At 45.4% G+C, this 144,179-nt stretch overlaps 1 protein-coding gene across 2 annotated transcripts; it reads right to left on the bottom strand.

The window, feature by feature from the left end:
* Nucleotides 1-62,195: 62,195 nt before the first annotated feature.
* Nucleotides 62,196-99,608, bottom strand: TNFAIP3 (TNF alpha induced protein 3). Of its 2 annotated transcripts, none has more exons than XM_063917415.1 (9): nt 99,158-99,608; nt 82,524-82,825; nt 76,398-76,588; nt 75,433-75,580; nt 74,589-74,759; nt 73,372-73,552; nt 71,716-72,611; nt 63,829-64,037; nt 62,196-62,687 (listed from the first exon to the last, which is right to left on the bottom strand). In XM_063917415.1, the coding sequence occupies exons 1-9, from the start codon at nt 99,199-99,201 to the stop codon at nt 62,442-62,444; spliced, it is 2,388 nt and encodes a 795-aa protein (XP_063773485.1). In that variant the 5' UTR covers nt 99,202-99,608; the 3' UTR covers nt 62,196-62,441. The 2 variants fall into 2 exon arrangements, with proteins under 2 accessions (XP_063773485.1, XP_063773484.1); XM_063917414.1 differs by lacking the exon at nt 99,158-99,608 and adding an exon at nt 98,844-98,939.
* Between the last annotated feature and the right edge of the window lie 44,571 nt (nt 99,609-144,179).

The following is a 144,179-nucleotide window of genomic DNA, read 5'->3' as shown; positions in this document are numbered from 1 at the left end:
CACAGCAGCCAGTGCTGCAGCTGCTTACCGCTGCTGCACTGCTGCTGCTGCTCCTCCTCCGGGCTCCGGCTGTGAGGGACGGTTGAGTCAGGAGAGGAGGGCGCCCGCCAGCGCGGCTGTGTCTGGCGCGGCGGCGTATAGCGGACTTCGTTCAAACCAGCCGCCGGTTCGTGAGCCAATCAGAGCTCACGGACCGGCGCCTTCTGATTGGCTGCTGGTCCGCGAGGTCTGATTGGCTCACGAACCGGTGGCTGGTTTGAAGTCCGCTATACGCCGCCGCGCCAGACACAGCCGCGCTGGCGGGCGCTCTCCTCTCCTGACAGCTGAGACACGCTGCCGCCGGACTGAGCGGCAGCGAGTCTCAGTGACACAAGCGGGGGGGACGCTTCGGGCCCCCTGACCCGGCGGGCCCTAGGCAACCACTTAGGTTTCCTAGCGGCAAATCCGCCACTGGCAAGGAGCCCCCAGAACCAGAGCCCAAAGCTGATATATTCTCCTCATAGGTATCTGCGGCTTTAGCAACACCGGCAGTGTGTTCAGCCCCAGAACCGTTACCCTCAGAAGCAGACATGATATAACTTGCAGTATCAGGTAACACAGTACAATTTGTCAGCAGCACAATACCTCTAGCCCAAACCCCTGCGCAGTGTAGTCAGCACCAGCAGAGATAAAGGAGAGATATGGTGACTAAATCACAGAGAAAAATACGTAATACAGTATATCTTTGTGAAAATCCTATATTAGATAAAACCTGACGCACCAAGCCCCCTCAGGTTATAGAATATAGGGATAGCAGGTTGAGTGAAAGACACGAAATGGACACCACTCAGCTATCAAATGCACACACAAATAGTCATAGTTTGTAAAATGCAGAGGTTATTACTAACAATAATACTGCACTGGACTAGCTTACACAGCTATATAACAATAGATGTAACAGTACACAGTAAGAACTGGATGTATATCATAGGGTAATTGTTCTAGGAAATCCTGATTAAGTGCACTCTTTCTTAACTAACACTGACTAAAAAAGGCAGGTAGAATACTTAAGTGTCTTGTAAAGTCACAGCACTGACAACCAGTCGGCTTTACACAGGAGGATTTGCCCAAGCAGTCCCAGGAACAGTGAGCTGAGGGATAATGGCACCGCAGACACTGCCAGGGAGTGAGGGAGAGACAGATATGCAGCTCCAGGGCGGGAACATTTGCAGAAAATGTCGCCCTGGGGCTGGGGGAGGGGCTCTATCCCCCTGCTGGCAAAACCACCGGGTACTGCGGGCTCTAATAAAACGGTTTAGAGAGAAAACCTGACCTGCACCCATGCCCTGGTGATCTAGTGGGATCGCCTGTACTGCCACAGGGTCCACCGCCAGCACGCGCGGCCCGCCTCCCACTGACTGCGCCGGATCGCGATAAAGACCGGGTCCCGCAAGCGGGACCCACTTACCACCTCCCAAAGCGCGGCCACACGATCCCGGAGAGCCCCCGTCGTGTGTGCCTGACAAGAAGAAAACCGGAGCCTCCTGCTGTAGTTACCCGGCAACCACGTCTCGGGAGTGCACAGCGTCGCTGGGGGAGAGATGGAGCTGCAGCAGGCAATGTCTACTGACATCCAGCACAATCTGTGCCTCTGCTGCAGCCCTTGTAGTCTTCTTTTTTTCCTCAGAAAAAGCTTTTTCTGGTGCTGCTGTGAGCAGCTCTTCCTGTTACATGCTTGCACTGCAAGCACCAACTACAAAACTGAGCTTCTGTGTACGACCAGCGCTGACTGTAAAAATTATAAAAAGACGGTTTGCTGAATATAAAATAACAATTTATTAAACCATTAAAAAACAGGAATCGATTCCTATAATCTAATAAATAACACTTGTGATCATAATCTCACCCTGGATGAGATATATTAAAAGTCCACTGTTCTCTGAGACATATGTTGTTAAGGCTAGGACAATCTCCAGATGGCACTCACTGTAGCAGAAATAATTACCAGTTCCACAGTAGATGTATATGATAGCATCAGCTTTAGGAAGAGTCCATTGCTAGCTGCAGGTGTGGATCGGTCTTTGTTTGTAGTAATTCCCCAGTGATAGGAGCAGTGTCTAATTGTAGCCAAAAGTGTCAGAGTCCCAACGTAATGTCGGAGAGTGGTATCCAGGTAGGTAAGTAAGCTCAACGCGTTTCGCTGGCAACAGAGTGATCCAGCTTCCATGCTATTTTGGATCCTGTAAGTTGTTAGATTTAAGATGACACTGCACTTTAATGCATAGACATAGGCCAGGACATACAGGCACATTAAATAAACAAAAAGGCCTCCTCTGGCACAGGCAATATCATCAGTCCCTTCACCAAGCAGACTCCGGCCTTCTAACTGGCTGCTATTCAGCATCAGTGCATAGAACACTGGGTATATGAGATTATTAAACCTCCTTGTCTCTCAGTGATGAGTCCCTGCTGGATCTATGCAGCATGGGAAAACCCAGAATTCCAAACCTTCACAGCTTGTGCAGACTGCACAAGTTTTACTTTAGCCTTACTTTAGGGAACTGATCCCACAGAAATGTAGGTATAGTATTTTAGATGAGAGACAACCCCTGTCACCACAATATATATATATATATATATATATATATACACACACACACACACACACACACACACACACACACACACACACACACACACACACACACTGGGGCAAAAAAGTATTTGGACAGCCACCGATTGTGCAAGTTGACCCACTTAAAAAGATGAGAGAGGTCTGTAATTTCCATCATAGGTACACTTCAACTGAGAGATAGAATCTGGAGGGAAAACACAGGAAATCACATCGTATGATTTTTAAACAATTTATTTGTATATTCTTGTGGAAAATAAATATTTGGACAATCAAAAAGTTTAACTCAATACTTTTTAATATACCCTCGGTTGGCAATTACAGAGGTCAAACGTTTCCTGTAGTTCTTGACCAGGTTTGCACACACTACACACTAGCAGGTATTTTGACCCTCTCTTCCATGCAGATCTTCTCTAGATCTGTCATGTTTTGGGGCTGTCACCGGGCAACATGGACTTTCAACTCCCTCCACAGATTTTCTATTGGGTTGAGGTCTGGAGACTGGCTAGGCCACTCCAGGACCTTGAAATGCTTCTTACGGAGCCACTCCTCAGTTGCCCGGGCGGTGTGGCATTGTCATGCTGGAAGACCCAGCCACGTTCCATATTCAATGCTCTTACTGAGGGAAGGAGGTTTTTGCCCAAAATCTCATGATACATGGCCCCATTCATCCTCTCCTTAATACAGATCAGTTGTCCTGTCCCCTTTGCAGAAAAGTGCCCCCAAAGCATGATGTTTCCACCCTCATGCATCACTGTGGGTATGGTGTCCTTGGGATGCCATACATCATTCTTCTCCCTCCAAACACGGCGATTGGAGTTTATACCAAAAAGTTTGATTTTGCTCTCATCTAACCAGATTACATTCTCCCAATCCTCCTCTGGATCATCCAGATGGTCACTGGCAAACTTTAGACGGGCCTGGACATGTGCTGGCTTAAGCAGGGGGACCTTTCAGGCACTGCAGGATTTCAATCCATGACGACGTAGTGTGTTACTAATGGTAACCTTTGTGACTGTGGTCCCAGCTCTCTTGAGGTCATTGACCAGGTCCCCCATTGTGTAGTTCTGGGCTGATTCCTCACCGTTCTCAAGATCATTGATACCCCCGAGGTGAGATCTTGCATGGAGCCCCAGGTCGAGGGAGATTGTCAGTGATCTTGTATTTCTTCCATTTTTTAATAATTGCTCCAACAGTTGATCTCTTTTCACCAAGCTGCTTGCCTATTGTCGAGTAGCTCATCCCAGCCTTGTGCAGCTCTACAATTTTGTCCATGGTGACCTTAGACAGCTCTCTGGTCTTGGCCATGGTGGGGAGGTAGCAGTCTGACTGTTTGAGGGTGTGGACAGGTGTCTTTTATACAGATAACCAGTTCAACAGGTGCCATTAATACAGGTAAGTGAAGGATAGAAGAGCGTCTTAAAGAAGAAGTAACAGGTCTGTGAGAGCCAGAAATCTTGTTGTTTGGTAGGTGTCCAAATATTTATTTTCCACAAGAATATACAAAGTAAATTGTTTAAAAATCATACAGTGTGATTTCCTGTTTTGTTTTTTTCAGATTCTCTCTCTCACAGTTGAAGTGGACCTATGATGGAAATTACAGACCTCTGTCATCTTTTTAAGTGGGTCAACTTGCACAATCGGTGGCTGTCCAAATACTTTTTTGCCCCACTGTACACACACACACACATATATATATATATATATATATATATATATATATATATATATAATCTGGCCCTGGCCCCCGAAAGGGGTAAATGTTTTCACTTGAAACCCCGCCAGTATTTTGAGTATGAAGGGTGTGTGTACCAAGTTTGGTCAAGATCCACCAAGGCATGTTAGAGCCTATGAAGAACAAACGAATATACATACTATGACTTTTATATACTGAATATAGAAGATATATATATCATAGTAAACTGGATATGTATTTAATAGATATGCCGAGTCAGGTCAGCCCCCCCTGCCTTCCTTATACTTATCCCGTTCCTAGTGGCCCAGTTGGTCCTCCTTGTCCCCAATGCTAGGTCTGTCCTGCCTATGTAGCATTAAAGCTCATTGGACAGGTGGTCCATGCTCCGCCTCTCTCTTTTCATACTTGTTCGGAGTGACACGTAATTAATAAAATCTAATTAATGACAATTAATTATTATGTTGTGTAAAAACATCAGCCAGTCTTTTAAAATCTAAATTGCAAATCAAAATAAATATAGTACATATGTAACTGGTTAAAATCAAATGAAACCACATTTTTGTTATTTGCATTATATCATTAAATAATCCAATTTGAATAATTCGTATAACTAATAAAACAATAACATTATATGCAGGGCTATACAGATTTTGTCAAGCAAATAAAATATTCATACACAAGCACAGACTAATGTAAAAAAAAAAAATAGCGAAGTCCATGCATGTGAAAGCTTATCTTCTCAACTTTTATTGGTTTTATTGTAGTAAATGTCATTTTATTATTAGCACAAAGGAGACTTATTTGTAAAGGGCTGGAAATTCCCTTTCAGTACTAGCTCAGTGCATGTGCTTTAATTTCCCCCAAAAAAGAAGAGCACATACACTTATACAATTGGAATCACAGCTTTTTACATAATATTATAATAATAATAAGGGGGATATAATTTAGCAGCGGTAAATTTCCGCAGCTAATTGATCCCTGGGGGTAAGTCAGTTGACGCCACAGTTGACGCCAATAGTCAGCATTATCAGGACTTTTGTTTCACTTGCCCGGAGGCAAGAAAATAAAAAAAAACCTGCTACATGAGATGACGGACCACCTTGCTGGCGACGATGTGGGAGCGCACATCATCGCTCGTCGTCCGTTGCTGGGGGATACACACTAGGCGACTTTGAGCTAAAAATCGCTCAAAATGGGCAAAATGAGCGTGTATGGGCCTTTAAACTCAAGTTCTTGGTGATGCACTATGGATGTAGGGTCTAATTCAGACCTGGACGCTGCAGCGGCAGCATTCGCAGGCTGAAGGCCGGTGAAGGGTTCGCACACGCAGGAGCCGCACTGCACATGCGCACACAGTGAGTTGTAACTGCATCTCGTGCTAACGCCTCTGCCTGATTGACAGTCAGAGGCGGTCGCAGTGTGACCGAGGGCGTGTCGGCGCCGTTGGGACGGGCATTGCAGCAGCATTGGGGGGGGGGGCATGGTCCGGACAACGGTGGTGTGTCCGGACCATTGAGGGGTGCGGGTTGCAGCAGCTGCGTGATGTGACACGCAGCCGCTGCAAACAAAAACATGGCAGGTTGCTTTCTGCCTTCACAGCTAGGCAGCGTACACAATGGGCTACTCGGCAGGTGCGAAAGCATCGTGCAATGCTTTCGCATGTCTGTAGGGGGGTGGGGGGGGGCTGGATCTGGCATGCGGAGTGGACTTGCCCTGTGCTGGGTGTCCCCCCGCATGTCAAAGATTTTGATCGTAGGTCAGGTCTGAATTAGGCCCTCAGTAGCCAGTGGGATGAGAAGTGATGAGGCTAGCAATAGTAGTAAGGAGGAAGAAAACATTCTCTATAAGAGGTGCGGTGAGCTCAATGGCTGGGGAAGCACTAACTAGTATAAGAGCCAGATTTACATGCACACATATGTTTTGGTGGTGAGTTTTGACTATAAAAATAATTAGAATAAGACAAAGATTATATGAATAATACAAAGATGGTATTTATAAGTAACAAATATTTTCTTTCTATCAATCTAATCATTTTTATACTCTGGAGTGTACTAAGTATGACAGGTGAGGCTCAGGACCCAGAAGACAGTGCTGGAGCCGCTGCAGCTGTCAGGAGAAGCAGAGTTATTGTAGACCGAGTGGAGCCCATGCCGGTAATTTTATGTGATACATCCCCCTCCCCCCCATTGCTTCCATAACACCACACACATGCTGCCCCATATCCACAGACACTCACACACAGTGCCCTCTCACAGATCACACTGCCCCCACACACACTTGCATCCTTCACACAGATCACACTGCCCCCCAAAACAGATAACACTGCCTGCACAGGTTCCCTGCACAGATCACACTAACTCTCACACAACTCCCCCCCCCCCCCCCCACACACACACGCACAGATCACACTGCCCCTCATACAGCCTCTCTTACAGGTCATTCTACATCAACACAGCCCCCCACCCCTCTCACAGATAACACTGCCACAACAGGACCCCCCACCCCTCCATATAAATAGCACTGCCTACCCACAGGTTTCCTGTACAGATCATACTGACCCTTACACAGCCCGTCCATAGATCACACTGTCCCCCACCCCCCCACAGATTACACTGCCCATCATACAGCCCTCTGACAGATCGCACTGCTCATCACACAGCCCCACCCACAGATTACACTGCCCGTCACACAGCCCCACCCACAGATTACACTGCCCGTCACACAGCACCCCCAACACAGATCACACTGCCCACTACACAGCCCCCATAGAACACACTGCCCATCACACAGCCCCCCACAAATCACACTGCCCCCCCAGATCACACTGCCACCACACAGCCCCCCCAGCACAGATCACACTGCCCATCACACAGCCCCCCCCCCCACAGATCACACTGCCCATTACACAGCCCACTCCACAGATCCCACTGCCCATCACACAGCCCTCCCCCCACACAGATCACACTGCCCATCACACAGCCCCCCCACACAGATCACACTGCCCATTACACAGGCCACCCCCCCCACAGATCACACTGCCCATCACACAGCCCCCCACAGATCACACTGTACATTACACAGCCCCCCCACAGATCATACTGCACGTCACACAGCCCCCCCACACAGATCACACTGCCCATCACACAGCCCCCCCCACACAGATCACACTGCCCATTACACAGGCCACCCCCCCCACAGATCACACTGCCCATCACACAGCCCCCCACAGATCACACTGTACATTACACAGCCCCCCCCCACAGATCATACTGCACGTCACACAGCCCCCCCCCACACAGATCACACTGCCCATCACACAGCCCCCCCACACAGATCACACTGCCCATTACACAGCCCCCCCCCCACAGATCACACAGCCCATCACACAGCCCCCCACAGATCACACTGTACGTTACACAGCCCCCCCACATATCATACTGCACGTCACACAGCCCTCCTGCAGATCATACTGCCTCCACACAGCCCCCCACAGATCACACTTTCTCCACAGAGCATCCCCCCAGATTACACTGTCCATTACACAGCCCCCCACATAGATCACACTGCCTGTCATACAGCCCCCCCCCCAGATCCCACTGACCCCCTACAGATCACACTACGCATCTGACAGCCCTCCCCACAGATCACACTGCCTTCCGTTCACACCTCAGCAGTACACACGACTTACTTGCTTTTTGTTCTCAGTATCCTGCCTGGGGTCCTGCTTCTATCTCTGTCCAGTGCCTGAACACAAGGTTCTTAAGGTGAAGGGGATTATGTAGGCCCATATTTATCAAGCCTTAAAGGGTGATAAATAGCATGGTGATAAAGTACCAACCAATCAGCTCCTAACTTTCATTTTTCAAACAGTTTGTAACATGACAGTTAGGACCTGATTGACTGGTACTTTATCACCGTGCAATTAAACACTCTCCAAGGCTTGATAAATGGGGGCCTTCATCTCTCTAATAGCAACTTAGTTTAGATGGCGTTTGTAGGCACTGGCCATGCCCTTAAGGCTACAGCACTCTACAGCCCTTTGTAGTGGAAAGATAGAGGTGGATAGCTGAGCAGTTGGACTTGAAGCAAGCCTGGGAGGAGTCAGGAGCTCCCCTAAAAAGGCTCCCAATAGGTATAAAGACAGGCAAAAGAAGGTGGCTCCTCCCACTAGGTGCTAGTCCTATGTTACAAATATGAATCCCTTGTTCTGGGGATGTGTGTGAATCTATGACTCCAATTGAATGGGAATTGGGCTTTTCAAATGAATCGTAGATCAAAGTGTAATGTTAAAAACAAACAAATGTTTTAATACTGACAGAACACTATATACATAAAAATTCATACAATGAAGTATAAAATGGGCAGAGAGTAACCCAAATGGGAAAACAAATCCTACCAAGGTAAGAATAGTAGCCACAGGTGTAAAGTGCGAGGTATTCCCGGGAAAGATACCCTGCATCTGACTCCTAAAGGTGTGTTTCCCAACGGTGCTTCACTCAGTCCAAACGTCCATAAAAGTCCGGGGGCACTGGATGGCAAATACCGACGCGTTTCGGGATGTCAAAGTCCCTTTGTCAAGGCTGTATTCTACAGCTTTGACAAAGGGATTTAGACGTCCCAAAACGCCCAATTCCTATTCAATTGGAGTCATAGATTCACACACATCCCCAGAACAAGGGATTAATATTTGTAACATAGGACTTGTGCCTAGTGGGAGGAGCCACCTTCTTTTGCCTGACTCTACAGCCCTTAACAGCTCTGTCTGCCGTGCCTACAGCTGCCCCTGAGGTGCAGGTAAGTCACTGCTGGGCCACCAGGGACAATATGTCAACATTCTAACATGTCGACATCTCATTACTGTCTACATGATGAATGTCATCATTCATCATGGTCAAGGTCGACATTATGACCATGATGACATTATTATGTCAATATGATGAATGTTGACATTATTGTTGTTGACATATCATAGCCAACCCCTGTGTAGGGAATATGTTGTATAAAACATCATTTTTTTTTATAGTGTTAATTTCAATGACATTATTCTTTGTTTCTTCTGTTCCTGATTTGGTCACTAGCATATAAATAATGGACAGACACTAACAGAAGCATTGTGGGATTTCACATTGTGTAATTTAGAGAAAGGAAGAAACTACCCACATGGACAAATGTAGTGTTATAGTTTACAAGAGAACAGATTATAACTGATCTAATCTGGACATTTTTCAGGTCAATACATGAAATGTACCTTGGAATATTTTTTTAAATCCAGGAAGGGGAATTCTGCTTCTAAAATATTTCAAATTGTTTGCATTTGTATTTGAAAGCTATTGTATGTTCTATTACACTGTTATTTCTTGCAGTCCGACCCCATTCCTTTTTTTCCATCTTATATTACTGACCTGTATCCAGTGTTTGTAGAGAGCTGTAGAGTGTAGAATATGCTGGAACCTTATAAATAAAATACAATATCAATGTTTTAGCACATTGCAGGAGAGTTGTATTCTGGAGTAGTGCTCAGCTCTGTACTATTATTGCAGACGTGAGAGATAACAGGGCATACTGTGCTGAGGTTCTGGACGAAGTCTGTTTTGCTCCTAGCAAATATAGGTTGAAACCTGTGTTGCTGTGTCTAAGCCTCAAGGTATATTAGATGAAATATGGTGCTGCATTGTGTATACATACAAGAGTTAAGACTCCCTCCCACCCAACCAGCCCCAAAGTTGTATAAATAACAGCAACATTTAATAAACAGACATCATTCCCCCCAACCAGCCCCTTCAGTAAATTGTAAGACTCTTCCTAGAGATTGCATTTAATAACCCCACAATATATTGCCACCCACAACAACCCCACATTACTGGTCCCTATATTTAATAAAGAGCTAACATATCAAATTAATAAACCCACATGCTGATACATTTCATGGATAGCCCTCACATTACATTTCTACCCAACCTTATTCTGCTAAGGGATCAGTATGAAATGCCGGCGGACGGGATCCCAGCTGTCAGGATCCCGACAGCGAGATCCCATGTGCCCTAATGCTGGTAGCAGGGGTGAGCGCTAGAAAGCCCCTTGCAGGCTCGCTGCGTCGCCGCTATGCAGGCACGGTGGCACACTGCGCTCGCCACAGGTTCTATTCTCCCTCTATGGGTGTCATGTTGCCGGTATAGTCAAGGCAGTGGACTGATTCCTGCACCAGAACATTTATTACAGTGTACTGTCCCTTGGAAGGAGCTAGCCACCAGAATAAACCTCAGTAGAGGGCCTGCGCCAACAGACAGTGACCAACCATCTCTTCCCTTGCCAATACAATTGTGGATGCACTGCGGACCGATATATGAATGAGATAACATGGGGCATTGTACATTCTGAACCAGTGGTGTAAATATCACTGGCCATTAGGAGGGGTCGGCGAGAGTGAGCGTTCCTACGGAGTAAGTTCATCAGTGTGCCTTGCCTTTAACCCCTTCACGGCTGAAGGGTTTTTTATGCTTGTGGTAATTTTACACATTTATGCTCATCACATTCCAAGATCATACTATACGTCACTTCACGACATGCTACTGGGTTTCCCCATTGGTCAATAGGACAGGTGGGGCACAGGTAGGATAGGCTTTTGGGGAGTTTTACCCCTCTCTGCAGAGGATGAATTTGGCTCGTCCTCTATAATCTTGCCATGTACCCACTCATCCTCTGCAGCAAAGGGGTTAATAACAATGCAGAAAGAAGACACTCTTGTGGTTTAGATAATTAAAATAATTTCAATAATCTAGTTCTAGTTGCACTTCGGGGCATTTCCCTTACTTTCCCCAATGGAAAAATAAGCTTCAAAAATATATAAAATATTCACATGTAATAAAGGCACTCCAAATATCTCATTTAGCTATGAATTAAACTAAGCTGGGTAAGTATTGTAGGATAAACATTTAGTTTAATGAAAGTCCTGGTAGGAGCTTGGACCTTAGATGTAATGTTTGAGGAGATTTTACTGCCCCTTTAGTAAATGTGATACAAGGTGTACTGCTGCAGAAGACATTATTTTGGTGCACACAATGTCCTTTATAAATGAGGTGCAATTACAAAATGTTTATTATTATTTTTCTGCAAATAGTTAATTGGATAAAATAAACCTATTTAGAGTATCTTAATTTCCATTATTTTGGATTTGAAAGCTAAAACATGGCTTCATTATGTATGCTGTAGCAGATGGACACACATTGCTGGTTCCTACTGACTGCTGGGCCTCATAGCAGCTGCTTTTCTGCTCTGCAGTAGTAACTCTGCTGATGACATGATACTTGCCAACTGTATTGACTGAGGCAGCACAGGACCATTTTAGGACTCTGTTCTGCTATCACGGTCAAGAGTGCATTGTCCTGAGTGACATGGCAGCTGGGACGTATGTGCATCACTGATCCCTCCTACTGCCTACCAATGAAACAGTGCACTAATGGGAAGATCACAGGGGAGGTCCACAGTGCAAAGGAGCATGTCTGCAACAAAAGGATGGTTGGAAGGGCCCTGAGCTAGAGGCAGTTAGTGGTAGCCTATAAGAACTAGGCATGCCCAAGGAGTGGTCATGCCACCTCCCCTGCCCAATCCTATTAATTGGAATGTTTGGAAGTATGATGTCTCTGTGAGCAGTGATGTTGACAATCAGGAATTATGGTTGTACATAATCACACTGGATAATGTTTTTCTTGGGATATTTAAACACTATTTTACCAATTTAATTTAATTCAATTGATTTCTTTGTTCCTAAGAGTACATATGAAACATGCAATTTTTTTAATATATCATTATATATATATTTATTTAATATTTGCTGTATAGTCATTATTAATACAAATATAATTTATACAATGACTATTAAATGAAAATAACTAGGCCATCATGTATGAACTGTCATAAAGCCTTTGCGAATTGTTTGCAATAAATCTGTTAAAACCATTGACAATGAGTATTTCTTAATATTGTCACTTTTGTGAATTGGTTATATGTTGAGGCAACTCTCAATAAACATTGACAGGAAGCAGATCTTGGTTGACCTGGATATAAATGAATACTAGTTGTCTTTTGTTGTGCCACGCCTATTTTTACATGACTCAAATCTCCACTATTTTGCACTTGTAACAACGATTTCAAACTTTTTCTGCTTATAGCTCCAAACATACCCATCCCAAAATCATCCCCAAATATAGTATACAAGAAAAAATTTAAATTCTAAAGTACTAGTCAGAGCCGGATTAAGGCTCCAGGGGGCCCTGGGCACTTAAGACAAGGGGGCCCCTACGGACAAAAAAAAGTACAGATAGATGGATAGATAATACAAAGATGATTTGCAGGAGACTTATTGTCCCTTCTGCCCTGGCAAACAGCTGCAGGGGAGCCATTGACAACTGGGAGAAATTTCTGGATTTGGCTTGCCCTGCAGGTGGGACAGAGAAAGCAGGGCATGGCACAGGTAATAAAAAAAGCAGGACTGACCTTTAGTAGTGGGCTAAGGACAGGTAAACCGGCAGAGAGGGGAGTTGCACAGCAATGTGCTGTGGGGCAGAGCAACGGAGTGTGGGCAGTGACTGGTGTCCGATGGCTATGTGTACGCCGCAGCTCCAGAGACACAGAGGCGGACCTGGGGGATAGCGGAGTTAATATCTAAGTCAGCCGACAACCACGCCGCTGTAGCTGACAGTTAGAAGGGGGTGACTGGGAGGCGCAGATCACATGAGCGCGGCTCCCTCCAGACCTGTGTGTGGCTGGAACCTACATACGGTTCACCGCTGGGACTCCATAGCATACCAGCAAAAGCGCTGGACTGCAGGACGGCAGGCATGGGGGCCCTGAGACAGGAGGGTCCGGGGTAACGTACCCCCTGTGACCCCAACAGGCATCCAGCTGCTCAGCAGAAATATGAAATTCCTAACATGCCAGCTAGTGTGTATACATAGGCAGAAAGAATGATTGTCAGTCACTGAAGTGAAAGTAAATTGTGCACAAAGGGCCTAATTCAGTTTTGTTTGATCGCTATTGAGACAGATATTGCGATTTTCTCAATCCTGCTTCTGCTAAAAATTACATATGAAGAGCCACCCAGAAAGTTAAAAAACGCCCACCGATGCAATCGCAAAATGCGATGCATACACAGAAATCAAGTATCATCGACACTTGCGATTGAGCCAGGGCTACTCAGAATAAGTAGAATGCAGTTGCACCGATGCCAGGTTTTTACTCACAATCCATTGCAACTGACGTCAAATACACGCCCCGAAAACTGCCAAGATCCACCTGCTTTTTTCCAACTACTCCCCACAAGCCCCATGTTAACACCCAAGAATAGTCACTTCCTGTCAATCCAACTGCGATCACATTTCACTAAATTGCACATAGAATTTAGCCATGCAGCGCATGCTCAGTCTGCTGATAATTGCCCGAATTGCACATTTGCAATTTAGGGTGCAGAAAGACTTTGCACTGGTCCTCCCTGGGGGCTATGACTGTGTCCCTGAGTTTCTAGCTAAAAGCCAGCATTTTACTGCTGCACATGCTTGAAGCACCTGCCCCCAGAACCTGCAGCAGGGAATTACCTCCCAATCAGTGGCAGCGTAGTCCAAAATTCTGCTCCCAACCTCCTGCAAATGGAGATGAATGAGACAATCACGGAATGGTGGGACAGTCCCCTTAGTGACTGTGCTGATGAAATAGGGATGGTTGCGAGGTAAGAGAAGTTGCTAAATGTTACTTAGTAACATAGTAGTGAGGTTGAAAAAAGGCAAATTGCCCATCGTGTTCAACGTGTATTATAATTCTTAATACACAATGCCTATATGTTTATCCTATTTAAAACACTTTAAAAGGTTAAGAGACACAGTACGCAATTGGCGCAAAAGGTACCGCAAGGGTACGCCCTTAGTGTAGCAGACGCTGTGCACAGGGTGTGAGCACAGGCGTCGCAGACACTTACAGAATTAAACTTTTATAACTATACCATAAACAATGTACTTATACTGTAAACCCTTGTGCAGTGATAAGGTGTAAATGCAACATAGTGTAACCTTGTTAGTTTAAAAGCTGTATGAGCGTATGTGACGCTCTGAGAACCCCTTAGCAATATAATAAACACTCAAATACCGGTCTAAGGGTCTAACGCCTTTTAAAGAAAAGAATGAACGTTCAATTGCAAAAGAATAATACAATACAAGTTATACACTACCAAGATAACATAAAATACCTAACCGAATCACTACACACAAAATACAATAAAGATACAATTACATTTAAAGGGGGGGGAAGGAGAGAGAGAATGGCTTATAACATTAAATAAGAGACAATATGTCTGCAGAGAATTTACACATGTGAGAAACAATCGCTGCGCAGTTAGTCAATGCTGAGACCCTTTGTGGAGAGAAAAATTGAGCTCACCCAGGCTGGCTGTCCCTATATACACAACACCCAGCAACAACACAATGGTCCCTACAATACCGCATGGGACAGAAGCTAGACTCCATTTTGGGAAAAACTCCCATGATTCCAAAGTCTGTTACATATGATTTAAAAGGGAATGCTAGCAGCCATCTTAGATTTGCAAGTCCAAACACATGGCATTCTCTGCTACACCACAATCACATAGCAGAAGACACAAGACTCCACTATATTCCAAAATGTCCAAGCCTCAACACAATGCATATGTTCTGATTTTACAATTCCAAACCATCTAAATCACCTTTCACAATTTCAAGCCAACACAGTATCTCAATAACCAGGTACCCTCAAGTATCAGCCTGCTATTGCTACAAGCACATGACTACAGTAACAAAAGGAAGTATGTTTTGACTTCTAACCTTCAGCAAGATGTATCATGTAAAACTACTATAATCTGTTACAAATCACCATCCATAAATGTATACCAGAGATGCTATGCTACAGATTGTCTACTGTTCCAATTCATTACAGATTTCATAGAGTATCAACCCAAACACCCAACAATCACACAACTGCACAAGCATCATTAACCTTAAGCCATTTGTATCTCCAAACTAACTATTCTATGTCAATCATTTCACAACTACTTTACCACAAACACATATTTAAACTATTCTATGCCATTAAGCCATGAGTATACAATACTTAGCCTTTCGCTTGGAGCCTGGTGATAAGCAAGCCATGCTTCTGGATGCTTGCTTGGTTCTGAGTGAGTCAGTGAGCCCTGTGATTTCCAGTGGATATATCATACCTGCATTCCAGCTGTGGGGGTGTGTCAACCACAGGAAGTGTGTGTCTTTCACAGCATGTGGGCTAGCTGTATCAGTGAGCAGAGCTGACCATGTGATCTTGGTTATGCACTTGTTTCAAATTCCTGTCTTGTGGGAAGCTATTGTTTGGCGAATACTGTCTCACTGTCCACTTTCAGTTGAGACAATGACATCCCAGCAATCATTCTTCTGGAGACAAATCCAGCCCCATTCGTAAACACAGGTGTTGGCCCTCCTCATTGAATCTCAAAGCTTAGTGTAATTAAAGGCTATTGTATTCCGTCTGCGGGACAGAAACTGACTATTCTTAGGTGTAATTTATTCGGAATACAATTAATCTTCAATTACTATTCCTGTGCTTAACTATGCATAAGAACATGTGAAGCCCTCCCAACATGAAAGCTATTGTTTGGGGAATCTCTAAGGTCAAAGAGCCATCTTGAGACCCACTGATACCTGTTAAACTCAGGGGAATATTAACTTATAAAATACATTATTTTGATTAAATATGCAGCGTGCACACGCATGAAGTGCATATATGGCAACGTGCAGCGTGATATTTTTCTGACTTTGACAGTCCACCCTTTGGCAGTCACCAATAACTGCCACTTCCTAAAACAGTTCAAAAAAGAGAAAAAGATGTCATAAGTAAATACATTTCTATGATTCGGTAAGGGAGGAGAGAAGAAGGTGGGAAAAAGGGTATGACCTAGTGAGATAGCAGAAGCATGTGTGTATGAATCCATGTTTGGGGGGGTCATGTATCATCGTGCTGTACGTGTTTTAAATCAAGCTTCGAGGTATTGCGAAGTATACATTTGAATTCCTTCTTATCCCATATTAAGGGTCTGTGGATGGGCTGTCAAACTTTACCGAGCTCTCTTCGGCTTTTGGTTGCAACAAAATGGGGGAGCACATTTTAGTTGATGATACATGAATGGGGGAATATGTGAGTGCTGATATCTGTGCCTGTATTCTCTATCGACTATGTGTGTCATTACCTGAAGGTTGTAGAGATGAAGATAAAGAACAATTATGGTAAATGCAGTGATAAACTATGTGAGTTTAATATACATTTGCCGATTGAGGTCTTGTCTTGTGTCTTGTCTTGTCTTGTCTCGATGTACATGTTGACTGTAGTCTCCCGATGCTTTTGCTATAACGGTGTGCAAAAAGCTTTTTCAATGTCCATAGACTTACAAAAAGTGTTGGGCTAGCGTAAAATTAAAATTACTAGGGATATGGGGGGTCTATGGCATAGTCCATCAGTTGTCTGTGTAAAAGGTTGTCAAATTCTTCTTCCAAGCGAGTCCTTGTACCTTGGAGGAAAACAAAGGAGAAACGGGTGAAAGAAACAGGTCGTGGAATCACCTTTTATCACAGCGTGGTTTCAATGGTTGGGTCGTAAATCAAATCAATTTTGTTATGCGATACAGTCATTACTTCAGGCGGTACTTTTTCCAATATAACATAATCCTTCTGAGTTTGGGGCAAGCCACTTATACGCCTTCCTCCCGCATATGAAGTATGCATCATCGGGGAGAACATATGGGACGGAGTAGAACATTACCATATTACACATTTTCCATATGAAATCTCCTAACCCTAATTCTCCCATCTGTTTAGTACACGTATCTGTTTGTACGACATGTGCACAGTATCCTGGTGATACCTCTCCAACTTTCATGATCCTACTTCCTAGGGTATACCTATATCGGAAATATTTTCCACTACCGGCTATGTGGCGTATAAGTTCTGTATCTGTAGGCATTCTATCGGCTCTATATGAAAAGGTCATGGTTTGGTTATTCCATGACACTTCCCAATTTCCCGGCTTTCGGGGATTGGAAATGTTAAAACACACTAAGGACCTATCCACATGGTATTGGTGGAGCTTCAAACTAGGAGGACTAGAGATATTAAACCTCTTGTCCACCGGTCTCCCACCACTTAACTCAAGTACCTCCCCTATCGTTAAAGGAAATGGTACTAATCCTGATTTGCTATGGCCTTGAGGTACTTGAGAGCATACCCAACAATCCGTCCGATTCAACACCCTACCCACCAATGAGTGATAGCCACCCAATGGATGCCGGTCCATGTTAACGTCAAAACTGGACTGACATTTCTTGATGCACCCATCCTCAACTAAGCTATCACAATGCCCACAGATGCAATTTTCTTCAGCTAACAATCCTTCACAATTGTCTACAAATAACATGGCTGCTAGATCGTTTTCCGGTACTCGCCTTTGCTCGGTGATTGTGTTGTTATTGGAAATTTACGCCTCCATCTTTGTCATCAGAACCTTTCTGGATCCTTTCTCGACCTCACTGGTACTCTCACCGAAACAGACTGCTCTGGTCAACATCAGGGTCAACATGAAAACACGGCTCACAGTCTCTTGAGGCGAGTCCATCTTACAGGAGGAGAAAGGAGAAATTTGTAATGGGGGTACAGGAAAACAGTTTGAGGGGGAGAGAAACTTGTTACGATAATTAGTTCTCTAGTCTTGTTGTTCTTCTTGTTCTGCTGTCATCTCAAAGGTGCTGTCTCTCAGTCTTCCAACCGAACATTCTGGTGATACAATATTTCTTCCAAACCAGCGCTCTTTCTGTAAGGAGAATAAATCTTGCATTACCATTTGTCCAACTAATGTGTGACATACCATCTTTAAAACATGAAAACATGAGTGAGAAGAGAGAAAACAAAAAAACAAAAGAGAGAGAGAACAATTCATATACATATATATTACATAAACCAACAATTAACAACAACAGGAAAAAAAAACATTTTTTTCAAACATTTTAGAACATTGTCAGATCTGCCGTTCATCATCAGGCTGTCATATCTACATGTCCAATGGTATCCTTGCTCAGTCCCTCCCACCAGCACCTCCATACTCCACCCTTTGTATCTGGCCAGGATACATTGATGCGGGTAGGTCATGCTGGGGTTTGGTAGACTTCTGCAAAGACCAAGTAGCTATGCAATGTTTGAGTCCTACCGATGACCGTCAGAGATGGGGAAAAAGAAAACATTTCACAGATACATTACAAATTTTACCCGGTCATTCCTGTGTCTTCAGGGAATGACCTCCCAATTTATTAACCGTTACCTCAGGCTTACCATCAGTCCTAATGATCACCTTTCCTGACTACATATCATGGGTGTGGCCCAAAATTCTTCCTATATGATCCCTGATTACAATTTGGTGTGTCATAACTTTGCTCATATCTTTGTCTAGGGGGTTTATATGAATTTGGTCTACTTCTTGATCTACAATCTCTTGCAAAATGACCTTCCTTCTGGCAATTATAACACCTTTTCACCTTTGGCTTACCCACAGGGATCTGGGGCTTCTTTGTTTCCCTGTGCTTGATGATGTTTTGCTCATGCCCAACAGCGTAGTTCCTTAATGCAGTTACTGAGTTATTTCTCCAGTTAGGTAGAGAGGCTTGTATACTCGTTCTTAATACTTCCTTTAAACCATTTATTAACACATAAACTGCTACTTTCCTGTAGTGTACATTTGTTTTAATATATTGTGTTCACCCTGACAGGATTTTGTTCCATTATGCTATTTTGTGTTAACTCTTTGGTGTAAGATGCATTTGTCTGTGAGTAACATACAATACCGTACTTACCTGTTGACACGACCTCACCTGACCCTCCGTTAGGGGGTTCTGCTATTGCCTTTACCAGCTTGGCCGTGTCCCTCTGGGTGTCTCGTATGATGACTGCTGGGTAGAGTGTTGACATCGTGTTGGTTTCACCTTCTCGCTGGTAATCCTGAGGGGAGTTTAACATGGGGTGCGACTTGTACAGGTTAACATTTGTAATTTTGACACTTTCATTTTTATAAACATTATTACATTTGTTACTTTCATTCTTAATACAGTTACTAAGTGCATTTTTATCGTACACCATCGCGCCATTCTCTGCAGCCATAATCCTCTCCATTGCCATGTCTCTCTTCCCAAGATGAGAGTCAGATATGTAAGTTAAATTTCTTTGCATTTCACTTTCCTGTTGCCACAATTTTAAATAATCATAATGTCTAATACGCCTTTTTGAAGATTTAATCAGGCATACTCTTCTCTTTAAATTCTGTAACACTTCTGGGTTAAAAGTACCTACCCGGGAAAACTTCTCCCCGTCATGCACAGTCATCCTTTCCCATTCATTGCATAATATTTCTGTGTGATGACCATCTTGGTCTGATTTCTCACACATTACCTTGCCGACCTGATTGATCGGTTTCAAATCAACCTGAACCTGGGTTGATCGCCCCTTACCTGAACAAGTGGCCCCCATCTCTGCAGGCGTTGCTTTCGCTACCTCTGACTTCCAATCAGGGTCTTCGGCAACCCTTACAGAAAACCAAAATGTCCGGGGTAAGGCTGTGGTGGGGGTTTTGCTCCGAAGGTCCGACCACTTAACTCCCGTCCACGCTGGCCAATACGGCGACCAAAGTTCCCAGAGGTTCCGTACCCAGCCTAGGGTACCTAAGTACGTCTACTTGCTCGGGCGTGTGGGAGTGTCTTACCCTCCCCAGCAAGTGTCAGTCGCTGGAATGTCCCTGAGTGGTCAGGCTACTTCCCTTAAAATAAAAAAAATTACACAAATCACGTTAACAATGTGCAAGTAGCGTTCTTCTGAATTCAAGACACGCTAATGCACACAATCACATGCGGTACAATCGTATCTGCACACAAGCAACTAATCTTATGTGCGGAACGATCAGTGGAATCGAAAATTTCTGCTGCGAATTCCTTCAGCCTTGAGCTTTGTTGGCCTATATGGGTCTCGCACCAACCCCTCTTCGGTTGTGCTTCTCTACTTCTAGTCTGCTGTACCTGAACCTCTTGTTCTGTGACCTCCTGGTCCGTGACCTCCTGGTCTGTGCCTGGTCTGTGACCTCCTGGTCTGTGACCTCCTGGTCTGTTAGAGTCAGCAGACTCTACTGCTCATTAATGTGTCGAGTCTAACAAGGGACGCCTCCCAAGCCACCCCACGATATCACTCTCGCTGGTGTATCTCTTTCTACTGGCCTATGGTTCCCACTTCCGTAATAAAAGAGAATTCTTATATATACACACACTCTTACCACATGTACACTTTAATTTTTATTTCTGCGCAGAAATCCTTTCATTCAGTATTAGCCTAACCCAGAAGAATTGCAATAGAGAAGGTTTTTTTCTTTTAACTTTTAAACTTTTGGATTTGAGATAGATTTGTGTTATTTTCGCGTTACTTCCTCATCGCTTACTAAACTATCGTGCGGTTTGTATCATGTGGGCGTATCCGTACGCTCCGTTGCGTAATACACGCTCCGTGCGTCGACCCTTGCTGCGTACGCCCTGCCCTTGTAAGGACACGTGTACACAGACCAAGTACGTCCACAGTCACACACTACACGTTTATCAATGTGAATGATTTTTAACAGTAATCCTTCACTGTACACCACCCAAATCTCCCTTGTATTCTTAGGCGAGACTGTGTGCGTGCCTTTTACAATTATACCCTTTTATATTACTTTTTATCTTTTAACTATTAATAACAACAAATGTCTCAGCGCTTTACCAATGGTATGTGGCAATCAGGAGAATGAGATGTGAAAATACACAAATGAACATGCAATTCTAAATTTAATCTAATAACATACATTGATGTAAGCACACGCATATAGATATTACATATATGTACTAATCATTATTACTTATGTGAGACCTTATTTAGTGCTTCTAATTTGCATATGAATGTGCAATTTCTTTCACTGCTGGGAGAGAGAAAAAAACAACAAATCAGTCACACAGGTTCATTTGCATTTCAATGGCCATCCTACAAGTAGCAGAGTTAAAACAGGTTCTTGAAGAGAGACAGTGACCAAAAAAAAAAAAAAAAAAACTACTTTGTTTTATTTGTGTATTTCTTAAATCAAATATTTAATGTATTATTAATTTTTTTATTAAACTCTATCTGAACCACTTATGATTGACTATGATATGGACTAAACGAATGCATTAAAAAAAAAACTCATTAAATGATGATTTCTTTTTGACAATGGATGGCTGATTATTTCCTGAGTCAACTGAAAATCAGCCGCTTAGGGGAAAAAAAATAAAAAAAATTGACCTTCCCAAAATGGCCGCTGCTCCTCCCCCTTCCACATCCATGAGGGCCACACAAAATGGTGGACAGACCATGCTGCTTCTTGTCACAAAGAAAGTCATCATTCAAACTCCTAAAGTTATTCTAGGCCTGAGTTTAAAAAAAAAAAAACTATATCAAGGCTATGCAGCAACTTTTAAATGTACTTTTAAACCTACTTAAACAGATAAACCATCCAATCTGCGTGTGTAGTTGGCACCAAATAGAAATAAAAACCAGATTTACAAAGACAATAACGTACTGTTCTTACCTTCCAGTTCCCGAATTCCCTCAGCACTCCTTACCAAGTGAAGCAGATGCTTATCTGGTCAGCACTGCGAGGGATAGCACCTTCCCGCCTTTTGCTGATCGATAATGTCTGCTAAAGTTACCTAGTGCAGATATGTGAATCCCGGACGAGCCCCCAATTGACAATGCCTATATGTTTATCCTATTTAAAACACTTTAAAAGGTTAAGAGACACAGTACGCAATTGGCACAAAAGGTACCGCAAGGGTACGCCCTTAGTGTAGCAGACGCTGTGCACAGGGTGTGAGCACAGGCGTCGCAGACACTTACAGAATTAAACTTTTATAACTATACCATAAACAATGTACTTATACTGTAAACCCTTGTGCAGTGATAAGGTGTAAATGCAACATAGTGTAACCTTGTTAGTTTAAAAGCTGTATGAGCGTATGTGACGCTCTGAGAACCCCTTAGCAATATAATAAACACTCAAATACCGGTCTAAGGGTCTAACGCCTTTTAAGGAAATGAATGAACGTTCAATTGCAAAAGAATAATACAATACAAGTTATACACTACCAAGATAACATAAAATACCTAACCGAATCACTACACACAAAATACAATAAAGATACAATTACATTTAAAGGGGGGGGAAGGAGAGAGAGAATGGCTTATAACATTAAATAAGAGACAATATGTCTGCAGAGAATTTACACATGTGAGAAACAATCGCTGCGCAGTTAGTCAATGCTGAGACCCTTTGTGGAGAGAAAAATTGAGCTCACCCAGGCTGGCTGTCCCTATATACACAACACCCAGCAACAACACAATGGTCCCTACAATACCGCATGGGACAGAAGCTAGACTCCATTTTGGGAAAAACTCCCATGATTCCAAAGTCTGTTACATATGATTTAAAAGGGAATGCTAGCAGCCATTTTAGATTTGCAAGTCCAAACACATGGCATTCTCTGCTACACCACAATCACATAGCAGAAGACACAAGACTCCACTATATTCCAAAATGTCCAAGCCTCAACACAATGCATATGTTCTGATTTTACAATTCCAAACCATCTAAATCACCTTTCACAATTTCAAGCCAACACAGTATCTCAATAACCAGGTACCCTCAAGTATCAGCCTGCTATTGCTACAAGCACATGACTACAGTAACAAAAGGAAGTATGTTTTGACTTCTAACCTTCAGCAAGATGTATCATGTAAAACTACTATAATCTGTTACAAATCACCATCCATAAATGTATACCAGAGATGCTATGCTACAGATTGTCTACTGTTCCAATTCATTACAGATTTCATAGAGTATCAACCCAAACACCCAACAATCACACAACTGCACAAGCATCATTAACCTTAAGCCATTTGTATCTCCAAACTAACTATTCTATGTCAATCATTTCACAACTACTTTACCACAAACACATATTTAAACTATTCTATGCCATTAAGCCATGAGTATACAATACTTAGCCTTTCGTGTGTCTTTCACAGCATGTGGGCTAGCTGTATCAGTGAGCAGAGCTGACCATGTGATCTTGGTTATGCACTTGTTTCAAATTCCTGTCTTGTGGGAAGCTATTGTTTGGCGAATACTGTCTCACTGTCCACTTTCAGTTGAGACAATGACATCCCAGCAATCATTCTTCTGGAGACAAATCCAGCCCCATTCGTAAACACAGGTGTTGGCCCTCCTCATTGAATCTCAAAGCTTAGTGTAATTAAAGGCTATTGTATTCCGTCTGCGGGACAGAAACTGACTATTCTTAGGTGTAATTTATTCGGAATACAATTAATCTTCAATTACTATTCCTGTGCTTAACTATGCATAAGAACATGTGAAGCCCTCCCAACATGAAAGCTATTGTTTGGGGAATCTCTAAGGTCAAAGAGCCATCTTGAGACCCACTGATACCTGTTGAACTCAGGGGAATATTAACTTATAAAATACATTATTTTGATTAAATATGCAGCGTGCACACGCATGAAGTGCATATATGGCAACGTGCAGCGTAATATTTTTCTGACTTTGACATAATCTATTCTGTATTTAGCTGAAGCTTACTATAATGTCCCCGCTGAAGTGATGTTTTAAGGCTAATTAACTACTATAATTTGGGCTCTTCCTAAAATATAACTATTTAAAATGCTATATCCTTGGATATTTTTTCAGTTAGAAATTTATCTCAACCATTTTTTAATGTATTTATCGAGTCCACCATTACTACCTTCTCTGGCAGAGAGTTCCAAATCCTTACGGCCCTTACTGTAAAGAACCCTTTCCTACGTTGGGTACAAAATTTTCTCTCCTCTAGCCTCAGAGGATGACCGCATGTCCTGTGCAGTGTTCTCGCAATAAACAATCGCCTGACAGCTCCTTGTAATGTCCCTTTATATATTTGAAGATATTAATAATGTCTCCTCTTAGACGCCTCTTTTCTAGTGTATACATATTCAACCTAGTAAGCCTTTCCTCGTACTCTAGTGTCTCTAACCCCTTAACCAATTTTGTAGCTTGCCCCCTGAACTCATTTGAGTTCCAAGATATCTTTTTTATAATGTAGTGCCCAGAGCTGTATACAATATTCCAGGTGCAGCTGTACCAATGATTTGTACAGTGGCAGGATTACACTCTCATCCTTTGTCTCAATTCCCCTTTTTATGCCTCCTTTGCTGTACTTTGACATTGGGTGCTGCTACTAAGCCTATTAGCAATGAGCACCCCCAAATCTTTTTCAACTACCTTTCCCCCTAGATTTTCCCCATTTAATTTATAGGTTGCATGGTTATTCTTTGTCCCAAAGTGCATAACTTAAAATTTTTCTATATTGAACCTCATTCTCCATTTAGATGCCCAATTTTCCAGTTTAAATAAGTTGTTCTGTAGAGACTCAACATATATTTCTGAATTAATTACCCTACACATTTAGTATCATCTGCAAAAATTGACAATTTGCTTTCCAGTCCTATTTCTGGGTCATCAATAAATATGTTAAACAATAGTGGCCCGAGTACGGACCCTTGCAGTATTCCACTGAATACTGATGCCCAGTTGTAGAACATACCATTAACCACCACTTGATGTTTCCTGTTATCCAGCCAATTACTTACCCAAGTACAAATAGTTTTCCTAGGCCAAGTTCCTTTAATTTGATAATCAGCTCCTGTGAGGCACTGTATCGAAGGCTTTTGCAAAATCTAACTAGACCATATCCACTGCGTTTCCCTGTTTCCCTGGTCAAGACTGTTGCTCACTTCCTCATAGACGCTAATTAAGTTAGTTTGACATGACCTATCCCTCACAAACCCATGCTGGTTTCTATTAATAACCTTGGAGGTCTGCAGGTACTCCCTTAATATGCCTTTCAATAATTTCCCCACTATAGATGTCAAACTTACTGGTCTATAGTTACCAGGCTGAGCTTTTATTCCCTTTTTAAATAATGACACTACCTCAGCTATATGGCAGTCTTTCGGTACCATGCGTGATGCAATTGACTCATAGAAAATCAAATATAAGGGTCCTGCTAGTTCTGAGTTTAGCTCCATAAACACCGTTGGGTGAAGTTCATCTGGACCAGGGGATTTATTAATCTTAAGATTGCTTATTCTCTCCCAGACTACTTTCTCACTTAGACAAGTACTAAGCCACGGGTCATTGCTGTCACTTTTGTTATGCACTACTCCCACCATCTGGTCTTTTCTAGTAAACATTGATGAAATAAATGTATGTGTCCCTACCCTTCCCTCTTTCCCATGCTACTCTATTTCTATTTCAGCAGGACCATGGATTCCTGGGAAAAATGGCTGAATAGAGTGGGCAGGGCCGTGACTAGTTGTGTGCCGATGGTGCCTTGTCCACAGTGCAACTGCACTGAAGGCACACCATCTGGCAGCACACCCCCATGTACGGCCATTGTATTCAGTGAGGGAGTAGTGAAAGTTCAGCTGGTCATCGGCGACCGCCTCTGTAAGGGACGGGAAGCAGTGCCGCAGGTGTCATTTGGAGTTACACAGCCCCGTGGGGTTATTCCGCGTGTGAGACCCGCCGCCACCTCTAAAATGGAGAGGGAGCGGGAGCGCTACTGCAGGCGCCAGCTCCCGCATATGAACCGCCTCTGCCTCTGGTAATTCTGCCTGTGAGCCCCACGCTGCCTGTGCAATGGAGAAGAAGTGAGAGCGTTACAGCAGCTGGAGTATATGAGCCGCCGCTGCCTGTGCTAATTCCGCCTGCGAGACCTGCCACAGCAAAGGATAGGGACTAGGAGCGCCTGTATAGGAGTGTCTGCACCTGGCCGGGCTGGATTGTGGATCGCCCCCACAGGTGAAACACACACACACACACACACACACACACACACACACACACACACACACACACACACACCCTGCCTAAGAGACACACTCACTCACTCTCCCTGCCTACTGTGTAGAAAAAAAGGGGGCTTTGTTGCTGTCATTTGTAACAAAGGGGGACTCTGCTGCCTAATGTGTAAAAAAGGGGGCCTCTGTCTGCCTTATGTGTAAAAAGGGGGACTCTTCTGCCGTAATGTGTAAAAGGGGACTCTACCTGCCGTACTGTGTAAAAGTGAGCTCTGCCTGCCACACACATTGGCCCTGTTTTATATTTTGGGGAGGGGGGGTGATGCTGTTTCTTGCACACAGCGCTAAAATGTCTAGTTACAGCAATGTGAGTGGGTGAGTACAGCTATAACAATATACAATGAAAAAACTGTTCAAATTATAAATAAGAATCAGATGCCTCAGCCATTCTGTTGTACTAGTTTTGGGCGTATGTTGCCACCTACAGCTACTAGAATAGTTATACTACATGACAAAAAAAAACTATTTTGGCACATGGAAATTCTTACCTGCTTCTCTTGTAAAATTGCACTTTGCATACAAATGATAATAAAATGTTCCTAGGTAAGTATGGTGTAAATTAATCAGTGTGCCTCCACAGTGGGGATGCCGGTGGTCATGTGATGCCGGAAACCTGACACCACTCAGAAACCCGGCGCCGGAACACCGACCCACAATATACCAAAGGTAAGTATCTGGGTCACTGTTATGGTTAGGGGCCGAGGGGGGGATAAGGTTAGTCACTAGGGAATGGGGGGGATAGCCAGAGCCATCAACCCTGGAGTCTTAGCCCTAGCCGCCACCCCCAGAGTCTTAGCCCTATTTGCCACCTCAGGCAGGTAAGAGTAGGGGACAGGTAAAATAATTACCCATGTCCTTTTGACATTCGCAATGTCAGGATACCAGTGTCTGTCATATGACGACCAGCATCCTGGCAACCGGGATCCCATACTGAACCCTTTAAAAGGTATATGGCCCACATCCTCCACTAGGGATCAGTCTCTAGACTTTGCACTTGACTTATATTTTATACATATGTTACATTATACCGCATAGAACTATGATATATGTTATACAGTGCATTCCTGCTATTAACCTACAGTAGTACATTATCATGCATGCACTAGCAGTATTTGCTGTATATATTTATCAAGGGGCCCAGACCATGCACTCTCTAATGGCTAGCCAAATCTCTGTTGTGGCTGGCCAAATCCTATGCATTAGCCCCTCCCCTTACATTTCCACGGTGTGCCCTTCATGTGCCAGTTCGACACTGCCTTCAAGAATAGACTAGGGGGGATTCAATTAGAGATGATAAAGTGTTACGTTTTTGAGTGTTACTGTAACTTAACGCACCTTTCATCCACTAATATCACTTATCGCCTCTATGTGTGCTCCCATTTAACAGGCAATTCAATTAGAAAATGCTCGTTCTGGCTTTCGCCCATTAATTCTTACTTTATTTCACATGTGATAAATATAGGTAAAAAATTAAACTAATATTTGATCACAATGTCGAAGTGTGAAAAAGCAACATGTTTGGGGTTCATAAATTGCATCAAATGGCTGTTATAAGCATTTTTCTATATCAGTGAAACAAATGAAAGACAGTAAGTGTTTTTCTTGCTAATTGCTCTACTCAAAATAGGTGGTGCACAAAAATGTCTGTAAGTATATATACTGTATGTGTCATTTAACCCACTTTTAAAAAATCTTTAAAAAACACCTGTAAGTCCAACCTACAATCTAAAGACACACCTATCCTATATATATATATATATATATATATATGGCACTCCTACAATCTAAATACACCTATCCTATATATATATGGTACCCCAATTAACCTGTCCCACATGTTGGAACCTATTATTCTGCACTTTGTAGAATTTCAGCCAAAAAATGACATGTCATTATTGGCCAATTTAAGATAATTTAAAATGTGTTAGTGCCTAATTAATTATTAGGGAGGGTGCCCATTTATGTTTTCAAATCTTTCCACCTGCACAGGGGTACTCCAAAAATAAACTGCGTTAAGTCCTATGGAGAATTAATGCACATTAAGTGCCGTAGCTAAATGAACAGCCCATAATTTGCCTATTTTGAAAAAAAACAAACACTTTTATACACGGCTATTTAAATTCCCCCCTAAATCTGTGTTTTGGTTTTTTTTTTACCAGTGAATTAAAGTTATACATAGCATGATAGATTGGCTAAATGTCACATTTCCTGTACGCCCACAACAAACATCCCCACCCTCATGTTTAGAAAGAATCAGTCTATTTACTGGTGCGTTAAACATTCCTTCCTTCACCCTTGTTAAACTGTTGCACAGGAAGATGTGAAGGAGGGGGCAGTCTGTAACACTCTCTGTGCTGCAATGTAGGCAGGCTTTCGTTATTAGAAGTGTGGAGTTTTTCACATGGAACATTCACTTAATTACTTCTTTTAAGTTAAATTAAGAAATCTCTGCATATATTAAAAGCATTTTAATAGAGTGAAATAAAATGCATTAAGAACAGGAGAAAATAATCACATTCTAGCAATACAGTATATTAATTAACAGGGCTGGCTCCAGGCCTACTAGCACACTGTGTGAGAAAATTTCAAAGTGCCACCCCATGCGCGCGCCAAAGGTGCGGGCGCTCCTGGAAAGGTGGGAGTGGTCTCACAACTTTATATTATCAGACTATAAATAAATATATTTTCACACCCCCTCTACACACACAATTAGCAGCCTTACACATAACACTCACAGTAGTGTACTTTACACATAATGGGGTCATTCCGAATTGATCGCTAGCTGCCGTTGTTTGCAGCGCAGCGATCAGGCTAAAAATCGGCATTTCTGCGCATGCGTATGAACCGCAATGCACAGGCGCGTCGTACAGGTACAACGAGCATCGTGGGTTTGCAGTGTCTAACAAACATTCCTTTGCATGGCCAAATGCAGGAAGATTGACATAAAGTGGTCGTTTCTGGGTGCCAACTGACCGTTTTCAGGGTGTGTTTGGAAAAACGCAGGCGTGGCTGAAAAAACGCAGGCGTGGCTGGGCGTTCGCTGGGCAGGTGTGTGACATCAAAAGCTGTCCATTCGTCATTACAATCAACGCACACGAAGAGTAACTACAGGGCTGATCTTGTTTTGCACAAAAAGATTTGGCAGGCGCTCTGCTGCACTTGCGTTCGCACTTCTGCAAAGCGAAAATACACTCCCCAGTGGGTGGCAGCAATGCACTTAGACGGCTGCTAAAAACTGCTAGCGAGCGAGCAACTCGGAATGACCCCCAATGTCTCCAGCATAGTGTGCAGTGCCAGATTACACATATGCCCCCAGTAGTGCCACATACACATTATATGCCCCCACAGTGCTAGATACATATTATATGCCCACAGTGTCAGATACACATTATATACCTCAACAGTTCCAGATATACATTATATGTCCCACAGTGCCAGATACACATTATATGCCACCACAGTGCCAGATACACATTGTATGCCCACACAGTACCAGATACACATAATATGCCCCCACAGTGCCAGATACACATAAAATGCCCCCAGCAATGCCAGATACACATATATCACCAGTAGTGCAGGGCCAGATACACATTATATGCCACCACAGTGCCAGATACACATTATATGCCCCTACAGTGCCAGATACACATTATATGCCCCCACAGTGCCAGATACACATTATATGCTCCCACAGTGCCAGATACACATATGCCCCAAGCAGTGCAGTGCCAGACACATATTATATTCCCCACAGTGCCAGATACACATTATATGCCCCCACAGTACCAGATACACATTATATGCCCTCACAGTGCCAGATACACGTTATATGCCCCCACAGTGCCAGATACATATAATATGCCCCCCCAGTGCCAGATACACATTATATGCCGCCACAGTGCCAGATACACATTATATGCCCCCACAGTGCCAGATAAACATAATATGCCCCCACAGTGCCAGATACACATACTGTAATATGCACCCACACTGTCAGATACACATGTACCCCCACAGTGCCAGATACACATAATATGCCCCCACATAAGGGACGCAACTAGGGGGGGCTAAGGGGACATGCGACTGGGATGCAGGATTTGAGAGTGTGCCGAGGAGTTACAGAGGAGCAGGGTTTATTTTTACCGCCAGTACTGTGCTGCTCCAGTAAGACAGCAAACAGCTCCTGGGGCAGTGTCTCTGACCCACCTGTCTGCCCGCAGCTGGCTCCGATGCTGTGCGGGTGAGCTCCAGTACCTTGGATCACTCCTCTGCCAGCTACTGTTTTAAACTCTCTTCTTTGCCATGCAGTGCTGCGACTATCATGCAGTGCACCATGCAATCTGTAGAAGCGAGCTGTTGGTGCTGTGTTTTTCAGCAGGCTATGATCCCAGCTGCCTGCCCAGAACCAACCAATAACAAGCTGCCGGCTGCACACCATTGAGAGGACACGCTGCCCCAGGCTTTTGCTTGTTAACAGGTGCAGTCACCGTTGTTACAGAAATCAAAGGCTCACTTTGCTAGCTATCCCCTTGACAGTGGAAACGAATAGCCTGGACAACCTCCAACTCTCACCGAGTATCACTACAGCAGCTTTGTGGTGAGTTTAAAGACAGAATTTATTATCGTCACTGAGCTCTCAGTATCAACCTCCACTTTGCCTCCCAGATGGGGGGATCACATACCTCCCAACTGTCCCGATTTTCGCGGGACAGTTCCGTTTTTTGGGGACTGTCCTGCTGTCCCACCCGTGGGCCGCAGTGTCCCGCGGAGGGGGCAGTTGGGAGGCTCTGTCTCTCACTGCCCTGCTTAGCAGAGCAGCGGTGCAAAAATTGCTGCTAGCTATCACATCTGAATTAGCCCCTATATGAGTACACTGCCTCCCCACACTACAGGGCTGTCTTAACAGCAGTGTAGGCCACTGGGCAAGTAATGCACAGGGGCCCCTACCCATCCTCCAGTGGTAGGGTGGGTGGGGTCTATCAGCGGCAGCTATGATGTCCCACGGGTGTTAGGGGGTGTTCTATCTACCGCTCAGCATGTAGGACCTTGAGGAGTAATTTCTGCTTATTACCCCTTTACTGCACAGATGGTGGGAGAAGGGAGAACACTAAACTGTAGAAAGGGGCATTGGGCTGAATGATGAGGCCCCGGTGCATGACTTCCAGGGTTGTAGGGGGTGTTTAATATGCAGGGGAGGGGGCTTAATATGAATAATTTTCTGGTGAGACGGCAGTCTGCTTGACTGCAGATATCTGCAGTTCCTGGAAATAGATTTCTTAGCTTTCAATGGATTACAAAACTAGAGAGTCCCACCTTTCAGGAGATACGGGGGACTTGGGGGTCAGAGTTCAAGAGCCAGAACAATCTATGAATATATGAACCTGCATAGCAGGCGTTTGGAGCTGGAGCAGGGACCAGCTGCTGAAAGGCTGATATCTCTGGTTCTGGGCATAGTAGAGACAAGCTGCCAGTGTCCACCAAATGGGGAAAGTCCGAGCTTTTAGACTATACCCTCAGAAAATCTCAAAGTCAGACAGAACCCGATATATCTGGCTGGGAAGAGCAATTAACAGGCTTGGATGGGGACCACTGCTTTGAAGATATATCCGGTTACCCAAGGCTGATTTTCAAATATCTGATTCCCCTGGAGAAAAGGGACCCTCAGCTATCAGCCTAGTCCCTTATACTCCTGGGGCCCTTAGCCAACTGCCCATTGAGCCCATACAAAAAGAAGGACCTGCCACACTACAGTACATCAGTACGCTACTTCCACACACTACATCTCTGCACTATGGGCCTTATTCAGAGATGGACGCAGATCGCTGCATATGCAGCCAGATCTGCATCCATCTACTTACAAGCTGGGGGCGGCCCAACATAGGGCAAGGCCGCCCAGCATGTTTGAGGCTGCCTCCCCATGCGTCCACAATTAGATTGTGGACACATCAGAACAAAGGCTGCGCTGTCAGGCGGTCTACCGCCATTATTTTAATCGGACCGGCTGAGTGTGACTTCAACCGGGCCTGTGCTGTTGGAGGGGCCCGACAGCCTGGGGAACATGTCTGCCTCCCTCCCCCCTTGAATATTACTGCTGGCCGGTGCCATCTTCCCAGTGACAACTTTGGGAAGATGGTGCCGCACATTGAAAGCAAAGACTGGCACTGTGCCAGAGTATTTGCACTTTAGTCACTGGGAAGATGGCGCTGCCACCAGTGACCGAGAAGGAAGGACCCGCTTCCGAGCAAGCAAGGTAGGAAGCGGATACTCTCCACTGTGCGCTACCCCCCCTCCCCCCTTAACGGTGTGGTTCTCTACTCCCCTGCCCAGCAGAGAGTATGGAGGGTGGGAGGAGGAGCAGCAAAGACCAAGGGCAGTAGCCGCCTATATGGAGAGGTTGGTGGGGTCTTACCGTTCAGCAGCAGTATCCAGCGGGGGATGGTTGCTGTCGTCTGCAGTTGCTGGGGGAGCAGGGGCATCATCATCGTGTGGTGCCCGTAGGCAAGGTAAATGTTGGTGCCCCCCATAGATAGCTAGATAGAGCAAAAGAGAAAGGCGGTGGGGGGGGGGGGGGGAGAGGAAGAGAGAAGGGAAAATGAGAGATAGATAAGGTACTAAGGTCGAGAGAGAAGCAAGAGAGAGAAAGAGGGTGTCAGAGAGAGAGAGAGAGAGAGACAGGGGTCAGAGAGTGTGGGAGAAGAAGAGGGGGGTAGCAAGAGAGTGTCAGGGATAGAGATGGGTGAGAGAGAGGGTGTCATGAAGAGAGACAGGGAGAGGCGCGAGAGAGGGTGTCAGGGAAAGTGAGGGAATGAGAGAAAGAAAGGAGGCCGAGAGAGTATCAGGGATAGAGAGAAAGGGGTGTCAGGAAGAGAGAGACAGAGAGAGGAGCGAGAAAGAAAGAGGGTGTCAGGGAAAGTGAGAGAATAAGAGACGGCAGAGCGAGAGGGTGTCAGAGATGTATAGAAAAGATAAGCGCCCTCACTAACTTCTAGGTAGGGGTAGGTGGATCTTAAACATACATGGGTGGGGACCAGTGGGGGTATGCTTAATATTACATATTTTCCGGAGGGGGGTGGTCATTTCTGCGGGTGTAGTTTCGCAACCTGGGGGTCTAAAATTTAGATTTCACTGGTTCCTGAAATTAGAGAGATCAAGCTATTGGATGGTACCTGGGTCAAGTAGATAAGGCTGGTGTTTCCAGAGATATCAGGGGTCAAAGGTCATAGAAATGCTACTAAGGAAACTGGACTTACAGTATCTCTAGTGTGGAACTGGCACCAGGACCCGGTGCTGGAAGCAGGATATCTCCGGTTCTATTGGGAGTTGAAACTTGAATCCAGGGTCACCTGAAAGTTGAGAGTCTCCTTTAAATTTCGAGTGTCTTGGGCAAATTCTATGTTTTAAACAACCAGAGATTTCCAGCCTCAAAAGATAATTAATGGTCCAGAACAGAGAGCTCACTTAATTTCCACATAGATAATGCATGATCCTGCCCACTTTGCAGGTGAATATCTCTGCGACCCCTGTTCCTATCAAAAAGCAGACAATGGTTCCAAAAAGCTGTGACTCTCCTCTTTCAGAGAACTCTTGGGTCACCAGGATCGGACTGGAAATGCTAGAATGGGAAGAGACCAACATGAGAGTCCCCTGGAGCCCGTCTCCGGTCAGGAAAAACTGTGGTTTTATTGTTTTGCAGGACGATATCTCTGCGGCCCCTGAGTATATCAACAAGCTGACAATGGTTTCCAAAAGCTGGGAATCTCAACTTTCAGGTGACACCTGGGTCTTCAGGATCAGACAGGACCACCCAAAATGGCTGGGCTTTTCAGTGGGGCGTAGATTGAAGGGGGATATCTATGATCCTATGCCGGTCACTGTTATGCATACCGTACCCCCAGAAGGTACAGATGATAGATTCCTGAAACATTGCTGGCATATAGGGGCTGGCACGGGTCGCAGGTCAGCACATGGAGCTAGAGACAGTAGAGGAGAGGTGCCCCCTTCACAGCAAGAGCTCCATTGTCTCTGGCATTTCTGCCTCTGATCGGCAGTTGTTGTTCGTCCAGCAGGGGGAAGTGGGAAAGGTGACAATGTCCATGGCTGGGAAAAGGGTCAGGTGCATGTGCTACCGTGGCAGGCACTGAGGTGCATAATCACAGCATTAGGTATGTGCAGTATGAGCATCAGTGGAGGCCGGCGGCGGGTGAGCTGGCTGAGGCTGCTGGCGGGCGGTACACTGGGGAGCAGTAGCGAATTTACTGCTAGACATTTAGGCACTGGGCAGCCCCCTGGACCTCTCATGCCCTAGGCAGCTGCTTTGGTTGCTTAGCGGTAAATCTGCTCCTGGGTCCAAGGCTAGATGAAGAAATAGCAGTATATAGGTGTCTAACAACACCTTTTACTGATGTAGCAGAATATAAAGCTTTAGAGAAAAGAATTGAACAAAGCATTAAGAAAAATGAGAAAGCTCTTGTAGAGAAAAAAATGAGAAAATTCATCAGCGACAAAAGGGAAGCAAGGGAGAAGGAGGAAATAGAGGATGAGGAGAATGATGAGGAATCTTCTGTATGTGAATATATACCTGACCCAGTTACCCCGAAGAGAGAAAGGAGAGAAGAAGCCCAAAGACATTCAGAATGGAGGGGGAGAGAACCCCGTGATGATAGATACGGGAATTGGAGGGGGGACCCCTATCCTAGTAAGATGTATCATAATAATAGATACACCAATCAGGAGACCCAAAGGAGAAACCATACCAGGGGAGTCCCCACATCTGAGATAGGGGAAAGATATGGAAATACATCAGAATATCAGAGGACGTATGGCCTACAAGTTAACATACAGAACAGATTTGATCCCCTTACCAGAGGACATGAAGAAACAAATTTTTTAGCGGGGAGAACAAAGAATCGCTATCGCAATTAAGCTCCAAATCCACCCATAGAGGGAAAAGGGCGGGCTTAAAATAGAAACGAAAGTATAAAAAGAAGAATAACAGGAAGGTACATGATATCAACCAATTAGAGCAGGGTGGGGGGAAATGTGAAATGCAGGCTATACACACAGAAATAAAGTTTCATTTTTAATATCAGCTCTCATGTCCTAACACAACATGAAACAAAAGTCTTAGAAAAAGGGCTGAAATACGCCCCCACCGCATTAGTAAATAAATTCTCCACCTTTGTTGATATTAAAAAATTTGCTAGGAAACTTCATCTGAAAAAGCTTTTTTCCAATAAGAAAGAACATATAGAAGAAATTGATACCCCATTTAAACCCAAGTCAATATTTTACCCGACTCATATGAAGGGTAACTTTGTTGATACATTTTGTACTCTAGTCCAGGATGACGTAAAGAAAATAATGAATAGAGGGGTTAAATTTAACCTCACATTTAAAGAAAGAAAGGCCCTAAAAGATCTTAAAGAAAATGGAGAAATAGTTATCAAACCCGCCGACAAAGGCGGAGGGGTGGTTTTGATGGACAGTAGCTGGTACCAGAATGAACTCCAGAGGCAATTTGGGGATAAAATCATGTACCAGAAATGAAGATCAGACCCTACTGTAAAAATTATGGAAAATTTAAAGATTTTGCTAGACAGTTATCTAACACAGGGAATTTTGGAAGAGAAAGAATGGAAGTTCCTATGGAACCCGAATCCTGTCACACCGGTAATATACATATTGCCTAAGGTCCATAAGAATCCTTTACAACCACGTGGGAGACCGATAGTGGCAGGAATAGATTCAGCCACAGCTAATCTATCAGAATTCATAGATCATTTTCTGCAGCCCCTAGTTAAAGAATAAGTCTCATCTTAAGGACACTAAAGATTTGCTAAATATCTTACCCATTTACCCTTGGGAAGATGGTTAACTTCTTGTAACAACTGACGTAAAGTCACTTTATACAATCATCAACCATCGGGCAGGAATTTAGGCCATTACTAAATATTTATCTATAAGTGAGTTAAATACGGAGCTGCAGAAAATTCTAGTAGAAGGAGTGGTTTTCATTATTTCAATTATTTTATGTTTATGGGGAATGTTATATTCAAAAAGTAGGGACTGCGATGGGCAACAGGTTCGCCCCAAGTTATGTGAACGTGTTTATGGGGCAATGGGAACAAGACTCCATATGGGGTGAGAACCCCTTTGAGGCGAACCTGGTGTCCTGGACACGCTACATTGATGATGTTCTGTTTTTATGGAGGGTAGGGAGAGAGATTTTAGAAGAGTTTTGTGTGTACCTTAATATGAAAACTCTTAATATTGAATTCACTTTTACAGTTAGTGACCGAAGTGTTGACTTTTTAGATATCAGGATTTATGCAGAGAATAATTGTTTTAAAACAAAAATTTTATTAAGCCAACAGACTCACAGACATACAATAGTTGTCCAATAGCTGTCTTCACAGTAATTGGTTGAACTCTATACCTGGAGGACAACTTAAACGTATAAAACACAACTGTACAGACTACAATGTCTTTCAACAACAAGCGTTAAAAATGGCGGAGACATTTGTCTCTAGTGGTTATCACTCAGAAACAATAGATAAAGTGATGAAAGAAGTGAACAAAGTAGATAGGAAAGTTTGCTACAAGATAGAAGTGAAGCTACTCACCCCCAAAAAGCACATAGGACAGATAAATATAATGTCACAGAATTTAGCTCACAGCATAAACTAATTGAAAAGTCCTTTAATAAACATTGGGGGATCTTTAAGAAGGACCCCATTATAGGACAACAAATACCAGCAAAACCCGTCTTCATTTATAGGAAGGCCCGCAACTTGAGGAACAAACTAAGAGTATGTATCCAATGAAGAAATTAAGAAGGGGCTTACGTACAGTGGGTTTTCATCGATGTGGCTTATGTATGGCATGTAAGAATATAAAAGAAGATACAAAGAAAGTAGAAGAGGTCCATGTTAATGGAATGGACTACAAGATTAGGGAGTTTAATACGTGTAATGTGAAGAATGTCATTTATTTGATTGAATGTTCCTGTAGTTTATACTACATAGGACAGACATCATGGCCCCTGAAGGTACGCCTAAGGGGAACATTTACGAAATATTAGAAATAGACTTGAGACTCACTCACTTTCACATCACTTTAAGAATCATCACAATAGTTCAGTTACATGAATTAAAAGGTTTATAGGAATAAAATTTGTAGAAGGACATTGCCGAAGAAGAGATATAGAAGCCCAGTTAGCGGAGGCAGAAATTACATAAATATATGAATTAAATACCTTGAAGCCAAATGGGCTAAACTCCGATTTTGAACTCAAATGGTTCCTTTAAGAGCGCATGGTTTTATTTTAACTATGTGTTTTATATTAATTATACTTGTTCATTTATTTTTTCTACTTTTTTTTAAAACTTTTTATATCATATGTCTAAAGACTTACACAGTATCATAAAAAGGCAGTAGTCATTTATTTTATGTTTATTATATATTTTATGTTTACTATATACTTCCAGATTGAATGTATACATTGTATATGCATTTAAAAAATAATAATATATGATTGTTGTATTACAAGTAGCTATAGGTTGGGTCCGCTAGAATGTGGAGTAAATTATACCAGACCTATTGGATTAACAGATGAATAGAAAAGAGAAAGTTAATTAGGCAGCCGCGGCGGCGGATCAACACAGAAAGATTTGTTGTTCTGGTTGCCACGGTAACCAAAGCAAATGACATAACGGAACGGCTAATACGGAAGTAAACTAATTACAGGATGAGAGTACACTGGGTAATCGTGACAACGGATCAGCAGAGTGGCATTTGTTGTTCCGGTTGCCACGGTTACCAGAGGATATGACAAAAAATATGCAAGAGATAAGGATCACATGAGTCTATTACGGTCACGTGATACTGTGATGTCACGGAGTCTCCTAGACATCAGGGAAATGTTTATGATCACATGGTCATCAGGATAACTAGTGATTGGAGGAAAGTGCCAATCACAGCTGCTGGAATAGAAGCAATTAGACAAACTTTCACTGATAGGAGGACAGGGGTATTTAAACCCATTGGACTAGTGTATGAATATCTTTGCCTTGAAAAAGATCCCAGTGTAGGCAGTGCCAGATTAATGTCCACATGGGCCTGGAGCTGAAATATAGGAAAGGCCTATTGTGTACCGCTGCAGCAGATTGGATTAAGGAGAGGGGAGCAGGGGATATGTTATCCTGGTCCCCACTCTCTCAGGGCCCCCCGTGCCTGCCCTCAACCACCAGCCCATTGCATTTTTTTTTTTAATGAAGAAGTTCAGCTATGGGAGAGCCCTGACCCTGGTATCCGGACTCCAGGTCGACAACAAAAAGGTCAACACACTTTAGGTCGACGCCAATTGGTCGACACGCCTTAGGTTGACATGGACAAAAGGTCGACATGGTGAAAAGGTCGACATGGTGAAAAGGTTGACAGGAACAAGGTCAACATGAGTTTTTCACAATTTTTTTCTTTTTTGGAACCTTTTCATACTTAACGATCCACGTGGACTACGATTGGAACGGTAATCTGTGCCGAGCGAAGCGGTAGTGGAGCGAAGGCACCATGCCCGAAGCATGGCGAGCGAAGCGAGCCATGCGAGGGGACGCGGTGCACTAATTGGGGTTCCCGGTCACTCTACGAAGAAAACGACACCAAAAAAACATAAAAAACTCATGTCGACCTTTTTCCATGTCGACCTTGTTCCTGTCGACCTTTTGTCCATGTCGACCTAAGGTGTGTTGATCAATTGGCGTTGACCTAAGGTGTGTCGACCTTTTTGTTGTCGACCCTGAGTCCCAGACCCCCCGACCCTATGTGTTCAGTGGTTTCCTTCATATTACAGAGAGCATCAGTGATCACTGTATATTACAGAGAGCATCAGTGACCACCATATACTACAGAGAGCATCTGTGACCACGCACTATATATTACATTTCCAGCCACTGCAGTAAATTATAAAATTAACTGCTTTCTTAGCTGTTGTCTGTGTAGAAAGTAAACATTGTAGCTGCAATGGCAATTCTGCACCAGGGCTGTAAGGGTTAACTTACTGCTTTGCAGATGTGCGTGCTTGAGCTGGTTTGGGTTTTACTTTTTAATAAAAAAATCCAAACACACTTTTCAATAAAAAATATTTAGGATGATAAAAAATATCCGAAAAAAGTCTTTACATATAAAAATATATAAACTGCCCCCCCCCATCTTATAAAACTAGTATACCATATACTACAGAGAGCATCGGTGACCACCATATATTACAGAGAGCATCAGTGACCACCATATATTACAGAAAGCATAAGTGACCACCATATTTTACAGAAAGCATCAGTGTCCACTACATATTACAGAGAGCATCAGTGACCCCTGTATACTACAGAGAGCATCAGTGACCAACAGAGCCATAACTAGACATTTTGGTGCCTGTGCCAGAAAGACCATTGGTACCACCCTCCATATTTTATAAAGGGATGTGACCTCATGGGGAGGGGGCGTGGTCACATAATTGTACCAATTCACATTACAAAGTAGCGTCTGTTAGTCACATTACACCGCACAGTAGCATCCGCTAAGTCACATTACACCAAACAGTAGCATCTGTTAGTCACATTGCTCCACACATTAGCGTCTGTTATATACTCACATTACAGCGCTCAGTAGCGTCCATTATACACATTACACTGCACAGTAGCGTCCGTTAGTTACATTACACCGCACGTCAGCCTCCGTTAGTCATATTACTCAGCACGGCAGCATCCTTTAGTCACATTACATCGCACGGTAACATCAGTTAATCACATTACACTGCACAGCAGCGCCCGTTAGTTACATTACACCGCACAGTAGTGTCCGTGTCCGAGTCACATTACACCACACAGCAGCGTCCGATAGTTAGATTACACCGCACAGTAGTGTCAGAGTCACATTACACCGCATGGCAGCGTCCGATAATTACATTACACCGCACGGCAGCGTCTGATAATTACATTACACCACACGGCAGCGTCCGATAGTCACATTACACCGCACAGTAGTGTCCGAATCACATTACACAGCAAGGCAGCGTCCGATAGTTACATTACACTGCACAGCAGCGTCTGATAGTTACATTACACCGCACAGCAGCATCTGATAGTTACATTACACTGAACAGTAGTGTCCGAGTCACATTACACCGCAAGTCAGCGTCCGATAGTTACATTATACCGCACAGTATTGTCCGAGTTACATTACACCGCACGGCAGCATCCAATAGTTACAATACATCACACGGCAGCGTCCGATAGTTACATTACACCACACGGCAGCGTCCGATAGTTACATTACACCGCACGGCAGCGTCCAATAGTCGCATTACACCGCACGGCAGCGTCCGATAGTCACATTACACCGCACAGCAGTGTTCGATGGTTACAATACACCGCACAGTAGTGTCCGAGTCACATTACACCGCACGGAAGCATCCGATAGTCACATTACACCGCACGGCAGCGTCCGATAGTTACATTACACCGCACGGCAGCGTCCGATAGTTACATTACACAGCACGGCAGAGTCCGATAGTTACATTATACCACACAGAAGCATTCGATAGTTACATTACACCACACGGCAGCGTCCGATAGTTACATTACACCTCACGGCAGCGTCTGATAGTCGCATTACACTGCACGGCAGCGTCCGATAGTCACATTACACCGAACGGCAGCATCCAACAGTTACATTACACCGCTCAACACCACACGGCAGTGTCCGTTAGTTACATTACACAGCACGGCAGCGTCCGATAGTTACATTACACCGCACGGCAGCGTCCGATAGTTACATTACACCGCACGGCAGCGTCCGAAAGTTACATTACACCGCACAGCAGCGCCCGATAGTCACATTACACCGCACGTCAGCGTCCGATAGTTACATTACACCGCAAGGTAATGTCCGAGTCACATTACACCGCACAGTAGTGTCCGTATACACACTGGCAGGAATTCAATTGATTATCATGCACGATAGATTAAAACAGTATGCCATTAAGGTCACAGAATATGTACACATAACTTTCAGTGTGAGAAAGTCCTGGGCATAGGGGCTACACAGCATATACTCCTTTGTACCTCAAATCGCAGCTGCAGAACACCTCACAGATGACCCAGGCGGCGAGAACTGCACTGCAGTGTACTGTACAGTGGGCGGGGCTTAGAACGGACCAGGGGTGTGGCTTCAGGCAACAGGGGTCAGGGCTCAGCAGTAGAAGAACCAGGGGGCAGAGTTTATAATGGTCCCCCAGAGACACAGCTTCGGATGGCATGTAAGAAGAACTTTGAGCAATCGTGGGCACAGCTGTAGGTGCACCAGGAGGCGGAGCTTATCGCGATCTGGGGGAGGATCTTATTTCGATCATGGGTATGCACTTCATTGTGCAGTGACAGCTGCTGGCAGCTTCAGAGGGGAGAGGCAGAGCCTTGACTCTCCGTGACAGGATTCAAGTGAGGGAATGCTATTGGTGATGACAGGAGAAAATTTTTTTTTCCCCTGTCAACACTATCTGTACTGCAGGGGCTCTATGGGCCTATTTCCAGTGGGGGGCCTGGAGCTGCAGCTCCATCCGCCCCATTGTTAATCCGGCCCTGAGTGTAGGGATAGAAACGTGTTGGCTTTACAGGAGTGATGGAGAACCCAGGGAGGTGATTGACGGCTGGAGCAGAGCACCAGGTAGCAGACCCGAGCAGCCGCTTGGTTTATCACATCTCTCATGCTCAGACAGAACTCCTTAAAACCAGTTCAGCAACATCTGGTAATTACCCCGTTGTTTTCTTAGTCACCCTGCAGTTTTATCCATCTTTTAAGTATTTTTCTGTATTTTATGGATGTCTTTTGAAGTGTGTTTTGTGTCTCAAAATTAAACGTACTATGCTATGCGAGCCCTGTCTGCTTCTCTTTGCATGTACGGGAGCACTTAACTGACCACATTGGATGCTATTGGCCAATATAAGAAATATTGGAGAACAGTAATACGCATTTGGGAAGCTGATCTTTGGTTGGATTAAGAAAATCAGCACTCATTGGAAGAAAGCGATCTCTTCTTCTCAGACTGAGCACCGGGCAAGGGACCACTTATCTTTCTTTCTATTCCTTTTTTCTATCTATCTATCTATCTATCTATCTATCTATCTATCTATCTATCTATCTATCTATCTATCTATCTATCCATTCATTGCTCTGTTTGTTTGTCCAGTTATGCATTCGGACACCCCTGCACCAATTGATGAAACCAACATTAGGTGGTCCAGGTGGATCCTGGCCAGGTTTTTTTTTTTTGGGGGGGGGGGGGGGGGTTCACTACGATCTGCCGGCGGCCGGCCTCCCGGCGACCAGCATACCGGTGCCGGGAGGCCGTCCGCCGGCTTACCGACAGTGCGGCGAGCGCAAATGAGCCCCATGCGGGCTCACTGCGCTCACCACGCTACGGGCACGGTGGCGCGCTACGTGCTCCACACTATTTTATTCTCCCTCCAGGGGGGTCGTGGACCCCCATGAGGGAGAATAAGTGTCGGTATGCCGGCTGTCGGGCTCCCGGCGCCGGTATGCTGGTCGCCGGGAGCCCGACCGCCGGCATACTGAAGACCACCCGGGGTAGGGTTAGGGTCCTGGTCGGACCTTACAGCGGAATGCGCTGGACAGAACTTTGACCCAGGGAGCCTGTTCTGGGCCTTCCACTGGATGGATTTGAAAGAGAACTTCACAGAGTGGTAACACTGGATCCCAGAAGACATACTAGGGGGTCGGGGTTGGTCGGACATCATAGCAAAATGCGCCAGGGTGAATATCGTAGAAGTTTTTATAGAAGCGAACTAAGCACCCATGTTCTTCAGTGGTCCTACTTTATCAGGTAACCGTCCCTCTAATAGAGTAACAATGTATAATTTCAGTGTAGTCTGGAACCTGACCCCTAGAGGAGGGGGTGGGCCTTCAGGCAGTGGGGCTAAATGGGAATGTTCACTGTTGTATGGGTGAGCTTGGAGAGACTGGGGGGAAGGTAGGGCTGCAGTCTACCTAAACTGCAGGAAAATTCTCTACGTGCAGCCATGGATGGGTGAACCTGTAAGGATTGCTGATCACTGTGGCTGCAGTGAACCATGTTAGTTTAGGCTGCAGGAAGATTCTCTTTCTGCAGTCACAGTTGGAGGAGAAGGGGTAGACTGATGGTGGAGCTATAGGTCGAAAGGGCTGGTTAAGCAATTTGAAACCGAAGGTCGCAGGAAGATTATCTTCCAGCATCTGCCAGGTTAGTGTTTCTGACCATGCTAGACAAGTGGTTAAATGGGATAGGTTAGTGCCTCTGTTGTATTTTAAGACCATAACTTTCTCTATCAATACACATGCACATCTATTTAATGCGATAGTTAACATGCATCTTCACGCAAATTCTTCAACATCTTCTTGCCGGGACAGCACTACGATAAGCAGCAGTCCCATCTTTGTCACTTCCTGGTTTATGACCTGCATGAAGTAATGTGCATGAGTGGTTATTGGCCACTATTGGAGAAATATCTTCAGATCTCATTCTGAGGCAATTTTCAGAATTGCAGTCAATAGCTACAGTGGCTAATGCCATCCACTGATATTGGGTACAAGCTTGCTGCATGCAAGCATATCGTAGCCCCATAGAATCCTATCAGGACAGCTGTGCCGTGAGACTGCAGTACATATGGTAGAGGCTAAGACAGTAGAGCAATTTAAACATGCCTGGGATAGGCATATGAATATTCTTACAAAGAACTAAGGTAAAAAAAGGGTTAATTAGTGATGTGCACCGGACATTTTTCGGGTTTTGTGTTTTGGTTTTGGATTCGGTTCCGCGGCCGTGTTTTGGATTCGGACGCGTTTTGGCAAAACCTCACCGAAATTTTTTTGTCGGATTCGGGTGTGTTTTGGATTCGGGTGTTTTTTACAAAAAACCCTAAAATACAGCTTAAATCATAGAATTTGGGGGTCATTTTGATCCCATAGTATTATTAACCTCAATAACCATAATTTCCACTCATTTCCAGTCTATTCTGAACACCTCACAATATTATTTTTAGTCCTAAAATTTACACAGAGGTCGCTGGATGGCTAAGCTAAGCGACACAAGTGGCCGACACAAACACCTGGCCCATCTAGGAGTGGCACTGCAGTGTCAGGCAGGATGGCACTTCAAAAAAATTGTCCCCAAACAGCACATGATGCAAAGAAAAAAAGAGGCGCACCAAGGTCGCTGTGTGACTAAGCTACGCGACACAAGTGGCCGACACAAACACCTGGCCCATCTAGGAGTGGCACTGCAGTGTCAGACAGGATGGCACTTCAAAAAAATAGTCCCCAAATAGCACATGATGCAAAGAAAAATGAAAGAAAAAAGAGGTGCAAGATGGAATTGTCCTTGGGCCCTCCCACCCACCCTTATGTTGTATAAACAGGACATGCACACTTTAACGAACCCATCATTTCAGCGACAGGGTCTGCCACACGACTGTGACTGAAATGACTGGTTGGTTTGGGCCCCCACCAAAAAAAGAAGCAATTAATCTCTCCTTGCACAAACTGGCTCTACAGAGGCAAGATGTCCACCTCATCATCATCCTCCGATTCCTCACCCCTTTCACTGTGTACATCCCCCTCCTCACAGATTATTAATTCGTCCCCACTGGAATCCACCATCTCAGGTCCCTGTTTACTTTGTGGAGGCAATTGCTGCTGGTGAATGTCTCCACGGAGGAATTGATTATAATTTATTTTGATGAACATCATCTTCTCCACATTTTCTGGAAGTAACCTCGTACGCCGATTGCTGACAAGGTGAGCGACTGCACTAAACACTCTCTCGGAGTACACACTGGAGGGAGGGCAACTTAGGTAGAATAAAGCCAGTTTGTGCAAGGGCCTCCAAATTGCCTCTTTTTCCTGGCAGTATACGTACGGACTGTCTGGCGTGCCTACTTGGATGCGGTCACTCATATAATCCTCCACCATTCTTTCAATGGTGAGAGAATCATATGAAGTGACAGTAGATGACATATCAGTAATCGTTGGCAGGTCCTTCAGTCCGGACCAGATGTCAGCACTCGCTCCAGACTGCCCTGCATCACCGCCAGCGGGTGGGCTCGGAATTCTTAGCCTTTTCCTTGCACCCCCAGTTGCGGGAGAATGTGAAGGAGATGTTGACGGGTCATGTTCCGCTTGACTTGACAATTTTCTCACCAGCAGGTCTTTGAACCTCTGCAGACTTGTGTCTGCCGGAAAGAGAGATACAACGTAGGTTTTAAATCTAGGATCGAGCACGGTGGCCAAAATGTAGTGCTCTGACTTCAACAGATTGACCACCCGTGAATCCTGGTTAAGCGAATTAAGGGCTCCATCCACAAGTCCCACATGCCTAGTGGAATCGCTCTGTTTTAGCTCCTCCTTCAATGTCTCCAGCTTCTTCTGCAAAAGCCTGATGAGGGGAATGACCTGACTCAGGCTGGCAGTGTCTGAACTGACTTCACGTGTGGCAAGTTCAAAGGGTTGCAGAACCTTGCACAACGTTGAAATCATTCTCCACTGCGCTTGAGTCAGGTGCATTCCCCCTCCTTTGCCTATATCGTGGCCAGATGTATAGGCTTGAATGGCCTTTTGCTGCTCCTCCATCCTCTGAAGCATATAGAGGGTTGAATTCCACCTCGTTACCACCTCTTGCTTCAGATGATGGCAGGGCAGGTTCAGGACTGTTTGGTGGTGCTCCAGTCTTCTGTACGCGGTGGCTGAATGGCGAAAGTGGCCCGCAATTCTTCGGGCCACCGACAGCATCTCTTGCATGCCCCTGTCGTTTTTTAAATAATTCTGCACCACCAAATTCAATGTATGTGCAAAACATGGGACGTGCTGGAATTTGCCCAGATGTAATGCACGCACAATATTGCTGGCGTTGTCCGATGTCACAAATCCCCAGGAGAGTCCAATTGGGGTAAGCCATTCTGCGATGATCTTCCTCAGTTTCCGTAAGAGGTTGTCAGCTGTGTGCCTCTTCTGGAAAGCGGTGATACAAAGCGTAGCCTGCCTAGGAACGAGTTGGCGTTTGCGAGATGCTGCTACTGGTGCCGCCGCTGCTGTTCTTGCTGCGGGAGGCAATACATCTACCCAGTGGGCTGTCACAGTCATATAGTCCTGAGTCTGCCCTGCTCCACTTGTCCACATGTCCGTGGTTAAGTGGACATTGGGTACAACTGCATTTTTTAGGACACTGGTGAGTCTTTTTCTGAGGTCTGTGTACATTTTCGGTATCGCCTGCCTAGAGAAATGGAACCTAGATGGTATTTGGTACCGGGGACACAGTACTTCAATCAAGTCTCTAGTTGCCTCTGAATTAACGGTGGATACCGGAACCACGTTTCTCACCGCCCAGGCTGCCAAGGCCTGAGTTATCTGCTTTGCAGCAGGATGACTGCTGTGATATTTCATCTTCCTCGCAAAGGACTGTTGGACAGTCAATTGCTTACTGGAAGTAGTACAAGTGGTCTTCCGACTTCCCCTCTGGGATGACGATCGACTCCCAGCAGCTACAACAGCAGCGCCAGCAGCAGCAGTAGGCGTTACACTCAAGGATGCATCGGAGGAATCCCAGGCAGGAGAGGACTCGTCAGACTTGCCAGTGACATGGCCTGCAGGACTATTGGCTTTCCTGGGTAAGGAGGAAATTGACACTGAGGGAGTTGGTGGTGTGGTTTGTAGGAGCTTGGTTACAAGAGGAAGGGATTTAGTGGTCAGTGGACTGCTTCCGCTGTCACCCAAAGTTTTGAACTTGTCACTGACTTATGATGAATGCGCTGCAGGTGACGTATAAGGGAGGATGTTCCGAGGTAGTTAACGTCCTTACCCCTACTTATTACAGCTTGACAAAGGCAACACACGGCTTGACACCAGTTGTCCGCATTTGTGTTGAAATAATTCCACACCGAAGAGCTGATTTTTTTTGTATTTTGACCAGGCATGTCAATGGCCATATTAGTCCCGCGGACAACAGGTGTCTCCCCGGGTGCCTGACTTAAACAAACCACCTCACCATCAGAATCCTCCTTGTCAATTTCCTCCCCAGCGCCAGCAACACCCATATCCTCATCCTGGTGTACTTCAACAGTGACATCTTCAATTTGACTATCAGGAACTGGACTGCGGGCGCTCCTTCCAGCACTTGCAGGGGGCGTGCAAATGTTGGAAGGCGCAAGCTCTTCCCGTCCAGTGTTGGGAAGGTCAGGCATCGCAACCGACACAATTGGACTCTCCTTGGGGATTTGTGATTTAGAAGAACGCACAGTTCTTTGCTGTGCTTTTGCCAGCTTAAGTCTTTTAATTTTTCTAGCGAGAGGATGAGTGCTTCCATCCTCATGTGAAGCTGAACCACTAGCCATGAACATAGGCCATGGCCTCAGCCGTTCCTTGCCACTCTGTGTCGTAAATGGCATATTGGCAAGTTTACGCTTCTCCTCAGACGCTTTTAATTTTGATTTTTGGGTCATTTTACTGAACTTTTGTTTTTTGGATTTTACATGCTCTCTACTATGACATTGGGCATCGGCCTTGGCAGACGACGTTGATGGCATTTCATCGTCTCGGCCATGACTAGTGGCAGCAGCTTCAGCACGAGGTGGAAGTGGATCTTGATCTTTCCCTATTTTAACCTCCACATTTTTGTTCTCCATTTTTTAATGTGTGGAATTATATGCCAGTAACTATCAATAGCAATGGCCTACTACTATATATACTGCGCACAACTGAAATGCACCACAGGTATGGATGGATAGTATACTTGATGACACAGAGGTAGGTACAGCAGTGGCCTTCCGTACCGTACTGCTATATATACTGGTGGTCACTGTCAGCAAACTGCAAAACTAAAATGCACCACAGGTATAGAATGTAGATGGATAGTATACTTAATGATGACACAGAGGTAGGTACAGCAGTGGCCTTCCGTACCGTACTGCTATATATAGTATACTGGTGGTCACTGTGTCAGCAAACTGCAAAACTAAAATGCACCACAGGTATAGAATGTAGATGGATAGTATACTTAATGACGACACAGAGGTAGGTACAGCAGTGGCCTTCCGTACCGTACTGCTATATATAGTATACTGGTGGTCACTGTGTCAGCAAACTGCAAAACTAAAATGCACCACAGGTATAGAATGTAGATGGATAGTATACTTAATGACGACACAGAGGTAGGTACAGCAGTGGCCTTCCGTACCGTACTGCTATATATAGTATACTGGTGGTCACTGTGTCAGCAAACTGCAAAACTAAAATGCACTACAGGTATAGAATGTAGATGGATAGTATACTTAATGACGACACAGAGGTAGGTACAGCAGTGGCCTTCCGTACCGTACTGCTATATATAGTATACTGGTGGTCACTGTGTCAGCAAACTGCAAAACTAAAATGCACCACAGGTATAGAATGTAGATGGATAGTATACTTAATGACGACACAGAGGTAGGTACAGCAGTGGCCTTCCGTACCGTACTGCTATATATACTGGTGGTCACTGTGTCAGCAAACTGCACAACTGAAATGCATTACAGGTATAGAATCTAGATGGATAGTATACTTAAGGACGACACAGAGGTAGGTACAGCAGTGGCCTACTGTACCGTAATGCTATATATTATATACTGGTGGTCACTGGTCAGCAAAACTCTGCACTGTACTCCTCCTATATAATATTATACTGGTGGTCCCCAGTCCCCACAATAAAGCAGCACACTGAGCACAGATATGGAGTGTTTTTCAGGCAGACAACGTATACTGGTGGTCACTGTCAGCAAAACTCTGCACTGTACTCCTGCTATATAATACAGCTGCTCCCCAGTCCCCACAATTAAGCAGTGTGAGCACAGCTATATGCAGCACACTGAGCACAGATATGGAGCGTTTTTTTCAGGCAGAGAACGGATAACTGGTGGTCACTGATCAGCAAAAGTCTGCACTGTACTCCTCCTATAGTATACAGCTGCTCCCCAGCCCTCCCCACAATTAAGCAATAGTGCACAATCAAGCTCAACAATAACGGAGAGGACGCCAGCCACGTCCTCTCCCTAACATTTCCAATGCATGAGTGAAAATGGCGGCGACGCGCTGCTGCTTATATAGAATCCGAATCTCGCGAGAATCCGACAGCGGGATGATGACGTTCGGGCGCGCTCGGGTTACCCAAGCCATACGGGAGAATCCGAGTATGGCTCGGACCCGTGTAAAAAGGGTGAAGTTCGGGGGGGTTCGGTTTCCGAGAAACCGAACCCGCTCATCACTAGTTAAGATGACCTAAAAGATAAAAAAAGGGGCAGACTAGATGGGCCAAATGGTTCCTATCTGCCGTCATATTCTATGTTTCTATCTTAAATGGCGTGTATTAAATGCTTGTCGGATCCTTTCCGACGGAAAGGATCCGACAATGCAGTATTCAATGAGCGGCGAAATCCAGCAGGATTTGGCCGTTCCCGACAATGCCGATCCAACTTTTTTTAAAGTCGGATTGACATAGTGGGTAATTCAGAGTTAATCACAGCTGCAAATTTGTTAGCAGTTGGGCAAAACCATGTGCACTGCAGGTGGGGCAGATATAACGTGCAGAGAGAGTTAGATTTGGGTGGGGTATATTGTTTCTGTGCAGGGTAAAGACTGGCTTCATTATTTTGACACTGCAATTTAGATTTCAGTTTGAACACCCCCCCAACCAAATCTACTCTCTCTGCACATCTTATATCTGTCCCCCCTGCAGTGCACATGGTTTTGCTCTACTCCTGCTAACAAATTTGCTGCTGCGATCAACACTGAATTAGGCCCATTGTCGGTAACAGGGCTAGAACCTGTCGGATTTGGCCGCGGAATCCAACAAAACACGTGGATCCGCGGCTATTCCGCTGATCCTAATATCTATTGGTTGCAGCCCCTGTTCTTACATATGGGGATTTAAATGCAGTGAAACTTCCAAAAGCTGCAATCTTTTGTAGGTTTAATTGTAAAATGGCTTTGATATATTCACTCTACTCTGCATAAGTCCCACTGTAGTTACAGCAGCAGGGGTAATGCAGTTTTCCTGATATGGTTAAACTGCCGGGATGACAAACTAAGGCATCCCAAAAGACCTCTGCCGGGACTCCTGTTTGGTAAGCCTTGGGAATAGAGGGGTGGGTTGGGTTAGGTTTAGTTTGCGAAGGGAGAGTTAGGCTGCAGGGAAGGTAGGGTTGGCTTAAGCTGTGGGGAGGGGGTTAGGGTTAAGCACACCCGGGGAGGGTTATGGTGTGGGGAAGGGATGGTTACGTTTAAGCTGCGTGAAAGGGGGGATCAGGTTTAGACTACGGGAAGGGAGGGTTAGGGTGGTAAGGGTAATCATACATCTCTGCATCGGGATACGGATGTCGGTCATATGACCCCCGTCATCCCATCAGTCCGGATATTGTAGGCATTCCCTATCTATCTATAGATATCTCTATCACACATAAGCACACATTTATGTAAAAAAACAGCATAGAGAACACTATGGGAAATGTAGATAATAGTGCATTAGAAAAAAAAATACATTAAGGGGCCCATTTACTGTTTATTGAGGTTTAGACTCGATAAATATAATTACTTATTGCCGTTATTCAGGCAATAAGAAATTAGTTTTCACCAAGATGTATTAAAAATCACATCCAGGGTCAGGTGCTCTGATAGGAGCCTACCCAGCAATGTGTAAACTAAAGTGATTGCATAAGGGATCACTTTACTTTATGCTGCGGAGCTAGTGCACGTGTGGCCATTAGACAGCGCATGCACCAGTGGCTGTTACTGGGGAGGGATCAGGACAATCCGTCTCCAAGTAAATTGTGTGATATGTAGCCCATAGATTTGAGTGACTAACGCCAACGCTATTGTGATGAGAAAATAAGATTTTACTTACCGATAAATCTATTTCTCGTAGTCCGTAGTGGATGCTGGGGACTCCGTCAGGACCATGGGGAATAGCGGCTCCGCAGGAGACAGGGCACAAAAGCAAGCTTTTAGGATCACATGGTGTGTACTGGCTCCTCCCCCTATGACCCCCCTCCAAGCCTCAGTTAGGTACTGTGCCCGGACGAGCGTACACAATAAGGAAGGATCTTGAATCCCGGGTAAGACTCATACCAGCCACACCAATCACACCGTACAACTTGTGATCTGAACCCAGTTAACAGTATGATAACAATGAAGTAGCCTCTAAAAAAGATGGCTCACAACAATAATAACCCGATTTTTGTAACAATAACTATGTACAAGTAATGCAGACAATCCGCACTTGGGATGGGCGCCCAGCATCCACTACGGACTACGAGAAATAGATTTATCGGTAAGTAAAATCTTATTTTCTCTAACGTCCTAGTGGATGCTGGGGACTCCGTCAGGACCATGGGGATTATACCAAAGCTCCCAAACGGGCGGGAGAGTGCGGATGACTCTGCAGCACCGAATGAGAGAACTCCAGGTCCTCCTCAGCCAGGGTATCAAATTTGTAGAATTTTACAAACGTGTTCCCCCCTGACCACGTAACTGCTCGGCAAAATTTTAAAGCCGAGACCCCCTCGGGCATCCGCCCAAGATGAGCCCACCTTCCTTGTGGAATGGGCACTTACAGATTTTGGCTGTGGCAGGCCTGCCACAGAATGTGCAAGCTGAATTGTACTACAAATCCAACAAGCAATAGTCTGCTTAGAAGCAGGAGCACCCAGCTTTTTGGGTGCATACAATATAAACAGCAAGTCAGAATTTCTGACTCCAGCCGTCCTGGAAATATATATATATATATATATATATCTATATATTTTTAGGGCCCCGACAACGTCTAGCAACTTGGAGTCCTCCAAGTCCCTAGTAGCCGCAGGCCCCACAATATGTTGTTTCAGGTGAAACGCTGACACCACCTTAGGAAGAAACTGGGGACGAGTCCGCAGTTCTGCCTTGTCCGACTGGAAAAACAAATATGGGCTTTTTTAAGACAAAGCCCCCAATTCTGAGAATCGTCTGGCCGAGGCCAGGGCCACAACATGGTCACTTTCCATGTGAGATATTTCAAATCCACAGATTTGAGCGGTTCAAACCAATATGATTTTAGGAATCCCAACACTACGTTGAGATCCCACGGTGCCACTGGAGGCACACAAGGGGCTGTATATGCAATACTCCCTTGACAAATGTCTGGACTTCAGGAATTGAAGCCAATTTTTTCTGGAAGAAAATCTACAGGGCCGAAACTTGAACCTTAATGGACCCCAATTTGAGGCTCATAGACACTCCTGTTTTCAGGAAGTGCAGAAATCGACCTAGTCGAAATTTTTTCGTGGGGCCTTCCTGGCCTCACCCACGCAATATATTTTCACCACATGTGGTGATAACGTTGTACGGTCACCTCCTTCCTGGCTTTGACCAGGGTAGGTATGACTTCTTCCGGAATGCCTTTTCCCTTAGGATCCGGCGTTCAACCGCCATGCCGTCAAACGCAGTCGCGGTAAGTCTTGGAACAGACAAGGTCCCTGCTGGAGCAGGTCCTTTCTTAGAGGCAGATGCCACGGTTCCTCTTGGAACAGACATGGTTCTTGCTGAAAGCAAATCCCATCTTAGCTCCCGAGGCCATTAGTCCTCTGTGAGCATCTCTTGAAGTTCCGGGTACCAAGTCCCTCTTGGCCAATCCGGAGCCACGAGTATAGTTCTTACTCCTCTACGTCTTATAATTCTCAATACCTTGGTTATGAGAAACAGAGGAGGGAACACATACACCGACTGTTACACCCACGGTGTTACCAGGACGTCCACAGCTATCGCCTGAAGGTCTCGTGACCTGGCGCAATACCTGTCACGTTTTTTGTTCGGGCGGGACGCCATCATGTCCACCTTTGGTCTTTCCCAACGGTTCACAATCATGCGGAAAACTTCCCGATGAAGTTCCCACTCTCCCGGGTGGAGGTCGTGCCTGCTGAGGAAGTCTGCTTCCCAGTCATCCACTCCCGGAATGAACACTGCTGACAGTGCTAACACATGATTTTCCGCCTAGCGAAAAATCCTTGCAGTTTTGACCACTGCCCTCCTGCTTCTTGTGCCGCCCTTTCTGTTTACGTGGGCGACTGCCGTGATGTTATCCCACTGGATCAATACCGGCTGACCTTGAAGCAGAGGCCTTACTAAACTTAGAGCATTATAAATTTGCTCTTAGCTCCAGTATATTTATGTGGAGAGAATTCTCCAGACTTGATCACACTCCCTGGAAATTTTTTCCCTGTGTGACTGCTCCCCAGCCTCTCAGGCTGGCCTCCGTGGTTACCAGCATCCAATCCTGAATGCCGAATCTGCGGCCCTCTAGAAGATGAGCACTCTGTAATCACCACAGGAGAGACACCCTTGTCCTTGGATATAGGGTTATCCGCTGATGCATCTGAAGATGCGATCCGGACCATTTGTCCAGCAGATCCCACTGAAGAGTTCTTGTGTGAAATCTGCCGAATGGAAGCGCTTCGTAATAAGCCACCATTTTTACCAGGACTCTTGTGCAATGATGCACTGACACTTTTCCTGGTTTTAGGAGGATCCCGATTAGCTCGGATAACTCCCTGGCTTTCTCCTCTGGGAGAAACACCTTTTCCTGGACTGTGTCCAGAATCATCCCTAGGACCAGCAGACGTGTCGTCGGAACAACTGCGGTTATGGAATATTTAGAATCCACCCGTGCTGTCGTAGAACTACTTGAGATAGTGCTACTCCGACCTCCAACTGTTCTCTGGACCTTGTTCTTATCAGGAGGTCGTCCATTCTCTTTGACGACGAATCCTCATTTCGGTCATTACCTTGGTAAGGACCCGGGGTGCCTTGGACAATCCAACGGCATCGTCTGAAACGGATAGTGACAGTTCTGTACCACGAACCTGAGGTACCCTTGGTGAGAAAAGCAAATTTTTGGGACATGGAGGTAAGCATCCCTGATGTCCCGGGACACTATATAGTCCCCTTGTTTGCTATCACTGCTCTGAGTGACTCCATCTGAATTTGAACCTTTGTAAGTGTTCAAAAAAATTTTTTTTTTTGATTTAGAATCGGTCTCACCTAGCCTTCTGGCTTCAGTACCACCATATAGTGTGGAACAATACCCCTTTCCTTGTTGTAGGAGGGGTATTTTTATTATCACCTGCTGGGAATACAGCTTGTGAATTATTTTCAATACTGCCTCCCTGTCGGAGGGAGACATTGGTACAGCAGACTACAGGAACCTGCGAGGGGGGAAACGCCTCGACATTCCAATCTGTACCCCTTGGATACTACTTGTAGGATCCAGGGGTCCTGTACGGTCCCAGCGTCATGCTGAGAACTTAGTAGAAGCGGCGAAGGGCTTCTATTCCTGGGAATGGGCTGCCTGCTGCAGTCTTCTTCCCTTTTCTCTATCCCTGGGCAGATATGACTCTTATAGGGACGAAAAGACTGAGGCTGAAAAGACGGTGTCTTTTTCTGCAGAGATGTGACTTAGGGTAAATAACGGTGGATTTTCCAGCAGTTGCCGTGGCCACCAGGTCCCATGGACCGACCCCAAATAACTCCTCCCCTTTATACGGCAATACATCTTTGTGCCGTTTGGAATCTGCATCACCTGACCACTGTCGTGTCCATAAACATCTTCTTGCAGATATGGACATCGCATTTACTCTTGATGCCAGAGTGCAATATCCCTCTGCGCATCTCGCATATATAGAAATGCATCCTTTAAATGCTCTATAGTCAATAAAATACTGTCCCTGTCAAGGGTATCAATATTTTTAGTCAGGGAATCCGACCAAGCCACCTCAGGTCTGCACATCCAGGCTGAGGCGATCGCTGGTCACAGTATAACACCAGCATGTGTGTGTATACATTTTAGGATATTTTTCAGCCTCCTATTAGCTGGCTCCTTAAGTACGGTCCTATCTGTAGATGGTACCGCCACTTGTTCTGATAAGCGTGTGAGCGCCTTATCCACCCTGAGGGGTGTTTCCCAACGCGCCTTAACTTCTGGCGGGAAAAGTTATACCGCCAATAATTTTCTATCGGGGGAAACCCACGCATCATCACACACTTCATATAATTTATCTGATTCAGGAAAAACTACAGGTAGTTTTTTCACCTCACACATAATACCCTTTTTTGTGGTACTTGGAGTATCAGAAATATGTAACACCTCCTTCATTGCCCTTAACGTGTGGCCCTAAAGGAAAATACGTTTGTTTCTTCACCGTCGACACTGAAATCAGTGTCCTTGTCTGGGTCTGTGTCGACCGACTGAGGTAAATGGGCATTTTACAGCCCCTGACGGTGTTTGAGACGCCTGGACAGATACTAATTTGTTCGCCGGCCCTCTCATGTCGTCAACCGGCTTACAGCGTGTTGACATTATCACGTAATTCCATAAATAAGCCATCCATTCCGGTGTCGACTCCCTAGAGAGTGACATCACCATTACAGGCAATTTGCTCCGCCTCCTCACCAACATTTACCTCATACATGTCGACACACACGTACCGACATACAGCACACACATAGGGAATGCTCTGATAGAGGACAGGACCCACTAGCCCTTTGGGGAGACAGAGGGAGAGTTTGCCAGCACACACCAAAACGCTATAATTATCCAGGGACAACCTTTATATAAGTGTTCCTCCCTTATAGCATTTTAATATATGTACATATCGCCAAATCAGTGCCCCCCCTCTCTGTTTTAACCCTGTTTCTGTAGTGCAGTGCAGGGGAGAGCCTGGGAGCCTTCCCACCAGCATTTCTGTGAGGGAAAATGGCGCTGTGTGCTGAGGAGAATAGGCCCCGCCCCCTTTTCGGCGGGCTTCTTCTCCGGAGTTTTTGATATCTGGCAGGGGTTAAATACATCCATATAGCCTCAAGGGCTATATGTGATGTATTTTTCGCCATACAGGTATTATACATTGCTGCCCAGGGCGCCCCCCCCCAGCGCCCTGCACCCTCCGTGACTGCTGTGAGAAGTGTGCTGACAACAATGGCGCACAGCTGCAGTGCTGTGCGCTACCTGATGAAGACTGAAAGTCTTCTGCCGCCTGGTTCCGGACCTCTTCATCTTCAGCATCTGCAAGGGGGGTCGGCGGCGCGGCTCCGGGACGAACCCCAGGGCGAGCCCTGTGTTCCGACTCCCTCTGGAGCTAATGGTGTCCAGTAGCCTAAGAATCCAATCCATCCTGCACGCAGGTGAGTTGAAAATCTCTCCCCTAAGTCCCTCGATGCAGTGAGCCTGTTGCCAGCAGGACTCACTGAAAATAAAGAACCTAAAAACTTTTTCTAAGTAACTCTTTAAGAGAGCCACCTAGATTGCACCCTACTCGGACGGGCACAAAAACCTAACTGAGGCTTGGAGGGGGGTCATAGGGGGAGGAGCCAGTACACACCATGTGATCCTAAAAGCTTGCTTTTGTGCCCTGTCTCCTGCGGAGCCGCTATTCCCCATGGTCCTGACGGAGTCCCCAGCATCCACTAGGACGTTAGAGAAAAAGGAAAAGCGCAGGAGATATCTGCTGGGGAACCCTAGTAATACTTTCAGGATACTTATATTTTAAGGTTACCACAATCTTTCGGGTGATTTCCCACAAAATGTATATAATGAATATGCCCCCAAAACATTACTGTATATGTAGAAGACGAAGAGACAGAATCCGCTCATAGCTCTCACCCTGGCCTAGGCTGTGCATGGAAGGTAATGAGACGTTCCAGGGATCCTTTTCAGCTGAATACGGTGGGAAATGGGGGGAGGGCATGCTGGGAAGTATAGTTTCACAACAGCTGGAGAACCACAGGTTGGCCAGGCCTGGACTACGGCCTCTTATATCTGCATCTGTGTGCACAGCTTCTCTCATGGACATGCCCACGGCATATCCATAACATGTCTATTAAATGGTACATGTTTGCTTGCATTTCTAGCCACCACCCAGTCACTGCCTGCGAATGGCCAACACTTTTCCACAACGTTTACGGTATGTGCGTGTCGATCGTAGCAGCACCTTTGTGCGTACACGCTGTGTAATGCATACAATCCTTTTTTAAGGATATTTTTGTGCATGTGCACTTGTAGAAAAAAAAATTGCTCGACTACGTAAACATAGTTATTGCGTGTGCTTTGAAGCATGCCACAATAAGTAGAGCACAAAAATAAAATATAAAAAAAATCTATCAAGAAAAGGTTAGGTATGGGTGAAGCAAGTAAAAAGAAGGTGTGTGGAAGAAAACAAGAAGATTTTGGGGGTCATTCAGACTTGATCGCACGCTAGGATTTTTCGCTGCACTGCGATCAGGTCAGAACTGCGCATGCGTATGGACTGCAATGCGCAGGCGTGTCGTACGGGTACAAAGCGAATCGTTGCTGGGCGATTGATTTTACGAAGAATCCATTTGCACAGCCGATCGCAAGGAGACTGACAGGAAGAAGGCGTTTGTGGGTGTCAACTGACCGTTTTCTGGGAGTGTTTGAAAAAAAGCAGGCGTGTCCAAGCGTTTGCAGGGCGGGTGTCGGACGTCAATTCCGGGCTCGGACAGGCTGAAGTGATCGCAGCGGCTGAGTAAATTCTGAGCTACTCAGAAACTGCACAAAACTTTTTTGTAGTGCTCGGCTGCACATGCGATCGCACACTTGCAAAGCAAACATACACTTCCCTATAGACGGGGACTATCTGATTGCAGCGCTGCAAAAAATAGCTAGCGTGCGATCAGGTCAGAATGACCCCCTATATACAAAGAATTTTGTCCTAGTTTTGTGATGGACTCATCGCTGGAATTTTTCAGTACAAGGAAAAGTTATAAAATAAATGGTTTAAATAATTTATTAGTTTAAATTGAGTGTCCATATACAATAATACAATGTGCAAATCTAAAATTCAGTGTGTAAACTGAGTAGATACATGATCTCACAATGACATTAATTATTCATATTACATAGAAAGTATGGTAACATATTACTACTCACAATCTTTGTCTTGCAACCTTAATGTCAGGCCCAAAAAAGTCTATACACAATCATTCTATATTACTCTGAAACAATGCAGAATGAGTTTCTTTAGAGCCACATTCACCCAATATTATGGGTACTAATGGTACATTTAATTTTATCACAAATTGGGCGGTATTCAATTCACCCCCTTTCATACCCGTTCTGTTTCTGATGACGGGCGTGGTATAATAATTTCAGCTCGCTACTACCTGAGTAGCTAGGGCTCCCAACCCTTTATGCAGCTAACCGGATTATTATGGGCGCGATATGAGCGATAACAGGGATCACTTTAGAAAGAAGATTTGGCGTGATATATCATTTGAATACTGCCCATTAACTAGTAATCAATAGATGCAGACTGTAAGAAATGTAAAACACATCAAAAGATGCTGGAAATTGTATTATTATGGGTGTAAGCTTTGTAACTAAAATGCATCTGTTCCCTGGGCTATTCTAAAACATAGAATAGGGAAAAAAGTTGACGCAAGATGTTCATTACAAATCCACATATTAATAATGGGGGTTTTCAGTAAGTAAATAGCTGGGCAAAACCATGTGCACTGAAGGTAGGGCAGATGTAACGTGCAGAGAGAGTTAGATTTGGGTGTGGTGTGTTCAAACTGAAATCTAAATTGCAGTGTTGAAATTAAGCAGCCAGTATTTACCCTGCACAGAAACAATATAACCCACCCAAATCTAACTCTCTCTACACATTTTACATCTACCCAACCTGCAGTGCAAAATGGGGGGTAATTCAGATCTGATCGCAGCAGCAAATGTGTTAGCTAATGGGCAAAACCATGGGGGTCATTCCGAGTTCATCGCTAGCTGAATTTGTTCGCAGTGCAGCGAACAGGCTAAAAATTGGCAGTTCTGCGCATGCGGCGCAATGCGCACGCGCGACGTACGGGCACAACGAACTATGTAGTTTTGCACAGGATCTAGCGATGCATTTCAGTCGCACTGGTTGCCGCAGAGTGATTGACATGAAGTGGGCGTTTCTGGGTGGCAACTGACCGTTTTTAGGGAGTGTGCGGAAAAACGCAGGTGTGCCAGGAAAACGCAGGCGTGGGTGGGCGAACGCTGGGCCGGTTTGTGACGTCAAATCCGGAACTGAATAGTCTGAAGTGAAGCGCTGAGTAGGTTTTGATCTACTCTGAAACTACACAACATTTTTTTGCAGGTGCTCTGCGATACAACCGTTCGCTCTTCTGCTAAGCTAAAATACTGTACACTCCCAGTGGGCGGCGGCATAGCGTTTGCACAGCTGCTAAAACTAGCTAGCGACCGATCAACTCGGAATGAACATGTGCACTGCAGGTGGGGCAGATATAACATGTGCAGAGAGCGTTAGATTTGTGTGGGGTGTGTTCAAACTGAAATCTAAATTGCCGTGTAAAAATAATGCAGCCAGTATTTACCATGCACAGAAACAATATTTAAAAATGTTTGGTTCTAGGTTTGTGTAAAATCACATAAAAAGCAAACATGGAAGCACTAATCAGGAGTTCAAATTGTTAACTCATACTGACTGAATATACATACACCATTATACTCCCTTTATAAAATAAACTTTTTTATTTGACATTATCCATGTGCAGGCAATCTCATTGGTAACTGTATAAAAATATCAGATATTAGTGTAATTTTCAGTATTTGTAATACTGGATAGAAAATTAAAACAAACTATAGTTACTACGGCAAATATAACTCTTCTGCACAGCAAACCTGTTGGACAGATTTCATAAGTAGATTGTACTTTAGGTCAGCTCTACTGCAGTTTATAAGAAGGTAAAGTATTTGCATGATCTATTTGGGTGGGAAGATTTTTTTTTTTTAATATATAGTCAAAATGTGACTTCTGAATAGATAACGTCACACACTCATATGTAGTGATGACTCGTTAAAAACATGACATGCTTGGTGGGCCATTAAAACAGTGTTTCCCAACCTCGCTCCTCAAGGCACACAAACAGTTTAGGTTTTAGTGATACCCATGCTTGAGCGCAGATAGTTAAATCAAAATAACAGAGGTTCTAATTATGGGGTCTATTCATGAAGCAGTGATAAGAGTGGGCTTTGAAAGTAGACTTTATCAAGTACATTTTATAAAATGTAAGGGAGATGCTGATTGGTTGCCATGGGCAACTTCTCCACTGGTCTGTCTCTCCTCTCCTTTCACTGCTTCATGAATAGACCCCTATGTCACCTTGACAACATATCCACTTCTATAAACCCACAGTAAATATACCCCTTAGCATCAGATTAATCAATGATTGGCTTATAATCACCATCTTTAGATTGCAATGTGATATTAGTATAATAAAGATACTGATATCTATGAATGGCAAATCTGGACATTTCTTGAAACAGATCTGTGGCCAACCTGATCATATATGTGATGCCCCTAATGCCCTAATTATGTTCATTTGGCAGTCACATTGAAATACCAGGTACTTCTGCAGAATGGTCAGATGGTGAGATGCTGTCAAATACTTGTTGGAACCCACAAAGTCCTATATTATAACTTTTTCATAAATAGGATTCAAAGCACTTTACAAAAGGCAGCCATCCTGGGCTCGCTCAGTTGCTGTCCTCTGTTATCATTCAAATCAGTCCATACCCAACTGGAGCGCACAGTCTATACACACACATACTGTACATTTTTGTCAGAAGCCAATTCTTCCTGCAAGTATGTGTTTAGTTAATTAGTTCTGTTCAAAACAAAAAAACTATTTGACCAAATATACAAATAGGTATTTAGAATAAAGCCTTCTCCAGTTGGGCTGCAAGTAGCTTCTTCAGCACTGCTTATTACCCACTAATATATAAAACTGTCCCCAAAGTAAAATGCTTGGTCACTGAACTGGAACTATGGGGGTCATTCCGAGTTGTTCGCTCGTTGCCAATTTTCGCTATACTGCGATTAGTCGTTTACTGCGCATATGCAAGGTACGCAGAGCGCATGCGCTTAGTTATTTTACTAAAAACTTAGCTGTTTTGCTGTGGCTTCTGCGGCGCTTTTCAGTCGCACTGGTGTTCGGTAAATGATTGACAGGAAAGGGGCGTTTCTGGGTGGTAACTCAGCGTTTTCCCGGCGTTGGCTAAAAAACGCAGGCGTGTCAGGGAAAAACATGGGAGTGTCTGGAGAAACGGGGGAGTGGCTGGGCGAACGCAGGGCGTGTTTGTGACGTCAAACCAGGAACGAAACGGGCTGAGCTGATCGCAGTGTAGGAGTAAGTCTGGAGCTACTCAGAAACTGCTAAGAATTTTCTATTCGCAATTCTGCTAATCTTTCGTTCGCAATTCTGCAAAGCTAAAATACACTCCCAGAGGGCGGCGGCCTAGTGTGTGCAATGCTGCTAAAATCTGCTAGCGAGCAAACAACTCGGAATGACCCCCTATATGAGAGGATCACTATTACTTTATTTCCAATGTCATTTTTACTAGAGTATACATTAACCTAGCTTTCCCACTGAGATAGTTGATGACTGGTTTTAGAGGCATTACTTGCCAATATTAGAACACACTATTTAATACAGTAACCACTAATTGTCTTGGTAACATAAAGCATGACAAGATTATTACAGCATTATACATATAAACATCATATGCATAAGTGCCAGAAATATGTTACTCTTGGTTTTACTGAACACTTCCCAAAATGAACATCTAATAATCATAAAATAAAATGCATAAATATTATAGTCACGCAAAACAACCCAGATAGCGCAATATATAAATGTATAAAAAAATAAACTGTTTTAAAATAACAGAAAAAGTGTAATTTTGTAAGTTTGCAGCACAACAAGGACATTCATTTCACACAAAAATGATTAGACAAAGTTTGTACAACTGTATATACATAAATAAAGAGTATTGATAAATAACTCATCTTAGCTTACAGCCATTTATATAACTGTTTTTTTCAGTAAAGTCTTTATTTTTAGGGAGTGTTAAGAGGGTAGCACCGTTCTCTGGTAAATGTAGTATCCTGGTGTTTTTCCGTTATCCATACATCTGTTTAAACTGGTAACATTCGTTGCAATAACCGCTGCACTTGACGTTACCGAAGTGATCACATCCTGGTGCTCTACACCGCAGCTTTGGTGTGTCTTCTCCAGATGACTTATGGTGTCCCCCTCTGTGCTTGCACTGCTCACACAGCTCCTCATTCCTGCCTGACACCACATTCCTGCACACATCCCTGGCACATATTTTCATATGATTTCCAGTCCGAGTTTGCCCAGATCTCTGTGAACACACATTATATATTTTTTTTTACCTATTTACGTCACATTATATGCTCAGTTGTGGTGCTTTCTGCTCCTAGGTGCTTTATATTTACACATTTTATCCAAAAATATACATTATTGAGCCTTACTTTTCATTTTTATCCTGATAATATCCATTTATGACAACATTCCAATTGGACAGCAGACAGTTACCAATTTATCTTTTGGTAAATAGTCTTCATCCAGCCTTCCAATTGTTTCATACAGTATTTTAAATATTTTGGCAAATTAGTATCTTTTAAAAATGTTTTTTAAATCAAATACCTTTCTACATTTGCCTGTGTTTCTATGAATGTGTAATTACAACTTAAAGGCTTATGCTATATGTGTGGTTAGTACTGTAATGACAATTGGTCTGAACTCTGACCGCTTCCACCTGTGTTAGAGATGTTACAGGGGAGAGTGAGGGGGCGGTGATGGAGAGAGAGTGTGGGAGGGAGACGGAGAAATAAGCACAAAGTGCTTGGGTGGGGACAAGAGAGAAAAGGAAGGGGGGGGGGGAAGTGAAGTGGGAAGTAAGTGTCAGGGGTAAAGTGACTACAAAGGGAAGTCTATGCCTCATAGAGTAAGGGTAATTCATTATTGATAGGTGGAGGTCCTGTTACAGCACCCCCATTGTTTTGGCTCCTGTGCATGCCAATTAATATAATCCAATGTCTGCTGACACTCACACTATCCATATAGTAGTGTGACCCTGTGCCTGACTGTAAATGCACAAACTCTTTATAGCGGAAACAGCACTCAGGTCCAGATGTATCAAACCTTGGAGAGTAATCAATTTCACAGCGATAAAGTACTAACCAATCAGCTCCTCGCTGTCATGTCTCCAACACAGCCTGTAACATGGCCGTTAGGAGCTGATTGGCTGGTACTTTATCACCGTGAAATTTATCACTCTCCAAGGCTAGATAAATCTGGGCCTCTGGGACTACAGTAGTTGCAAAGACAGCACAGACTGACTAACATTTCAACGCTGAACATGATATTAATATACTGTATAAAACCTTGATTGTTACATGATTTTGTTTTGTGCAATATAATTCCTGTACTGAAATTTAGATATAGAAAATAAAATTAAAAAAAACAACAACTTTAATTACCTCTGTTTGTCTCTGTAATTGGTCATCTGTATTCCGTGCTTTATGATATCTTTGGCTCTGAGCTTCGATAAAACACTTTTGACAGAATCCCTCAAACAGCGTGCTCCCTAATGTGCTGCACTCCGGTCCCAAGCAGCGGCTCATGTTCCTGAATCCAGCCACGCTGACATTACTTGCCGACACCTTGTGGGATCTTCTTGAACCAACTCCTTAAAAAGAATGCAATCGTGTTACTAAAATAATACTGTGACCTATTACTACTAACTACAGATGCATGCTTTTCCTATTACTATTTACAATAGATATTCCCTTACCACTTGACACTGCAAGTAAGGCATGTGTTAATGTTACTGGTTAAATTAAAATAAGAATTTACTTACCGATAATTCTATTTCTCGTAGTCCGTAGTGGATGCTGGGAACTCCGTAAGGACCATGGGGAATAGCGGCTCCGCAGGAGACTGGGCACAAAAGTAAAGCTTTAGGACTACCTGGTGTGCACTGGCTCCTCCCCCTATGACCCTCCTCCAAGCCTCAGTTAGGATACTGTGCCCGGACGAGCGTACACAATAAGGAAGGATTTATGAATCCCGGGTAAGACTCATACCAGCCACACCAATCACACCTTACAACCTGTGATCTGAACCCAGTTAACAGCATGATAACAGAGGAGCCTCTGGATAGATGGCTCACAACAACAATAACCCGATTTAGTTAACAATAACTATGTACAAGTATTGCAGACAATCCGCACTTGGGATGGGCGCCCAGCATCCACTACGGACTACGAGAAATAGAATTATCGGTAAGTAAATTCTTATTTTCTCTGACGTCCTAGTGGATGCTGGGAACTCCGTAAGGACCATGGGGATTATACCAAAGCTCCCAAACGGGCAGGAGAGTGCGGATGACTCTGCAGCACCGAATGAGAGAACTCCAGGTCCTCCTCAGCCAGGGTATCAAATTTGTAGAATTTTGCAAACGTGTTTGCCCCTGACCAAGTAGCTGCTCGGCAAAGTTGTAAAGCCGAGACCCCTCGGGCAGCCGCCCAAGATGAGCCCACCTTCCTTGTGGAATGGGCTTTTACAGATTTTGGCTGTGGCAGGCCTGCCACAGAATGTGCAAGCTGAATTGTATTACAAATCCAACGAGCAATAGTCTGCTTAGAAGCAGGAGCACCCAACTTGTTGGGTGCATACAGGATAAACAGCGAGTCAGATTTTCTGACTCCAGCCGTCCTGGAAACATATATTTTCAGGGCCCTGACTATGTCCAACAACTTGGAGTCCTCCAAGTCACTAGTAGCCGCAGGTACCACAATAGGTTGGTTCAGATGAAACGCTGAAACCACCTTAGGGAGAAAATAAGGACGAGTCCTCAATTCCGCCCTGTCTGAATGGAAGATCAGATAAGGGCTTTTACAGGATAAAGCCGCCAATTCTGACACGCGCCTGGCCGAGGCCAGGGCCAACAGCATGACCACTTTCCATGCGAGATATTTTAACTCCACAGATTCAAGTGGTTCAAACCATTGTGACTTTAGGAACCCCAAAACTACATTGAGATCCCAAGGTGCCACTGGAGGCACAAAAAAGGAGGCTGTATATGCAGTACCCCTTTTACAAACGTCTGAACTTCAGGAACTGAAGCTAGTTCTTTCTGGAAGAAAATTGACAGGGCCGAAATTTGAACCTTAATGGACCCCAATTTTAGGCCCATAGACACTCCTGTTTGCAGGAAATGCAGGAATCGACCTAGTTGAAATTCCTCCATCGGGGCCTTACTGGCCTCGCACCACGCAACATATTTTCGCCAAATGCGGTGATAATGCTTTGCGGTTACATCCTTCCTGGCTTTGATCAGGGTAGGGATGACTTCATCCGGAATGCCTTTTTCCTTCAGGATCCGGCGTTCAACCGCCCTGCCGTCAAACGCAGCCGCGGTAAGTCTTGGAATAGACAGGGTCCTTGATGGAGCAGGTCCCTTCTTAGAGGTAGAGGCCACGGGTCCTCCGTGAGCATCTCTTGAAGTTCCGGGTACCAAGTCCTTCTTGGCCAATCCGGAGCCACGAGTATAGTTCTTACTCCCCTCCGTCTTATAATTCTCAGTACTTTTGGTAAGAGAGGAAGAGGAGGGAACACATACACTGACTGGTACACCCACGGTGTTACCAGAGCGTCCACAGCTATTGCCTGAGGGTCCCTTGACCTGGCGCAATACCTGTCCAATTTTTTGTTTAGGCGGGACGCCATCATGTCCACCTTTGGTTTTTCCCAACGGTTTACAATCATGTGGAAGACTACTGCTGAGGAAGTCTGTTTCCCAGTTGTCCACTCCCGGAATGAACACTGCTGACAATGTTATCACATGATTTTCCGCCCAGCGAAAAATCCTTGCAGCTTCTGCCATTGCCCTCCTGCTTCTTGTGCCGCCCTGTCTGTCTGGATCAGCACCGGCTGACCTTGAAGCAGAGGTCTTGCTTGGCTTAGGGCATTGTAAATGGCCCTTAGCTCCAAGATATTTATGTGAAGTGATGTCTCCAGGCTTGACCACAAGCCCTGGAAATTTCTTCCCTGTGACTGCTCCCCAGCCTCGCAGGCTGGCATCCGTGGTCACCAGGACCCAGTCCTGAATGCCGAATCTGCGTCCTCTAGAAGATGAGCACTCTGCAACCACCACAGGAGAGACACCCTTGTCTTTGGTGACAGGGTTATCCGCTGATGCATCTGAAGATGCGATCCGGACCATTTTTCCAGCAGGTCCCACTGGAAAATTCTTGCGTGGAATCTGCCGAATGGAATTGCTTCGTAGGAAGCCACCATTTTTCCCAGGACCCTTGTGCACTGATGCACTGACACTTGGCCTGGTTTTAGGAGGTTTCTGACTAGTTCGGATAACTCCCTGGCTTTCTCCTCCTGGAGAAACACCTTTTTCTGGACTGTGTCCAGGATCATCCTTAGGAATAGAAGACGTGTCGTCGGGATCAGCTGCGATTTTGGAATATTAAGAATCCAACCGTGCTGCCGCAACACTACTTGAGATAGTGCTACCCCGACTACCAACTGTTCCCTGGATCTTGCCCTTATCCGGAGATCGTCCAAGTAAGGGATAATTAAAACTCCCTTCCTTCGAAGGAGTATCATCATTTCGGCCATTACTTTGGTAAAGACCCGGGGTGCCGTGGACAAACCAAACGGCAGCGTCTGAAACTGATAGTGACAGTTCTGTACCACAAACCTGAGGTACCCTTGGTGAGAAGGGTAAATTGGGACATGGAGATAAGCATCCTTGATGTCCAGAGACACCATATAATCCCCTTCTTCCAGGTTTGCAATCACCGCTCTGAGTGACTCCATCTTGAATTTGAACCTTTGTATGTAAGTGTTCAAGGATTTCAGATTTAAATTAGGTCTCACCGAGCCTTCCGGCTTCGGTACCACAAACAGCGTGGAATAATACCCCTTTCCCTGTTGTAGGAGGGGTACCTTGATTATCACCTGCTGGGAATACAGCTTGTGATGTCTTCCCATACCGCCTCCCTGTCGGAGGGAGACGTCGGTAAAGCAGACTTTAGGAAACGGCGAAGGGGAGACGTCTCAAATTCCAATTTGTACCCCTGAGATACCACCTGAAGGATCCAGGGGTCCACCTGTGAGTGAGCCCACTGCACGCTGAAATTTTTGAGACGGGCCCCCACCGTGCCTGAGTCCGCTTGTAAAGCCCCAGCGTCATGCTGAGGACTTGGCAGAAAACGGGAGAGGGCTTCTGTTCCTGGGAACTGGCTGTTTACTGCAGCCTTTTTCCTCTCCCTCTGCCACGGGGCAGAAATGAGGAGCCTTTTGCCCGCTTACCCTTATGGGGCCCAAAGGACTGCGCCTGATAATACGGCGTCTTCTTATGTTGAGAGGCTACCTGGGGTAAAAATGTGGATTTCCCAGCCGTTGCCGTGGCCACCAGGTCTGTTAGACCTACCCCAAATAACTCCTCCCTTTTATAAGGCGATACTTCCATATGCCTTTTGGAATCAGCATCACCTGACCACTGTCTTGTCCATAACCCTCTTCTGGCAGAAATGGACAGCGCACTTACTCTTGATGCCAGTCGGCAAATATCCCTCTGTGCATCACGCATATATAGAAATGCATCTTTTAAATGCTCTATAGTCAGTAATATACTGTCCCTATCTAGGGTATCAATATTGTCAGTCAGGGAATCCGACCAAGCCACCCCAGCACTGCACATCCAGGCTGAGGCGATTGCTGGTCGCAGTATCACACCCGTGTGAGTGTATATACATTTTACTGCTTTCTGTCAGCAGGTTCCTTAAGGGCGGCCGTATCCGGGGACGGTAGTGCCACCTGTTTAGACAAGCGTGTGAGCGCTTTATTCACCCTAGGGGGTGTTTCCCAACGTGCCCTATCCTCTGGCGGGAAGGGGTATGATGCTAATAACTTTTTAGGAATTAACAGTTTTTATCGGGGGAAACCCACGCATCATCACACACTTCATTTAATTCCTCAGATGCAGGAAAAACTACAGGCAGTTTTTTCTCACCCAACATAATACCCTTTTTAGTGGTACTGGTATTATCAGAAATGTGTAAAAACATTTTCCATAGCCTCAATCATGTAACGTGTGGCCCTACTGGAAGTCACATTCGTCTCTTAATCGTCGACACTGGAGTCAGTATCCGTGTCGGCGTCTGTATCTGCCATCTGCGGTAACGGGCGTTTTAGAGCCCCTGATGGCTTTTGAGACACCTGGACAGGCACAGGCTGAGTCGCCGGCTGTCTCATGTCATCAATCTTTTGTAAAGAGCTGACACTGTCACATATTCCTTCCATAAGCTCATCCACTCAGGTGTCGACTCCCTAGGGGGTGACATCTCTGTTACAGGCAATTTCTCCGCCTCCACATCATTTTCCTCCTTATACATGTCGACACAACGTACCGACACACAGCACACACACAGGGAATGCTCTGATAGAGGACAGGACCCCACTAGCCCTTTGGGGAGACAGAGGGAGAGTATGCCAGCACACACCAGAGCGCTATATATATACAGGGATAACCTTATATAAGTGTTTTTCCCCTTATAGCTGCTGTATTGTTATACTGCGCCTAATTAGTGCCCCCCTCTCTTTTTTAACCCCTTTCTGTAGTGTAGTAACTGCAGGGAAGAGCCAGGGAGCTTCCCTCCAACGGAGCTGTGAGAGAAAATGGCGCCAGTGTGCTGAGGAGATAGGCTCCGCCCCTTTTTCGCGGACTTTTCTCCTGCATTTTTCTGGATTCTGGCAGGGGTTAAAATACATCCATATAGCCCTGGGGGCTATATGTGATGTATTTTCGCCAGCCAAGGTGTTTTTATTGCTGCTCAGAGCGCCCCCCCCTAGCGCCCTGCACCCTCAGTGACCGAAGTGTGAAGTGTGCTGAGGAGCAATGGCGCACAGCTGCAGTGCTGTGCGCTACCTTGGTGAAGACAGGATGTCTTCTGCCGCCGATTTTCCGGACCTCTTCTTGCTTCTGGCTCTGTAAGGGGGCCGGCGGCGCGGCTCTGGGACCGGACTCCGAGGCTGGGCCTGTGTTCGGTCCCTCTGGAGCTAATGGTGTCCAGTAGCCTAAGAAGCCCAATCCACTCTGCACGCAGGTGAGTTCGCTTCTTCTCCCCTTAGTCCCTCGATGCAGTGAGCCTGTTGCCAGCAGGTCTCACTGAAAATAAAAAACCTAAAACTAAACTTTCACTAAGAAGCTCAGGAGAGCCCCTAGTGTGCACCCTTCTCGGTCGGGCACAAAAATCTAACTGAGGCTTGGAGGAGGGTCATAGGGGGAGGAGCCAGTGCACACCAGGTAGTCCTAAAGCTTTACTTTTGTGCCCAGTCTCCTGTGGAGCCGCTATTCCCCATGGTCCTTACGGAGTTCCCAGCATCCACTAGGACGTCAGAGAAATAAATGTTATAATCTATTATTAATTTTAAGGTAAATTCACCTTTCTAAAACTAGAGGATTGGACCACAAAAGTGCAAATGATAATGACAAAAAACTGTATGAAGACAGATTTGTTGTATGGGTCATAAAACAGGGCAAACCTATGTCCACCACCTTATCATCTGAGGCCAGAAGCCACAGCATGCGGCAAGTTGAGAGGAAGTCTATCAAACTATGGGGGTCATTCCGACCCGATCGCTCGCTGCAGTTTATCGCAGCGATCGGGTCAGAACTGCGCATTCGAGCCGTCGTTGCCTAGCGATCGCCTCTGAGGCAGAGGCGGTAGCTGGGCGGGAGGGGGCGGGACGGTGGCGTCAAGCCGCCGTTTAGGGGACGTAGTCCGGCCAACGTAAGCGTGGCCGGACCGTTGGGGTGGTGGGCGGCGGCAGCTGCGTGACGTCACACGCAGCCACTGCGACCCGGGGCAGCGAAGAGGTTCTCCCGGCCAGCCGCAGGAGCTGCGCTGGCCGGGAGTAGCTCCTGAGATGCAAAAGCATTGCCGCTGTGCGATGCTTTTGCATTTATGCGGGAAGGGGGGCCAGCACTGACATGCGGGGCGGACTAGCCCTGTGCTGGGGGCGTCCCCCCGCATGTCTGAGTGCCTGATCGTAGCTGTGCTAAATTTAGCACAGCTACTATCAACTCGGAATGACCCCCTATATGTCTACTATAGGGGGTCATTCCAAGTTGATCGCTGTGCTGCGATAATCTGCAGCGAGCGATCGGGTCAGAATGACCCCCCATAGAGCTCAACAGAATGAGCCTATTGGGCTTTATATAGAAGGGAAAGGGACACACTTGCTCTGTTTACGATGTCAGCAGAGCTGTATGAATATTATAGGTCTGTATGTTCTTTGACAGTATGTTGTTCTATCATGTTTGAAGTTGCAAATCAGACACTGTTAAAATGCTATAAATGCCATTATTAACATGTCGCCATTCATGGTTTGACCTCAGAGTGTCCCTGTTGTGTGTCAACATTTTAACTGCCTAACTCACATACTGGGATGTAGTTGGCATCCCAATGTACGGGATGCCGATGGTCAGGAGATCGACGCTGGAATCCTGACACCTGTCAGAATGCCAATGGCGGAATACTGACAGCCGGAATCCCGAACGCAAGTATTTCGGGGAGAGTTAGGATTAGGCTGCGGGGGGGAAGGTTATGGTAAAGGCACTATGGGGAGGGTTAGGCTGCAGGAAGGGAGGGTTAGCGTTAGCCTGCGAGGACGGAGGGTTAGGGTTAGACACTATGGGGAGGGTTAGGCTGCAGGAAGGGAGGGTTAGCGGCAGCCTGCGAGGAGGGAGGGTTAAGGTAAGGCACTATGGGGAGGGTTAGGCTGCAGGAAGGGAGGGTTAGCGGCAGCCTGCGAGGAGGGAGGGTTAAGGTTAGGCACTATGGGGAGGGTTAGGCTGCAGGAAGGGAGGGTTAGCATTAGCCTGCGAGGAGGGAGGGTTAGGGTTAGTTTAGTTGCTCATTTTTGTCGGGATTATGGCAGTTGGAATGCCAGTGTTGGTATTGTTACCACAGGCATCTTGACTGCCGGTATCCCGTACCCAACCCCACATACCAAACCTGTTTAAACTGTGCATGCAAATGTTAAGCAAATCTAAAACTAAAGCAATAATGTAGTCCTGGTCATGGCATATAATGAAAATACAGTATGCATTTTATGCACTACCATTTGCTCAATAGGACTTAGACATAGAGCAACAAGTCTATACATGAAATAAAGATTTACATGTCCAACTTGTTTAACACACCCTAATGTACTGTATGTCAATGTAAACTGAAAAATAAAATATAGTACTTGTATCATAAACTTGAAATTAACAAAACATAAATAATGTCAAGATTCATAAACTATAATAGAAGATAACGAAAAGTATAGAAATGACCCACCATTATTTTCTTGGTACTCAAAATAACATAATGTGCAAAATCCTTCATTTTGTAGTGTCCCAAAAAATTGGCAGCCAGATTTCCTGCACTTTTGGTTAGCGGCCCTCTCCTCTATAGTGTAAGCTGCTGCAGAGTGTGATCCAGCAGTTGGTTCCCGGCTCTCGTTGGTGGCCTCTAGACCTGTCAGGTTACCTAGACTCCTAGACAAACTGACAGGGTCAGAGCTGGAGCTGGGAAGATGCAAAGGTGGAAAGCTTGAGCTATGGGTATGTTCTGTAGTCCGTTTGAAGCAAGAACTGCAAATCCCATTAAAAGTCCTTGTGGCATCCTTAAAACAAATATTGCACCTAATTATGTCAGACTTTACAGCCCTTTCCGTGTTACTGCCAGGTGGAAGCAGTCTGGCGTTATAACAACGTTCACATAGTCCGTTGAGCTCCACATTCAATGTAAATGGGCAATCGGGTGTTTTACATTTCATTGCATTTGTTTCACTGAATATAAAAAGGCTGGGTGCCGTGGCTAAGGCAGAAGTAGGACCCGACAATGATTCCTCTGTCATTTGACTGGATGAATTAAAATATCCCACTCCGTGAGGGTACTTTTCACCCTTTTGCATTGCAGTTTTACTCCTGTCGCTTGACTTCTGTTTCTTTTCGTAGCACTCATGGCAGTAAGGCTGAGTACTTACAGACATGTAGAATGGGCAGTTTAATGTTTCACATTTCACTTCAACGAGGGACAGCTGAGGTAGGGACATTTCAAATCTGCTTTTTGCACCATTTACTTTCCCGGCTTGCTCTGAAAACTCTTCCCATCTTTTGTACTCATGTTGAACTAGTTGAAAGTAATCATCTACTAAATTAATATCTTTTGGTAAATTGTCTTCATCCAGCCTGCAACAAACAGAGGGGGGAGGGGGGGGGGGGGGGGATGAGAATCACAATTTTCTATGTTTTTTGCTGTGATTTTGTTGGTACTTGAGTACCCTAAAAAATGTCAGCATATATTACAGTATATTGACAAAGCTTGCATACCTCTTGTTTGAGAATAAATGAGATTTTCTTAAATTGTCGTGATACAAGATATTTACAATAGCATGATAAGACAAGAAAGGGCATACGTCTCAATGGGGCATTTTCAATTGTTTGAAAAGTCGGTTGGGTGTCTGTTTTTTTCTGTCTATCAGATAGGAAAAAACAGACTCCCAACTAACTTTTCAAACAATTGAATACCGTCCAATGGGTGGAATTCAAATGTTTGAAAAGTCGGTTGGGTGTCTTTTTTTTCCTATTAGATAGGAAAAAACAGACACCCAACTGACTTTTCTAACATTTGAATCTCCCCCAATGAGTCTAGTATTGCATGTTGATGTACATTTCACTGGTTGTGTTTACAATAAATGTAAAAGCGAGCACAAAACCTAGGGGTGACCTATTTATAAACTATGGTAGAAGCAGTCTATATCGCACAATAAATATTAAATATTCCCAAATTTGTCATCATTTTATTATAAAAATGATATTCTACTTGTCACTATGGTAATCTGAGAAAATAAAATCAGTTTATTTTTGAATAACTGACAAATTAACCATCATCTTAGTATGGTCGCTTCTGTTATAAGTACTGTGTATAACACGATGGGAAGAAACCAACCTGGCAGTGTTTACTAGGTGAGTAGTACCATGTTCCCAGAATTGCACAGGCATCTGCAGTATATGCAAATACTCCTTAAGCAGCTTCTCTCTGGATTTCTCTTCATGGTCAGTCAGAAAGTGCACTCTCATATCTTCGAATCTGCTCCTCTCAGTGGACACTAGTGGGACAGCTCGGATTTCTAAGTGGGGAACAGGATTTATCATCATTATTATCAGTACTGTGTGTCAAGCTGACTACATCTCTGTCCTCTGCTACATGGAGAATAATTAAGTCCTGGAAAAAGCTCCATAGCCATCAAAAGTGGTAACTATTTTCCTTCACCATTTTAACAAAGCTGGGGGGTGGGAAGGTGTCGAGCATGAATGCCCATCAGATACTGCAATGGCCTTGATTGAGGATTCTGATCACTCATTCTCCATATCCCCTATAGCACCACAAACCCACATTCTTTTTGTTTTCCAAGATACTGTTTAGCGCCTTTCCTTGCCAGGAGCACTCTATCTATCTATCTATCTATATATATATCTATCTATATATATATATATATATATATATTTGTATAAAAAATTGGGTTGTTATCAAAATGAAGCCATCACATTTACATGCATGTCACACCTAACATGCACAGTGTACCACCCACTTGTTCGCCGTACACGTTAGGTGTGATGTGCACATGTGTGCCGCAGTGATGAGAGAAAAAAGGACCTGCAAATAGAAATAAGTATAATGGGAGCAGGGAGAGGTCGTCAGAGCTGATCCAGGAAAGTCTGGATTCATTTACTAGTCTTCAAATATATATATATATATATACTGTATATATATATATACTGTATCTATATATGATATGTGGCAGTAGTCAGAATCCCGACACCACTCGGGAGACCATCGCCGGAACACCAATAGATAACACCCCAAAGGTATCGGGGGTTCCTGTTAGTGTTAGGGCCCGGGGAGAGAGATAGGGTTAGGCACTAGGAGTGGTTAGGGTTAGGTACTAGGGGGAGGTCTGCCATAGTAGACACCCCCAGATGGTTAGCTGTAGCCGACACTCACGAAGGGTTAGGGGTAGAGTAGGGGTGGGTAGAAATACTTACCCCCGTCCGGTGTCGGGTTGCCGCTGTCAGTCATGCGACCGCTGGCATCCCGACCGCCGGGATTACAAACCGAGCCCACACAGGATAGCTGTTAAATCTCATTGCACAACTCTGACATACCTGGACCGGTGTCTTTCATGGTGACAAGTGGTGCAAAGTGCTGGCTGTCATATCCAAGAACGATGGGGTATTTATGGCATTCCTGTGTAGGCCAATGAAGAGGTAGGTAAATTCCACCAACATTAAGTGGGGAAAAGCTAGAACCGGACTCCAAACTTCGCAACATGTTATCTATTGAACAAAGAAATAATGTTTACCATCTTGGTTCTTGCAACAAAATGAATGTTCCATACAGTTGCTTTTGACATTAAAGGGCATTATTATAAATTTACTTTATAAAGGACTAAAAGTTAACTTGAATTAGATAACTTGAATTAGAGAATCAGTTGTGTTGATAAAAGTTTCAATGGATGGATCATTTTTTTCAATGAAAGTACAGAGAATGACCAGTACTGAATAAAAAAACTTGTAAGAGTCAGTTTCAAAGAACAACAGAGGACTGTTGTTTAGCCAAAGTTACTGAAACCAGGATAATTGTTAAAGTGCATGAATGTAATGCATGGGCTGAGAGACAATATATTCTGGGAACCGGGTAAGTCATTCCTCACCTAATAAGAATTATGGCTTAGAGGGCTCATTTAAGTCAGATCATAGATCAGTAATCACCCACGTTTTCTCTTTCATTAAGCTTGTGAGTAAAGTTATAATAGTGTTAACCCCACCTCAAAGCATATTAACTGAAGTAATTAATAATAAATCATATTTACCACTGTTAACAGCCCAAAATAAGTTACAGAATGGAATATTTAAAAACAAATACAAATTCAGAAAGCTGCTATCATAATATACGTTTTAATGTTCTGTTATTGTAGCTAATACAATTTTACATTGGCTATATATTTACCTGCAAGAACAATAATTGGCCTTCGAAGGATGTTAACCAGGACAAATATGTGTATCTCTTCGAGGCACTGATACTGGAGCCCACTTTGGCCAACTGAGGTTTCTGAAGATGCCATATTGACAAGGTGTTCCCATTCTTCATCCCAATTCTGTGGATCAAAGTGATTTCAAATATAATTGCTTTAGCAAAAGCTGTGACTTATTCCTCTTAACAACATAATAAAACACTTGCTTATGAAGGCCAGAAGCCCACAAACAGGCACACTGAAGACATATGACTTAGTCATTAAATATATAATATACTCAATTAAAATCCAGGAGGTGAAACTATAGATCTTTTACTATTCAAAGGACAAACATACCAGATTCATGAATGTAATTATTTGGCTCCTCTTAGTATAAATGAGGGGATATTATATCCTTCCTTAGTAATCACTACAATTATTGTGGTATTTGGAAAAATTTTTTTACCAAGTTTACATAATGTCCCATATGTACCTGTTATTTCCAACTGCCTGGAGCCAGAAATTAGCGCTATACTTGTAATCACCACTTGCTGGGAACTAGGGCTGTGTCTGCGGTTATCAACATCCAGCAGCCCGGAACTAGAACAATAACTGTAACCAACAAACTGCTTGGATCCAGAAATTAGCACAGTGGCTGTATCAGCCAACAGCTATAATTGTTATTCTGCTAAATTACATTATCAAGTTTTCCCCGCCTCTCAAACTTTAAGATTTACCTTTCTTTCCGCTCCACTCATCCGCTAGTTCAATTTATTCAAACTTAGGGTTGGTTGCAGCTATGATTAACCTGTTATTTTCAACGAACCACTGTGCTACATCTAGCTGCTTGATTGCTCTTCACCATTTTCATTGTAATGAATTGATTAGTAGAAGATAAATTAGATCCCTGGGTAGATTTTTCAGGCTTCTTCATTTTTGAATAGCTGTCTTTATTTCTTACCCGTGTGTCGTATCGAAGTCCTGTTTGTATAAATTCTGTGGATTTAACAGACTCAAGCTGCCATCGGAATTTGAAGTTCCGTGTGTCTGTTGTCCTGAGAACACTGTGCAAGGTCTTTCTTAGCAGTAAATCAGTGTCCTGCACACCCCACATATACATGGACGCGGCATGCAGTAAACAGTTTCCATCTCCTACAGAAGTAATACGAGATCAATAGGTCAATTAGAAAACAATGCTTACATTTTTAATGGACAACACATAACGAATGGTTAGTCTGCCACACAGCACTGCAGTTTTTGTCTACAAACCAGCAAAAACTATAAGCTATCCCAATATAACAGGTAAAGATGTCAACACAGAACGTTAATGTTTTGTATCTTATACAAAAAAAGCTATAAATAGGATGATCACAATGAACCACTATAATGGCACTTCATTCAGGGCCTGATGCAGAGTTTGACGGAAGTGGAACTCGTTGGCTCCCGCACTTCATGAATGGGAAATAGTGTGTGTTTGCCCATATGCAGAGTTATACATATCTTACCTGCCCATTTCGTACACTTGCTTTGCTACTAGTCATCATCAGCAGTGTACACTTGCACCAATTCTATGCTATGTGCTTAAAATAGATCTGGAGACAGGTGGATTTATCTTTACATCCAACAATGCATAGCCCACATTTGTCTCAACGCGCCATTGCGGAAACCTTGCATACATAAGAATGCCTTTTCAGCTGTAAATGTAGATCCAATACAAATACGTACGACATGGCAGCATACACTCTATTCTGCAAACAGATGTATGTCTGCATCAGGCCCTTTGACTTTATAGTCTTCGTACAAGATTTAGGCGTAAATGTAATAGCCTGAGCGATGCAGGCATTGGTGAGTTTACAGCGAGTCTGGCTGATTATTTAAAAGGGCAATCATTTAAAAGGCAAACAACAGGTTTTTTTGCCTTTTTAAGGACTGCCTCTTTAAACAGTAAACTTGCTGGTGCCTGCATTGTGCAGACTAGTACATGTACCCCTTATAGTAGGGGTGGGTAAATGTGAACTGGCCCGTTATAAATAAAAGGGGCTTATTCTAAGTGTGCAGCCCTCAAATATTCACTGGGAAGTGTTAAGTGGCCCCTCAGCTGAAATAATTGCCCACCCCTACCTTACAGAGTATATGAAGCAGTTGTGTACTTCCTTTTCCTGCAGTATATAACTGACCAGCACTGAGTAAAGCTGGGTACACATTTGATGATACGCTCTATGAGTAATATCACCTGGTGTTTTCCCTACCCTCCTGCGCAGCCGATATAGTGCACACACACTGTACGCTATCACTAACGGTATCATACAGTGGTATCATCCCGCCGGCCCGTACATGCAGGTTCTGACGATATTGTCAGATTGAGTTGCATGTGCGGGCGGCAGAGGGGGCCTATAACGAGCCGCAAGAGCGCGCATCATTTATTGATAGTAGCGTACACACTGGGTGATATTAAAAACGATATTGTGTGTATGCACCTTAAGGCTGGAGTGGATAAGGGTAAGTATTCTATTTATTTCTTTATTTTACATAGCTGGCCCGACTGAATGATAACAAACCAGGAAAAGGGAGGAGATGCCCTTTAACTCCAAAAACCACATTTCAAGTTTGGTCAAGGTCTGTGGTCTTCTAAAGGTATATCTGTGATTGTTACTTGCATTGCTTTTACACAAACCAGCATGTAGCCACCATCATACCACAACATGAAAAACCCCAAATAGTTGCAATTCCTTTTTAAAGGGAAACTCCGAAGAATGGCTTTGTCTTTATTTTAATAAGCAGAAAAGACCAACAAAAATCTTTTCATTTCACAGTTCATCTTTGACTGTCAATAGTAAAAACAAATACATACACAGAGGAATGAATCACAGTCACAGGACAAAAAGTTTTCCATGAGTCACTTGTGATATAAAATCATAAGGTGACATAAAGTGACACTGATTAAGTTATTCATTTGTTCCATTACAAAAAGATTAAAGAAAAATGCAAACTCTTATGCAGGTAAACTAACACAGTTTCACATTTCCTGAACTATGAATAACACAGATGTGGTATTCAAAAAGGTTACATTTTTACGTTAAAATACGGTGGCATCTTATGAAAGGATGACATCAGCAACAACTTGCCAAGGCCTATAACCCCTGCACAATGGCAAGTAATAGATATTAAACTACCATACCAAAATAAGTATGGGTTCAGCATGGAATACCGCTTGTCGGGATGCCAGCGGCAGAGCCGTAACTAGATTTTTTGGTGCCTTGTACCAGACCGAGAATCCCCACCCCCCTTAATTTTTCCAATAGAGACATATGGTGCATGCACCCGCGGGGAAGGGGTATGTATATATATATATATATATATATATATATATATATATATATATATATATATATGCAAAATTAACGTGCTTTACTTCAACGTTTCTGGGTACTCCCCCCCCATCATCAGGACACACAATGTAAGTAATGAAAGAGTTATCTATCATTCTAAAAAAGTTGTAAAGGTTGTGCTCCTTGGGACTGTGTATGAACTATGGAGACTAAATATTTTTTTCGAATGTTGGATTGTCTGTTCTATGGGATGAATTTGGATCGCGTTTTCACTACTGTATAGCTGTATAGCTTACTCACCTAGAGAGAAACTGATGTATGTATTATTGCAATGTGACATCAGGGAGAGGCGCCAAATAAAGGAAAAACCAGAAGCTTGATACTCGCGTATGCAGTGTGCAGGCTCCTCAAGCCAAAAATGACTATATGGATATAAATATGATTTTTTGGGGACAAATATACTTCTAGGGACTGCTTGTGAACTATGAAGACAAAAGGGTCAAATAGGTTTGAGGTTACCTAAAGGTTAAAAAAGGGTCAGACTAGATGGGCCAAGTGGGTTTTATCTAGCTTTAAATTCCAGAGCCTTCAATGCTAAACAAAACATTAGATGTTTGATAGACAGCCAGACGATGTGAATAATCGAGATGGGGAGCTGGTGCATATATATTACATGCTGGATAGTACCATCATTATACATATTGGGGGTCATTCCGAGTTGTTCGCTCGTTATTTTTTTCTCGCAACGGAGCGATTAGTCGCTAATGCGCATGCGCAATGTCCGCAGTGCGACTGCGCCAAGTAAATTTGCTATGCAGTTAGGTATTTTACTCATGGCATTACGAGGTTTTTTCTTCGTTCTGGTGATCGTAATGTGATTGACAGGAAGTGGGTGTTTCTGGGCGGAAACTGGCCGTTTTATGGGTGTGTGCAAAAAAACGCTACCGTTTTTGGGAAAAACGCGGGAGTGGCTGGAAAAACGGAGGAGTGTCTGCGCGAACGCTGGGTGTGTTTGTGACGTCAAACCAGGAACATCAAGCACTGAACTGATCGCACTGGCAGAGTAAGTCTCGAGCTACTCAGAAAACTGCACAGAGAGGTCTTTTCGCAATTTTGCGAATCTTTCGTTCGCAATTTTGATAAGCTAAGATTCACTCCCAGTAGGCGGCGGCTTAGCGTGTGCAAAGCTGCTAAAAGCAGCTTGCGAGCGAACAACTCGGAATGACCCCCATTATACTGGGGCTTTATAATACACTTACATAGTAGAGTTTAGGGTGGAATCTGATTACAATTACAACGCATTGTCTGTTAGCAAATAGTTACACTATTGATCTATATTTATAATGTGCTCTGTAGAATTTTGCAGATGTCTTTTGACACTTGATTTTACTCAGTGGAGGATGGTAAGTTTAGCACAATCATACTGTCTGTTCATAAAGCTGACAGGTAAATTTTCCTCCTATTGTAAAATGTAGAACAAAGATCGGATTTGTTAGGCCTGTACATTGCACTCACGCAGTGAATAATCAGTATAAAATTCCCTGTCACTTGGAATTTCCCACTGTTCTGCTATGTGAGTAGCGATTGGCTGAAGTCTATTGTATTTTTTTCTGTTCTTTCAACAGAGAAGCACACAGGACTTTCCAGCAGGGCGGGGCCCAGCCCAGCAGGAATGCATATTCATCAAGCAAGTCAAATCTGCACAGCCAATTGATGCCGGGATTTTTTCTCTCTCTTGCTGGTATGAAGTTTCAATTTTTATATGACCAACTATCTTCCTTAATTTTGCCATTCTGATATCTTAAATCACACAAGGGGTGACTCACACAGAAAATAAGCTTGCTGCAAGATATTCACCCCTCAGAAAGCCCACAATGTTCTGTCAGAATCCCGGCAACGAGTCCCCTCGGGCTCACCGCACTTCAGGCCAGATGGCTCGCCACATGTTATATTCCCACTTGGTTGGTGGTGTGATTCCGACCGGTGGCATTTCACTTACTGTCGGGATACTGGTGTCAATCTCCTGAACGCTGGGATCCCGACAGCCGGGATATTAACTGCATCCCCTATATGCTGCAGATATCCCTGACAACTGTAACTATCAGGTTCAGGTGCCTTTTTATTTGCTAATAAATCAAATTTAGAGTATGTATCAAATTCCAGGGTGCATGTAATCATAACCACATCTTACATTTTTTATTCAAACTTTTTTCTTTTTTTGTAAAAAATACTGTTAAATTAATAAAGTGGATCATGTGCTATAAATATGCTTTATAAATAAATAAATAGGCATTTCTAAGCTATACAACCACCATACTGTTAAAACAAACATGATATTTCTATACAGACAAGGACTTTTTTTTTGTAAATAGTAATGGGGATCAATTACAGCTGACCCACAATGCTTTCAGACTTACAAATGACAATATGGGGTTAGAGAATGGTCTTTGCAAGCCAAGCATCCAGATTTATATACCCTCAATGCCATTTACATAAGATGGCTACTGTAGCAGAAAGAGTGACTCTCGTGCCTGTGCATCAGGGTATAAGTAATCTGTCTGTCATGCTCCTGTTACTGCATAAGTTTGTTGAAGCCCTTGGCTTTGACCAAACAAGTGTGAGAGAGAATTTGTGCAACACTATTCAAGGACAATGATGTAAGCAGAGCCATCCAGCTATTTAAATGGGATTTAGGGGTCTATTTACTAAGCCTTGGATGGAGATAAAGTCGCTGGAGATAAAGTACCAGCCAATCAGCTCCTAGCTGTCGTTTTTCAAACACACATCTGTGACATGGCAGTTAGGAGCCGATTGGCTGGTACTTTATCTCCAGCGACTTTATCTCCATCCAAGGCTTAGTAAATAGACCCCTTAGTGTAGCCAGTCTACCAGAGATGGCAGGAGTTTCAGAAATACTACATACAGTACACTCAAATAACCCTTAAGGCCCGTATTCACGGGCCGATGTGGGAGACATGTGTGCTGAGCGAACCGCTCAGCACACATCTCTCCCACCGCTCAGCACAGCGCGATGTGTGCTGAGCGTGCGGGGGAGATGGGGGGCGCTCATTTCACCCAGCGGGTGAAATGAGCGACCTGCTAGATTGGCCTGCATGGCAGGCCAATCTAGCAGCAGCAATAGCGACGCGCGGGGCTGCGCATCGCTATCACTGTGGGGGGTACACACGGAGCGATCATACTTAAAATCTAAGCAATCTAGTCAGATTGCTTAGATTATCGCTCCGTGAGTACCCCCCTTTATTGTACATAATCAATGGGGGACTTATAGTGCACATTAGACCCTTTGCCACTACCAAGCCATAGTGGATAGAGCCTTTAACTGGCTACAAAAAATGTCTGGGACTGTGATAATTGAGAAATGTGATTTGGGGTGCTTCCAACTTTGCTTAATAAGTTACAATTTAGGTTTATTTACACCCGTAACATTGCACGTCCAATGATACTGAGCACTTGTACTTTGGTTTAGGATACTCTATTGACCTTAATGTGTTCAAACACATTACAAACTTAAATGCATGTACAGTACTGATAGGAGGCTTTAGAGCGCTGCAGACAATACTATTTCATAACAAAAATAACATCATGCCAAAAAAAACCCATCTACCTTAAATTCAGGAACATATGCAAAGCATGATTAAACAGTGACAACAATTCCTTTCTAGCACATATACTTTAATAAAGAAAGGGTTTAGCTTCAAAACAGACCTAAAGCCATGTCAATATAAAATGTTGCTTACCATTTGTCCTTAACGGGATAAGTTTCTTCACTTCTTTACATGCATTAAGCTTTTTGCAACTTTCCAATGCAACTTGCATGCTTCTGTTAAAAAGATTCTTTTGCAGGAGCTCCCGGAATGTTTTGCAAAACTGACATATCATGAACAGTTCCATAGTGTATCGGTGCATTGTTCTAAAGTGATGGATAATTCCATTGCTGGGCTTGACTAAATCCTCTGGGGTTCTCTCTCGGATTTTAACAGCCTTCAGCATGTTACTCATGTATAAGTCCTGTGGAAGGACCTGTTGCTTTGCCATGTTTCTGTGGAAAAGAGCAAGGAAACAAGTCAGCTGTCATCTGTACAGGATTGCATACCTGGATGTTGCAAATGTAGCTTTTTACATGAAGCACAGCTAGAAAAATCCCCTACCATTACAAAAGAACGAAGGCAAGTTTCCGTGATTTCACAAATTAAAAAAACAAAAAAAGAAAATTAGTCATACAGATCTGATGCAATTTAAGTATTTAACCTAAGAAATAAATCTATAGGGAAAGTACTATGCGATTTACACATGAATTGATATGTAAAAGACACAAAGTCTCACAATTTATTGATTTACAACTATTAAATGAGTGGTGGCAATATTCACATTAATATCTAGAGGGAGTTGTCTATGTAAGTAACAACTGGAATTTAAAGATGAAATATACACTGGTGCCCCAGCAAACATTGGGGCAGATGTATTAACCTGGAGAAGGCATAAGGAAGTGATAAACCAGTGATATGTGCAAGGTGATAAAGGCACCAGCCAATCAGATCCTAACTGTTAATTTACATATTGGAGCTGATTGGCTGGTGCCTTTGTCACCTTGCACATATCACTGGTTTATCACTTCCTTATGCCTTCTCCAGGTTAATACATCTGCCCCATTGTGTTATCTTAAATAATGCACTGATGTAAGCGTTAACATTAAATATTACAAAGTATACAGACTCCTGTGTGCATATAAGCAAGCCGGAAAATTATCCCTTTACACATTATTTACCGGCAGTCAGGATGCCAGTGGTCAGATTACAGACACCGGAATCCCGAATGCATGAAATCCCGACAGGAGGGGCAGCAGTAATGTAACCCTAATCCTAAAACCTCCCCCTAATCCTCCACCTCCTCGCAGCCTAACACTAACCCTCCTCCACACACCTATGCTCGGGAATCCGGCTGTCGGATTCTGTCGCCGGTATTCTGACTGCCGAGATCCTGAACGCCGTCGTCTCAACTACATTCCCTATATCTAAGGGTACGTTTCCGATATATAAAAACACAACTAAATATTTTTAAAAAATTGCTATTATATCCAGTTTCTAAGCAATTTTTTTAACTATAGTTTAGTATATGTTTATGCCTTCAATCAATAAATAAACACCAGCAGGGAATATAAAGGACAATATTTATCAAAGTGGGGAAACTGACAACTCCCACAGTACAAAATGGATCATATCCAGAAAGGCAAGATCAGCTCCAGATGAAGTTAGGCCATATATGCATACAAAGTTGTCTATCAGTACTCCCTCACACTGGTTTTTATGAGATCTACATTGACCAACATTCAAACTATCTCCCTGTCTTCTGCTCTGTCTATTGTAATCTGTCCACATCTTTCCCCAGCAAAGAAGACAAACAAATGGTATTCATTCCTCAAATCTCAACAATACATCAACAACACAACAGAACAAATCAAAATGACAAGTCTGTGCACTACATATAACACTCCATATCAATTATGGTATCTGTTTGGATGGTCGACCATGTTATGGTTGACAGTCATTAGGTTGACCACTATTGGTCGACATGGACACATGGTCGACACATGAAAATGGTCAACATATGAAAAGGTTGACATGGCTTTTAAAAAAAAAATATATAAATTTTTTTTTAACATTTTTCATACTTTACCATCCACGTGGACTACGATTGGGAATGGTAACCTGTGCCAAGCGCAGCGGTAGTGGAGCAAGACACCTTGCCCGCAGCATGGCGAGCGATGCAAGCCATGCGAAGGGACATGGTACACTAATTAGGGTTCCTGGTCATGTTATGGAAAAACTGACAGCAAAACAGTTCAAAAATCCATGTCCACCTTTTCATGTGTCCACCATGTCTCCATGTCAACCATGTCAATGTCGACCAATAGTGGTCAACCTAATGACTGTCGACCATAACATGCAATAATTGATGGTTCCGGTATGAATGGTCGACCATGTTACCGGAACCATCAATTATTGCCTGTCCTTTTGCAGACTGTGGGGGTAATTCTGAGTTGATCGCAGCAGCAAGTTTGTTAGCAATTGGGCAAAACCATGTGCACTACAGGTGTGGCAGATATAACATTTGCAGAGAGAGTTAGATTTGGGTGGGTTATTTTGTTTCTGTGCAGGGTAAATACTGGCTGCTTTATTTTTACACTGCAATTTAGATTTCAGTTTGAATACACCCCACCCAAATCTAAAGGCCAGTACTCACTGGCCGATGTGGGAGAGATGTGTGCTGAGCGAACCGCTCAGCACACATCTCTCCCGGCGCTCAGCACAGCGCGATGTGTGCTGAGCATGCGGGGGGAGACGGGGGGGCGCTCATTTCACCCAGTGGGCTGCGCATCGCTATCGCTGTAGGGGGTACACACGGAGCGATCAGGCTTAAAATCTAAGCAATCTAGTCAGATTGCTTACATTTTAAGCAGCGATCGCTCCGTAAGTACCCCCCTTAACTCTTTCTGCACATGTTATATCTGTCCCCCCTGCAGTGCACATGGTTTTGCCCAACTGCTAACAAATTTGCTACTGCGATCAACTCAGAATTAGTCCCCGTATTTCCAGCAGAATGCTGGGAACTGAATGTAAGATATAAATGTATGCTTTGCTTGAGGCTAAAAATTATTTACAGGATGAATAGAAGGTGTTACTACCACTAAAGGGTTGTACACAGAATGGTTAAAAATTTAGAACGCCGTGTGTTGGGGTGCCGGCGACAGCAATGCGCGACCACACACGTCGCTATCGCCAGCTCTAGATTAGGCATGAATGCATGCCTAATCTAGTGAGATCGCTAGGTGGAATGAGCATTCCCCCCGTCCCCATACTCCTGCTCGCTGAGCACACATCGCGCTCGATGCTGAGCGGGGGGAGAGATGTGTGCTGCGCGGTCACTGATAGATCGCTCAGCACACATCTCCAGGAGAAATCTCCCGTGTGTACCCCCATTAAGTGTTTAACGTCATGTACAAGCAGTGCAGTCATGGTGGTTGAGTGCCCGGCAATCATAGGATCATAGATAACATTCAAATGAAAAATGAACACGAGGAAATTCATTTAGCAGCTATGGCCATGAAGAAGATCAGAATGGCAGCACTATGGGTAACACTTTAAGTTTTCCCATATATATGAAGGTCTGTAAAGCAAAACTTACTGGGGCTTATACCATATAGGCAGCGCCATCTATAGATGTCATTGCCAACAGAAGCCTATGGGCTGCTTTAGACATAAATCCCAGAGAGGAGTGTCTCCCGTGACTTGCGCACGTTCTGGCTGGCAGCCGTGCATGCATAGTAGGGACAGAACACGGGGGTCCTCATACCGCAAGGGACAGCTCTTACTTGATTTGTGATGTTGGGGTACTGTAGTCTACTTTGAATACCATGCTTTATATATTTCACTTTACATATACTTTTTACATCTCTTTTAGTAGTGTAAACCAGGATGTAAAGTTTGTATATCTGCTATACTTGCAAGTACAAACTGACTTACGTGTGATTCAAATCAAAATGCTAACAATATGTGGTTACATTTTCACAACCACCCACCAGCAAAACTTTTACTTTTATTCAATTGCATCATATTATAGAGATACATAATAACTTTACTGGAAGCTACACATTGGAGCAACAAGGATAAATAACATGTTATATTAAAACATGAACTGCTTTGCTAAATACTAGCAAGTCAGACATAAAGACAAGGAGACAACAACAAAGAGCAGACCCTAATGGTTTTGCAAATCAGTGGTTATCACTGGTTGCACCATCTGAATACTGTAAAAACACTAAACACACTCACACCATGGCAAATAAACCTTGCTATCCAGTGATTTCCACAAGCATATCTGATGACTGATGACACACACTACATCCAACCTGTGCAAGATAATACAATAATACATAGAAAAATAGCAATTCCCCACCTAGTGTGGAGTCCCTAGTATAAAAGTATTCCTAGTGCTTCACTAATTGTATAAAATACTGGAAATATTATTTATCATTGCATACCTCCCAACTGTCCCGAATACAGCGGGACAGTCCAGCTAATTGGACACTGTCTCGCTGTCTACCCGCGGGCCACAGTGTCCTGCGGGCAGGGGGGTCAGGTGGGAGAGCCAGTCATCACTGAAGAGATGAGAGGGTTAGCCAGGGGCTGCCCAGCTGCTCAGGAAGCGCTGGGCACGCCCCCAAATTGATTAAAATGGTGGTCACAGCACCAGACTCCGCCCCTCTGTCCGATGCAAGAGGCCCCACCCCTTATCAGGTGCGGCAGGTCCCGACTCCCTACAGTTGAAAGTTGGGAGGTATGTCATTGCAGTTATCATCAATATGGTTTAACAGTAACTAGTTGCTGCCCTCCATTTATGAACATAAATTGAACAGATTAATAGATATGACAAGGTCCCCGTTCGCACATAGGTGACGACCCAAGTTATTCCTGGGTCATCACCCTTCACACCAGACTCGAGTCTTCCAGTGACCCAGGTCTTCCGGCTAAAGCTGACCATACACTATACAATTATCTGGCAGATCATCTGTCCAATGTAGTTGGTTGCAATGAAAATCTGGTTATGTATGGGAGCAAATAACAGTCAACTATTTGCTTCCAAACACTGGAAAACGGTCAAAATCTGTCGTTCAAACAAATTGGTTAAATCCGTTATTTAACTAATTTGTCTGAATGACCATTTTAGTCCATCTTCCAGTATTTGGGAGCAAGTGGTTAATTTGTTCCCATACATTAGTAGATTTTCATTCCTACCAGCCAGATTGGACAAGATGATGATCTGCCAATTAAAAGTGTATAGTGTATGCAAAGCTTTATAGTGGGTGTTTGGAGATTATGGAATCTCCAAGTGCTACTGTCCCCCCGCCAATCAACTCCTTTAAGGCATGTCATGGGTCATACCTTTCAGACAGAAGCCAAGACACTGACCCGGGTTACTAGTCCCAGGAATAACCCTGGTCAATTGAAGGGTAAGTAACAGGACCGGGGACTGTCAAGCCAGGTAGACTCTTTCAGACATAAGATTGGCTCAGGTCGATGCACATTCACAGCAGAAAAACTGGGGTTTTGGCTTATTTCTGAAAGGAGTATAACAAATCCTCTGGCATTGTTTGCCCTTCACAATTCAATCGAGGACAATGCACCGGTATCCGGTCTATAGATTTACACTAAAAAGGTCTACAGTCAATAGGTTGACCACTAATGGTAGCGATGGATTAGGTCGATAGGGTCAAAAGGTCGACAGGGTCAAAAGATCGACCCGACAGTGGTCAACACAGGTTTTTTTTCAGCTTCTTCATACTTTACCATCCACATGGACTACGACTGGGAATAGTAACCTGTGCCGAGCGCAGCAGTAGTGGAGTAAGGCACCTTGCGTGATGCGGGAGGGAAGTGGTACATAAATGAGGCTTGTTTGTGACAGAAGTGACAAAACACCACACAAATTTTTTTATTACATCTACCTTTTTTGTGTCGACCATTTCCATGTCAACCTTTTTTTTTAGTGTAGATGTAATAATCCACACCCCAATGCACCATGAGTGAATGTCAAAGTATGAATAACTATAATAAAATGGTAATTAAAACACAAATCTATTTGACTTGGTTCAAAAAGCATTTAGGGGTCCATTGAAGTAGGAGTTTCTGAAAGAGAGTTGTTTCCTGAAACTCGTATATATTGCATGAATGCGCGCACCCGAGAAATGTGAGAATTAGAAATGCCAATGTGCAGCGCTCGCAGCAAGCTTGGGTAACTTTTCTACAAGATGGAACCTGGAAGAAGTGCATGGAAAAGAGAGGAAACCATCCTGGACACCAACTGATGTAACAGGACCATATAGAAGGCTGTTAGTGGCCATAAGGAAAGCACTGGTGGTTTGTAAAAGGTGTCCAATGAATGATTTTTGCACTTTTTATTAACGGTTGAAAAATGATAGCAAGGAAGTATTTTTCATCAAATCAAAGTCTTTCCAGCATTTCGAGGTACAGAGAAATATGTCTGTATAGTAATTTTGCAGTGTTTTTATACAAGGTTGTCAAATTTATCAAGAAACAGTTTAACCTTTCATCTGCAAGTTCATAGCCCCTCTCCCATCAATAAAGTACCTCCATGTACCTGCCCCACATCATTTAACCCATTATTGAGCTTTTTAGAGAAATTCACCTGAAAATTGACTTGTCTTTATTGGCCAAATTATGCTATTTAAATCCCTCCAAGTGCAGGATTTATATATTGAGAGGGGTGTGCCAAAAGTATTGTACTGTATCCCAATATTTTACTTTAAAATAAAGGTTTTCCTTACCTTTTCACCTGCTCAGGAAGGTACGTGAAAAAAATGCAAATTTCCCCAGAAAATCAACGTGAGTCTGTACTTTAATTGCAAATTTACACGATGTCGCAGTGCGAGTTCACTGTTACAACGGATTGCAGAACCAACTTGCATCTATTTGTGTGTAACGTGCTGGGAGCACAAAGTTGGTATATGATGTCTGGCTCATGTGCTGGGAGTACAACGCTGGTGTAGGATGTGTATATCATGTGCTGGGAGCACAAGGCAGGTGTATGATGTGTGTAACGTGCTGGGAGCACAAAGCTGTTACATGATGTGTGTATCATGTGCTGGGAGCACAAAGCTAGTATATGATGTGTGTAACATGTGCTGGGAGCACAAAGCTGTTACATGATGTGTGTAGCATGTGCTGGGAGTACAAAGTTGGTATATGATGTGTGTAACATGTGCTGGGAGCACAAAGCTGGTGTATAATGTGTGTAATTTGCTGGGAGCACAAAGCTGGTGTATAATGTGTGTAATTTGCTGGGAGCACAAAGCTGGTGTATGATATGTGTAACATGTGCTGGGAGCACAAAGCTAGAATATGATGTGTGTTACATGTGCTGGGAGCACAAAGCTAGTATATGATGTGTGTAACATGTGCTGGGAGCACAAAGCTAGAGTATGATGTGTGTTACATGTGCTGGGAGCACAAAGCTAGTATATGATGTGTGTAACATGTGCTGGGAGCAGAAAGCTAGAATATGATGTGTGTTACATGTGCTGGGAGCACAAAGCTAGTATATGATATGTGTAACATGTGCTGGGAGCACAAAGCTAGTATATGATGTGTGTAAGGTATAGGCCAGTTTCCCAACCTCAGTCCTCAAAGCACACTAACAATCCTGCATATTTAACTTTAATAAACATAAGTGGTCAGGAAAAGGTTAAACTTTCCATAGTAAATAAGGAAACAAACAAACAAACAAACAAACAAACAAACATAATAGAACCAGTAGGAGATAGAACTGCACTTTCTAAGCACACATTCTCCGGCCGTATGGTAAGGCACCTGTCTCTTCTTCCTGGAAGCTACTCTCTGGTCCAGTGCACTGATTGAGCACTCAGATCTGCACACACAGCAAACTTGGTAAAAGAAGCTGCTACCATTGGGCATGTGCAGTAGCTCTGCTTTGTCCCTTAAATTGCATATTGTGGCAGCAGCTGTAATAATTCTATTATATACTATTGCTATCGCGGTCATAATTTGAGCCGCTGGCAAGGGGCGGGGGGTTTCCAGCCAACCAGAATACCCCTCCCCCCCCCCTGCATTTGCCTATGCGTGTAATGACCTATAATGAATAGCCTAAGGCAGTGGTTCCCAAACTGTTTGCCTAGGCACACTGAGGTGTGGCGAGGCTCTTGTAGGGGTGCTTCAGGTTGGTGGTCCAGGACATAATCAGATTATTTATGGTCAAAGTGATAGGCAAAACCAGTGCTAGTGGCTGCAAATCATTAAACATGTGGTCAATCAGAATACAACTGTACACCACCACATAACTGAACCTAGGGATAACAGGTAGGCACAGTTTACTTAATGTAATATTATTTTCCAAATATATCAATAGCAAACTTTTATCCTAGGGGTGCTGTGAATTTTTTTTTTTTTATACTCTAGGGCTCCGTGATTCAAGAAAGTTTGGGAGTTATTGGCCTATGTTATGCAATAGAAATGTGTTACTATGTTGTGTAAAACTGCACCCTAATTATGGGGGTAATTCCAAGTTGATCGCAGCAGGAATTTTGTTAGCAGTTGGGCAAAACCATGGGGGGTCATTCCGAGTTGTTCGCTCGCAAGGCGATTTTAGCAGAGTTACACACGCTAAGCCTCCGCCTACTGGGAGTGAATCTTAGCTTCTTAAAATTGCGAACGATGTATTCGCAATATTGCGATTACAAACTACTTAGCAGTTTCAGAGTAGCTTCAGACTTACTCGGCATCTGCGATCAGTTCAGTGCTTGTCGTTCCTGGTTTGACGTCACAAACACACCCAGCGTTCGCCCAGACACTCCCCCGTTTCTCCAGCCACTCCCGCGTTTTTTCCGGAAACGGTAGCGTTTTTATCCACACGCCCATAAAACGCCGTGTTTCCGCCCAGTAACACCCATTTCCTGTCAATCACATTACGATCGCCGGAGCGAAGAAAAAGCCGTGAGTAAAAAAACTATCTTCATAGCAAAATTACTTGGCGCAGTCGCAGTGCGAACATTGCGCATGCGTACTAAGCAGAAAAACGCTGCGATGCGAAGAAAATTACAGAGCGAACGACTCGGAATGACCCCCCATGTGCACTGCAGGGGAGGCAGATATAACATGTGCAGAGAGATAGATTTGGGTGGGGTGTGTTCAATCTGCAATCTAAATTGCAGTGTAAAAATAAAGCAGCCAGTATTTACTCTGCACAGAAACAAAATAACCCACCCAAATCTAACTCTCTCTGCACATGTTATATCTGCCTCCCCTGCAGTGCACATGGTTTTGCCCAACTGCTAACAAAATTCCTGCTGCGATCAACTTGGAATTACCCCCTATATGTACAGTACACAATACAAACATCTTACAGTGCAGAATTACCAGTTCCCTCACGTGGCCCTGGCTCTTATATGTCCAAGCATGTATATATACTACAATATGACTGTATTCTATATTCATCACCACATGGTAGTGAATGGATGGCACTGGGGCACATTACTGCAATCTTCACTGAGTGCCAGTCTGCATATGTATATACTACAATACATATATTTGTAGCAGGAAGGAAGGATCAGCAAAAAATAATTGAAATATTAAAAAAAAATCACATTTATTTAATACAGTGCATTGAAACATATATACTGCATATATATATATATATATATATATATATATATATATATATATATATATATATTCACACACACACACACACACACACACACACACACACACACACACACACACACACACACACACACACACATAACCCTCCTCTTCTTCATATCAAAGTACATTTTCCATAATTACATACACTTTCATCAGCATTTTTAATAGGTAAAACCTATATTTCTAGACACGTTATCTTGCAGTGTTTTTCAGTGACACCATGTAATTGCAGCTTTAGCAGATTTCTATACATTGAGCATATCTTAGTAACCAGCGTGATGCTGTAACAGAACTGGTTGTGCGGTTGTTCTGTGTTTCAGCTTCCTGTTTTGAAGACTGTGAAACCTGTTCACATAGCAATACGTACATGTGATATGTACAGAAAAACAACACCAGGGGCGGGATGTAATGAACTCTGGCGGCTGTGCGGGTTGCCGGCCGCACTGCACAGCTGCTGGACTCAGAGTTCATTACATCCCGTCACTAATGTGTTTAATAAGTATGAATCTGATGGTAAATAGAGCAGAGGCTATGTTACTTCTAGCTGTCAAATATTTTTATTCAATTGCAAGTTACATTTTGTAATTGAACCTAAAGGGTAGCCACTATGGACATACAGGGCTGGACGGAATGGAGTGCAAGACGGCCGGAGCGCGGAGTCCGAACTTGTACGTTTTTTTAAAAGCAGCAAATAATAACAAGGTAAATGCTTTAAAAAAGCGTACAAGTTCGGACAGTGAACACTAGGAGAATATGGAGACCCTGACTTTAACATGTAATAGAGACTAAACAGCAAATGTACTAAGCCTTGGAGAGAGATAAAGTACCACCCAATCAGCTCCTCTCATTTTTCAAATACAGCCTGTAAACTGACAGTCAGGAGTTGATTGGCTAGTACCTTAATCTATCTCTACTTTATCACTCTCCAAGGCTTAGTACATCTGCCCCTAAATGTGATGTCAAAAGCAAAGAGAAAACTTTACTTGGGTTCTTTGGAACAACAGTAAGAGGACAGTACTGGTCAATAGTTTACATCATTAGGTGAGATTCAATTGTTTTATCGCTCCCGATCTCCAGTATAAAGTGATGGGAATTTGGGGGGCAATATGAAATTTTTTGTTGTTGTATTTTTATCTTGCACATCGCGCCCAAACAGGCTGGGTTTAGCCAGATATAGCAGCTCTACCCCACTAAACTAATGGGCGCGACGTGAAAAGTGCAATTTGAGCGCCCAAACTGGTCACTTTTTGCACATTCCAGGGGTGTGAGATAAAATGACGGTGCCGGCAACTGTTCGAGTCCGACCGGAGCAACAATTGAATTGCTCCATCGGGCACCCGGCAGCTGTCAGTGCCGCAATAGACAATTGAATGTCACCCAATGTGTTTTTGCAGAAGCACCCTGAAAATAAAAAAAACTTCTCCCATCATCAAATGGCAAGAATATCTTGCCCCCACGAGCCCCTGCACAGTAGCAGTAAGTAACACCCCTTTCAGACCGCCAGCTTTGAACACCGGTTATTGCACATGAGCGCACATAACCCATGTTGCTGTGCGGCCTGAAAGGGCCCAGTTGGAATAATCCAGGTCGAGCGACCCCGTATTCCAACTCTGGTAGCGAGCAGGGTTGAACACGTGTTCAACCCGGCTCGCTGTGCTGTGTGAACGAGAAGCCAGGTCGATGAGACCCGTTTCCCGTTCACTGTGTGTGAACGGGCGGCGCTTGGAGATCATGTGCCCCCCACGCATCACCCACCTGGCAATATGCTGGTTTGGGGACATCGGCGTTGAGGGGCCGGAGGCAGGTCGCTCCCGGGAATCACCTGTGTCAAGCTTCCGGGTGCGACCCACCTCAGGCGGTGTGAAAGGGGTATTATACACACCACTGTGCATTATATTACAAGAATTTTCCAGTGAGACTAAGCCATTTTGCGCAACAATAATTAACTTCTAGGTGTTCAAGCCAACAATCTCTAGAAGGTTTATGCTAAACGTCTACAACATCCTTCCCATCAAGGTAGATTTTGTAGACTGTAAAGATTTTCTCTTGTGAGGACATTTTGATGAGAATTTCCTGAACTTCCTTACTGATAATTATCATTGACATGAGGTGGATGTGAACACAATGACATCATTCCTTTTCTTGCTTTATAAACAGGATTGTGTAAGTGTGTATCCTTTTTAGACTTCAATCAGCAATAACTACCAAATACATCAGGGACACAGAACGTTTATGTGCTTATTCTATCAATGTGTATATTAATTGGTGATGCTTGCTCTGCAGGGAATAGTAGGAATTCTCATAGCACATTCCCACATTGGAGAGCTCCCCGTTACGTTATATTTTACAAGATCCATATTTTTAATATGTAACTAACTTTTATTTATTTATTTGTTTGTGGTGTTCCTGTACTTAGGGCCAGTGCCGTAGCTAGGCATTTTAGCGCTGTGTGTAAGAAACAGCATTGGTGCCCCCCCCTCTATGTAAAACAGGGGCAGTACGCGCCATAGGCGCGCACAAAATATATAGGGGCGTGGCTTCATGGGGAAGGGATGTGGCCACAAAATAATACCAATTCATACTACGGTGCACAGTAGTCTCCATTATTCAAATTACACCGCACAGTAGCATCACTACACCAGGTAGATCCCCTTTTACACATTACAGCAGCCAGTCCCCCTTTTTACAGATTACGGCAGACAGTGTCTCCTTTTTACACATTACGGCAGACAGCATGCCCTTTTTAAACATTACGGCAGACAGCGTGCCCTTTTTACACATTACGGCAGACAGCGTCCCCCTTTTTACACATTACGGCAGACAGCGTCCCCCTTTTTAAACATTACAGCATACAGCATGCTTTTTTTATACATTACAGCAGACAGCGCCCCCCTGTTTACACATTACAGCAGACAGCGCCCCCCTGTTTACACATTACGGCAGACAGCATCCCCCTTTTACACATTGCGGCAGACAGCGCCCCCTTTTTACACATTGCGGCAGACAGCTCCCCCCTTTTTACACATTACGACAGACAGCGTCCCCCTTTTTACACATTGCGGCAGACAGCGTCCCCCTTTTTACACATTGCGGCAGACAGCGTCCCCCTTTTTACACATTACGGCTGCCAGTCCCCCTTTATACACATAGATAGATAGATAGATAGATAGATAGATAGATACAGACAGACAGAGAGATAGATACTTACCATCTCTCCCCGCTGGCTCAGGCTCCTCAGTGCTGGCAGATCCCGGGCAGGGGAGAAGGAGGAGGAGGGAGGGGGACTGGAGCCGCAGCAGCGCTATGTAATTGGTAGAGGAGCTGTCCCTCTGCTTCCGCATTGGCTGCCCGCCGCCGCTCTGAATGCTGGGATGAGGAAAGCGCATCCCAGCATTCACAGCAGCGCTGGGAAGCCAATGCGGAAGGAGAGGGGACTGCTACAGCGGAGCCTCTACCAATTATATAGCGGTGCTGCGGCTCCAGTCCCCCTCCCTCCTCCTCCTCCCCTGCCTCCGGCGTTGCTGCTCTTCTCCAGCGTGGCGCACGGGCGCACACAGCACAGTCGGCTTGTAATGAGTCAATTTGACTCATTACAAGCCGCTGGCCGTTGCACCCTCAGGGCAACTGCGCTGTGTGCCAGGCACACCTGGCACACACGTAGTTACGGCTCTGCTCAGGGCCATGGCTTGAGTTTATGCCATAAGCAAGACAGCCACAGAAAGCCACTGAATTGCAATATGTACACAGGGACTGCTGTGAGCTCTGTTCAACTGTCTGAAATGCAGCACCACGAAAATAAAAGCAACCAATAAGCATACCTAGGCGATAACCTAGGGCACCAATGTTTAGGGGTGCATCTCAAACACTATATACATGACAATGTCACTCTTTCATTATTCTTATTTTCCCCATGGGACGCCCGCACTGGGGTGACTGCAGGGAGTGTGGTGATGGACTCTAATGTTGCAGCCCAGGGCCACACTTCTACTGACAGAGGACCTGAAAACGTCAGCCGCATCCTGGGCACATCTGCTGGTCATTTAAACATTAAACCTTAGTATTCTTGTTTCTGGGCCAGGTAACCAAGTCAGATCTTGGGAAACACATATACCCCTTTCACATCGCACAAATAACCCGGTATCGACACGGGTCATACCCCTTTCACATCGCACAAATAACCCGGTATCGACACGGCATATTGCCGTGTCGACACGGGTCAGTGTGCGATGTGAAAGCACTTCGCGAGAATTAGCGGGTCGTCTGACCCGGTAATTCAACCCGGTATAAAAGAAGGATTATACCCGGGTTGAATACCGGGTCAGGTGCAGTGTGAATGGGAGCTGCGTCGATGCGACACGATTCCCATTCACAGCATATGGAGAGGCGGCGCAGGAGATGAGCTCATCTCCCAGCGCCGCCTCCACCCCCGCCCCTGCTGCTGCTGTGCCCCCCAGCTGCTATGGCAACCAACCCGGTATATTGCCGAGTCGGAAAGCCAGCAAAGGAGAGCAAATGCCGGATCCCACCCGGTAAGGACACGTTTCTCTTACCGGGTGGGATCCGGCATTTGCGATCTGAAAGCGGTAATAGTCAGCAGACACAGCCATTATATTTTGGGTACACTTTTTTTTCTGATCATGCAAACTGTGCATAAGTGATTATAATAGTACTCAAGAATGTATCACTATCTGTCAAGAAAATAAATATTACAATTATAGTCCCTGCAGCAAAATAGTAATTCTTACTGGTGATTCATTGAATTATAAAAAGTCAGGATAAGGTGAAACCTCCATGAAGTAATCAAAAAGCCCTTCATTTCAGAGATGGTTTACACATTTGATCCTACTCATCCAACAGTAATGCTTCCAAGCCGAGTGACCAAGAGGAAATCCCTAATTACATTACATGGTGTGGATACCGGGATTTTCCACCACAATGTGGAAACAATTCTTATTTTATGTATTTAGACATATTTTGTTTGTATCATGTCCTGAATGTAGTGTTGCATATTATGTTGACACATAACAAATAAAGAATAATAATAATAATAATAATAATAATGTTTAACATGTCTGTGATATGGTTCTGCATTTATAACTCTTCTAGGGGAGAAATGCAATTATTTTTGAGTGCTGTAAGCAGGGCTTAAAATGGTCCAGGAGAAGTGGTGGAACTCATTTTCCCCGCCACCTCCTCTCCTCCCATTAGGCGAAGTCAGGGCCAGCGCTAGAGTGTTCGTCATCACCCTGCAAACTATACATTTTTGCATTACCTCCCATACATTATAAAGGGACAGTGGTCTCACAAGGAAGGGGCGTTGACACACAATAGTACCCCAATTCAAATTACGTCACACAGTAGCACAATCTTATTCCCATTAGAGCGCATGCAGTGCCCCTTATTCACATTACATCACTCAGTAGTGCCATTTACTCATGTTATGCTACACAGTGGTACCTCTTATATACATTATAAAATTACTGTGCAAGGCCGTGGAGGAGGTGGAACTAGTTCCACCTTGTCGTCGTCCCAACTCCTCCCCTTTAACCCCTGGCTGTAAGTAATGGGTGCCAGATGGGAGCTATTCACTTGTTTTGCAATTGGTCACCAGTGCCGCTGGCACTTATTAGTTCTGCTCGCTACCTCCTGAGGTGGCAAGCAAAAATCTGCACACTGTCTGACTTTTGGGGGACCAAACTACTGTCAAGTTTGGCCACTTTACGTGTCTAAATCTGTTGCAGTTGGGTGTGACAAGCACAATAAGTAATGAGAACCCGTGGCACTTGCAGAACAATTCAATATCACCGATCAGGCATTCATTACCTACGCTGGGCTTAGACGCTATGGTCTGGACGATACGCCCAATATTAGCGGATCGCCTAGATAATTGTAGCGTGTATACGGGTGACTGATCCAAAAATATAGATCGATTGGGAATGCCAGATCATCCACCATGTCTGTCCAACGTGATATTTTCTAAGCTGGAAGTTGTCCGCATCAGGCAGTGTATGCCCTACCGCGGCCGACCAACGGACGTTTCCCCTGCTCCTTCACATGGGGGCGGAGTGCTGAGATCAAGTCCAATGCACTGTAAAAGATCATATCTGTACGTGTATTCCCGGCATTAGACACGTACACACTAGACGATATTGTGTATGATGAGCCCGATTCTGATACATTGTTCACGATATCATCCAATGTGCATGCACTATGCTGCTGACGATGCAAGCTCTCGGGTGCAACCATTAAGGGCCATGCTGACGAATGCAGCTTGGCAACTGCTCCTCCCCCTGCTGTAGTTTGTCGCTGCCGGCATCTGCAAGCGTGTCTGCACTTGCCAATGCCGGCACCCCCACCGGGTCCCGTCGCTGATGTCATCGCATCGTTTGTGAGTCGTCTAGTGTGTTCATAGCAATAATATACGTAGGAGAAAATCAAACCTTTGAGAGAGACAAAGTGGAGATATTGTCCTTAGCAACCTAAACAGTGCTAGAGAAATGACAGCTAGAAGCTGATTGGCCACTATGGACAACTTCTCCACTTAACCTCTCTCCAAGGTTTGATACATCTCTCCCATAGTCTACTTACAGTAGCGGGTCCTGAATAAACATAGGAGTAATGTCACAGTCCTGAAAGTCGCACTCTAATTGTCATGCAGTAAAAACGAAAGCTCCAAACAACATAACCATCATGACAGTAATATATCTACATTGCAGAAAGGTGTGATACACACAAGTAAGCAATATAACCCTTTTTCTAATAAAAATGTCATGTTTAAAAAAAATTAAGGACAGAATAAAATCAATTTCAGGTTTAATATACATATTTGCCAGTCCACGAAGAATGACACCAATCTCCCAAGGAAACAGACAGAAGTGACAGTCAGAGCTGCTGCACTTGCTGGGCATGCGCCGTACGGCACCTATCAGGGATCGCCAGCCGGGCTGCTAAACGGCGTCGCAAAACTTATGGGAAAATAAATACAACATATATGCTACAGCTCTTTCGTGCGCTTATGCATGCATGCTACCATGCCATAGTAGTATTTTTACGAACTCTCTCCACAAACAAGGCAAGTTCATACGCCCCAAAATCCTGCACCGCAGCATGTCACAGCAGGCTACGCACCGCCTTACCTGTGAGCTGGGACTTTGGTGCTGGAGCACAGCGAGCGGTCCATGTATGTGTGACAGGAGGCGCTCAGTGCTGACAGGGCTTCCAGGCGAGGTACTGGCGGACACAGAGCTTCATAGCAGAGACTAGACTGTGCAGGGCGGAATCTGTGTCCCAGTGCTGCGCTCCCCGCCGCCTCTGCTACCAGTTTCCGTGGGTAAGCTGGTTTGCTAAATCGATGTAGCGGCAGCAGCAGCCGGTTCCCTCTCACACAAGCTTAGCTTGGCCGCTTCTCCTCCCCTTGGGGATTTCCCAGGCCTGGGGACTTTCCCGAACACCCGCAGTACGATGCAGGACCTGCCTGTAGCCAGCAGGGGGACACGACAGTGATACACTTGTTTTCTCTATCGTCCTAGTGGATGCTGGGGTTCCTGAAAGGACCATGGGGAATAGCGGCTCCGCAGGAGACAGGGCACAAAAAGTAAAGCTTTTTCCGATCAGGTGGTGTGCACTGGCTCCTCCCCCTATGACCCTCCTCCAGACTCCAGTTAGATTTTTGTGCCCGGCCGAGAAGGGTGCAATCTAGGTGGCTCTCCTAAAGAGCTGCTTAGAAAAAGTTTAGCTAGGTTTTTTATTTTACAGTGATTCCTGCTGGCAACAGGATCACTGCAGCGAGGGACTGAGGGGAGAAGGAATCAACTCACCTGCGTGCAGGATGGATTGGTTTCTTGGCTACTGGACATCAAGCTCCAGAGGGACGATCACAGGTACAGCCTGGATGGTCACCGGAGCCACGCCGCCGGCCCCCTTGCAGATGCTGAAATCAGAAGAGGTCCAGAATCGGCGGCTGAAGACTCCTGCAGTCTTCTAAAGGTAGCGCACAGCACTGCAGCTGTGCGCCATTTTCCTCTCAGCACACTTCACACGGCAGTCACTGAGGGTGCAGGGCGCTGGGAGGGGGGCGCCCTGGGAGGCAAAATGAGTACCTATAAAGGCTAAAAATACCTCACATATAGCCCTAGAGGCTATATGGAGATATTTAACCCCTGCCTAATTTTTCTAAATAGCGGGAGACGAGCCCGCCGGAAAAGGGCCGGGGCCTATCTCCTCAGCACACGGCGCCATTTCCTCTCACAGCTCCGCTGGTCAGGACGGCTCCCAAGTCTCTCCCCTGCACTGCACTACAGAAACAGGGTAAAACAGAGAGGGGGGGGCACATTTATGGCGATATTTTGATATAACAAAGCAGCTATAAGGGAGCACTTATTATAAGGCTATCCCTGATATATATATATAGCGCTTTTGGTGTGTGCTGGCAAACTCTCCCTCTGTCTCCCCAAAGGGCTAGTGGGTCCTGTCTTCGTTAGGAGCATTCCCGGTGTGTCTGCTGTGTGTCGGTACGTGTGTGTCGACATGTATGAGGACGATATTGGTGTGGAGGCGGAGCAATTGCCAAATATGAGGATGTCACCCCCTAGGGAGTCGACACCAGAATGGATGCCTTTATTTATGGAACTACGGGATAGTGTCAACACGCTAAAGCAGTCGTTTGACGACATGAGACGGCCGGACAATCAATTAGTGCCTGTCCAGGCGACTCAAACACCGTCAGGGGCTGTGAAACGCCCTTTGCCTCAGTCGGTCGACACAGACCCAGACACAGGCGATGACTCCAGTGGTGACGGTGACGAAGCAACCGTATTTTCCAGTAGGGCCACACGTTATATGATTTTGGCAATGAAGGAGGCATTACATTTAGCTGATACTACAGGTACCACTAAACAGGGTATTATGTGGGGTATGAAAAAACTACCTATAGTTTTTCCTGAATCAGAAGAACTAAATGACGTGTGTAATGAAGCGTGGGTTGCCCCTGATAAAAAGCTGATAATTTCAAAGAAATTATTGGCATTATACCCTTTCCCGCCAGAGGTTAGGGAGCGCTGGGAAACACCTCCTAGGGTGGACAAGGCGCTAACACGCTTATCTAAACAAGTGGCGTTACCCTCTCCTGAGACGGCCGCACTTAAAGATCCATCAGATAGGAGGATGGAAAATATCCAAAAAAGTATATACACACATGCAGGTGTTATACTACGACCAGCTGTAGCGACTGCCTGGATGGGCAGTGCGGGGGTAGTTTGGTCAGAGTCCCTGATTGAAAATATTGATACCCTGGACAGGGACAATATTTTACTGTCGTTAGAACAAATAAAGGATGCATTTCTTTATATGCGTGATGCACAGAGGGATATATGCACACTGGCATCACGGGTAAGTGCTATGTCCATTTCGGCCAGAAGAGCTTTATGGACGCGACAGTGGACAGGCGATGCGGATTCAAAACGGCATATGGAAGTTTTGCCGTATAAAGGGGAGGAGTTATTTGGAGTCGGTCTATCAGATTTGGTGGCCACGGCTACAGCCGGGAAATCCACCTTTCTACCTCAAGTCACTCCCCAACAGAAAAAGGCACCGACTTTTCAACCGCAGCCCTTTCGTTCCTTTAAAAATAAGAGAGCAAAGGGCTATTCATATCTGCCACGAGGCAAAGGTCGAGGGAAGAGACAGCAACACGCAGCTCCTTCCCAGGATCAGAAGCCCTCCCCGGCTTCTACAAAAGCCTCAGCATGACGCTGGGGCTTCTCAAGCGGACTCGGGGACGGTGGGGGGTCGTCTCAAAAATTACAGCGCGCAGTGGGCTCACTCGCAAGTAGATCCCTGGATCCTGCAGATAATATCTCAGGGATACAGGTTGGAATTAGAGACAGATCCACCTCGCCGTTTCCTGAAGTCTGCTTTACCAACGTCCCCCTCCGAAAGGGGGACGGTTTTGGAAGCCATTCACAAGCTGTACTCTCAGCAGGTGATAGTCAAGGTCCCTCTTCTGCAACAAGGGAAGGGGTATTATTCCACTCTTTTTGTGGTACCGAAGCCGGATGGCTCGGTAAGACCTATTCTAAATCTGAAGTCCTTGAACCTGTACATAAAGAAGTTCAAGTTCAAAATGGAGTCACTCAGAGCAGTGATAGCGAACCTGGAAGAGGGGGACTTTATGGTATCCTTGGACATCAAGGATGCGTATCTCCACGTTCCAATTTACCCCTCACACCAGGGGTACCTCAGGTTCGTTGTACAAAACTGTCACTATCAGTTTCAGACGCTGCCGTTCGGATTGTCCACGGCACCTCGGATCTTTACAAAGGTAATGGCCGAGATGATGATTCTTCTTCGAAGAAAAGGCGTATTAATTATCCCATACTTGGACGATCTCCTAATAAGGGCGAGATCCAGAGAACAGCTAGAGATGGGATTAGCACTGTCTCAAGAAGTGCTAAAACAGCACGGGTGGATTCTGAATATTCCAAAATCCCAGTTAATGCCGACAACTCGTCTGCTGTTCCTAGGGATGATTCTGGACACGGTTCAGAAAAAGGTTTTTCTCCCGGAGGAAAAAGCCAAGGAGTTATCCGAGCTTGTCAGGAACCTCCTAAAACCAGGAAAGGTGTCTGTACATCAATGCACAAGAGTCCTGGGAAAAATGGTGGCTTCTTACGAAGCAATTCCATTCGGCAGATTCCACGCAAGAATTTTCCAAAGGGATCTGTTGGACAAATGGTCAGGGTCGCATCTTCAGATGCACCTGCGGATAACCCTGTCTCCAAGGACAAGGGTGTCTCTTCTGTGGTGGTTGCAGAGTGCTCATCTATTGGAGGGCCGCAGATTCGGCATACAGGATTGGATCCTGGTGACCACGGACGCCAGCCTGAGAGGCTGGGGAGCAGTCACACAAGGAAGAAACTTCCAGGGAGTATGGACGAGCCTGGAAACGTCTCTTCACATAAACATTCTGGAACTAAGAGCAATATACAATGCTCTAAGCCAGGCAGAACCTCTGCTTCAGGGAAAACCGGTGTTGATCCAGTCGGACAACATCACGGCAGTCGCCCATGTGAACAGACAGGGCGGCACAAGAAGCAGGAGTGCAATGGCAGAAGCTGCAAGGATTCTTCGCTGGGCAGAGAATCATGTGATAGCACTGTCAGCAGTGTTCATCCCGGGAGTGGACAACTGGGAAGCAGACTTCCTCAGCAGACACGATCTTCACCCGGGAGAGTGGGGACTTCATCCAGAAGTCTTCCACATGCTGGTAACCCGTTGGGAAAGACCAATGGTGGACATGATGGCGTCTCGCCTCAACAAAAAACTGGACAGGTATTGCGCCAGGTCAAGAGATCCGCAGGCAATAGCTGTGGACGCGCTGGTAACGCCTTGGGTGTACCAGTCGGTGTATGTGTTTCCTCCTCTGCCTCTCATACCAAAAGTATTGAGAATTATACGGCAAAGAGGCGTAAGAACGATACTAGTGGTTCCGGATTGGCCAAGAAGGACTTGGTACCCGGAACTTCAAGAGATGATCACGGAAGATCCGTGGCCTCTACCTCTAAGGAGGGACTTGCTTCAGCAGGGTCCCTGTCTGTTTCAAGACTTACCGCGGCTGCGTTTGACGGCATGGCGGTTGAACGCCGGATCCTAAAGGAAAAAGGCATGCCGGAAGAAGTCATTCCTACTTTGATTAAAGCAAGGAAGGAAGTAACCGTGCAACATTATCACCGAATTTGGCGAAAATATGTTGCGTGGTGCGAAGATCGGAGTGCTCCGACGGAGGAATTTCAACTGGGTCGATTCCTACATTTCCTGCAATCAGGATTGTCTATGGGTCTCAAATTGGGATCTATTAAGGTTCAAATTTCGGCCCTGTCGATTTTCTTTCAAAAAGAATTGGCTTCAGTCCCTGAAGTCCAGACTTTTGTTAAGGGAGTGCTGCATATACAGCCTCCTGTGGTGCCTCCAGTGGCACCGTGGGATCTCAATGTGGTTTTGGACTTCCTAAAATCTCATTGGTTTGAACCACTAAAAAAGGTGGATTTGAAATATCTCACATGGAAAGTGACCATGCTTCTAGCCCTGGCTTCTGCCAGGAGAGTGTCAGAATTGGCAGCTTTATCTTACAAAAGCCCATATCTGATTTTCCATTCGGACAGGGCAGAACTGCGGACTCGTCCGCATTTTCTCCCTAAGGTGGTGTCAGCATTTCATCTGAACCAGCCTATTGTAGTGCCTGCGGCTACAAGTGACTTGGAGGACTCCAAGTTACTGGACGTTGTCAGAGCATTAAAAATATATATTGCAAGGACAGCTGGAGTCAGAAAATCTGACTCGTTGTTTATATTGTATGCACCCAACAAGATGGGTGCTCCTGCGTCTAAGCAGACGATTGCTCGTTGGATCTGTAGCACAATCCAACTTGCACATTCTGTGGCAGGCCTGCCACAGCCTAAATCTGTAAAGGCCCACTCCACAAGGAAGGTGGGCTCATCTTGGGCGGCTGCCCGAGGGGTCTCGGCATTACAACTTTGCCGAGCAGCTACGTGGTCAGGGGAGAACACGTTTGTAAAATTTTACAAATTTGATACTCTGGCTAAGGAGGACCTGGAGTTCTCTCATTCGGTGCTGCAGAGTCATCCGCACTCTCCCGCCCGTTTGGGAGCTTTGGTATAATCCCCATGGTCCTTTCAGGAACCCCAGCATCCACTAGGACGATAGAGAAAATAAGATTTTACTTACCGATAAATCTATTTCTCGGAGTCCGTAGTGGATGCTGGGCGCCCATCCCAAGTGCGGATTATCTGCATAAATTGTACATAGTTATTGTTAACTAATTCGGGTTATTGTTGAAGGAAGCCATCTTTCAGAGGCTCCGCTGTTATCATACTGTTAACTGGGTTTAGATCACAAGTTGTACGGTGTGATTGGTGTGGCTGGTATGAGTCTTACCCGGGATTCAAAATCCTCCCTTATTGTGTACGCTCGTCCGGGCACAGTACCTAACTGGAGTCTGGAGGAGGGTCATAGGGGGAGGAGCCAGTGCACACCACCTGATCGGAAAAAGCTTTACTTTTTGTGCCCTGTCTCCTGCGGAGCCGCTATTCCCCATGGTCCTTTCAGGAACCCCAGCATCCACTACGGACTCCGAGAAATAGATTTATCGGTAAGTAAAATCTTATTTTTTTTTTCAGGTTTCATTTTGTTACTTTGTGCACATTGGGGCAGATGTATTAAGCCTGGAGAAGGCATAAAGAAGTGACAAGTGCAAGGTGATAACGCACCAGCCAATCAGCTCCAATATGTAAATTGACAGTTATGAGCTGGTTGACTAGTGCGTTATCACCTTGCACCGCTTTATCACTTCTTTTTGCCTTCTCCAGGCTTAATACATTTGCCCCACATGGCCTACTTCACCTGCGGTAGCTCGCATCGGCTGCATCCAGGTGGTCTGCACATGCGCATCGTCCATTGTGCGTGACCTTACCCATTGTAGCCGGATCCTAAAAGGATGCAGCTGCAGTGTGATTGACAGCGGTAGCCGTCAGATGGGAGGGGGCTTTTTGAATGGCAGTGGGCCGGGAATGTTTTTGGGGTGGCTATGTGACGTAACACGCAGCCACTCCTGAAAAAAAAATGGCTGCTGACAGCCAACCCTAGTTCTGATGTGGCCACAATGTAATTGCGGACATATTGGGAGGCGGGCTTAAATATGCTGGTTGGCCTAGCCCTATGCCAGGCGGCCCCCCGCATGTGAGGAGATGAACGCAGATCTGGCTGCGTATGCAGATCTGATGAAATGCGTTAGGGCGGAGTCGTGTGACGTCATCAGCCTCTGGTGTTTCCTGTCCCGAGTCGAGTGGTCCAGTGATCCGACCCACGGCGACCGCTGGTAGTGGCCAGTCACAGGAGTCAGGTCTGACGAGACGTGGTTCGAGTTTATGTCGGGAGGATATCATTTAAACCAGGGCTGGCCAAACCGGTCCTCGAGATCTACCAACAGTTCATGTTTTCCATGCCTCCTGGAGATCTGTAGAAATGTCAGTTAGGAGTGAATGCAGCACATCTTAATTAGTAATAACTACACCTGTGCACCAGCTAGGTGGTCTGGAAAATGTGAACTGTTGGTAGATCTCGAGGACTGGTTTGGCCAGCTCTGATTTAAACCATGTGGTAACCAGCCCATACTGGTTGTTGTGCGGTACGAGCACTACCATCTAAAGTGTGCTGCATATGTACGTTTGTCATGTATTTAGTAATTAAACATTTTACACTATGAAGCGCCCCCTCTTCTTGCTTTTTTTGCTATTTATATATAAATATATATATATATATATATATATATATATATATATATAGAGAGAGTGATAAATAGATATGCGGCATTCAAGGGACTTTATATCTCACAGCAAGGCTGGTGAAGAAAGCAGCAGGGTTCTGTCACATGCTGGTCGGTCAACATTTAATTTTGATGATAACATTTCGTCAGGATGTGTGTATATATATATATATATATTAAATACTGCTAGTGCATGTATGATAATGTGTAATAACAGCAATGCACTGTAGAAAACACACCATACCTATGGGGGAGATCAGTGAAAAGAGTGGAAAAGTGAGCCAGGTTGAGTATCCCTTATCCAAAATGCTTGGGACCAGAAGTATTTTGGATATCGTATATTACCGTATTTTGGAATAATTGCATACCATACTAAGCTATCATGGCGATAGGACCCAAGTCTAAGCACAGAATGCATTTATGTTTCATATACACCTTACAGCCTGATGGTCATTTTAGCCAATATTTTTTATAGCTTTGTGTATTAAACAAAGTTTGTGTACATTCACACAATTCATTTATGTTTCATATACACACATCCTGAAGGTCATTTAATACAATATGTTTAATAACTTTGTGTATTAAACAAAGTTTGTGTACAGTAAGCCATCAGAAAACAAAGGTTTCATTATCTCAGTTTTACTCAAAAAATTCAGTATTTCTGAATATTTGGATATGGGATAACAGACCGTTATCGGGTAGTGGAGATTCGAACGCAGGCGTGTCAAGGCGTTTGGTGGGCGGATGTCTGACGTCAGTTCCGGGACCTGAGATGCTGAAGTCATCGCAGTGGGTAAGTAAGTCCAGACCTACTTAGAAACTGCACAAAATGTTTGTGCATAGCTCGGCTGCACAAACGATCGCAGCCTTGCTATTGCAAAAATACACTTCCCCCTAGGCGGCGTCAAGGGAGGCCAGTCCCGGGTATTGGGATTGAAAAATGGTCAATCCCGGGACACCCGGGATTGGCTTTCAACTGTGTCCGGCCGTCCCCCCACGCCCCGCCCCGCAGACATAAATAAATGTACAAACCTGCACAGCCGGTAGGCGGGTGAGGAGAAGGCAGCGGGTGAGTGCAGGGGGAGCCGGGAGGAGGCGGCGGCGGGTGAAGACCACGTACCTTCCGGCTCTGTGGCTGCTGACAGCGCAGTGTGACCTCACGGTCACAGGTCACGCTGCGCAGGGGGAGTCGGGAGGGGAGAGCCAGGCAGCGTCTGAGCGTCCTGACGCTCAATGCTGATCCTTTAATCCCCGGGATTGGAGCTTCCAATCCCGGGATTGAATCCCGGACATTTTTCGGCCTAAATCCCGGGATCCCAATCCCGGGATTGGCCTCCCTAGCGGCGTCTAGTTGATCGCACGGGCTGCAAAAAGTTGCAGCGTGCGATCAACTCTGAATGACCCCCAAAGTACTAACCAATCAGCTCCTAATTTTAATTTTTCAAACATAGCCTATGGCATGGCAGTTAGAAGCTGATTGGTTGGTAGTTTATTTCTCTCCACTATATCCCTTTTCTCCTTCAAAGAAAGAAAGAAAGTGTCTGCATATGCGCTAGATCAGGAATACGCTCACAAGCAGAGGACATGATTCACAGATTTACGTTGAATCAATATTCATTAAATACCTCTAATATGCAGATCTGGGGATGCGATGTCAGATGCAGTGCAGCTTCAGACTTCCAGTGAGAGAGAGTCTGCAGCTGTTTGGGAGTATGGAGGTGGAATGTTCCAGAAAACGGTGGTGTGTCAGCCCTGTTTTCTGTGTGTGCAAAGCCAGTGGCGGCGACTGGCTACATTGGCCGCAGCTGCGTAGTTTAGGTGGCCATCTTCAGTGACCAAAGGATTATTCAAATGTCAAATGCAGGGCCGTCTTTGCATATGGGCTCAATGGGCACTTGCCCAAGGGCTTCAGGAGTATAAGGGCCCTAAGCTGATAGCTGAGGGTCCCCTCTTTCCAGGGGTACCAGATTTTTGAAAATCGGGCAAGGGGAACCAGAGATATCCGACTTCAAAGCAGTGGTCCCCATCCAAGCCTGTTAATTGCTCTTCCCAGCCAGATATCTTGGATTCTGTTTGACTTATAGTTTTCTGAGGGTATACTCCAAAATCTGGGACTCTCCCCTTTTGGTGGACACTGGCAGCTTGTCTCTACTATGCCCAGAACCAGAGATATCAGCCTTCCAGCAGCTGGTCCCTGCTCCAGCTCTGCACGCCTGGTATACAGTTTTATATTTTCGTTGGTGAATTGCTCTGGCTTCTGATCTCTGATCCCCAAGTCCCCAGCACCTCCTGAAAGGTGAGGCTTTCTAGTGTTTTATCACATTCAAAACTAAAGGGGGGTACACACGGAGAGATCCGTACTTAAAATCTAAGCAATCTTGCTAGATTGCTTAGATTTTAAGCACGGATCTGCCGTGTGTATGCCCACCAGCGATAGCGATGCGCGGCCCCGCGCATCGCTATCGCCGATGCTAGATTGAGCTGCATGCAGGCTCAATCTAGCGGGTCGCTCACTTCACCGTTGTGTGAAGTGAGCCCCCCCCCCCCCCCCCCCGTCGGCTTTCCCCCTCGCTCAGCACATCGCGCTGTGCTGAGCGGGGTGAGAGATGTGTGCTGAGCGGTCTGTGTTAAGATCGCTCAGCACACATCTCTCCCGTGAGTACCCTCCTTAAGAAATCTATTTCCAGGAACCGGAGATATCTGCAGTCAAGCAAGCTGCCCTCCCACCAGAAAATGTTGAATATTAAGCCCACTGCACTATCCACCCCTCCCCTGCGTATTAAACACCCCCTACCACCCTGGAAGTCATGTACCAGGACCCCTTCATTCAGCCCAATGCCCCCTTATACAGTTCAGTGTTCTCCCTCCCTCCCCATCTCCCACCATCTGTGCAGTAAAGGAGTAATTAGCAGAAATTACTGCTCCAGGTACTACATGCTGAGCTGAAGATAGAACACCCCCTACCGCCTGCGGGACATCAAAGCTGCCACTGATAGCACCCTCCACCCCTACAGCTGGAGGATAGGTAGGGGCCCCAGTGTATTGCTGTGGCCGGGGGCCCACACTGCTGTTAAGACGGCCCTGGTCAAATGTTTACACAGTGGATCTGATGCTTCGTCTTTGGACTCGTGCTAACAGAAATTGAATGTCTGTTTAGGATGGATCTTTTAAACCCTGCAATGGGGTGGGTAGAAGTCTATATACTAACAATGACTTTTGTGGCTTTGGACGTGAAAACAGTGGACGAGATAGGCTTCCACATGCAGATGCACTGATTTTTAGTACACATGTACGGATTTACATATTGTCATTACAAAGTAAGTAGGCTAAAGTGGCGTCAGATATGTTCAAGAATCAGGCCCATTATATGCAATGTACAGTACTGTGCAAAAGTTTTAGGCATGTGTGGAAAAAATGCTGCAAAGTAAGAATGCTTTCAAAAATAGAAGTGTTAATAGTTTATTTGTATCTATTAAAATGCAAAGGGAATGAGCAGAAGAGAAATCTAAATCAAATCAATATTTGGTGTGACCACCCGTTGCCTTCAAAACAGCATCAATTCTTCTAGGCACACTTGCACATAGTTTTTGAAGGACCTCGGCAAGGCAATTGTTCCAATCATCTTGAAGAACTTAACACAGATCTTCTGTAGATGTAGGCTTGCTCAAATCCTTCTGTCTCTTCCTGTAATTCCAGACAAACTCGATGATGTTGATCAGGACTCTGTGGGGGCCATATCATCACTTCCAGGTCTCCTTGTTCTTCTTTACGCTGAAGATAGTTCTTAATGACATTGACTGCATGTTTGGGGTCATTATCCTGCTGCAGAATAAATTTGGATCCAATCAGATGCCTCCCTGATGCTACACTGGCAATCAAATACCATTTATAATTTTATTTCTTGGTTTTTAATTAGTCAAAAATGATTTAAAAATTTATACATCAACCATCAGTCTTTTCCATAGAGTACCCCAGAAATAATTAAAAGTCCCATTTAAAAGAGATTTGGAACCTAGTATGTTGCCGTTTAGTGGACTGTGGGACAGGGACGTGTGGTGAGGTAAATGGCTGGGGAGGCGCTGGCTAGTACCAGAGCCAGATATATACTCAATTTATGAGCCAAAGGGTTCATGTTGGCATCAGACACAGGTGCAGCAGTTTATACTGCTGGAAAGTTGGCAAGTTTTGATCAGAGATGTGTGGAAAAGATAAGCAGATAAGGCACTGCCTCATCTGCCATAGACTTTTCTAAAAAAAAATGGTCACACAATTAAAACAGACATAGCAATAACACATTCGCCCCTGATAGTAACCTGTGTATATAGGTATGACATGTACATATACGTATAAATTTTGACTTTCACTTAGGTGAAAATATAAAACAGAGGAAATTCATGCAGAGACTCTTAAGTATCTGGCACTCACAAATCAAAGCATGGGGGAGTCTCAGCTCCGCACGGTTGCTGATCACCATTCTTTTGGCTTCGGGGGGTAATTCAGACTGGATCGCTGCAGCGGCAGCGATCGCAGTCTGAATCCCTTTGTGGAGTGTGTGCGGGATTGACAGGCAGAGACGGTCGCAGGGCGGGAAGGAGTGTGCCAACGGCAGGGGTAGGCCGAGGCAGCTGCGTGATGTCGGGATGCACCGGGTAGCCGGTTACCAGCGCAGCTAGGGTGCACAGTCAGGGAGCTACTCGCCGGGTGCAAAAGCATCGCCGCTGTGCGATGCTTTTGCACCCTTGTGGGGGGCTGCAGGGCCTGACATGCGGGGCGGACTAACTGTCACACTCGCGGCGCTGCGGCTGCCGCGCTTACCGCTCCGGGTGCGCTGGGTCTCTCGGCGGTCGCCGCCTCCGGTGGGCACCGGGTTGTTGCGTCTTGCTGGCGCTGCCTCCGGCGGGTTCCCGGGGTGTGGGTGCCGCCATTACACCTGGCACTCACGGGAGCGTGGTGGGCGAGTGACGTCATCGGCCCCTTCCGCCAATTGGGAGAGAGCGGGAAGTTCAAAGGAAGACGCTGTGCAGAGCTCCGGCGCCTGAGTATCGTCTCTTCTATGATCACCAGTGCTAGCAGCGTTCAGTGAGTTCTCTAACTGAACGTCTTCTGTGTATCAGCGTTTGCAGAGTATCTCTCAGTGTTCCACTAGTGCTTCCAGCGTTTGCAGAGTATCACTCAGTGGAACATTCCTTGTGCTTCCAGCGTTTGCAGAGTGTCACTCAGTGGAACAATCACTGTGCTACCAGCGTTACAGTGTATCACCTAGTGGAACATTCACTGTGCTACCAGCGTTAGTGTATCACTCAGTGGAACAATCACTGTGCTACCAGCGTTACAGTGTATTACTCAGTGGAACAATCACTGTGCTACCTGCGTTACAGTGTATCACTCAGTGGAACATTCACTGTGCTACCAGCGTTAAAGTGTATCACTCAGTGGAACATTCACTGTGCTACCAGCGTTACAGTGTATCACTCAGTGGAACATTCACTGTGCTACCAGCGTTACAGTGTATCACTCAGTGGAACATTCACTGTGCTACCAGCGTTACAGTGTATCACTCAGTGGAACATTCACTGTGCTACCAGCGTTACAGTGTATCACTCAGTGGAACATTCACTGTGCTACCTGCGTTACAGTGTATCACTCAGTGGGACATTCTCTGAGTTACAGTGTTTCTCTTAAGGGGACACCTCCTGTGTTTCCTGTATTACATGATATCTCCAAGTGGAACGCCTTCCATACTTCCAGAGTTACACTGAATCTTAAATCCTCATTCATTTCTTCAACATCGCTCACAAGCTTCTCATTCTTCAAACATCACTCACAAATTCTTCATTCTTCAGTGTGCTTCACCATCGTTCTCAAATCCTCATTCATTTCTTCAGCAACGCTCACAAGTTCTTCATTCTTCTGTGTGCTTCACCATCGTTCTCAAATCCTCATTCATCTCTTCAGCATCGCTCACAAGTTCTTCATTCTTCTGTGTGCTTCACCATCTTTCTCAAATCATCATTTAATTCTTCAGCATTATACGCCAGTTACTACGGCTAGTTCTGCATGAGGAAAACTTACATCCGGCCATCCCTGCTCCGGCTCAGCTGTGGTTCCTCCTTCCGATCATCGGAAGAACCCCCGAGTTCTCAACACTCCGAACCCAGGTCAGTGACAGTATACTCAGGCCACATGGACCCGGGGGATCGGAACCCAGAATCAAGTGCCATCCAAAACTTAGTTTCCCGAGTTCAGAGTCAGGAGGCGGCACAGGGCCAGGTGATGCAGTATCTCCAGGAATTATCCGGCCGGCTGGATCAAATTCAGGCTTCCCTGGCTTCTGTAGATCCGGCTCCAGTTCCAGTATCCGCTCCAGTGGTTGCCACCAGTAAGGTTCAATCCTTGTCCGGAACCAGGTCACGCCTTTAGCTTCCCACTCCCTCTCGCTATAATGGAAATCCAAAGAATTGCTGTGGTTTTCTCAATCAATGCGAGGTGCATTTTGAACTTCTCTCACACAACTTCCCCACGGATCGGGCCAAAGTGGCATACATTATTTCCTTGCTTGAAGGTTCAGCGTTGGATTGGGTGTCTCCGTTGTGGGAGCGATCTGACCCTTTGGTTTCCAGTTACACCAATTTCATCGCGTCATTCCGAAGGATTTTTGACGAGCCCGGCAGAATGACCGGTGCTTCCTCGGACCTGCTCCGAGTCCGTCAAGGCTCCCGTTCAGTGGGACAGTATGTGATTCACTTCCACACCATAGCCTCGGAACTACGCTGGAATAATGATGCTCTCCGGGCTGCTTTCTGGAACGGGCTCTCCGACCGTCTAAAAGACGAGCTGGTAACTAGGGATCTGCCAGATTCCTTAGAACAGTTGATCTCACTCTGCGTTAAGGTGGATCTCCGCATGCAGGAACGAGGTGGCGAACGTAGTCGGTCGGATCGATCCAGATTCCGGTCTCTCCCGTCTAAGCAAACAGTTACCCCAAGTTCGGATGAACCCATGCAAATCAATCGATCTCGGCTGTCCCCGGAAGAATGACAGCGCCGTCGTGAGGGTAAACTCTGCCTCTATTGTGGAGCCGGGGATCACTTTATCAAATACTGCAAGTCCCGTCCGGGAAACGGGCAGTCCTAGCTTGTTCCGGAGAAGTCGAGTTAGGGGTTACATCTAAATCTTCTCCGACAGTGGATTGTTTACTCTCCGTGTCTCTGTTTTCTGAGTCTATAGCTAAACCTGTTAAAGCCCTGCTGGACCCTGGGGCTGCAGGGAACTTTGTTTCTCTTTCTTGTGTTCAGAGTCTGGGTTTACAGTTACAGTCTGTCAAACGACCTATTACGTTGACCGCCATCAATGGTACCAAAATATCTAATGGTCTTATTAAAAGTCGCACAGAGCCAATCAAGCTGCAGGTCGGAGCTCTGCATCAAGAACATCTGGAGTTCCTAGTAATTCCGGTGATGCCTCACGATCTTGTTCTTGGTCTACCTTGGCTTAGAATTCACAATCCTCACGTCGACCATTCGTCACAAATAGTGCCCGGGAGTTCGTTTTGTCACTCTAATTGCCTCACTCCTGTTTTCCCGCTCCGTGCATCTTCCAAGTCGGATGAGGAGCTTATTCCAGAGGCCTATCGGGAGTTCACAGACGTATTTTCAGAACAGGCGGCCGATCAGTTACCACCGCATAGACCCTGGGACTGTCCCATTGAGCTTAACCCAGGGAGAATGCCACCTCGGGGACGCACATATCCCTTATCATTACCCGAGACCCAAGCTATGTCGAACTACATCAAGTCTAATCTGCTGAAAGGATTCATTCGCCCCTCTACCTCCCCGGCTGGAGCAGGTTTCTTTTTCGTGAAGGAGGACGGAGGGTTAAGACCATGTATTGATTATCGTGGCTTAAACGATATCACCGTTAAGAACAAATACCCTCTACCGCTAATCACGGAGCTATTTGATAGGGTTCGTGGAGCCCACGTTTTCACTAAGCTCGACTTAAGAGGAGCCTATAATTTGATACGTATCCGACAGGGGGACGAATGGAAGACGGCCTTTAATACCAGGGACGGGCATTACGAGTATCTGGTAATGCCGTTTGGCCTCAGCAATGCCCCTGCCGTTTTTCAGGGATTTGTAAATGAAATCTTCCGAGATATGTTATATCAAAGCGTAGTGGTGTACTTGGATGACATTCTGATATTTTCTAAGAATCTTGCAGAGCACAGAGTACAAGGTCAAAGAAATACTTCTTCGCCTATGAAGGAATCATCTCTACGGCAAGATTTCCAAATGCGTCTTCGAGGTCCCTTCAATTCCATTCCTCGGATATGTCATCTCAGGTACGGAGCTTCGCATGGATTCGGAGAAACTCACTGCCATTCGGGACTGGACTCAGCCTATTTCCTTGAAAGCGGTACAAAGATTTCTGGGCTTTGCAAATTACTACCAGAAATTTATAAAGGGATTTTCTACCATTGTTGCACCTATTACTACCCTAACCAAAAAGGGGTCTGACCCAAGTCACTGGTCTTCAGAAGCTGAAGTAGCATTTGCCCGGTTGAAATCAGCCTTCATGTCTGCTCCGGTACTCCAACAACCACATTTTTCTAAACCATTCTTCTTGGAAGTCGATGCTTCTTCAGTAGGCATCGGTGCCGTTCTTTCACAGTACTCCTCTGATGGGAAGTTACATCCATGTGGTTTCCATTCTCGTAAGTTCTCTCCTGCTGAACGAAACTACACCATTGGAGATCAGGAGCTTTTAGCAATAAAATCTGCCCTAGAAGAATGGAGGTACTTATTGGAAGGTGCTAAACACCTAATTACGATCTATACCGATCCCAAGAACTTGTTGTATATCAAGATGGCCCAGTGCTTGAATTCCCGTCAAGCTAGATGGGCGCTCTTTTTCACTCGATTCTCGTTTGTTATTAAGTACCGGGCCGGGACTCTCAACGCTAAGGCTGATGCTCTGTCTCGTTCTTTAACGGCCTCGGATGAGGAGAATTCCTTTGAAAAGAGTTTGATTCTCAGTCCTGTCTCTATTTCAGCAGCTCCCACTACTCTGGGTCCTCCTCCTGGGAGAATGTCTGTACCAGTTGAATTTCGTCCAAAGTTGCTGCAGTGGGCTCATATCTCCAAGTTTTCCAGTCATCCTGGTGTTCAAAAAATGTGTGAATTTCTACGAAGGTCATATTAGTGGGACACCATGAAGAAGGATATACAAGATTATGTCAACTTATGTCCTCAATGTGCTCAGCACAAAACTCTTCGTCTGCCTCCTGCGGAGTTGCTTCGTCCACTGTCCATTCCTAAGAAACCCTGGACCCATATTTCCATGGACTTTGTTACTGAATTACCCCTCTCCAAGGGTTACAATACCATCTGGGTGATTATTGACCGCTTTTCTAAAATGGCACATTTTGTTCCGTTGTCCGGGTTACCAAGGCTCCCTGTCAGGTCCGGGTGTTTTTGTGAATCCGTTAACCCGGAACCAACCACAGGTGTAGGTGCTGGGCTATGAAGAAAGCAGGGAGGACGAAGAAAGTTCCGATTCATATATTTATTCAAAATAACAATTCAGTAAAGGGTTAACTGACAAGTTGTTAATCATCATATTATACTGAAGTATTGCAGGAATAATATGCAAGAGAAAACTCAAAAATAAATAAAAGAAATGTTCATGGAAACATATGCAAAACAAGCTGATGAATAAATGTTGGATTGTCCAAATATAAACAAGCTTTGATGCTGAACTGCAGAATGTGATTAACTGGATAATGCAGACATGAAGAGATAACTGTAAGGATTTGCAATGGAGTTTTGAGAGTTAACTGAGAGACTGTGAAGAATTATCCTTGTTATGACAACATAGCAAATATAAACAAGCTTTGATGCTGAACTGCAGATTGTGTTTAACTGGTTAATGCAGACATGGAGAATTAACTGTAAGAATTGGCAATGGAGTTTTGAGAGTTAACTGAGAGACTGATGAATTATCCTTGTTATGACAACATAGCAAATATAAACAAGCTTTGATGCTGAACTGCAGATTGTGTTTAACTGGTTAATGCAGCATGGAGAATTAACTGTAAGAATTGGCAATGGAGTTTTGAGAGTTAACTGAGAGACTGTGATGAATTATCCTTGTAATGACAACATAGCAAATAAAAGTACTGAATTGGGTTACTTGCGGGTTCCGGAGATCACTGTGAAACTGTAGTAGAAGACAAGGTGATGAATGGGTTAAATGCAGAGTTGAACAAACGAACAGCTGAGAGAAACGGAATCCTCCAGACTTTGAATGATAGGCAGACTGACAAGGTAACCTCATGCAGGACACTGGGAATCCAACTATTTCCAATAGGAGTGCAATTAACTGACAGCACAGCGGAGAGCCGGTGGATCTTTCAGCAGTGAAGGCTGCAGACGGACTTCTGGGAACGGAGGCGATATCTGGACCACGGGAATCACACAGGAATGCACGGAGAGAGCTCAGAGCTAGAGCACAGCTTTGATACAACAAAGCACTGGCCCAGAGTAACATAATCCCAGCCTACTTAAAGGCAGCACAAGCACGGGATTGGCTTACACCTGCCCACAGGTGTTTTCACAAGTGCTCTGTATTAGCTATTTGGTCTCCAACATGGCCACCTCCTATACAGCAGACACACCGCAGTGCCTTAGGCCATTTGGTCCCCGCACTCACAGTTCCCAGACTCTGCATTACCTGTGCTATTGATCACGCCGTGTCCCCACACGGGCGCACAGCACCGCGAGCAACCGCACTGGCAACGGATGAACCCCAGAACCCGCAAAGGTGAGAGACCGGTTCGTGACAGTACCCCCTCTTCTACGGGTGGTCTCCGAACACCTTTGAACCTTGTCAGGATTTTTGGAGAAGTATTTCTGTACCAGACTTGGAGCTTGAACATCTTCAGAGAAAACCCAGGATCTCTCCTCCGGACCGTAACCCTTCCAGTCGACCAGAAACTGTAAACGTCCATATCGGAAACGTAAGTCCACAATCTCTTTAACTTCAAATTCCTAATTCTGCAAAGAGTGAACTTTAGGAGATTTGGACTGGGTAGTACGGAACTTATTGAGAATCAAAGGCTTCAGTAAAGATGTATGAAAGGCGTTAGGAATTCTCAAAGACGGTGGCAACTTGACTTTGTATGACACAGGGTTGAGTACCTTTACAATGGGAAATGGACCAATGAACTTGGGAGCAAATTTCTTAGAAGGAACTTTGAACTTGAGATTGCGCGTAGAAATCCAAACTTGGTCTCCCACTTTGTAATTCGGTACAGTTTTACGTTTTCTATCTACAAAAGATTTATAACGAGCGAAAGTTTTGACCAAGGACTTATGTACACAACTTCAGATGCTAGATAGACGTTGAAGCTCTTGATCTGCTGCTGGAACCTCTAGGGCTGGCAATGGATGAAACCCTGGTGGAGAACTTCTTGGACTCTTATGTTGGGCACATTTAGGACATGCTGCTATAAACTCTTGGACATCGGCTTTGAGACGTGGCCACCAATAAGACTGTTGAATAAATTTGAGAGTCTTTAGAACCCCAGGATGACCCATGAAGGAAGAGGAGTGAGCCCAGGTAAGCAGCCGTTTTCGGAGACTTGTGGCGACAAAGGTCTTGCCAGGCGGAGGAACTGGAGAGGTTCGAGTCATTAAAAAGGACGTAGGATTCACAATGGCTTGATTCGTGGTAGCATCATTTAATTCAGAAGAAGCAAAGGACCGGGAAAGGGCATCTGCCTTTTTGTTCTGAGACCCTGGACGATAGGTGAGTTTGAAATCAAATCGTGAGAAGAAAAGCGCCCATCGAGCTTGTTGTGGATTCAAACACTGAGCTGACTGCAGATACAGAAGATTCTTATGATCAGTATAAACTGTAATGCGATGTTGAGCTCCTTCTAGAAGGTATCTCCACTCCTCAAATGCCAACTTGATGGCAAGTAACTTTTGCTCACCGATTGCATAATTACGTTCTGCCGGGAGGAACTTACGGGAGAAATATCCGCAGGGATGGACCTTTTTATCTTCAAAGACTTGTGACAACACAGCTCCTACTGCTTCTGTAGATGCATGCACCTCTAGTAGAAAGGGACGATTCAAATCAGGCTGTCGAAGAATGGGGGCTGACACAAAGGCTTGCTTTAAATCAGAGAAGGCTTTGATTGCTTCAGAAGACCAGTTCGTAGGATTTGCTCCCTTCCGAGTTAGGGCTGTGATAGGAGCAGCTAACGTAGAATAATTCTTAATGAATCTCCTATAGAAATTAGCAAAGCCAAGAAATCGCTGAATCCCCTTGAGAGTTGTAGGAGTGGACCAATCCCGGAAAGCTCGCGTCTCTGGGATGGATAGCGGATGAATTTGTCCCCTAGGAGGGGTCTTGCCCGGAACCAGGACGACTGGGCAGTCCCATTCACGATGAGGAGGTAGAGAGTCTGCTGCTTGCTTACTGGAAACATCCGCAAGGGATTGATACACCGGAGGTAGATCGGAAAGGCTAATTGACCGAAGAGGTACAATTGTAGCTACACAGTCCTTGGTACAAGATTTACCCCATGAAAGGACTTCCATGGTTTGCCAATTAAGTTGAGGATTATGTTTCTGCAGCCAAGGTAAACCAAGTATCACATCTTGAGAGGCTTTGGGAATCACGTAGAAGGAGAGGTATTCGGAATGGAGCTCACCAACTTTCATCTTGAGACATACGGTTCGATGAGTAATTATACCATCTGGAATTCGACTTCCATCCACTGCTGTAACGGCAACTGCTGCTTCCAGAGGCATGGTTTGAACTTTAGACCGTATGACAAAGGCTGAGGAGATGAAGTTCTCGGCTGCCCCGGAATCTAGGAGAGCTGAAACTTTCACTGTAGAACTTGGAACTTCTAATTGAATAGAGAAGGTCGGCTCTTTCCCAGAACGTGATTCTAAAGTAACTCCTAGCTTAACCTCTCTTGAATAAGCTAGGAGGCGAGAGTTTCCCGGTCGGAGTTTGCAAAATTTAACTAAATGTTCGGAGGACCCACAGTACATGCAGAGGTTACCCTGTCGACGACGAAGTCGTTCCTCCTCTGTGAGGCGAGAGCGCCCAATCTGCATAGGTTCTTCAGTCATTACTAGAGACTGTGATGAAGAATCTTGTCGAGGTCTAGGATGATCACGTGGACTGGATCGCTCTGCCCTGGATTTCTCTAAACATCGCTCCCTGTAGCGTAGGTCAAGTTTGTTACAGAGAGAAATCAATTCATCCAGTTTAATTGGCACATCCCGGATAGTTAAATCATCCTTGATTCTTTCTGAAAGTCCATTCCAAAACGCGGCGATCAGGGCCTCCTCATTCCAGTTTAACTCTGAAGACAACGTGCGAAACTGAATAATATATTGACTGACAGGACGTAAACCTTGACGTAGACGGAGAATCTCCAAGGATGCTGAGGTGGTCCTGCCTGGTTCGTCAAAGATTCTCCGGAAGGAAGATACGAACTCTTTGTAATTAGAGAGGATAGGATCACCTCTCTCCCATAATGGTGATGCCCACTCCAGAGCCTGACCGGAGAGGAGGGCAATAATATATGCAACCTTAGAACGAGCTGATGGGAAACTGGCAGACATCAGTTCAAACTGGATCTCGCATTGATTCAGGAATCCTCTGCAAAGTTTTGGAGTTCCGTCAAACTTACTCGGAGAGGGTAACTGCAAGCGGGACGTAGGCAGCGTCACAGGAGAAGCTGTAGTGGTAACTGGGACATCCGGGGTTAGAATCTGGACTTGGGACGTTTTAATAGCCGTATGAAGAGTCTCTAAACGATCTGCCATAGTTTGCATAAACTGCACTATTTGTGTCTGTATAGACTCCTGGTTTTCCAGACGGGAAAGGATATCTGACGTAGCACCGCCTCCTGCGAATTGGTCACTTGACGGATCCATGTGGCCAGTGCTTACTGTCAGGTCCGGGTGTTTTTGTGAATCCGTTAACCCGGAACCAACCACAGGTGTAGGTGCTGGGCTATGAAGAAAGCAGGGAGGACGAAGAAAGTTCCGATTCATATATTTATTCAAAATAACAATTCAGTAAAGGGTTAACTGACAAGTTGTTAATCATCATATTATACTGAAGTATTGCAGGAATAATATGCAAGAGAAAACTCAAAAATAAATAAAAGAAATGTTCATGGAAACATATGCAAAACAAGCTGATGAATAAATGTTGGATTGTCCAAATATAAACAAGCTTTGATGCTGAACTGCAGAATGTGATTAACTGGATAATGCAGACATGAAGAGATAACTGTAAGGATTTGCAATGGAGTTTTGAGAGTTAACTGAGAGACTGTGAAGAATTATCCTTGTTATGACAACATAGCAAATATAAACAAGCTTTGATGCTGAACTGCAGATTGTGTTTAACTGGTTAATGCAGACATGGAGAATTAACTGTAAGAATTGGCAATGGAGTTTTGAGAGTTAACTGAGAGACTGATGAATTATCCTTGTTATGACAACATAGCAAATATAAACAAGCTTTGATGCTGAACTGCAGATTGTGTTTAACTGGTTAATGCAGACATGGAGAATTAACTGTAAGAATTGGCAATGGAGTTTTGAGAGTTAACTGAGAGACTGTGATGAATTATCCTTGTAATGACAACATAGCAAATAAAAGTACTGAATTGGGTTACTTGCGGGTTCCGGAGATCACTGTGAAACTGTAGTAGAAGACAAGGTGATGAATGGGTTAAATGCAGAGTTGAACAAACGAACAGCTGAGAGAAACGGAATCCTCCAGACTTTGAATGATAGGCAGACTGACAAGGTAACCTCATGCAGGACACTGGGAATCCAACTATTTCCAATAGGAGTGCAATTAACTGACAGCACAGCGGAGAGCCGGTGGATCTTTCAGCAGTGAAGGCTGCAGACGGACCTCTGGGAACGGAGGCGATATCTGGACCACGGGAATCACACAGGAATGCACGGAGAGAGCTCAGAGCTAGAGCACAGCTTTGATACAACAAAGCACTGGCCCAGAGTAACATAATCCCAGCCTACTTAAAGGCAGCACAAGCACGGGATTGGCTTACACCTGCCCACAGGTGTTTTCACAAGTGCTCTGTATTAGCTATTTGGTCTCCAACATGGCCACCTCCTATACAGCAGACACACCGCAGTGCCTTAGGCCATTTGGTCCCCGCACTCACAGTTCCCAGACTCTGCATTACCTGTGCCATTGATCACGCCGTGTCCCCACACGGGCGCACAGCACCGCGAGCAACCGCACTGGCAACGGATGAACCCCAGAACCCGCAAAGGTGAGAGACCGGTTCGTGACACTCCCAAGTTGTCTTTACTATTTATTCGTGAACACTTCCGCCTGCACGGGTTACCTCGGGAGATAGTCTCTGATCGAGGGGTACAGTTCACTGCTAGATTCTGGAGGGCCCTCTGTTCAGCTTTACAAATAAAACTCAAGTTCTCATCTGCTTACCATCCACAAACCAATGGGCAGACTCAACGCGTCAATCAAGATTTAGAGACTTTTCTCCGCGTTTATCTTTCTCCTTCGCAGGACGATTGGGTGGAACTGTTACCCTGGGCCGAGTTTGCCCATAACCATCTGTATCACTCTTCCACTGGTGAGTCTCCATTCTTCATTAATTATGGATTCCATCCACGAGTTCCAGAATTACCCTTCTCTCCTTCGGAGGATGTTCCTGCTGCAGCTTCTACTCTCCAGCACTTCAGTCAAATCTGGAGTAAGGGTCATGCTAATCTCAAAAAAATCTCTGGCTGCTACAAATTCTTTGCGGATAGAAAACGGCGAGCAGCTCCTCAATACAAAGTTGGTGACAGGGTATGGCTCTCTACCCGCAATCTTCGTTTAAGAGTGCCCGCTATGAAGTTTGCTCCGAGGTTCATCGATCCTTACCCTGTTTTGCAAGTCCTGAACCCGGTTGTCTGCAAATTGGGGTTGCCTTCCCACTTTCGGGTACCAAATTCGTTCCATGTTTCTCTTCTTCGTCCCCTCATCTTAAATCGGTTCCATTCAGAGTCTCCTAGGCCGACCTCGGTAGAGACTGAAGCTGGAACAGAATTTGAAATCAAAGCTATTCTTGACTCTCGTTATCTTCACAAGAATTTACAGTATCTGGTAGAATGGAAAGGTTATGGTTCATAGGAGAGGAGCTGGGTCAAAGCTTCTGAAGTCACTGCTCCCCGACTAGTCCGGATCTTTCATTCTAAGCATCCCACGAAACCAGGAAAGTGTCCAGGGGCCACTCCTAGAGGAGGGGGTACTGTCACACTCGCGGCGCTGCGGCTGCCGCGCTTACCGCTCCGGGTGCGCTGGGTCTCTCGGCGGTCGCCGCCCCCGGTGGGCACCGGGTTGTTGCGTCTTGCTGGCGCTGCCTCCGGCGGGTGCGGGTTCCCGGGGTGTGGGCTCCGCCATTGCGCCTGGCGTTCACGGGAGCGTAGTGGGCGAGTGACGTCATCGGCCCCTTCCGCCAATTGGGAGAGTGCGGGAAGTTCAAAGGAAGACGCCGTGCAGAGCTCCGGCGCCTGAGTATCGTCTCTTCTATGATCACCAGTGCTAGCAGCGTTCAGTGAGTTCTCTAACTGAACGTCTCCTGTGTATCAGCGTTTGCAGAGTATCTCTCAGTGGAACATTCCTAGTGCTTCCAGCGTTTGCAGAGTATCACTCAGTGGAACATTCCTTGTGCTTCCAGCGTTTACAGAGTATCACTCAGTGGAACATTCCTTGTGCTACCAGCGTTTGCAGAGTGTCACTCAGTGGAACATTCACTGTGCTACCAGCGTTACAGTGTATCACTCAGTGGAACATTCACTGTGCTACCAGCGTTACAGTGTATCACTCCGTGGAACAATCACTGTGCTACCAGCGTTACAGTGTATCACTCAGTGGAACATTCACTGTGCTACCAGCGTTACAGTGTATCACTCAGTGGAACAATCACTGTGCTACCAGCGTTACAGTGTATCACTCAGTGGAACATTCACTGTGCTACCAGCGTTACAGTGTATCACTCAGTGGAACATTCACTGTGCCACCAGCGTTACAGTGTATCACTCAGTGGAACAATCACTGTGCTACCAGCGTTACAGTGTATCACTCAGTGGAACATTCACTGTGCTACCAGCGTTACAGTGCATCACTCAGTGGAACATTCACTGTGCTACCAGCGTTACAGTGTATCACTCCGTGGAACATTCACTGTGCCACCAGCGTTACAGTGTATCACTCAGTGGGACATTCTCTGAGTTACAGTGTTTCTCTTAAGGGGACACCTCCTGTGTTTCCTGTATTACATGATATCTCCAAGTGGAACGCCTTCCATACTTCCAGAGTTACACTGAATCTTAAATCCTCATTCATTTCTTCAACATCGCTCACAAGCTTCTCATTCTTCAAACATCGCTCACAAATTCTTCATTCTTCAGTGTGCTTCACCATCGTTCTCAAATTCTCATTCATTTCTTCAGCAACGCTCACAAGTTCTTCATTCTTCAGTGTGCTTCACCGTCGTTCTCAAGTCCCCATTCATTTCTTCAGCATCGCTCACAAGTTCTTCATTCTTCTGTGTGCTTCACCATCATTCTCAAATCCTCATTCATCTCTTCAGCATCGCTCACAAGTTCTTCATTCTTCTGTGTGCTTCACCATCGTTCTCAAATCATCATTTAATTCTTCAGCATTATACGCCAGTTACTACGGCTAGTTCTGCATGAGGAAAACTTGCATCCGCCCACCCCTGCTCCGGCCCAGCTGTGGTTCCTCCTTCCGATCATGGGAAGAACCCCCGAGTTCTCAACACTCCGAACCCAGGTCAGTGACACTAACCCTGTGCTGGGCGCCCCCCCCCCCCCCCCCCCCCCCGCATGTCAGAGAAACTGATTGTAGATTTGCTAAATTTAGCACATATCGGATCAGATCTGAATTACACTCTCAATTTCTAATAAGTGTGATAAACCAAGAATTTTGATGTTCACAAATGACCTCCTGCCTAAATGTATATGGGCCTTTGAGATCTTAAACTTGGCAAATGGGTCTCTGGGGGTCATTCTGACCCAATCGCACGCTGCAGTTTATCGCAGCAGTGCGATCGGGTCAGAGCTGCGCATGCGCCGGCGCATGCCAGACAGCCTAAGTCAATCAGACATAGGCGGTCGCTGGGCGCGCGCGCGGGGGGGGGGGGGCGGAACGGCGGCATTTGCCAGACCGAATGGGGGGCGGCTGCGCTGGTCGGGAGCTACTCTTGAAGTGCAAAGGCATCGCCGCTGTGTGATACTTTTGCATTCTGCGGGGGGGCCGGCACTGACATGCGGGGCGGGATAGCCCTGTGCTGGGCGTCCCACCGCATGTCAGTGTGAATGATCGTAGCTGTGCTAAATTTAGCACAGCTATGATCATCTCGGAATGACCCCTCTAGCTGTAGATTTGTGAAGTAAGCATGAGTAAAAGTAACAGTACTCAGTCTTCTTTTTGCTTACTTCACATACAGTACTTGCTTGCTTTATATGGACAAACATTAGCAAATCCTGTCCCTAACCACATAACTGAACCTAAGGATGACCTATTAACACAGTTTACTTCCTTTAATATTTTTTTCCAAATTTCTCAATAAGAAATTTTGGGCCTAGGTGTGCCATGAAAATTTTTCTGATGCTCTATGAGTCTATGGCTTCATTATTGAATTTTTTTGGGGAAAGACTGCTCTGTTTATTTATAAAAAAACAATATTTAAAAAAATTGGATAAAAAAGTCAAATTTTTGTCCTGATTTGTGCATGATGGTGCAGGCAGTGCTCGAAGTGGGTCGGTGTATGGCGGTATGACATACCGCAAATTCTCGCTTCCCACTTTAAGCACACCAGCCATCACATCAACTCTGCACCCTCCCTGGCAGCTCCCTGTGCCTCCCTCGAGTGTTGCTGCAGTGGTTAGTCTGGTCCGATCTGCCCCTGACATCCAGGAGCCAGCTGCGGACACGTATGAGGAGCCGCACACCAGCGACATCCATCGCCTCACATTCCCCAGGATCCAGGGCATGGCACACATACCTCCGTGAGTGAAAGCTGCTAGGATGGGGTGGTCTCCAGCAGGAACTGTTGGGATATAACCAGAGCCGGTGCTAGGGTGTTCGGCGCCCCCTGCAAACTCTAAATTTGCGCCCTCCCATATTTTACAAAGGGACAGCGCGCACCCTTGGCGTGTGTTGAAGAAAGGGGTGTGGTCTCGCACAGAAGGGGCGTGGCCACGTAATAGTACCCCTATTTCACCACACAGTAGCACATTCTTATTCACATTGCGCCCCTGCACCCTTTATATATTTAACTTGTGTGTGTTGAAGAAAGGGGTGTGGTCTCGCACAGAAGGGGCGTGGCCACGTAATAGTACCCCCATTTCACCACATGTTATATATTTAACTTGTGTGTGTTGAAGAAAGGGGTGTGGCCACGTAATAGTACCCCCATTTCACCACACAGTAGCACATTCTTATTCACATTGCGCCCCTGCACCCTTTATATATTTAACTTGTGACCCTTCCCCCCCTTTTTAATATTTAACTTGTCCTCCGTTCTTTCTTATATAATGCAAGTCAGAAGGTGCAGAAGGAAAACGCACCTTTGCAGAATTCCTGATCCTAACTGACTGCACATGTAATTACACCTGCTGCTGTGAATGGTCCGCATAAGCTGCATAAGTTACAAAGCGGACCGCAGTGTAAAGGTAATACACTGGTCTTACTTACTTACCACTGCTGGGTAGTGCCCTGACTTGCTCCACTGTCAGTGAACCCTGCACACACACACTGGTCAGAGTTGCAAAGATGAGGTGACAGGAGGGGCAGGTCAGGGAGGGGAGGAGACCACCTACTTTCTAGTTTTAGCCAGTGGCTATCCGCAGCGCACCGTTATTAGTCCTGCTGACTTAACCACTGTTTGAGGGCCCCTCAAGTGCTGTGGGCCCCGGTGCATTGCACTGGCTGCTCGCAGTGGTGAATTTAAAGGTCAGGCCGCCCCTAGGCACAAAATGATTGCTCCACCCCACACACACACAACCTATTTTAAAATGAGGGGGTAGAAAGGGATTAGGAGTGGGAATCAAGGGTAAAATGGGAGTTGTGTGAATCAGGGGTCAGGATGGGATTAGTAGTGGGAAGTTGGAGCAAAATGGGAGTAGTATTATGGAACAGAGGGCAGGATGGCACATCAGGGGGAACAGGCTAGGAGTAGTAGTTGTGGGAGCAGGATGGAAGTAGCAGGGGCAGGCTAAGGGTGTGTACACACGGTGAGATCCCTGCTATGTTCGATTTTGACTATGCGATTTCCCTTGAACTCCCCCAGAGCCCAGATAGCACAGATTGTACAGATTTTGTCTACCTGTGTTTGAGATTTTGTCTGTGTACGATTTTGACTAAGTGCCAATTGTGACTATACTTCGTACTAGATTGTACACTAGATAGTCAAGATTGACTTGCCTGTGCAGTCTATCTAGCCTTACGATACCGACCCCACGGGAGCACGCATCGGGATCAAATCTGTATCGCAAGCTGCCTAACACCATGAGATATGCACTAACTTTTCATAAGATTTTGACTATATAGTCAAAATCTCACAGATTTATCTCACCGTGTGTACACACCCTAAAAATAGTAGTGGGAAGTAGGGGGCAGGTTAAGAGTAGTCGATGGGAAGCAGGGGGCAGACTGGGAATAGTAGCAGTGAGGATCAGGGGTAGTAGTGGGAAGCAGGGAGTAGTGGCAGGAAGAAGTGGGCCTGGAATCCTGCACTGACACTACCATATGGAGCCAGCTATGCAGCCAGCTCCTTTCCCCCAACCACCCACTGCACACCACACAGCACTGCTGTCACTGACCTTATGCTGCTCTGGGTGTCTCCTCCGTCCGTGTCCCAGCTGTCACACTTCCAGGGGCTGGCTGGCAAATTTAATTGCAGGTGATCTCCACAGTGGCATGGTCCTCTCACACACCACTTACACACAAACAGGAGGGGGCATGCACAATTAACACACACACTATAGGGGACACGCACAGAGGAGGGGACACACACAGCTGACACACAAACACACACAGGAGGGGAGATGGTTATGCACACAAGTGTTGGGTACATGGACACTGCAGGGGGCACACATTCACACAGGAGGGGGGGACACAGTCACGCAGGAGTGGGGGGAAACAGTCACGCAGGAGGGGGGAGGACACAGTCATACTTGGGTAGGGACAGTAGTACACATTGTTAGGGCAGATTGAAACACACACACACACATACATACACACACACGGTGATAAAGGGGGAAAACAAATGCAGAGACAGACAGTAGGTGACTGCTACAGGTACATGGGGGTACAGTGAGAAGCAGTCACAGAGAAGAAAGTATGGGTAGAGTCAGGTGCAGGCAGGGGGAGGTGGGGCATGTGTGGCTGGGGGCAGATGTGGAGATCTGTCACTTACTAGGATCCTCAGATGCTGCTGGTCACACCTCCTGTACTGGTGCAGTGACAGTCCCTATTAGAAGCAGAGCAGCATGCATCTTGCAGAGCAAGGAGTCAGTCACATGCACTTCTATGCATGTGTTATCCAGAACAGCCAATGGGAGAGAGCAGGGGCGGAGTCACTTGCCGGACAGCTGAAGTGAAGCCTCTGCTAAAGCCTACAGTACACGGCAGCAGGTAACCTCTACCTCCTTGCCCACTACCCACCAGCAACCCGCATCTCCCCCCACCATCAAACTGCATCCCCCCTTCCCATCAAAGCAGCTGCAGTGGTGATCCTGGGCTGAACTTCACCAACACACACACCTACTGAAGCCTGGTGGTCCAGTGTGGCTCCGCCCCTTTTGTCTGTGTGACCGCCCCATTTTCATCCGTGTAGCTCCGCCCCCTTTTCAGTGATCACTGTCACTGGAGGAGGAGGGTAGTGGGAGGCTTCAAGATGCCGGCGCTGCTGCCTGTCATACAGTGACAGGCACAGCAGCCGGCAGCAGCAGGGGGGACAGAGATGCAAAGCAGGGAGAGCGCCTCTCCAGCCAGGCGCCTACCTGCTTTGCATCCCTTTGCTGAGTGGGTAGCGCCGGCCCTGGATATAACACTGGATCTCTAAGTGAGCACTGCTGTCTGCATTGTTTGTGTGTGACTGCTGTGTATATATGTGTGTGATGTGAATGTTGTGTGACAGTGGGTGATTGCTGTGTGTGTGACAGTGGAGGGTGACTTGTGTTTGAGTGACAGTGGGTGATTACTTTGTGTGCAGGAGGTGGCATTATGCACTGTGCATGGCGCAAGGTGTGATATGAGATGTTGATATGTCAGTGTCTCTACTTCTGCTGATTAAAATGATATGCATGCCTATGGCCCTCATTCCGAGTTGTTCGCTCGCTAGCTGCTTTTAGCAGCCGTGCAAACGCTAAGCCCCCGCCCTCTGGGAGTGTATCTTAGCTTAGCAGAAGTGTGAACGAAAGGATCGCAGAGCGGCACCAAAATATTTTTGAGCAGTTTCAGAGTAGCTTAAGACCTACTCCTAGCTTGCGATCACTTCAGACTGTTCAGTTCCTGTTTTGACGTCACAAACACGCCTTGCGTTCGGCATGCCTGCGTTTGTATCTGACACGCCTGCGTTTTTCAGCACACTCCCAGTTGACACCCAGAAATGCCCCTTTCCTGTCAATCACTCTGCGGCCAGCAGTGCGACTGAAAAGCTTCGGTAGACCTTGTGTGAAAAAGCATCGGCTGTTGTGAAAGTACGTCGCGCGTGCGCAATGCGCCGCATACGCATGCGCAGAAGTGCCGCTTTTTTGCCTAATCGCTGCACTGCGAACGAAAACAGCTAGCGAACAACTCGGAATGACCACCTATATTCTGTGTGTAATTGCGGCTCTATCTGCTTCCAAAATGCCACGTTACAAATCATTGTAACGTTGCATTTTGTATGCAAATACAGTCATAGTCACACACAGAATATAGGCATGCTGCATATCATTTTAATGAGCAGAAGCTGCTTGTGTGTCCTATTGCATTACTTTGTATCTTAAATGCATTTGTATGGAAAAACGCAAAAAAAGACGCTTAGCCCTACTGAGTTACGCAGCACTCACGCGTTATGTGTAACGCAGCTTATAGCGCACGGAACAAAGATGTAAGAGGACACATTTGTATGTAGGCAGCACCTGAAAGCTCAAATTCATTATAGTCACTTATACCCCCTCAGACATAAGCAAGTCGACCCAAGTCCTTTCTTAGGTCTGACCTGGGTTGACAGTCCCAGGTTCGCAACCATGCAATCGACCAGTGTAGTTCTCATGGCAGAGTGCACTGGTCAGAACTGGGACTCAGCCTGTTGTGGACCTTCCACTGGATGGATTTGGAAGAAAACTTCACAGAATGGTAACATTGGATTCCAGAAAACATACTATGGAGTTGGGGTCCCGGTCAGACATCCTGTTGGTGTTCGCTGGGCAGAACTTTGACACAGGGAGCCTGTTCTGGGCCTTCCACTGGATGGATTTGGATGAAAACTAATAAACTGTTATAACTGACAGAAATAACCATAATTCAATGACCTGAAATAATTGACTCAAGTAACCATAAATCAATGAATTAAAATAACTGACAGAAATGGAGGTGGGAAGACAAAAAAGTTGTGTACCCAAAAGCCTTGGAATAGCAACATTGATAACAGAAGGAAAACATTAAACCCAATGATAAAGTGATTATTAAACTTAACAGACAGAAAAGCTGGGGATCAGAGCTACTGGCGACACACCAAAAACAAAAATGACACTGGGCAGCCACTTCATGGGTGTGTTGGAAGAGCTACTGAGCTACTAATATTTTTCATCTGTTGACAGTTACATCCAACTCATTGTGGTCTCCTATGCACGATTATTTTGTAGAAAATTTTGACTGAAGTTGATGACTGCCGTTACGTTTTACCCTTCTTTTTTATAAATACCATAGTGCGTGACTATGCCCCGTAACCCTGGATATCCTTATCCAATAGGAATTTATCTAACCCATTCTTAAAGGTGTTAACTGAGTCTGCAATTACAACTCCCTCAGGCAGGGAATTCCAAACACGTATCGTCCTTACAGTAAAAAAGCCTTTACGCCGTATTGTGCGGAATCTCCTCTCCTCTAACCTGAGCGAGTGTCCACAAGTTCTCTGTGTTGATCTAACCAAACACAGGTCCTGCGCAAGATCTGTATAATGTCCCCTTATATAGTTGTAAATGTTGATCATGTCCCCTCTTAATCTCTTTTCCAGTGTAAACATGCCTAGTCTTGCAAGCCTTTCCTCGTATTCCAGCGTCTCCATACCCTTAATTAGTTTGGTCGCCCGCCTTTGAACCTTTTCTAGCTCCAGGATATCCTTTTTGTAGTAAGGTGCCCAGAATTGTACACCGTATTCAAGGTGTGGCCTCACAAGTGATTTATATAACGGGAGTATAATACTCTCGTCCCTAGCATCAATTCCCCGTTTTATGCATGCTAATATCTTATTAGCCTTCTTTGCTGCAGTCCTACTTTGGGTACTACTGCTTAGTTTGCTATCTATGAGGACACCTAAGTCCTTTTCCAGTACAGAATCCCCTAATTTTACCCCATTTAGTAGGTAGGTGTTATTTTTGTTCTTGTTACCACAGTGCATTACCTTACACTTGTCTGTATTGAAGCGCATTCTCCATTTCGCTGCCCAAGCTTCTAATTTAACTAAGTCGTTCTGAAGCGACTCAGCATCCCCCTCCACATTTATAACTTTACAAAATTTGGTATCATCTGCAAAAATTGACACCATGCTCTCTAGACCTTCTGTTAGGTCGTTAATGAAAATATTGAACAATAGCGGTCCTAATACTGAGCCTTGCGGCACACCACTTAGCACTTCAGTCCAAGTTGTAAAAGATCCATTAACCACAATGCACTGCTCCCTATTATCTAACCAGTTTTTGACCCAAGTGCATATTGTGCTTCCTAGCCCTGATTCTTGTAGCTTGTAGATAAGTCTCATGTGTGGTACAGTGTCGAATGCTTTGGCAAAATCTAAAAAGATTACATCCACCTCTTTACCCTGATCTAGGTTTACGCTTACTGTTTCATAAAAGCCAAGTAAATTGGTTTGACAGGATCTGTCCTTCATAAACCCATGTTGATTCCTTTTAATGACCTTATTGACTTCAAGGAACTTCTGAATACTATCTCTTAGAATACCTTCCAATACTTTCCCCACTATAGATGTAAGACTAACTGGTCTATAATTACCTGGTTCAGTTTTACTTCCCTTTTTGAATATAGGCACTACTTCCGCTATACGCCAGTCTTTGGGAACCATACCTGATATTACTGAATCCTTAAAGATCAAAAATAGCGGTTTTGCAAGTTCAGAGTGAAGCTCCATTAGAACCCTTGGGTGAATACCATCGGGACCTGGTGACTTATTAATCTTTAAATGTTTTAATCGGTCACAGACTACTTCCTCGCATAAATAAGTACCTATCAGTGGGATATTCTCATTATTGAGATTACGTGTTAGTCCCTGAATTGGGTCCTCTCTAGTAAATACTGTTGAAAAAAACTCATTTAGTGTGTCCGCTATGTCATTATCATTTTTGCTTAAGACTCCCAACTTGTCTTTTAAAGGGCCTATACTTTCCTTCTTTAATCTCTTGCTATTAATGTATTTAAAGAATTTTTGGGGATTCGCTTTGCCTATTGTGCACAGAAGGCATGACTTGGCTGCAATGATAGCCATGACCTGCCTTCTGGCCATCCTCACACAGCCGGCCTCTGCAGTCATTTGCACATGGGGGGTGATTCCGAGTTCGCTCGCTAGCAGATTTTAGCAGCATTGCACACGCTAAGCCGCCGCCCTCTGGGAGTGTATCTTAGCTTAGCAGAATTGCGAACGAAAGATTAGCAGAATTGCGAATAGAAAATTCTTTGCAGTTTCTGAGTAGCTTGAGACTTACTCACAGATTGCGATCAGCTTAGGCCATTTCGTTCCTGGTTTGACGTCACACACACGCCCAGCGTTTGGCCAGCCACTCCCCCGTTTCTCCAGACACTCCCGCGTTTTTCCCTGACACGCCTGCGTTTTTTCCCACACTCCCAGAAAACGGCCAGTTTCCGCCCAGAAACACCCACTTCCTGTCAATCACACTCCGATCACTTCAACGATGGAAAATCTTCATTAGAACGTGAGTAAATCTACTAAGTTTTGTGCTAAAATACTAACCGCATGCGCACTGCGTACCATGCGCATTTTTGCGAAAATCGGCAACGAGCGAACAACTCGGAATGACCCCCCTGGTTCTTTCTGGGTGTTTACCATCCTTGGTGGACATGGTTCATCACGGGATAGCTGCTCTGTGCTTTCTGAGACTCTGCTGTAGCCTTCTACCCCTTTTGGTGGCTCTGGACTGTCAGGAAGGGAGGGAAAGGGGAGAACAGAAATGGGGCACAACCAGAGCTGATAGTGACAACTGCTTGCAACATAACGATGGCAGCATAGACTCAGTGGCTCTTACATGGTGCAGGAAGGCGGGGGGGGGGGGGGGGTTTCAACCTAACAAGCAGCGCACTGGCAATCCTTCACACTCAGCATATGGCAGGAAGTGGCAGTTGTGGATGTGTGATCTGCGCCCTGCCTGCTCACACACAGCCAAGCACCACTGTTGTGCAATCCTTTGCATTGTAGTCCCACCTCAGAGTTCCACAGTGATGGGATGGGTTCAGCTGAGGTGACAAGGCAGGTGTGTAATCTAAGGGGCACCAGAATGTCAACATGATCTGAATATGGACAATTCAGAGTGTTGACATGGATAAGTCTTGAAAACTAGAGAGCATCTCCGGTGCTGAAAAGGGTACTTTATAGATCCGGCATGTCCAAACTGCGGCCCTCCAGCTGTTGTGAAACTACATGTCCCAGCATGCTCTGACACAGTTTTGCTGTCAGAGAATGCTAAAGCTGTGTCAGGGCATGCTGGGATGTGTAGTTTCTCAACAGCTGGAGGGCCGCAGTTTGGACATGCCTGATATAGATTAAAACTTTGAAGTGAAATTTTGCCTATTTAAAACTACAGATGTAGCCATGCTCATTGTTGCTGCTGTTGTACCATACAGGCATCCTAGTCATGTCAAACAAATAACACAGGTTGGCAAAGTAAGGCGTGATAAGGCCCTAGAGAATCCACAGTATGCAATACACAGCTTCACCACTGGGCGGCAATTATTCCACTAATGAAAATTACAGTACAGTGCTGAATAGCAGCGGATGGATATGGAACTACAGAATAATGTAAAATGTAGCAAGCCCTGACAAGTGGCCCAGTGCACATTAGATACAGTAGTTCTTTACTTAATACAGTAATACTGGGGGCATGGCCTGGCTACTGAGGGAAGCAGACACACGCTGTGTGAGCTCCTGCAACTGGGAGCTATTAATCCCTCTATTATAGCCCCTCTGAACCCCTGCTTCATATTGTGCAGATCCCCGGTCCCCCCTGACTCCCCTAGTGTGCCCCAGCTCGTGCCGCGGAATCGGGAAGCAACTTTCGGAGCTCCTGCGGATTGCGGCCTGCGGGCGCCCCCCAGACCGGGACCTCGATTTGCCTCCCAGACCGGCGGGCCTTCCGGGAACATTGGAACCGAGCCGTGGAGTCCCCCTCTACCTCCCGGTGTCAGCGCGGCTGCTAGGCACCGCCGGAGGCTGCCTCCTGTGACCTACTACCTGCCTTCTGTGCCCAGGTTTGCTGGGGCCCTCGGTGACCGGAAAGAGCTGAGTGGCGCCCGGCGGCCATTTTGAAAAGAGGCCTTTCTACAGTCATTGAGCCCCTACCCGTTCCCGGCGCTCCAGAACACCCGGCTTGCAGGACTCCAGCGGCGGGGCAGAAGACCATTGCGGGGCAGTGCTTCTGGACGGGAGAGCGGGAATCAGCACCACACACCAACTGAGATCACCCCGGTAAGACATCTCTTCCTTAGCCCCTGCTCGCCCCGGAGCCCCCATACAGTCACCAAACTCCGCAGCCACGCAGGACTTACTGGCTCCCCTGTGCAGAGCTAATCTATGGGGCTGTAATATACACGCCAGCCCCTGGTGCTACTCGACAACTTTCTGACTCCTGGGCCACTCACAAGCAGCCAGACAACCTGGGAAGCCGTGGTCTGACCGGCTCGGAGTGTGGATCAGCCCCTCACCGGTCCTTGCTATCATTACTCCTCGCCACAGCAAGTCTACAGCTGCCACCGGCTGGAAACGGCTATTCTATTTGCATATACTGCACCTATTCTCTGAAGTTTGCTGTGGACACAGACCACAGTTTCATATGTAACTATGTGAACACCCCCAGTTGTCGCCTGGATAATGTTGCTGCTTGCCTGATGTTTCCTTAAAGCCATGTGGGGGCTACTGCATGGCGACGATCCACGCATTTTTATATTGCCTGGGATATGTGAGAGTGATACACTATACCACCTTTCTTTATAAACCGATCATATGGTGAGAGGCACGAAGAAAAAAAAGGCCAAGACCAAGCCAGATGAGACTCCAAAATCTGCGGCTGGTCATTCGTCAGATCTACGTCAGTTCTTAACTACACCTATAGCGGACCCGGCCACCACTTTAGCTATTCCTGACTCCCCGATTTTACGTACTCAGGTGGACGACATATCGGATACTAAGACACAGCAACCTCCATTGTCCTCCTCTTTGACAGCAGAGATTAGCGAGATTCTCTCCCATGTCAAGTCACTTCCCACGAAGCAAGATTTCTCTGCATTAGAGACTCGCTTACTGTCTACTGATAAAGCTAATTATTTATCTTATAACATTCACTATATATTGGTTAGAGACTCAGTACGCAATGGGCGTACGGGGTACCGTAAGGGTACGCACTTAGCGTAGCAGACGCTAGGCCGTGGTCGAGACGCACGAGCTGCACGTTCACTCACGGCTTACGCTGGGTATCGAGCACGCTATAGGCGGTCCGAGTACCGTAATGCTACGCTACTAGCGTAGCGGACGCTGTGCCCACTAGAGGAACACAAGCGGCGCAGACGCTCACAGGATGACACACAGTAAACCTTGTATGCAACACAATGAAGGGATATACTTATACTGTAATGATATAACGCTTCTTAACCTTGTTAATATAAAAGCTGCTTGAGCGATTGAGACGCTCCAAATACCCTTAGCAATGTAATGATAAACACACAATACCTTGTAAGGTTCCAAAACCTTTATCTAGATGATTTTAGTATGTAAGAGGGGAAAACAGTTACAGCTTATACACTACAGCACTAACATAAACACCTAAACAGAATAACTGAAATTATACAATATACAACAGTTTCTTAATCCTAAACAAATAACAGAGAGAGAGTATGGCAAATACAAACAGAGAATAAGTTGGTTACAGAGAAAAACTTACACACGTGGGAATGACTTCGCCGGCGCAACCTGGACCAGGGCTCTAGCCTTCAGTGTGAAAACCTTGCAGAGTCTTGTGTCACCAAGCCTATTGCAAGCTATATTTATTTACTAACTCAAGACATACTACAATAGATACTGTGTGCTCTCTTTCCATTGGTTAGGGGGTGGGACATGTACTGCACCTGAGATCATTGGTTAGTTCAAGAAGTGGGCGATGGCTAGGACTTGTTAGTATTCTAAATTCCTCTCTGGTTGTATTGTGGAAAGCTATTTGTTTTGGATCTTCCAAACAAACTCTGTCTCTGGGCTTTGTTTACCCCACCTTCAGTTGAGACAATTGACAACTCAGCACTCATTATTCTGGAGAGAAACCTGGTTCTATTCATAAACAAAGGTGTAAGCCCTCTTCATAGAATCTCAAAGCTTAGTGTAAATAAGGCTATTGTATTCAGTCTGTGGGAAAGAAATGACTGAATTCCATTCACCTACCCTGCACTTATGTGTAATTTATTCGGAATGCAATTAATCTTATTTTCTACTTCTGTGCATAACCATGAGCAGGAACTATGCGAATCCCTCCCAACTATCATAGACACAACACCCCTTCAATACCCCACAGCTGGACACCATACACTACCCTCCAACCTTTGTCTGAGCCCTCCCAGCATGCAAAGAGGAATCTCTCTGTCCCTGAATCAGTTACACTAATCATACTTACAGATATTATTAAAGGGAATATTACCTACAAAACCCGCTATGTGGGTTAAATATACTATAAACGAGTCGCCCGCTACAAGCTCATAAACTCTACTGTAAATACGCATATATCGCGCGTACTCGCTGGAGCGAGCGTACGCAATTTGTGGACATGTGCACGTACAGCAGACTATATGCACGAGCAGCGGGCATGTGCATGGGGTTAAATATATGGCAATGTGAAGCATGATATTTTTCGACTTTGACACTACCATCAAGCAAGAGGTGACAGCGCTTCAACAAGACATGTCTCAAATTGCGACCCGTGTCGACATATTGGAACGACACGAGACATCTAGCTTTGCCACTCTAACTAAATTTCAAGAGGTGATCTCTCATCAGAGGAGTGATATTTCCTTTCTTAAATCCCGTATTGAAGATATGGATAACCGCGGGAAGCGGAACAATATCAGGGTCAGGGGACTCCCTGAAAGTGTCCAACAGGCTGATCTGATGAATGCACTAACAACGATATTTGGAGAGCTTATTGACCTGGATCCAAATGGGGACATTATGTTCGATAGAGCTCACCGTGCCCTCCGCCCTCGGACAGGCCAAGAGATGTGATCTGTAGGCTCTACTATTATGCTCAAAAGGAGGAGATAATGAGAAAGGCCCGCCAATTGGATGGTATTGATTTCCAAGGCGACAAGATTCAGTTATTCCCTGACCTGGCATGGTGAACCCTGCAACAACGCCGAGCCTTAAAGCCCCTTACTGACTCCCTTCGGAAACTTGAACTGAAATATAGATGGGGCTTCCCTTTCTCTCTTCAGGTTTCTCATAATGGTAAAGTAGCGGTGCTCTCCAAACCGTCCGATCTACCGGCCTTTCTCACGACTCTAGGCATACCGCCACTAATGTTGCCTGACTGGGACTCTTATCACCATCAGCCTGTCATACCTGCCGTGACCCCTCCAGATGACATGTGGCAACAAGTGCGATCCCCGCGTGTGCGGGGGACTCCTCCTACAAGCTCGCAACCTTCTGAACCTACATGATTGGGACCTTTTGCCTTGTATTAGTGTGTTAGTTCCTGTTTCTGCAGACGCATATGTGATTCTTCTTTTTTGTGCTACTACATGCTTCTAAAAATAAGAATTTACTCACCGGTAATTCTATTTCTCGTAGTCCGTAGTGGATGCTGGGAACTCCGTAAGGACCATGGGGAATAGACGGGCTCCGCAGGAGACTGGGCACTCTAAAGAAAAGATTAGGTACTATCTGGTGTGCACTGACTCCTCCCTCTATGCCCCTCCTCCAGACCTCAGTTAGGGAAACTGTGCCCGGAAGAGCTGACATTACAAGGAAAGGAAATTTGAATCCAGGGTAAGACTCATACCAGCCACACCAATCACACCGTACAACTTGTGATAACCTTACCCAGTTAACAGTATGAACAACAACTGAGCCTCACCCAACGGATGGCTCATAAAAATAACCCTTATTTAAGCAATAACTATATACACGTATTGCAGAAAGTCCGCACTTGGGACGGGCGCCCAGCATCCACTACGGACTACGAGAAATAGAATTACCGGTGAGTAAATTCTTATTTTCTCTGACGTCCTAGTGGATGCTGGGAACTCCGTAAGGACCATGGGGATTATACCAAAGCTCCCAAACGGACGGGAGAGTGCGGATGACTCTGCAGCACCGAATGAGCAAACACAAGGTCCTCCTCAGCCAGGGTATCAAACTTGTAGAACTTTGCAAAGGTGTTTGAACCCGACCAAGTAGCCGCTCGGCAAAGCTGTAAAGCCGAGACCCCTCGGGCAGCCGCCCAAGAAGAGCCCACCTTCCTTGTGGAATGGGCTTTTACTGATTTTGGATGCGGCAATCCAGCCGCAGAATGAGCCAGCTGAATCGTGCTACAGATCCAGCGAGCAATAGTTTGCTTTGAAGCAGGAGCACCCAGCTTGTTGGGTGCATGCAGGATAAACAGCGAGTCAGTCTTCCTGACTCCAGCCGTTCTGGAAACATATATTTCTCTAACGTCCTAGTGGATGCTGGGGACTCCGTCAGGACCATGGGGAATAGCGGCTCCGCAGGAGACAGGGCACAAAAGCAAGCTTTTAGGATCACATGGTGTGTACTGGCTCCTCCCCCTATGACCCTCCTCCAAGCCTCAGTTAGGTTTTTGTGCCCGTCCGAGAAGGGTGCAATCTAGGTGGCTCTCTTAAAGAGTTGCTTAGAAAAAGTTTTTAGGTTCTTTATTTTCAGTGAGTCCTGCTGGCAACAGGCTCACTGCATCGAGGGACTTAGGGGAGAGAATTTCAACTCACCTGCGTGCAGGATGGATTGGATTCTTAGGCTACTGGACACCATTAGCTTCAGAGGGAGTCGGAACACAGGTCTCGCCCTGGGGTTCGTCCCGGAGCCGCGCCGCCGACCCCCTTGCAGATGCTGAAGATTGAAGAGGTCCGGAACCAGGCGGCAGAAGACTTTTCAGTCTTCCTCAGGTAGCGCACAGCACTGCAGCTGTGCGCCATTGTCTGTCAGCACACTTCCCACAGCGATCACGGAGGGTGCAGGGCGCGGGGGGGGGGGGGGCGCCCTGGCAGCAATGTAGAATACCTGTATGGCGAAAAATACATCACATATAGCCCTTGAGGCTATATGGATGTATTTAACCCCTGCCAGACTTCACAATCTCCGGAGAAGAAGCCCGCCGAAAAGGGGGCGGGGCCTATTCTCCTCAGCACACAGCGCCATTTTCCCTCACAGAAAGGCTGAGGGGAAGGCTCCCAGGCTCTCCCCTGCACTGCACTACAGAAACAGGGTTAAAACAGAGAGGGGGGGCACTGATTTGGCGATATACATATATATTAAATGCTATATGGGAGGAACACTTATATAAGGGTTGTCCCTGTATAATTATAGCATTTTGGTGTGTGCTGGCAAACTCTCCCTCTGTCTCCCCAAAGGGCTAGTGGGTCCTGTCCTCTATCAGAGCATTCCCTATGTGTGTGCTGTATGTCGGTACGTGTGTGTCGACATGTATGAGGAAAATGTTGGTGAGGAGGCGGAGCAAATTGCCTGTAATGGTGATGTCACTCTCTAGGGAGTCGACACCGGAATGGATGGCTTACTTATGGAATTACGTGATAATGTCAACACGCTGCAAGTGGGTTGACGACATGAGACGGCCGGCGAACAAATTAGTACCGGTCCAGGCGTCTCAGACACCGTCAGGGGCTTGTAAAAACGCCCATTTACCTCAGTCGGTCGACATAGACCCAGACACGGACACTGATTTCAGTGTCGACGGTGAAGAAACAAACGTATTTTCCTTTAGGGCCACACGTTAAGGGCAATGAAGGAGGTGTTACATATTTCTGATACTCCAAGTACCACAAAGAAGGGTATTATGTGTGAGGTGAAAAAACTACCTGTAGTTTTTCCTGAATCAGATAAATTAAATGAAGTGTGTGATGATGCGTGGGTTTCCCCCGATAGAAAATTATTGGCGGTATACCTTTTCCCGCCAGAAGTTAAGGCGCATTGGGAAACACCCCTCAGGGTGGATAAGGCGCTCACATGCTTATCAGAAAAATATCCTAAAAAGTATACACACACATGCTGGTGTTATACTGTGACCAGCGATCGCCTCAGCCTGGATGTGCAGAGCTGAGGTGGCTTGGTCGGATTCCCTGACTAAAAATATTGATACCCTTGACAGGGACAGTATTTTATTGACTATAGAGCATTTAAAGGATGCATTTCTATATATACGAGATGCGCAGAGGGATATTTGCACTCTGGCATCAAGAGTAAATGCGATGTCCATATCTGCAAGAAGATGTTTATGGACACGACAGTGGTCAGGGGATGCAGATTCCAAACGGCACAAAGATGTATTGCCGTATAAAAAGGGAGGAGTTATTTGGGGTCGGTCCATGGGACCTGGTGGCCACGGCAACTGCTGGAAGATCCACCGTTTTTTACCCTAAGTCACATCTCTGCAGAAAAAGACACCGTCTTTTCAGCCTCAGTCTTTTCGTCCCTATAAGATATCTGCCCAGGGATAGAGGAAAGGGAAGAAGACTGCAGCAGGCAGCCCATTCCCAGTAACAGAAGCCCTCCACCGCTTCTACTAAGTTCTCAGCATGACGCTGGGACCGTACAGGACCCCTGGATCCTACAAGTAGTATCAAAGGGGCACAGATTGGAATGTCGAGGCGTTTCCCCCCTCGCAAGTTCCTGTAGTCTGCTGTACCAATGTCCCCCTCCGACAGGGAGGCAGTATTGAAAACAATTCACAAGCTGTATTCCCAGCAGGTGATAATAAAATTACCCCTCCTACAACAAGGAAAGGGGTATTGTTCCACACTATAGGGTGGTACTGAAGCCAGAAGGCTAGGTGAGACCGATTCTAAATCTGAAAAATTTGAACACTTACAAGGGTTCAAATCCAGATGGAGTCACTCAGAGCAGTGATAGCGAACTGGGAACAAGGGGACTATATGGTGTCCCGGGACATCAGGGATGCTTACCTCCATGTCCCAAAATTTGCTTTTCTCACCAAGGGTACCTCAGGTTCGTGGTACAGAACTGTCACTATCAGTTTCAGACGATGCCGTTGGAGTGTCCAAGGCACCCCGGGTCTTTACCAAGGTAATGACCGAAATGAGGATTCGTCTTCAAAGAAAATGGACGACCTCCTGATAAGAACAAGGTCCAGAGAACAGTTGGAGGTCGGAGTAGCACTATCTCAAGTAGTTCTACGACAGCACGGGTGGATTCTAAATATTCCAAAACCGCAGTTGTTCCGACGACACGTCTGCTGGTCCTAGGGATGATTCTGGACACAGTCCAGGAAAAGGGTGTTTCTCCCAGAGGAGAAAGCCAGGGAGTTATCCGAGCTAATCGGGATCCTCCTAAAACCAGGAAAAGTGTCAGTGCATCATTGCACAAGAGTCCTGGTAAAAAAAAAAAAAAATGGTGGCTTATTACGAAGCGCTTCCATTCGGCAGATTTCACGCAAGAACTCTTCAGTGGGATCTGCTGGACAAATGGTCCGGATCGCATCTTCAGATGCATCAGCGGATAACCCTATATCCAAGGACAAGGGTGTCTCTCCTGTGGTGATTACAGAGTGCTCATCTTCTAGAGGGCCGCAGATTCGGCATTCAGGATTGGATGCTGGTATCCACGGAGGCCAGCCTGAGAGGCTGGGGAGCAGTCACACAGGAAAAAAAATTTCCAGGGAGTGTGATCAAGTCTGGAGAATTCTCTCCACATAAATATACTGGAGCTAAGAGCAAATTTGTAATGCTATAAGCTTAGCAAGGCCTCTGCTTCAAGGTCAGCCGGTATTGATCCAGTGGGATAACATCACGGCAGTCGCCCACGTAAACAGATAGGGCGGCACAAGAAGCAGGAGGGCAGTGGTCAAAACTGCAAGGATTTTTCGCTAGACGGAAAATCATGTGATAGCACTGTCAGCAGTGTTCATTCCGGGAGTGGACGACTGGGAAGCAGACTTCCTCAGCAGGCACGACCTCCACCCGGGAGAGTGGGAACTTCATCGGGAAGTTTTCCGCATGATTGTGAACCGTTGGGAAAGACCAAAGGTGGAAATGATGGCGTCCCGCCCGAACAAAAAACGGGACAGGTATTGCGCCAGGTCACGAGACCTTCAGGCGATAGCTGTGGACGTCCTGGTAACACCGTGGGTGTAACAGTCGGTGTATGTGTTCCCTCTTCTGCTTCTCATAACCAAGGTATTGAGAATTATAAGACGTAGAGGAGTAAGAACTATACTCGTGGCTCCGGATTGGCCAAGAGGGACTTGGTACCCGGAACTTCAAGAGATGCTCACAGAGGACTAATGGCCTCGGGAGCTAAGATGGGATTTGCTTTCAGCAAGAACCATGTCTGTTCCAAGAGGAACCGTGGCATCTGCCTCTAAGAAAGGACCTGCTCCAGCAGGGACCTTGTCTGTTCCAAGACTTACCGCGACTGCGTTTGACGGCATGGCGGTTGAACGCCGGATCCTAAGGGAAAAGGCATTCCGGAAGAGGTCATACCTACCCTGGTCAAAGCCAGGAAGGAGGTGACCGCACAACGTTATCACCACATGTGGTGAAAATATGTTGCGTGGGTGAGGCCAGGAAGGCCCCACGAAAAAATTTCAACTAGGTCGATTTCTGCACTTCCTGAAAACAGGAGTGTCTATGAGCCTCAAATTGGGGTCCATTAAGGTTCAAGTTTCGGCCCTGTAGATTTTCTTCCAGAAAAAATTGGCTTCAATTCCTGAAGTCCAGACGTTTGTCAAGGGAGTATTGCATATACAGCCCCTTGTGTGCCTCCAGTGGCACCGTGGGATCTCAACGTAGTGTTGGGATTCCTCAAATCATATTGGTTTGAACCGATCAAATCTGTGGATTTGAAATATCTCACATGGAAAGGGACCATGTTGTGGCCCTGGCCTCGGCCAGGCGATTGTCAGAATTGGGGGCTTTGTCTTAAAAAAAAAAAAAAGCTCATATTTGTTTTTCCATTCGGACAGGGCAGAACTGCGGACTCGTCCCCAGTTTCTTCCTAAGGTGGTGTCAGCGTTTCGCCTGAAACAACATATTGTGGTGCCTGCGGCTACTAGGGACTTGGAGGACTCCAAGTTGCTAGACGTTGTCGGGGCCCTAAAAAATATATATATATATATATATATATTTCCAGGACGGCTGGAGTCAGAAAGTCTGACTTGCTGTTTATATTGTATGCACCCCAAAAGATGGGTGCTCCTGCTTCTAAGCAGACTATTGCTCGTTGGATTTGTAGTACAATTCAGCTTGCACAGTCTGTGGCAGGCCTGCCACAGCCAAAATCTGTCAATGCCCATTCCACAAGGAAGGTGGGCTCATCTTGGGCGGATGCCCGAGGGGGTCTCGGCTTTAAAATTTTGCCGAGCAGCTACGTGGTCAGGGGGGGAACACGTTTGTAAAATTCTACAAATTTGATACCCTGGCTGAGGAGGACCTGGAGCTCTCTCATTCGGTGCTGCAGAGTCACCCGCACTCTCCCGCCCGTTTGGGAGCTTTGGTATAATCCCCATGGTCCTGACGGAGTCCCCAGCATCCACTAGGACGTTAGAGAAAATAAGATTTTACTTACCGATAAATCTATTTCTCGTAGTCCGTAGTGGATGCTGGGCGCCCATCCCAAGTGCGGATTGTCTGCATTACTTGTACATAGTTATTGTTACAAAAATCGGGTTATTATTGTTGTGAGCCATCTTTTTTAGAGGCTACTTCATTGTTATCATACTGTTAACTGGGTTCAGATCACAAGTTGTACGGTGTGATTGGTGTGGCTGGTTTGGGTCTTACCCGGGATTCAAGATCCTTCCTTATTGTGTACGCTCGTCCGGGCACAGTACCTAACTGAGGCTTGGAGGAGGGTCATAGGGGGAGGAGCCAGTACACACCATGTGATCCTAAAAGCTTGCTTTTGTGCCCTGTCTCCTGCGGAGCCGCTATTCCCCATGGTCCTGACGGAGTCCCCAGCATCCACTACGGACTACGAGAAATAGATTTATCGGTAAGTAAAATCTTATTTTTCA

Source organism: Pseudophryne corroboree, chromosome 4, assembly GCF_028390025.1.
Source record: "Pseudophryne corroboree isolate aPseCor3 chromosome 4, aPseCor3.hap2, whole genome shotgun sequence".
Taxonomy (NCBI): Eukaryota; Metazoa; Chordata; class Amphibia; order Anura; family Myobatrachidae; genus Pseudophryne; species Pseudophryne corroboree.
Note: the sequence above shows the minus strand (reverse complement) of the source record. Positions and strands in the feature narration are given on the sequence as shown.

What these genes read in the sequence shown, in the direction of transcription:
- TNFAIP3 (XM_063917414.1), bottom strand. Translation starts at nt 98,929, where the DNA reads ATGCCCAGCAAGTGCAGCAGCTCTGACTGTCACTTCTGTCTGTTTCCT. An exon ending in CTTCGTGGACTGGCAAATAT is followed by an intron (nt 82,826 to 98,843) that starts GTATATTAAACC and finishes TCTTTTCCACAG; the next exon opens with AAACATGGCAAAGCAACAGG. An exon ending in CACCTAGTAAACACTGCCAG is followed by an intron (nt 72,612 to 73,371) that starts GTTGGTTTCTTC and finishes TGTTTGTTGCAG; the next exon opens with GCTGGATGAAGACAATTTAC.